This window comes from Mercenaria mercenaria, chromosome 19 (assembly GCF_021730395.1).
Source record: "Mercenaria mercenaria strain notata chromosome 19, MADL_Memer_1, whole genome shotgun sequence".
Classification (NCBI taxonomy): domain Eukaryota; kingdom Metazoa; phylum Mollusca; class Bivalvia; order Venerida; family Veneridae; genus Mercenaria; species Mercenaria mercenaria.
In genome coordinates this window covers 20,322,299-20,466,477 of record NC_069379.1, presented here as the reverse complement: position 1 = coordinate 20,466,477, position 144,179 = coordinate 20,322,299, and the positions used below count along the sequence as shown (strand labels likewise).

Here is a 144,179-nt window from a genome sequence, read left to right as displayed (position 1 = left end):
GCATTCTTAAAATAAATTCTAATATGCTTGTCTCTGTTCCAACACTTATGCTAGAATGACGTCACGTTAACATGCGGTGAAGTCAAAGTTTTTGCGACCAAGAAAGAGCGCTTCTATATTTTATCTGTTTTAGATTACTGGCATATTAGAATCTATCGGCGAGGATATTAGAATCCAAAAAAAAAAAAAAGTATAGCAAACACGTGTTTTAACACTATCTATACACTCGGGTGGTAATACGGCGTACATATAATTTCACACCTGCTGCGCCCTCGTGAAATTATTACGCCAGACGTACAACCGCCCATCGTGCATAAATAGTGTTAAAACACTATTTTTCTATAAGTTATTTCCTAATTTAATACGTTAAGGTAGTTCTGCACTTTTGGATCGAAATTTTTTCTACAATGTAGAATTTGATTAAACTCTGATTTTTCAAAACTTCGGAATATATTAAGAAAATTAAGCAAATAAAAAAGATAGGGTCGTGTGCTTGATTTTTTGCTAGACTGATTTGAAAAATTTGGATCTCACGCAATTTTTCATACTGGGAGTCTATGGGAAAATCGCAACTTCCATAACATTTTCGCGAATAGAAATTTTTCTAAAACGTAGATTTTAATGAAACTTCTCACAAAGCTAAATAAACATATGTCCTATAATATGGGGAAATAAAATGTATAGGTCCGTGTGCTTACTTTTGAGATATTTGGCCATGATTAAAGTGAACTGCCCATTTCAAGCTATATTTAAGACATTATTTTGAATTATTTAACGTGTCACATGTTTTCTTATGATATTTTAACTTTAGAAAGATAGTAACAGTGCCATTTTAATAGATGAATTTACAGGTTGCCATTAATCCATGAACTGATTTTCATTTCCGTACGCCGAATCCAGGCTTTATTCTACGTTTTCCGGATAAGTGACGTTGCACCATCACTTCCGGTTTTTCAAACGTGCAGAGCTACCTTAACGTGCATCTAAGAAACATATTTTATTCAAGAGTATATAAACAAATATCTTAGAGATAGTTTTTCCTATCATATTCCGTGCTTGCATTTTCATGTTTCCGTAATTAGTAATTTGTAAATCGAATTAACACATATAGTAATTAGCTCCTGCGATTGAACTGAACTTTATGTGCAACTACGTAATTGTGCACAAATTTATCAAATATTCATAACACCTTTATTTGATTACTTTGTGCAATCTTAACATAATTCTTTAGATCTTAAACTTGCCAATGTATATCCGACAATCACTGTGTCAGAATTCTTATAAAATAAAAACTGTTACTGGTATCTAACTAAGTTATTATCAAATGAAATTTCACGTCAACGACATATCGTTAAGACTCTTGTCCTCATATATGATATTATTTAGCATAGATATCAACACTAAAAGCGTTAAATTAAATTATGATGAACTTAGTTACGTAACTGTGCCTTAAAAGTTATTTTGAGTATCTTTTATATATTGTCAAACAATAGTATTGACACAGTTTGTTAAGTCATTTTTTTAAACCATCAAGATACAAGAACCCTCCATCCAAAGGTTTTGATCTATCGAACAATTTCTTCGGCCTGTCGTCATAGCCAAACAGCAAACAGTCTTTTAACACGTAGTGTCTCAATCGCTCCATGTCCTCTAGAGGAACCTGACTGTAGGATTGTATAAGAGCTTCTTCTCTCTGCTGTTTTACAGCTGCATGATCAACCGTTGCATTCAGAGCTACCTTCACTGCTTCTGTATAATCTTCTTTTGTTATTTCACTTACATTAGTATGCTTAAAAGGAAATTCAATATGTTTCGATATATAACCCCTTATTTGTAAATCCCTCCATGTTCTGAGCATTATGTTGACAAATGGGAATTTTATTTCATTCAAAATTTTCTTAGTGTCAAATAAAGAATTAATTCGTCCTTTAGCAGTATCAAGAATAGATTCCTTCTCAAAGTCACCAATTCTAATAGTGATATTTTCGAATTGGTTCTGCCATTTAGAAATTAAAAAGTCTGCATCATCTTTAAACGTCTCTATCTTTCCAATGTACTGAAAATGTGTCAAACATGGATCACAACTTTTCACCATTGGGGTGAAATGGATATCTATGTTTTTCTTTGATTCACTTAGATACAGTATATACTTTATAAACTCTGGAAACGTAGCGTCAAATCCAAAGTTTTTGTAAACGTCATCGTAACTCTTCCTCACGACACGAACAACCTGTCTGCCAATCGCTTTCCAGTACATTAAGTTTGCATGATATATTTTGTTCTCGTAACCAGAAAATAACCGAGCATATGGGTCCCTTGCAAACATAAAGGAAGTCCCATTCTCCTTGAGAGTTTTCAATTCAGTTTCAGAAAAGTCTTCAACCTTCAACAATTTAACATGTCAAACTAAAGTCTTCTTTCATCAAGGGACAGTACCCTGTATTTACCGTTGATAAGAAGAATTAGATATGCGAGTTTCTTCCCTTATCTACCCGTTTGGTAACATAACGTATCTTATCACCGAGCCTGAGATTCAGTCGGTGCTATTTTTTGCTTTGTCATAACATACGCGCTATCTTGTGTGTATGAGAAAGTTGCTGTTACTGGCCCGTTTAGTTTCTAACAGTAGAACAGAAACACATGAAAAATCAACCGACTGGAACCCTGGCTACTTTTCACAAATAAACAGTGTTATTATCATCTATAAAAGAAAAGGAAAGACGAAATGGGAGTCCGTATAATTAATGCAAGAATTTTACAGGATAAAATATTTTCATGATCACCTCAAATAATAACCAACCTTAAGAAAAGATAGCTATGATGTAATTATGATCATATGAATTGTAATGATAAAAATATCATTTCATCAGTGATATGTGATTGAAATTTTAATTAAAAACATTTAAATTGTAAAGGTATCCGGATAAGAAAATTTTGATTCATCAAAAGCTTTTAAAACTCGATTTGTAACAGTTAGTGTTAAAATAACATTTTGCTTCAAGGCTTTCTTTCGATTTTATTAAATGAAAGTTCATTTTTGAGTACAGGCTATGAAATGGACTAACTGGCATTGTGGAATCTTTAACTTGCAGCAATTAAAACTCATGTATTTACAATATGTAGCAGTACAGAAAGAAATAAAAATTTTAGACACCGGTCACATAATTTTAAGTACTAAAATTTTAGGTTTATCAGACCACTATCGCATTTGCATTTGCTTAGTTAATCAAGTATGATATGTTGCGCAACAGAACATCTGGTTGTATATATCCGTATGGATAGCACACACTGCATGCAGTTGTGTGAACTCGCAATTCTGTGATCAAAAGTATTCAATAATTTCCGAAAAAGTCAACGTTTTAGGATATATTTTTAGGATAGATGATGATTTAATTAAATATCCAGTTCATTTCCTTTCATTTCTTTTCATCATGAAGTTTTTCTTTTTATAGCTGACCCTTATACAGGCGCGGATACCTGCTGTGTTAACATAAGTTTTATCATATTGTCATGCTGACAGCTACTATACTTAACACTTTGCTATTAATCAGAAACACATTACACCCTTATATATAATTAGCAAAACAGCCAACATGCTATATGATATTTTACTTTTAAATCAAAATTACTGTAATATTAAAATCTATTTTAAATAAAAAGATATCAAGTTAAAAGATATATCAAGTCAAGCCACTGTTCACATTTAAACTTAGAATAGTTTTGACAACTATTTGTTCGACTGTATGATAATTACAATTAACCACTCGAATCAATAGAATACTTCCCGTAGTGCTAAATGTATGTGTTAGTCCATTATATCATATAGCAACCTGGTAATACATAAAAATACTATTTTTATTTCGCACGCACTAATTTACTTTTACAAAAATGCAACCGATATATTGTCAGTCACAGTGAAGCGTGGATGTACAATTTACAAAACTATAAACTGTAATTTGTGGCATTTTAAATCTGTTATATTCTGAGATCGAATATTTCAATGATACGTGGTTGAGACAATTTACATTTTTAGACTGTAACAATGACACATGACTGACTTTTACCGAAATACATAGTAATTTTTGACACCATTTTCTTTTTTAACATAAATTAAACGATATGTAACGAAAAATCGGATAAAGGCAATATTTTATCTTTTATTTTTAAAACAATCAGCCAAAAAACTTAAGCTTTACAATGGTATTCCAGCTATAATAGTTCTAATATCTTTGCCTCTACTACGGAATACTTCAAGCAAGACCGAGAATCTTATCAGCTAACCGAACATAACTCGGACATTTTGGGCAGAGTGGCTAAAGTGCAATTTTAGCCGTTTTTAAATGCAAATGGAAGCAAGATGCTATTGAATTACTTTAAATATTTTTGTATCATCATTTTCTTTGTTTGTTATACTTTCACGTCATAACAATGATAAAAATTGTTTCAGAGGAGAAACAGTATTAAATGTCCTTTAAAGTAAGCGAAAAACGTGTTTTGCTTGCATTTTATATAAGTTATATAGAGAAATACTATGGTTGGTTTCAAATGAAATTGGAAGCAAGACGAAATAGTGTTACATTAATAAAAAATACACCACTGGAAAGATAAGAAAATGAATTTTATGGTAGGAACAGTGATAAATTTAAATATCAGAACAGGAAATAAGAATGGTCGAAACAAAATTTAATCCTTCTATATTTCAATGTAAATCTCAGGTCTGTCTGATATCGGAAAGTCTCTGCGGTGGCTGTTCTCGCACCCCGCTGCGGATGGCTTGATAACACGCCTAAGAAGAAAAAAGTTGGGTATGACCTGTCTAAGCGATATTTCGAACGGTGATAAATATTTGCCGTGACTACCCATAACTGTTAAGACCCTTTTCCAGAATGTTGAACCAATTTTTGTAATAGGACAATAGTAAATCATATGGTCAATCGAAGAAACTATATTTTGATTTTCTATAGCAAAACTGGTAGAAACGGTCTTGTTAATCTTCCTGCAACCATCAGTGATAACTCTCCGACGTTCCTAATAAACAGTTTCTCTGTCGGCAGGTACACCGTCTGATATTTCGTCGTATTTGTAATTTTGAATATCATATTTCATGACGTCATAAATCCGCCTAAAAACAGCATTTCGCTTGTAAATGATACCTGGAAATAAATATCAATTGTTACAACTCCGTGAAAGTTATCTATTTCCACCAACATAGTTTACTGTTTTGTAAGGTTTAATTGTTCGGGGATATAGATGTTAAAAGAAATGGAACGTCTATAAACACTATTCATACATTGAAACAGCTAAAAGTAAACAATTTAACCCTTACCCTGCTAAATTTTTATAACGAACACGTCCATCTTTCAATTTGGACAGTACCATTAACTGTTTAAAGGGGCGCTTACAAAAAAGATACTGACTGAATGGTGAACAGTGCAGATCATGATCAGACTGCAAGGCAGAATAAAATGTGTCAAGCATGATAAGGGTTACTCCAACAGGAGTATTAAAAAATCTCAAAAGCACTTAATGTTTATAGATCGTGCTTATTATAGTCACCGGGTTACAAAAATTGATAAGTACTCACTCCATTATTCTTTCCAGTTTGTGTATTGGAATTTAGAATTCTGCTATATATAGATTGAATAGACACCAACATTTTTCCTATTTCCTACCAGCATATATAGATAAAGTAAAATTTGAAAACAAAAACTAAATGTTTGATTCTTTGATTACCTTGCTTTTACTACATTATTTTACGATTTCACAGTTAAAAACAGGTGATTATATCTAAGTGATGATAATCTAAATTAAAACTACTTCCACACTGGTGATGTAATCTTCCCTGGATAGTTTTTGAATGCATTTTAATCTTAGGCAGCATTTGCCTCCATTTTGAAGAGTTGGGCAAAAAATAACCTAAAGAGGAAATACCACCAAAAAGACGCGTAACCACTGAATAGGCTTTAAACTCGCATGAGCGTCAAATAATCGATTATGCAAGTTCACGATTGATGTCGGCTCATAATAATTTCATGATTCGTGAGGCTAAACATTTTACAAGAGTTAATGTTACTCAAGCCCAAAGCCTTTGATTCGACTTTCATTTTTTTCTTATCTCTAACCTTATTGCCAAATATCGGACAATATCCAATTCTCTAGAAGCCGCTGTGTATCCGCGATACAAAGAAAAACAAGGAAATTCATTGATGCAAGCATCAAAGACGCCGCCAAGTGTTGTGTCTGAAGTACATGTTTTTTGCAATATGAGAAATCACCTAATTATTAGTTTGGTTAGTCTGACTGGTTACAAATTATCAACATTAGCACATAATACAATATATGTTAAAAGCATGAAAAATAAGCATGATAGAAAAGTATTACCATGCAATACAAATCCTCTACCTGCAATGACAATGACATTGCGAGTAGGTGGTCCCTTTACATACAAAATTAAAGTAATTATTTCACCAACTAAGGTCAGCACCTGTGAAAAGTTCTTATATGCAGGAGTATGTGTATGAAGTTTCACAGAAATGCAGTTTGTTGGGAAATGAGGAAATGTTGAAAGATAATTATTTCAAAGTTGTGGTTCACAGAAACCATTATTTTATTATCATATAATGTAATGAGTGTTTTCTATTCACTGATGAAGTTTCATGGTCCTTAGTCACCTACATCATAGATTTCAGAATGCAGATTATACAGTTTCCGTTGCCAAAACAACCAAAAATTTTGTGCAAGAAAAGAATGATATAACATGAATAATCTCTATATTGCCCCTATTCATTACATACATTTCTTATGTTTTCTTGCCATTTTTTTTGTTTATTCACTAAAATCTATCGTGCAATATCAAGGGTCCTTTTTACAAACTATTCACTGTGTTCAGTTTATCATTCCGAAACTATTCATTACCATCTTTACAGGGTCCAAAATAAAAGTATATCCCATATACTCGACTACGCCTCCTGGCGGCGTCGAATAAAATATCTGTGAAGATTGGCTAAGTCCAATAGGAAAAGACATGTCCTTAGCACACATCTCACTCAAACCAAAACCTCGGTGCAGTGAATGTATGTATGTTAATAAATTCAATAAAGAAATCCTACGAAAGCATGGAGGGGACATCGCATCTTTTTATTTCAATTAATCTCGTGGCCACGAGTTTTAACTAATAAAGAAAAACGAAACTAGATGTGTGTCCATAGGACACAGGTGCCCCCACTCCTGCCACTGTAACATGGTTTTATGACTCAGGTTAAATAATTTTTAAGACGTTTGCAACACAAACTTTTAAGAACCTTATGTGTCTTTTTCACTTAGTTAGCCATAACTCTGGCCTAGCTGAGTAAAATCCTAAAGAGAACACTTCACATGCTATAAAACAATCCTCTAATGTTTTATGATTCTAGGTCAAGTACATTTTAACATACATCTTTCACAAACGTTTTTTTGAGTAAGTCTTGACAAGAAGTCTGGTCTTGTGTAATAAAAAAACTTAAAAGACAAAATAAGTCAGGGGCCATAACTCCTAGACGACTGAATGAATCCGGACACGAAACCCCAGGTGCACAATTGCACATGCTGACCAACATCATTCCTGTAAACTTTGTTGACTCTAGGTCAAATACTTTTGGAGCTACGCGCGACACAACATTAAAATGACCAATTTTTTACTAAGTCAGGGACCATAACTCCTACATGACTGAATGAATCCGGACGCGAAACCACAGGTGCACAACTACATATGCTGACCAACATTCCTGTGAAGTTTTGTGGTTTTGTGACTCTACGTCAAATACTTTTGGAGCTAGGTGCGACACAACACTAAAATGACCAATTTTTACAAAGTCAGGGGCCATAACTCCTACACGATTGAATGAATCCAGATGCCAAACCCCAGGTGCACAACTAAACATGCTGACCGACATTCCTGTAAAGTTTTGTGAATCTACGTCAAATACTTTTGGAGCTAGGCGCGACACAACATTCTCGGAAGGATGGACGAAAGGACGGACGGACGGACGGACAAGAGCAAATCTATATGCCCCCACCACTCATGGGGGGCACAAAAATGTTATCTCGTGGCCATGAGATATTGCTAAGAAAAAACAAAAAAAAAAAAAAACAATTTCATAATTCGTAGCCACGTATATGTAAGAAAAAAAAACAACAACATAAAACAAATTTGCTAATTTGTGGCCACGAAATATAAGTAAGAAAAGAAAACAAAAAACGATTTTTTGGTAATAGGTGGCAACAAAAAGAACTTAGAGAAACAACAAAAAACGATATATTGCTAATTCATGGCTACGAAATATAGCTAAGAAAAAAAAAAACACGAATTAGAAAAAATCGTCATTTGTTCTTTTTTCCTTAGTTATATTACGTGGCCACGAATTAGCAAAAAGCTTTATTCATATTTTTTCTTACTTTTATTTCGTGGCCACGAATTAGCAAAAATCGTTGTTGTTTTTTTTTCTTAGTTATATTTTGTGGCCACGAATTAGCAAAAATCGTTTTTTTATTTTTTTTTCTTAGTTATATTTCGTGGCCACGAATTAAGAAATTGTTCTTTGTTTTTTTCTTAGTTATAACTCGAGGCCACGAGATCAATTAAAATAAAAATAATCCAACGTCTTCTCCATGCTTCTGTAATATCCTCTAGAAACAGAGAGAAAATGAAATGTGAAACATATCTCACGGTCCACTAGCACCGGTCTAAGCAGAAGTTTTGTTTAGGTAAAATTAAACGGACGCTACGACCCTTAATATGCGTATTTATATCATTCGAGTCATGAATTAATTTCATATGAAATCTGCCCATCTTATGTGTAAGGGGGTTATTGTGTCTTTGCCCCGACTCATCAAAGACATATCCCTTTAATTAACATTACGACATAGACAATCGATTGATACATTGTTTTAGTATGATGTACAGGAATCATTAATTTTAGTGGGAGAATAATTTTTCCTAAATTTGTTGTCGCGTCAATCTATAAAATTAATTCCCGATTAATAAGTCAATTTTCTATTCGTTGTATCCACCCACAGAACAGTGACACACGACAAATAAGAAAATTTCCATTCACATTACGTTTACAAATTCACGTAGTCGCGAAATGGTAAGTCTGGCCGAAACATCGAAATTTTATGTCCACGAATATTTTGGTATCGGCAAAAAAAAAGAAAAGAAAAAAAAAAGAAAAAATAGTTCTTCTAACGTATCATTATTTGGCTGATCCTTTTGATATATTCTCACGAACTGCAAATGTTTCACATCATTTGATTAGATGTACTCAATACGTTTTCATGTCATAGTCAATAAAACTTAAAAAAAAAAAAACTTTAGCGAAATTAATCACTTACCTTGCATTACCGCGACAACAGTTAATACAATTAACAAATTAATCCCACTTTTTAACTTCTTTTTCATCTTTAAAACTAATTTAACACAGTGATCTCTGAAACAGGTCTTGAGTCTCTCCTAGATTACAATTTCCAATGTTTTGAGCATTAGATACATATAATTAATCATGAAATCGGCCCGCTTACTATACCAGTCATCTTAGCCACGTATAACATGAATTAATTAATTACACGTTGTTGATAGCGCGGAGATCCGAAAATACATCATTACTGAAATAAGTTTCTCATAACGATAAAAACAGCATTATACCCTGTTACTGTTTATATGATACAGATACTTTTTATCTCATAACAGAATATACCGACCTGTGTTATGCCTTATATTACGTATATGATTGTACTATATGCGTGTAATCAGAGTTCATACGCTACAAATAACATGTACAGTTCGATTACTAGGTCATATATGTTTACATGTTTTCAAACCAAAATTTCTCTACTTATAAAATGACCTTTCTATTTTTATGCCCCCGAAGGGAGGCATATAGTTTTTGAACCGTCTGTCTGTCTGTCTGTCCGCAATTTTCGTGTCCGGTCCATATCTTTGTCATCCATGGATGGATTTTCAAATAACTTGGCATGAATGTGTACCACAGTAAGATGACGTGTCGCGCGCGAGATCCAGATCCGTAGCTCAAAGGTCAAGTTCACACTTAGACGTTAAAGGTCATTTTTCATGATAGTGCATTGATGGGCGTGTCCGGTCCATATCTTTGTCATCCATGGATGGATTTTCAAATAACTTGGCATGAATGTGAACCACAGTAAGACGACGTGTCGCGCGCAAGACCCAGGTCCGTAGCTCAAAGGTCAAGGTCACACTTAGACGTTAAATGTCATTTTTCATGATAGTGCATTTACGGGCGTGTCCGGTCCATATCTTTGTCATTCATGGATGGATTTTCAAGTAACTACGCACGAATGTGTACCACAGTAAGACGACGTGTCGCGCTCAAGACCCAGGTCTGTAGCTCAAAGGTCAAGGTCACACTTAGACGTTAAAGGTCATATTTCATGATAGTGCATTGATGGGCGTGTCCGGTCCATATCTTTGTCATTCATGCATGGATTTTAAAATAACTACGCATGAATGTGTGGCACAGTAAGACGACGTGTCGCGTGCAAGACCCAGGTCCGTAGGCCAAAGGTCCTAAACTCTAACATCGGCCATAACTATTCATTCAAAGTGCCATCGGGGGCATGTGTCATCCTATGGAGACAGCTCTTGTTTTTGTTATGTTTTGTTTTAGACTGAGCACACGTTTTTCTTATACAAGACACACTAAAATATAGAACCCTGAGATTAGGTTACAAAACGCAATTTTTAATGTTTACAAACATGATATTTACGAAAACGAACTGTAGTTCTAACTTTGGGAAAAATATTCAACTATTATTACTACTGTTCAAATTAAACCAACCAAAATAACTAGATTCTTGTGTAAGAAAAATCAACACTTTAAAAAAAAACGCATGCATATCGTTTGTAGAATCGCAACAAACATAACAAGTATACATCGGATATATTGGCTGAAGTAATGATATCTGCATTTTTTATATACCTAAATAAAGTCTGTAAAAATACAGCTTGCATTTCACAAGAAAATAGGAACAGGCTGAAAAAAATCCCTTATTGTACCTTCCAAAGTCCTGTATTGTACCTCCCGTATTGTATGTTGCCGTACTACTTTCATTAATATGCATAACCTTACAGAGTTATATACATGTAAAAAGCGCCCATAAAATTATCACTCATTTCATGTTAACATCAACAGACATTTAAGATTTCGTCCGATTTCAAATAAACATACAAAGAGATGGAAGTATATAAAAAAAAGGTCATTGCAACATTAGCTAGATCTGGGATTTTGTATACGGCTCTCGTGGATTTTGCAAGGTCGGATCACACTCGGCTCATGCATAATGTTATTTAGGCGTAACCCTAATGTATTTACAAAGTAGTTCAAAATACACTGTAATGTATTGTTCCTTTCCAAATGATATAATATGCACATTGATAGTACAATGTCTATCTAATATATGATACAATCATATGAATCCTACCTGATATTTAACTTTCTATTCTAATACATAATACGTGTCTTAATTCAATATTTTAAAGGTGAACTTGCACAGCTATAACATTCTTCAAACTAAAACGTATTTCCTTCTGTCTTCATTTTTAAAAATGAATAAAATTTTATCATGGCGAAATAAAGTTAAAATAATAATAGCAGTTTAAGGGGACGCATATTGCTACATTCACAGTTCATACAGCAATGCGGAAGGGGTGCATATTCAAGAAATCGATGGTGGGAAAATAAAAAACATATTCCTGAACTGATATAATACTGATGGACACCTGTAATATTCAGTATTTTGTGGATAAGGATGTGGTACTATGAATGTAATAGGAAAACAGAGGTCTTTGTGAAAGTACATTCAACACAAAATATTAAGCTTTTGTATAAGGAAAAAACAGGTTTTTTACAATAACAGTGTTCCAAATAATGTTGAAGGGATGAGATTTACTTTCTAACACACCAGGTTTGCTTAAACATGTAAAAATTTAACGCCACGTCAGTTCATCTCGGGATGGACGCCATATTTCTCATTGATAAAAAATGTAAACAAAAAAAAATCAGAGTGGGATTAACATTGTAAGAGCATAACATGACATTCTACACAATGAATACCTTAGAACAGATATCTAAGATGCTACACATGTCAGGCGGGTTAAATGCATAATGTCGATCACTTGGAATTCATCTTGAAAAGGTGGTTAATTTTAGTTTGTTTACATGGTTTTTAATTTTCCCACGATTTCTCGGCGATTCACTGCAAATGTATTACTGCGCCGGACGAAAGGTAACTCTAATAAACAACGGGAGACAACTTAGGTGTCAGCACGTGTACGATTTTTAAAAAAAAACATGTCGATGATTATAATTTCTTATCAAATAATGAGTCCTATTCAGATATTCGTCTTTAATATTAGAAAATTATTAATTTCTGTGGACATTTGTCAAAAAATATTACTTACAGTGGACTACTTTGCGCATCAAACTGATTTCCGCTTCAGTTGTGAGGCACTTCCGTTATACTTTTTGACAACAATAACAAAACACAAAATGAATCAATAAAGTCACTTATAAACCGACTGCTACTTAAATCAGTGTAAGTAAAGTTGTTGTTACAACATTATACATGTTCGTTACGTTATGAGATAAAGTTTATCTTGAACTGCGTAATCCATTAATTACGTTTAGATGATATTGCATTTACAACTTATTTGACCCTGTTTTATTACGTGAAGAAAGCATTCTCGTGCAACTCGTGCAAACAAGAGTTATGAAAAGTATGGTGGAGAATTCAAGGACAAATTATAAATGACATTAAAGTGAGGATAACTGTATATTCGTCCAGTTTTGATCATTGACATTCCTGCTGTGTATTAGTAACTTTTGTGAACAAGATTAGAATGTTGCTTTTGCACATATACACATTGATTGGACCTCTCAACCAAATTTCATACCTTATTTTAGGAATTTTTAAGACAATACATTTTCAAAAGTTTGTTGAATGTGTTTTGATATTTAAGTGCATTGTAGTTCATGAATACCAAGTTAAAAATTAATAATGGCAACATTTCTAGGCCTTGATTGTAAGCCACTAGACTTCTGTAATGATAAATGTTTAATGTATTAAGGGGAATATACTCTTTTAGTTTTGGAATGTGGCATTCCTTGACCACCGTATCTTTTCTTATGCACTACTTTGTAAACAAACTAAATAATGTGTTTTAGCTCACATATGCGAAATGAAAAGCAAGACAGTGAACTTATTTCGCATTCTTTCTTTAAATTAGAATCTGTAGGACATTGATAAACGTTTGGACAAAGTGAAGCACTATTATTTTCGCACCAAAAAGTCTTAATTGTTGACCTTGAATGTACACAAGAAGTCTTATGTAATTCAACAATAACTTTCTTGTTTCAGTTTTTCTCATTTTTATTTTAGTGAGCAATCCTTAGTGTACTTATAACAGTTGAAACAGTATTCATTTCATTTACCAAAACCTTGTACATTTTTCCAGGTAAATTTATAATACCCCACCCACTTTTTTCTAATTTCAAAGTATGCGTCCCCTTAATTCAAACAATTAAAAAAAAAACCTTTTTCATTTAAAGTATCTAAGTGAGAAAATATACAGCGGCACCAAAGATAACTGATTTATATGAACGATACACGGGTACACCAACTCGCTTCTTGAAAAAGTATATTATACATGTGACAGTAGATTTTCCGTTATACCACAGTCACACATACGGCGCGGATAGCTACGTTTAGCTACGGATAGAAACGTAGTAATTCGTACCGATCCGTAATTGAGCCGTACAGATTGGTACGGATTGATACGGGTTACTACTTTAAGGTACGGCTCAGGTTCGGATCAATACGGATTACTACGTCTCTATACGTGGCTAGACGTAGATGTCCGCGCCGTATGTGTGACTGGGGTATTAAACAAAAGATAATTAATAGATAGTTTCCTATTCAATTATTTACTGGGGATAGGGATCGATGCAATTGTTTTGTATCTTCCGCGGTTTCTGTTTACCCACCTGTGGTTTATTTGATCTGTGTTAGAAAAAACATAATTGAATGTGGTGAATTGCATAACAATTTCTTTTGATGTCTTAATTATATTAATGCATTTCATTTTAGGAAAAAATAAGAGGGTCATTGACCCTTAAACGCTCACCTGTGTAAAAGGCTTCAAATGTACAAATTTAAGTTTATATAAATATCAAGGCTGTAGCTATTAGGATTTCAGAGGAGAAGATAATCGAAATTTCTAATTTATTAGCCTACATAACATATATGTCAAACACATTGGTATTGCTATTTTTGATCCGAGGGCAATGATTTTAACAAATGTGATAGACAATTAAACCCTTATATCACACGCAAAATATCAAGGCTCTAGCTATTATGCATTCAGAGAAAGGATTTTCAATGTTTCTTATATATAGGCATATATTAAGTACATGCAACACCCAGGGGCGTGGCAATTTTGACCTTAGGGCAAAAATGTGAACAACTAAGATAAAGAGTCAAACCCTGATATCACATGGCAAATATCAAGGCTCTATCTATCATGGATTGAGAGAAGAAGATTTTCAAAGTTTCTTATATATAAGAATATAGTATATACATCTCACATTCACGGGCGTCGCCATTTCTGATCCTAGGACAATCATTTGAACGAAAGCTGTAGAGTGTCAGACCCTGATACCACCAGCAAAATATCCAGGCGCTAGCTACTACCGTTTCAAAGAAGAAGATTATTTAAGTTTTATAGCTGAAAACCTATTCTTAACCATAGTGACCCATATCTATTCAGTGAACCATTTGAGGGCTACCCAGAGATCATTTGTGTAAAGTGTTATCAAGATCCATTCGGTGGTAATGGAAGAGATTTCGTTTAAATAAATTGTTGACGACTGACGGACGACAGAGACAGCGTGATCACAATATATCACCATAAACATTTCGTACTCAGGTGATCTATAAATGACAGTTTTCACTCACATGGTCTTACTTTCTTAGCAAATTCCGGCAGTGTTATAATATGCCTTGTTTTACATTTTACGAATACGTTAAACAAAGAGTCATGCCCTATCCGACTGGCTCAATTCAAGTGGTACTTTCATCGAAGAAACGGTGGTTTTGGTTGACCAGTTCGACATCTGAATAATATAGCCAACCCTTTTAATTTGGGTGTGAAAATTTAAGAAACCGCGGCTTGATCAGTGCGTGGTATCCGATTAAGTGGCCTTCTTCCATAAAAGTACTAGTTTGTAAAACAATACAAATTGTCGACGAACAACATCTGGTCAAAATAAATCAGAGCGGTTTTTATGCGTGCCACTCAATAAAATTACAAAACAAATATTTGAATAATACGGTGCCCCTAAAGTGACATGTTACACACTTTTTTCCACTTAGGTAATGTGAGACTTTTTTTATTTCGTTTAAACGAAATAACTATTTCGTTTAAACGAAATCATTTCATTTTAACGAAATAAGTTTAAACGAAATCATTTCGTTTGAACGAACTAACTAATTCGTTTAAACGAAATCATTTCGTTTTAACGAAATAACATTTCGTAAAAACGAAATCATATCGTTTTAACGAAATAACTATTTCGTTTAAACGAAATAATTTCGTTTTAACGAAATATCATTTCGTAAAAACAAAATCATTCCGTTTTATGAAATGATTTCGTTTAAACGAAATGTTATTTCGTTTAAACGAAATAGTTATTTTGTTCAAACGAAATGAGTTCGTTTAAACTTATTTCGTTAAAACAAAATGATTTCGTTAAACGAAATAGTTAACAAAATAGTTATTTCGTTTAAACGAAATCAAAAAAGTCTCACATTACCTAAGTGGAAAAAATGTGTAACATGTCACTTTAGGGGCACGAATAATAACGATAGGCAGATGTTATCGAAATACAGCCTTATATAAATCATGTGAAACTTGAACGATTTTTAAAGATTTTTTTCCTGTTAAAGTCTTATAGGGAAAAAGTTTGAAAATCTTCTTGTCGAAAACCACAGGGCCTAGGGCTTTGATATCTGGTATGTGACATCATATAATGGTCCTCTACCAAGATTGGTCAAATCATATCACCGGATTGAAAAGAGGCCCCGCCCATGGGGGTCCAAAATGTAACATAGATTTATACAGGAAAAAAATCTTCTTGTCTTAAACCACAAGACCCAAGCTTTCGGTATTTTGTATGTAGCATTGCCTGATTGCCCTCCTGATTGTTCAAATTATTACCCTGGGGTGAAAAGAGGCCTAGCCCCGGGGCTCCCAGCTTTACATAGACTTATAAACAAAATACAGAAAAATTGGGGCGGCTGGGAAGGTGTAGATAAAAGGGTTGGATGTTTGGGGAAGGTGGAGCAACGATGAATATTCAACGGGGAAAACATGTTCCCTACACGCAGCATTCCTACAACATCGCAGACACGAACACACAGATAAACAGACAACCTCGCACTTAACCTACTCTCAGCCAGTTACACAAGACAATGTAAATAAAATCTATCCCTGCTGAGAAAGGCTCTAACATAAGTGACTAAATTCCAGATCATATAAAGTAAAACATAAAAATAGAGTCAATCTAAGGTATTATTACACCAATGTTCCAACAACTTGTCCGAAGTCAGAGCACCAAGCAAGCTGCAAGACAAAATTCCATTCACTCCGTCCGCTTTTAGTAGGATTTAGGAGTCTTACACTATTAGTCATAGCACCATCAAATAGGAAAGCGTAGCGATTGACTGTAGAGGGATATATTACTAAACATGCACTGTGCTTAACGTTTTTGGCATTTTATCATTTTTTGATAAATTTGTTGACACATATGAGCCGTGCCATGGGAAAACCAACATAGTGGGTGTGCGACAGTTTCTCCAATTCCAATAGGCTTTAAAAGCGAACAGCATGGAGCCTGACCAGACTGCGCGGATGCGCAGGCTGGTCTGGATCCATGCTGGTCGCACACCAAATATGTTGGTTTTCCCATGGCACGGCTCATATTACAAATATTTGATTAAAATAAGCATTATGTTTAATTCTTCGAATTTTATAAACTACAACTCAATAGTATACCGGGTGTGTAAGGCCAACTTTTAGAAGTGTATTTGTTTTCGTTAAGGTTTGAACTATATTTCTTTAAAATTTCAGAAGATCTGTTGTTCAAGTTTGGTGAAGATCGAGTGAGAAATATTCGACTTAGAGTGCGGACAAGCTTTTGACAGACAGACAGACACACAGACAGGAGTAAATCAATATGTCTCCCACACCACTGTGTGGTGGGAGACATAATTATATGATTACAATACATCTATATTTGTTGGCGATGTCGCGATGATTTCGATCAACCGTTTGGACTTTAAAACTGTTAACTAGTTATCAAATTAACTGAAAACTGACAGCCCCTAATAATGGTAGAGATAGTTAACCATGCACGCACGCTACTCCTTCGTCCCTTATGATCTAGCAATCAGATAAAAAGAATAAAAATAGCAATGGTGAAAAATCTGTTACTATTTACTATTTCTGTATCGATTTGAAAAACCCGCCACTAAAATGTACTATGCTCATTTAGATGATGTGCAATGGCCTATGCCATGAGACAAAATTAGCAAATCAGACTGCATGATGACGTATCAAACCTACAGGAATTGCTAGCTTATGAATGTGTTCACTTTTTTCCACTCTAAGACTTGTGCAGGGGGTGGGGATGAGGGGGGCTCCTACTGGTTAAGGTCGCTGACTTTTACTGCTTTTCATCGAAGTCCATTCGAGCCTTACTCGGGAAGTTGAGTTCTTCAAGTGTGGTGCACTCTTGTGTTGAAATAATGCATGGAGGGGCACCTTTGGGCTTTCTTCACCACCTTAACTGGAAAGTCGCCATTTGAATTCAATGTCTATATTTCAAAGCTATTAGTCGGTCAGTATATTGGTATGTCTAAATAAATATGATATTAGTTTATCTATAGAAAAGCAATACAAATCTCGTTAAAATACTATTTTAATAAATTTACAGAAAGATGTGTTGCACCAAAAAAATGGCAGCAACGTATTTTGGTAGTCACTACCAAAATGCGTTACACTTAATTTGTACACATCCAACGCAAAACGGTAATAATAATAATCTCATGATTTACAAAAAGAACTACTGGGACGATCCGGCTGATTTTCGAACGTGCCTGAAATTTTAACATTCTGACCAAGTTTGGTGAACATTGTATAAGAACTGCTGAAGTCAGATAGGGAACAACTTTTTGAGCTCCCGGCTCTTGGCAGGTGTTCTCATAATACGGATGCGCAGGCTGGTCTGAATCGTGGCTGGTCGATCGCACTGTGTTGGTTTTCTCATGGCGCGGCTCATATATTTTCCAGCTACATCATTTTCCATCTTTCTTTAAAAGTAAATAATCAAATGCCATACTGAAAAGTTAAACGATCATATCTTTTGGGCTTATAAACCGACAGAACGACACACTTCTGATAAAGAAATTGGTAAAAATCATAAACATGAATCTTACCACTTAATGCTTGAATACAAGTAGACAAGAAAACTACAAGTTTGACAGTTTAGTCCAAATAGTGGAAAACGGCGTAATCATAAAATAAGGTCATATGAGCCGCGCCATGAGAAAACCAACATAGTGCATTTTCGACCAGCATGGATCCAGACCAACCTGCGCATCTGTGCAGTCTGGTCAGGATCCATGCATTTCTCTTCCAAACCCTATTGCATTTAGAGAAACCGTTAGCAAAGAGCATTATCCTTACTAGAATGCGCGGATGCGCAGGATGGTCCTGATCCATGCTGGTCACAAATACACTACCGGTATTTTGGTTTTCTCATGGTGCGGCTCATATTACATCTTGTATCGATTTATTTTCTTGATTCCAAAATATGGTCGTTCGTGAAATATTTGGTTAACATACTAGTACTGTTCAATAGTACATTGTATTTCAGTCATGTAATTATGGTGAATACAAAGAACGGACTAAGCTGCCCTCATATGAATTAGAAGAAAGAATAAACGACATAATGTATCCACATAAGTATCAGCACGAACGAATGAACGATATAAAATGTCCACACGTGAACCAGAATGAAATAATGAATGATATAAGATGTCCACACATGAATTAGAAAGAAAGAATGAAAGACATGGGGTGTATACACGTGAATCAGAAGGGAAGATGATTGACACAAGATGTAACTCTCACGGAATTATTAGTGAAGTTTGATTCACCGAGATATGAGGGAGTTTACGCCTGCAAAATGCTATTTTGAAAGTTTTGCGAGCGCCTCGGGCTAAATTCTGTGAAAAAGGGGTCATCATGGTGAATGTATTTTATGCCTTTACAAGATAAGTACTATCCCAAATAAATACTTTTTTTTAAAATATATAGACAACCATATTTCTATATCCTTTTATGTATTGCAACCCCGTATTCAATATTTCAGCTGCATGTTTATTTTGATGTAAAATGATATGAATATCACCGAATAGAGTTTTGAAGTGTTTATTAAACAATATCTTATAAATTGTTGAAGTGAAATCAAATAGTTATAAAATTTTGGTGACTGATAAAGATTAAATCGACCGACATTATCTATTTAAAGATGGAATATATATGATTTTCTTGTTTTACCAGATCTTAAGACAATTACTTTGAGCTTATATTGAAAAGAATTGTCAACAAAGATAGGTCTTTCAACTAAATACCCCTACATACGTATTTTCTGCACAACAGAAATAAGTCAACACTGCATTCCTAAAAAAAGTTAAGTGAATCTAAATCCTATTCAACTGTTTATTCTAATATGCTTGTCTTTGTTAAACACTCTTACGCTAGAATGACGTTACGTTAACGTGCGGTGACGTCAAAGCTTTTGCTGCGACCAAGAAAGAGCGCTTCTGTGTTTTATCTACTGTGTTAGATTAAGGGCATAATAGAATCGGAATAATCTATAGCAAAAGAGTGTTTTAACACTATTTATACTCTCGGGCGGTAATACGTCGGTCATATAATTTCACTAGGGCTGCGCCCTCGTGAAATTATTACGTCCGACGTATAACCACCAATCGGGCATAAATAGTGTTAAAGCACTCTTTTGCTATAAATTATTTCTTAAATAAAACATGCGAACGAATCTTTATATGCATTACATCTCAATACCTTAGAAATCTGGTAAGTAGACTTGTTATACTGACTGAATAAATAATGTAAGAGTTTATATGAAAAACAAAACGGAAAAAAATAATATTTAGAGCAACCTTAGTCTCATAATTCTTTCTCATCTGTATATTTTGTATTTACTTTAAGACCCTAAATACTATGAAATCACGAACAAGAATGAATTCTTCCTTCGAACATTAAAAAAAAATATGACACTCAGAAGACGTTATGTTTGCAGCAAATTTCACTTAGTTACATCAAGTAAAAGTTCACTAACATTTTATCTGTCTTATTGAAACAGATTGGATAGAGTAACTAATCAGACTGAACATGAGCCACATATCATAAAGCGAACCTCTTTCATATGCAGAACTTCTGTTATATTATTCTGATTTCTTTATATCTTAGAATGTACATCCGCGTCTAATCCCCGTCTATCATTCATCAACGTAGGAAAATGACAAAAAATAGATTGGAATGCTTAAGTTGTGGTTAACTTTGTAGTGTATGCGTTTGTTTGTTATATTTCAGTTAACACTTTTAAAGAAGCATAAAATATAGCAACGTTAAATCAACAAATTGTGGGGATTTGTATTTTTTATTTTTAAAATAAATGCAGAAAAGCAAAACTTACTGTGACTCGCAATAAGGAAAATCAGCGTAATTGTTAGACATATTCCAATTTTTAGCTGCTTGTTCATTTTACAATTATCACCACGATACACTTAAGTAGTATTTCGGACATAATCTAAAACCCTTATGAAATGATTGTTATACAGTTATAAATTCTTGATTATCGGGCTATAAAATTAACGCTGTCATTGTGACCCACATTTAACACTTGCCTCTCAGTCCTAATTTATAACATTTTTATAGCAGACAATATTGAAAAAAAATGACGTTACAAACACATGAATTTACCTTCGTATTTGCGGTTAAGTAGATTTTATAGCTTCAATATGAAAAGTCACATATGCAATATTCTTTTTATCACATTTTAACTTTTCCTGTTGAAACTTCAATATTTCTTCTATCTTTATGTATCATTTTCGAAAAAATCGTACTTTCAACAGTGCGTGCATCAACAGAAAATATAAACACGTGTTGCTTGTTCTAAGATTTACAAAAGACTATTAACATTTTACAGAGAGCGGGAAATGTTACTTATGCACATATGAAGATCATTTATAAATTGTTATGTAAAAAGAAACATGATACAACACTTTGCCTTTAATATACCAAGTCAATTCGACCAAAATCGCTTTTTATCAATAAAAAATAAATAGGCGAGTCTCTGTGATTCGTACTGAAATAAGAAGATATTGATGGTATATTCTGTATATTAGTTTGAGCTCATGTGCTTTCTATGAAACTTTTACTCGAATGAGAGCACTGACAGTCACGTGACGATGGTTAATGACGTACTGTTACATTATATTTATATGATCAACCTATCAGTTAAACCATGCAATTTTAAAGCAGCATGCCTTCAGATTTGGCTAGAAAATAATCTTTCTTTCGAATTGAAGTTTGATCAGATTATGAACATTAGAATATGAATGTTTGTTTCTAACATATTTTAAAAGTTCCAAATCAAGAAAAAAAGATGACCGCGCCGGGATTCGAACCCCAGACCGCCGCGGCAATAAAGACATTTTCCCTCGTCGTAACCAATAGCGCTAAAGCTGAAGTAGTGAATAATGACTTCGAAATATAGATATTTAATTTATAATCGAGACAGTTTACCTGGAATAAAAGCGTGAAAAAGTATATTCAATTTTCATTGTAAAAAGTAGTAAAAACAGCAAATTCTCAATTGTTTCCGTAACAGAAAGTTTGTCAGTAATTAAGTATTATAGCCTTCTTAAGACATATAGCATTTATTTCAAGATATTTAAAAAGAAATAAAATATTTTTTTGTTGTTGTCGAACGATCTGGAGGCATGCCGCTTTAACATCTCAAAATAAGAAAATATGTCATTCCACAGAATAAGGTAACCACAAGCTCTACTGTATCATTTATTTTTCATCTGCTATTTCGAAAGTATATGATGTGCATATCGAAATAACGTATTCGATAGGGTAGACATGCGGCAGCTTGAAATTAAACTTAAAACATTTCAACTTGTCGTTTGTAAATTTACCGTGAAAAGTCGAAAACATGATATATTTGGCACGACAATTGTCGCTTTAAAAAGCTGTTTTACTAATGACAATATATCAATAGTGTAGCGGGTCAAGCAATCCATATTCACCCATCAAATGATCATTTTATGGATTTCATTAATTCCATTTGACTTTAGTTTCTTTCCTTTGCGGAAAAAATGCTAGCTGGACATCGCTCTGCTACCAGAAGCGCCCTTTATAGGTCACAATAAGCTAAATAGTTTTCCCTATATATTCTATATAAAACTGACCTTTTTAAAGAACTAACAAACACAGCTAAACCCATTTCAGAGAACAAATCCTTACCTCATTTTAAAGAGTTATGATAAAAGTGATATAAAATGAAGAGAAAAGTAGGGGTCATGTATCTTCTAAGAGAGATTTCTCTGGTCACATTTGCTTACTGTAAACTGACATCAAAATCACACTGCTGTGACCTGGAAGTACTACTCATACTAAAACTGAGCTTGACTTCACCAAATACAACCTGCTCTCCCATCCCATTTTTCCTACCAAAATGTCAAAAATACATCCACAATGAAATTTAAACAGAAACTAGCTTCAATTTAGACCTCTGTTGCCATGCCAAGTGGAAAATTAGTGTTCAAATACCTGGCAGCCATTACGCGACTAGATCAGATGACTCCCACGCTGGTTCCTTTAGTTTAGTTAGGCCTATAGCGCAATGTATCAGTGTGTGCATACTGTACACTGGCACCAGATCAGAAAGAAAATGCCTCCGTACGTGTTATACCCTACCCCTAGGTATTCTATAAGAACCATGGTCGTGAACGGGAAAGTGCACTAACCCGTTTCAATCGTACATTTCTCAATTTAAACGCGCAGGTCGGTGAATGGGTACCTAGTATATTGAACAAGCGATAATTTATATTCCATCGTGCACCAGTCACATTGTCTCAATATTCCATATTGCTGAGATTATCAACATATTTTATGTTTTATTCAACGTTACAGAAAAAACTTGCTTGACCTTCCCTAATGAACATCCGGTCTAGAGGTCACGGCAGTGTGCACATGTTTGGCGAAACGTAAACAAACAAAAACAGAATTTAAAAAAATCACGATTTTACACTAAAACTCGAAATGATGAATGAAATTCTTCTTGTATATGATCTTTAATTTGAAATCGTGCATTGGTCTCTATCTGTTCTGTTTCTTTTATTCATTTTGCACATTAATGCTGTATTTTCACATTTTAGCGAACACGTGTAGTAAAATGACGATTGACATACATTTTCACATCAGCCAATCAGAATGGTTTTGTAATCTAGAACGGAACTTCACCAGGGAAGTTCAAGCAAGTTTTTTGTGTAATGTTGAAATTACTACAAACTATGCGTTATTTTTCTAAGATAAGATATATTGAAAAAATGTAACTGGTACACAATGGAAGATAAATCACTACTTGTTTGATATTCATAGTACACATTTACCGCACTGCGTGTTTTAGGTATGAAATGTGCGATTGAAACGGGTTAGTATATTTTCCCGTTCACGACCATGGTTCTTATAGAATACCTAGGGGTAGGGTATAACACGTACGGAGGCATTTTCTTTCTGATCTGGCGCCAGTGATACTGTATTTAATTAAGCAACAATTTTCGTGAGGGTTTAATTTTCGCTATATTCGCAAGGCTCTTCATCTCGCGAAATTAATCCTCGCGTAAATATTCACCATTAGTATGATTCAATTCAAGTAGGATACTATATTTACAATTTCGCGAATATTAAACCTCGCGAACATACTAAAAATTTCTAATTCGCGAAACTTTAACATAGCGGAAATATGTGCTTTTACAGTAGTATGCCAGGAGCTACTGTTGCTAGCAATATGCATAAATTTTATCTGGGCAGCCTAACAATTTTCTGAATTCCCCTCGTATTAAGTTCAATGATACAAGATACTTTAAAACTGTTTTCTTACTTTTTAATACTACTATATCTCGCATTGCTTGCTGTACTGTATGAACTTTTTTCACGACACAATACAGTGACAAAACAGTTATTAGAAAATGTTAAAATCATTTAGCTTTATCAATTTATCCAAACATATTGCACCTTTATGTATACTACGATTACTTTATTACCACAACATAAAACTTTAAAAAGAGTGACTTCCAGATTTTGGCTAAAACTAATACAATCGCCTTCAACATCATTAGATTTCCTTGAAATGCGCGGGGAACACCTGAGCTGTTTTCTTTTTTCACGTACGTTGACGTCAGTTTTATCTGAATTATCCATTTTTGGGCCGTAATATGTTTATGCTTTGCCAAGGAACGCGCATATATAAAAAGGTGTTATAGTAGCACATGAGCGTGAGAATCTCTCTGTTAAGACACCCCCGAAAAGTGACAAGAACAGCAGTTTTATGCTAGAATAATCTATATCACATACACATACTTTCTATGGGACAGTGATAAAACAAGACGAATTTTTGATGCATGGCATCAAAGAAGCCGCAATTTCTTTGTTCCGTAGAAATATGGAAGCTGTCTATGAAGTAAAATGTTTAGTAGAATAAATGATTATAAAATTGCACCACGTAAAATTATGATTGGTGCACGGTGATGTTAAGATTCCGTATCATCAATACTTCAGTTTTATACGTCATGTATATAGGACAGGTGAAATATCAGACAATTATCCTTCTGCATGCCATACAACATCTTAGGAATTGTTTTACACCCAATCTAGATGACCTTGGGCAACATGTCAAGCTCAACAGGTGTCAAAAGGACTAACAGCACCAAGTTTGACCTTTGACCACTAAGTATGACTTGGAGGTAGGGGTCTCTGTAAAGAAACTTAGTTCCACCTAACTCTTTCTGTCTTAAAAAATATTTTAACCCGAGTTGTGTTTTGAACCAATGTGCACACTGGGACAGCAGCTACTAGCAACAAAAACATCATGTACCAAAATGTAAATTTATACCACTGCATCACTGAAAAGAAACAGTAACTATTATAACTGTTATGTAAAAAGATTTTTTATTCAGTTAGCAGACGTCTTGGAATGTGAAATATAACTTGATTATAATTTTTACACGGGTCGAAAATCTTCTCGATTTAAGGTTTTTGAATCATTAATACCAACTTCTACTTATTTCGACCAAAAGCATTAGTGCGGTTATTCAGGAGATTATCTTCAATTGAATATTAAGGATTTACATCTCTATAATTTGTCATACACGCAGAGTTAAAAATTGCCATTAACAATCTGATAAATTGGTGCCTATTTTGCAAGTCACACACATACTCCTTTCATTCCCACACAAAGAAAATTATTCTTGTTATTTGTAAAACATGTATCCCTTTTCTAAATCTGAATCCAAATTGTTAAAATATTCATTCTGCCTACGGCCAACTTTAACTCAACACCATTCAATATCTGTTAAATTATTTGGTTGCGTTTTATGTTTCCAAAGACACTTTTATATGTTAATATATCAACTGTCTCGACATATGTGTTCAGTCTCCACATACATGGTTTCTACGTTTTTGATAATTCCGTTCCCTTTTATGTAGCGAGTATGCTAGTTAATATTTCGCTTGTTAACGCTTACAAAGTATGTTCTGTACATATTAGATAGCAGGGTACACTTAGATTCGAAAATTTTGGGCACGGCCAGGCTTACATGTAGCGAGTCGCAATACTGCACCTCCCTAATGAGCAGAATCAGGGTGGCCATTTTATAAACTTCATGCATGTTTTGTGCTTTTAAATAATGGCAAGATCAGGACTCTCATAACAAGAATACAGAAAGTTATCAAAACGAAAGTTTTACACCATCCATTAAAATTAGCATGCCAAAATCATCAATTTTGCACTTTTTGAACAGCCTGCAATGATCCCGCTGCAGGAACAATGCCCAATTTTATTGCTTTTCTCAATTTAATAGTCCCGACTGAACTACAGGATATAAACGGAATGGGGGTCCATCCAGCTCGTTTTTTCACAAAATAGCGAAAATGTTCCCGAGTATCAGTCAACAAGCACGGGACCCTTCCGTGATTTGAATTTCCCGCGCCAAGGTGACTCATCGATTCATACAAAGCTAGCAGCAGGTAGTTTTACAACTGACGTCAGAATTTTACATGTATCGGCTGTTTAAATTTTCTAAAGCATTAACAATCATTATCCCTCACCTTAATTTACAGACATCCAAAATCACGAAGTTCTACTATGACAAATATTGACGGGGGTCAAAATTTGAAGTGTACCCTGCTACTTAAGATTTTTCAGATAATGAAAAAAAGAGGGGTTTACTAGTTCTGAATTTTTATATATCTTTCGCAAATTAAACCAAATAAAGATGTTTCCAATAGCATGAAAAGAAGTCTGTATGTAAGCGTCTAAACTTGCCCACCCCTAACGTACAAATTTAGCCAAAATTTACAAATTGTCGCTTCGAGACAAAGAACGTACAATACTTCCGTTTTTATCATTTTTTGGCATAATTTAACGTATTTTGTCATTAGGAATGATATAAGGGAAATTTTGCATCATTTTGCGAAAATAAAATGTCTCCACCCCATATTTTCATGGGGTCTCCACCGTCCGAACATCCCCCTGATTGACGAAATGCACAGCTGGTGGGCTAGATATGCGCTATGTGGGTTAATAATGATAAAAATGATGTTTTCACTGTACCAGAACCCTGTTAATGGTGCTAGAATCTAAAACAATCGTGTGGGTGTATATTGACTTTTATGCTTTTATGTGTCCCCACCGTAACATTTTTTAGCTGCTGTGCCGTCAGGTCGCGTTTTAAGTCCCCAGAAAGTTTAGAATATCGAAGAAGAGGTTCTAAACTATTTGAAACCGCACAAATTTAAGAGCTTTTTCGAAATTTAATTCTGGCAGGTTTCCCTTAAGGTAGCAAGGTACGCTTAGATTCGAAAATTTTGGGCACGGCCAGGCTTACATGTAGCGAGTCGCAATATTGCATTTCCCTACTGAACTCCAGGATATAAACGGAATGGGGCCCCATCCAGCTCGTTTTTTTCACAAAATAGCGAAAATGTTCCCGAGTATCAATCAACAAACACGGAACCCTTCCGTGATTTGAATTTCCCGCGCCAAGGTGACTCGTCGATTCATACAAAGCTAGCAGCAGGTAGTTTTACAACCGACATCAGAATTTTACATGTATCGGCTGTTTAAATTTTCTAAAGAATTAATTATCACAATAGCCGTTTAATTAACTTTAAGAAGGAAACTACATTGTATTTATTTCTTTAAGCATAATAGATGTAATTTATTCGTTAAATTCTTCTGGAAGCCTTTTGAAATTATAACTTTGACTTATCATTTCAACATTTTCATATTCGTCATTAAGATCAGGAAGCTGTAACATTATTTGAGCATAATCAACCTCTTTGATAAAGCTGGTATATTTATAAAGGGAAGGGAAACAAGTCTTGCAATATGATTGAGAGATACTATTTCTAATTGCCGCAAAAATGTGAGACAAGGATACTTTACGAAAAGGTCATTTATATGATTGTTGTAATTGAACAAGTACTATCATATAAATCTATCTAAATACAACAAAGTTGCTAAAATAAGTAAGTAATAAGAAATATTGAAGAAGAAAAGGTGCTTGCTTTGTGAAATTCCGTCACTAACAATATTTGCAGCAAAGAAATCTCTGTCTGAATTTTTTAAGAAGGAAAAAAAAACATATATATATGGGGATTTGTTTTTTTTTGGAAATGAACCTCAAAAAAAGTTTTCCTGAAAAAAAAGAAAAAACAACAAAGCTACTGACCAAAAAAAATGAATTAGGAAGATAAAACATAAAAAGGGCACCTTTCCCTGCTATCGCCAATTATAAACACTTTTTTTCCACAAGATGTAATTCGGTAGCCTAGTGGTAAAGCGTCCGCTTCGAGTGCGGGAGGTCGTGGGCCGCGTCATACCAAAGACGTAAAAAAAATGGTACTAGCAGCTTCTTCGCTTGCATGGCGCTCAGCATTAAGGGGATAGTGCTATGTCAGCCCGGTGTCAGTATAATGTGACTGGGTGGGGTATCATGCCACGTGTCTACGGCGTGATATTCCAGTGAGGCAGCACTATAAAGTTGGGCTTTGTGCTCACTGCTACAAGTAGACACCGTCGTTTATATGACTGAAAAATTGTTGAAAAAGACGTTAAACCCGAACACACACACACACGCACACACGCACACACACACACACACACACATGTAATTCGACAAAACATAAATAACATCAATAACATCATAGTATTTACAACAGATGCTTTAATTAAAGTAAGTTTCTCATACTGCAGTATTCATTTTGTTCAGGTATGATAGAGGTAAAGGTCATTTCCATGGGAAAATAATTTAAATATCTTAAGAAATACTCGCTTGTATATTTATTTAAATTATTTCAACTTAGAAATGCTGATGTGAACAACTCTGTATGCAAGTAAGCGTTTCAACTAATTCAACATCAATAATTATTTTTGGAAACATATATAGCAATAACCATTATGAATTGTTTTACTCGATAAATGAGCCGCACCATGAGAAAACAAACATAGTGCATTAGCGACCAGAATGGTCAGGCTCCATGTTATTCGGTCTCAAAGCCTATTGCAATTAGAGAAACTGTTAGCGAACAGCATGGATCCTGACTAAGCTGAGCTGATGCGGTCGCAAATGCATTATGTTGGTTTTCTCATGATGCGGCTCAAATTAACTTTATTTCTAATAAGCACTAATCACGCATTATTATCTAGAATTCATTTATAAGCTACATTAAATAAGAGCAATATGATTAATTAGTTAATTATTGATTACTAGTTCTAAATGATAGTACATGTACAGCATCATATTCTTCATTTTTATGTGAATAATAATTCATGTCTGTAGTCATACCCCACCCGCTTTGTTGACACAGCTTAGTTACATCTTACTGCTAGTCACTACAGTATTCCTATGATATGAAAACAAGTAAAAAGTAACAAAAACCGTAACATTTATTCCGGATATCATTTATATACTTATAATGTATAAATTAATACAAATTAATACATCGTTCATTGATTTTTATATTGACCATAAGTGAATATCTCTGCACTCAATTTTCACAGTTTTCATTTATTTGAACTAATTATTCATTGTTTATTAGAGCTGTATAAATATTTAATAATTGTGGTTTTCACAGCTAGCTCTACAGACACATGCCACGGTATATGGCTGTTGAATGGCACGCAAGGACATTCAGTATTGCATGTATCCTTGCACACACAGACAACATCGCTGAGAAGCTCAGGAGCCGCAGTTGTTTGTGTCATCATACATGGACTAACTAGCATGAATCTCTACAGTCTTTTTTAGCAAATCCATATCAAATACAAACCCATATCAAGGACAAAGTCCTAACCTAGATTGTTCAGGAGCTCTTTGCAACGCTTAACAATAATATATACTGTGTCATTGTAATTTGGCTGATGAACGGGAAAATATACTAACCCATTTCAATCGCGCATTTCATACCTACATTGTAAAACGCCCAGTTCGGTAAATGTGTACTATGGATATTGAACAGGTGGTACTTTATCTTCTACTGTGTACCGGTCACATTTCTTCATTTTTTTTCTCATCTCAGAGAAACAACGTGTTGTTTATAGTTTGTTCAACGTTACACAAAAAACTTCGTTGAACTTCCCAAGTGAAGTTCCGGTCTAGATTACAAAACCATTCTGATTGGCTGATGTGAAAATGTCGAGCCAGTATGGAACAGCGGTTACTCAAAGCACAACGTTGACCTATATGGTATATTGAATATGGTGCTATTTCAATAACTTTATAAAGTTTAATAGAAAATAAGAATTCAGATGTGTTCTTCTTCAATCGGTGAATGTGCTTGTTTCTGTATAAAATCAAAGCCAGAACAGGGTTTTACTGATGTGAACAAGAGTTGATAACAACTGCTCAAATACGGCGAGAAAAACAAACAAATAAAACAAATATATATATAGACTACAAAAGACACTGAAATTTTTCTCAGTCCGTGGTCAGATATTGCATAATAATGTCATTGAATTATTTTCCTAAAAACGAAAGAAAAAGGTAAAGAAAAATGTAAAAAAATGAAATACTGGGATTGAATTCACGACCGTACCACTGGCACCAGACCAGAAAGAAAATGCCTCTGTACATGTTATACCCTACACTTAGGTATTCTATAAGAACCACGGTCATGAACGGGAAAATATACTAACCCATTTCAATCGCGCATTTCATACCTACATTGTAAAACGCGCAGTTCGGTAAATGTGTACTATGGATATTGAACAAGTTTAACTACACGTGTACGCTAATATGTGTATATGCAGCATAAATGTGCAATATGAATTAAATTAACAGTATAGATGTATACCAATGTATGACTTCAAATTCAAAATCATCATTTCGAGTTTTATTGCAAAACAGTGAATATTTGCAAATAATTAGCACATTCTGGTTTTGTTTCTTTAAATTTCGCCTAACATGTGCACACTAATGTGACCTCTAGGCCGGATGTTCATTAGGAAAAAGCACGCAAGTTTTTTCTTTAACGTTAACGAAAGCATAGAATATGTGGAGTATTTTTGCAATATGAAATTTTGAGACAGTGTGACTAGTGCACGATGAAAGATAAATTACCGCTTGTTCAATATGCTGGGTACCCATTCACCGAAATGCGCGTTTTAGGTGAGAAATGTACGATTGAAATGGGTTAGTGCACTTTCCCGTTCATGAACGTGGTTCTTATAGAATACCTAGGGGTTGGGTATAATATGTTCAGAAGCATTTTCTTTCTGGTCTAGTGCCAGTGGACCGTAAGTATGGAAAGCTAACGCATATTTACTTATTTAGACAGGTGCTATAACCGACTGAGCTACAGAGCCAGTTAGCTAAATGATCGGTTTTTTAAAGTTTTTATCCATCAACTCTCCGGAATACTATAGACGGCGCAATAATTATTAATATCTATAATAATAACTGTTCAATTTGATGCAGTTGTATTCACAGCATATGATTCAACGTAATACAAACTTGGCTCGGTTTGTTTCATTTTGATTTCTACAAAGGAAATCAATTTACAATACGGATGTTTTTCTGCCTGTTCATTTTTAATTGTGAAATTCAAGCCGATTTTTACAGAATTAATATAGGTATGTAGTAAAAATGGTTATTTAATTGGATCATAGATAATTTTGATTGACATGTGGCGGCTGGTCAATTCAAAGATAGCGGTTGTTAAAACAAATGACCTCACCAGTTCAAATAACGTCAACAAGCTGGTTTGTACTTTCTCAAAATTACCTAAGTGTATCAGAGGAAAATTTATATATTGTAATTCAATTTCTAATCAAGAACGAGAAAATACACAATATTTCAGCATCCGAAAGCCACTAGACTGTGTATGAGCTCTCTGATTTTGGGTTTGAACTTCAATATATCATGTATATGCTAATGCATGGAGAGAGGTTATTTACCAACCATTTCAAAACTTCCAGATGGTGAGAGTGTTTTGGTTGGTACATCTGTCCCTTTTGTTTCAGTTTTGACAAGGTTAGAAGCAGTTGTTGTTGTCGAAGTTGGTGCAGGAGTTGTTGCTGTCGTCGTTGTTGGTGCAGGAGTTGTTGTTGTCGTCGTAGATGGTGCAGGAGTTGTTGTTAATGATTTGGTTGGTGCATCTGTCCCTTTAGTTTCAGTTTTGACTACGTTTGAAGCTGTTGTTGTTGTCGAAGTTGATGCAGGAGCTGTTGTTATCGTAGTAGTTGGTGCAGGAGTTGTTGTTGTCATCGTAGATGGTGCAGGAGTTGTTGTTGTCGTCGTAGATGTTGCATGAGTTGTTGTTAATGATTTGGTTGGTGAATCTGTCCCTTTAGTTTCAGTTTTGACTACGTTTGAAGCAGTTGTTGTTGTCGAAGTTGGTGCAGCAGTTGTTGTTGTCGTCGTAGTTGGTGCAAGAGTTGTTGTCGACGTAGATGGTGCAGGAGTTGTTGTTGTCGTCATAGATGGTGAATGTGGTGTTGTTAATGATTTGGTTGGTGAATCTGTCTCTTTAGTTTCAATTTTGACTACGTTTGAAGCAGTTGTTGTTGTCAAAGTTGGTGCAGGAGTTGTTATTGTCGTCGTAGTTGGTGCAAGAGTTGTTGTAGTCGTAGATGGTGCAGGCGTTGCCGTTGTCGTAGATGGTACAGGAGTTGTTGTTAATGATTTGGTTGGTGCATCTGTCCCTTTAGTTTCAGTTTTTACTACGTTTGAAGCAGTTGTTGTTGTCGAAGTTGGCGCAGGAGTTGTTGTTGTCGTCGTAGTTGATGCAGGAGTTGTTGTTGTCGTAGTTGGTGCAGGAGTAGTTGTTGTCGTCGTAATAGGTGCAGGAGTAGTTGTCGTCATAGTTGGTGCAGGAGTAGTTGTTGTCGTAGTTGGTGCATGAGTTGTTGTTGTCGTCGTAGATGGAGCATGAGTTGTTGTTGTCGTCGTAGTTGATGCAGGAGTTGTTGTTGTCGTAGTAGGTGCAGGAGTAGTTGTTGTCGTCGTAGTAGGTGCAGGAGTAGTTGTTGTCGTAGTTGGTGCAGGAGTAGTTGTTGTCGTAGTTGGTGCAGGAGTTGTTGTTGTCGTCGTAGTTGGCGCAGGAGTTGTTGTTGTCGTAGTTGGTGCAGGAGTAGTTGTTGTCGTAGTAGGTGCAGGAGTAATTGTTGTCGTAATTGGTGCAGGAGTAGTTGTTGTCGTAGTTGGTGCAGGAGTTGTTGTTGTCGTCGTAGACGGAGCATGAGTGGTTGTTGTCGTCGTACTCGATGCAGGAGTTGTTGTTGTCGTCGTAGTAGGTACAGGAGTAGTTGTTATCGTAGTTGGTGTAGGAGTAGCTGTTGTCGTAGTTGGTGCAGGAGTTGTTATTGTCGTCGTAGACGGAGCATGAGTGGTTGTTGTCGTCGTACTCGATGCAGGAGTTGTTGTTGTCGTCGTAGTAGGTACAGGAGTAGTTGTTATCGTAGTTGGTGTAGGAGTAGCTGTCGTCGTAGTAGGTGCAGGAGTTGTTGTTGTCGTAGTTGGTGCAGGAGTAGTTGTTGTCGTTGTAGGTGCAGGAGTAGTTGTTGTCGTAGTTGGTGCAGGAGTAGTTGTTGTCCTTGTAGGTGCAGGAGTAGTTGTTGTCGTAGTTGGTGCAGGAGTTGTTGTTGTCGTAGTTGGTGCAGGAGTAGTTGTTGTCGTTGTAGGTGCAGGAGTAGTTGTTGTCGTAGTTGGTGCAGGAGTAGTTGTTGTCGTTGTAGGTGCAGGAGTAGTTGTTGTCGTAGTAGGTGCAGGAGTTGTTGTTGTCGTCGTAGATGGAGCATGAGTTGTTGTTGTCATCGTAGACGAAGCAGGAGTAGTTGTTGGTGCATCTGTCCCTTTTGTTTCAGTTTTGACTACGTTTGAAGCAGTTGTTGTTGTCGTAGTTGGTGCAGGAGTTGTTGTCGTCGTCGTAGTTGGTGCAGGAGTAGTTGTCGTCGTCGTAGTTGGTGCAGTAGTCGATGTTGTCGTAGTTGGTGCAGGAGTGGTTATAGTCGTAGTTGATGATGGAGATGTTGATGTTACAGATACCACAGGTGATGTTGACGTTGTTTTCACTTTCCAACTTGCCTGAAAGATAACATTTGATAGACAAGGAAAATTCCTATGAACTTACATTATGAATTCATACTTAAGGGACAATTTAGCTTTGTGTTCCAAAAAAAAAAAAATCTAACATCATAAAGCATCTGTTACATTTAAGCTTTTACCCTGCTAAATTTATTTCTAAAATGGACTGGTCCATTATTCAATTTGGGTAGTACCACTTATTATTCAAAGGGGTGTTCACTGAAAAATTACTGACAGAATAGCGAACAGTGCAGACCATGATCAGCCTGCACGGATTTCGTATCATTTTTTTTAAGGTAGATCTTGGAATAAAAACAACACTGCCCATATAAGTACTGATGTGCAATGAAGAAAAACGTATTCTTCCAAAAATTCCGAAGTCAGACGCTTTGTGCACGTGCCGGAAGGACACATTTTTAATTCGATAGTATATATCTCATTGGGTTAATCGCATGTTACCTTAGAGGGATCGATCCCGATTTTTGTCGCTTCGCTATATTAAAAAGGGATCACTTGGTGATTCCACTGCATTTCTGTGTTTTTCTGAGGAGGGTCTCAGTTATATGCCAAACGTAAGTGGTCAATAAAATTAATCAATTATAGAGTTTGTTAGTGACCCTCCACGAAAACAAAGCCTGCCCGCTTAGCTCAGTAGGTAGAGCGTTGGTCTACGGATCGCGGGGTCACGGGTTCAATCCCAGGGCAGGGCTAATGTTCTCCGTGACGATTTGTTAAAAGACATTGTGTCTGAAATTATTCGTCCTCCGCCTCTGATAATTCATGTGGGGAAGTTGGCAGTTGCTTGCGGAGAACAAGTTTGTACTGGTACAGAAGTCAGGAACACTGGTTAGGTTAACTGCCCGTCGTTACATGACTGAAATACTGTTGAAAAAATGGCGTTAAACCCAAAAGAAAGAAACAAACAGATCCGCGAAAACATGTGGGGTTAGTTTGATAGGGTGGGCCGGCGGTCTAGTGGTTACACGCTTGACTGTCAATCCAGAGGTCCGGGGTTCGAATCCCGGTCCAGGCACTGGAAATTTCTGAGATGCTCTTGTGTGTCTCCCACCTAACTAGAGGCCTGTAGTGGTTCTTCCCAGGAAAGACGGCTTCGCGTGTATCGGTGCTTTACACCGGGCACGTTAAAGAACCAGACTGTCTATTCGCAAAGAGCTAGGCTAAGTTAACCGGACACGTCTGTATCTAAAATGTTCTCTCTGTCTGTTCTGGGGGCTTTGTCTCACTCTGTTCCTCTGGTCAGATCGCTCTGTGTCTGTACTAGTAGAGGATGAATTTCGCGCCCGGTGTGGCTGCGTTTGTGATATGTAAAGCGCCTTTGAACGTGTTTATCATGAAAAGGGCGCTATATAAATCTAGTATAATAATAATAATAATAATAATAACGCCTCGCCACCCACGTATCATACTGATCCAACATATTTCTATGCAGGGTCACTAACAAACCCAATAATTAATAGAGAACTGTATGTTTGATAACTATAAAGTAAACCATTCTGTTAACTCTTAGAGGACTGTTCGCTCTACTCTGATATCTCATAGCTGATAAAGTACCACGTGACTCAACGTGACAGAAGAAACCATTCTGGCCGATGTAATCAACACAAAGGTATTGGAGGTATTTATAGTGACTTTGGACATTCATAAATGGTTTTAATAATTTTTGTGGCCCCTTCTTGATTTTTCTTAACATGGATTTGCTTCAGAAATCCGAATTCGATTAAATGTTCGAGTTTACGACCTTTAAAAGAAAAGCATGTTGGACGTGCTAAATCGAAAACAGCATTACTATCTGACCCATAAAATACTCTATTATGCTGAAGAAATGTCTTACCTATCTGTAATTAAGATTTTGAAATTACATTACAACGATAAAAATCAAAACGTTTTATATTTCGACTTTGTTTTTTAAAATCTAGAGCCCGGCGTGTTGAGATTCAGCTGTCAACGTAACCAGTTAGGAGAGATTCTGCCAACTCACGTGAAATGCAATACAATTAATCTGTCTGTAATGGACGACCTTTCCACAGATATTAGTAAATTGTGTCTCGTAGTATTTGAAATAATTCCCCATAAAGTTGTATTTTGTTAAGGTAATATTTTTTAAAAAATCAAATGGCTGTTATGTAACAAAGCGACATAACTGCGGCCATGATTGAAACACTGCAATTTGAACACATAGGAATTGATCAGACTTTTGATCAAGGCAGGTCATTATTGAAACTTTGCACTGGAATTGAACACAGCGGACCTAAGACATGTCGTAGTTGTCAACCCTGAACCTCCAAGACAAAAATAATGTGCTTAACCTGCAGTCATAAAATCATAAAAAAGTGAAGCCTGTATAATTAACTACTACAGTATGGTTTGAAAAGGCTGTATTGATACCTCTAGAACCTCTAGTTACCCTTACTGAGCGTTCCGAAGCGATTCTCCTAATTGAACTTGCTTCTCCGTACCGATTTATATGCTATGTATTGTGTCTTGAATGTTTGTCTTATAGAATATTGCATATCACAATGCGTGTGGTGTTGAATATTGCAAATCGCAGTCAATAAGAATATTCAACTTTAGTGTCAAAACTTAATATAAAAAGAAGAACAAAAACAGTCGGCGAATAGTGGCTTTGCACTTCGTTTCATATCAGTATGGGTTATTTTTTACAGATTTGTTTAAAAAATACTTTTATTAACACCCAATTTGCAAAAAGACGGCATTCAGCCACCAAATAAATCAGAAATGAGTTACTGTTTGCCACTAATATTGGTAGGAAATTTAAAAGTCGTTGCATCGTTTACTTCTTTTGTTTAGTTGAAAAATAAATCGAGAAAAATATCATGTTGAAACATAAGAGGGGCAATCACGCTACATAATAACAGACAGATTTTGATTGTGCCTGCTCGTGAGAGGTAATAAATATGCAACACCCCTCACGACCCCTTTTCATCTATTTCCCCAATCGGTCAATTTTACACTTTTTGCCCGTTAATTTTAAAGAAGAAGTTGACAATTTGTTTCACATCTTAAAAATTCGGTTGATATATAATTTAGAATTTCTATTAACTGGAGATGTTTGTAAACAGTGATGTTTGGGATCTACTCAAAACTTTAGCAATGCAGTATTAAGTTCAACATGTGCTCGTAGAAGTTTAATATCTTCACATTTCTTTAATGCTTGTGCATTTAATATTAGTAAGATAATTATTAAACATGTTAGTCTAGATTACAAGTACAAACAGTGTTCGCGAACAGTCAGTGAGTATACAGAGCGCTCAACACCGCAAGTATCTATGAACTAATTTTATAACGATAACTTGCCGGTCAATAGAGTTATTAGATGATATTGCCTAAAGCTAGAATCACACTGCCCCGGATGGGCTTGTGGATGAGTTCCGGAACCCCATCCCCGGATTACTCCGGATGTGTAAGGAAAAATAGGTTTGGCGAATTTGTTACGTTATAAATCTCGAAAACAATCGTTACAAAATCTTAATTAACCTTATAAGAACTGGAATAAAACCGTAATAGCTCGCATTTTTTCATCACAGTGATTGTCTTCAGGACTGTTACGATCTTTTCAGAACTATTACGGATTTATTACGGATTCCTTATGGATATATTACCCGTGGCAAAATTTTGAACATGTTGAAACTTTGCACCCTTGTCCCCGGATGCTCCGGATGTCCCGGATGCCCCCGATTTATGAACGGATACACCGGATGATTTACGAATGAGTAAGGAGTTCTACGGATGCGTTACGGGTGCTATCCGGAACTCATCCGCAAGCCCATCCTGGGCAGTGTGATTGCAGCATTACTAGCTCCAAAAACGTTTGAAAATAAATTACTGCAAATGAAGGCACCGCGCTGTCGCAATAAACTAACTTGCCTACAGGGAACAAGTGGCGACAGTTCTAAGCAAACTTGTAGCTTCCCAAAACAATCTGAATTAACAGCATTTGTCAAATCTGAATAACTATTACATTCCCATGGATATACATTTGACATTTCAATTACTTTAATAGAAACGACTTTAGTTACCTACATTAAAATACAGTATATTTTATTTGCCGACTCGGCTCTAGTATATAACTTAATAATTCACGTTTGTAGCATTTCTATATGCCTTTTTTCTTTGGTAATGTTTTGTTTCGTTTTTGGTTCAAATACGAAAAAATACACAGACGTAACAGCATATGATATTAGGGTCAAAATATACATTATAAGCCCATTTTGCGCAGGGTGTATTTTGGTTCATAAGACGAAAGGATTTTCGTTCGAGTTTGAACAATCTTTTTCTCGATGAGAAAATCTTGCGCGTGTAATGAAATCTATAAAGTGTCATTAAGTATTTCTTTAATTACTAGCAATATATATTCGTAATGGCGGGCAATTGTCTCTTATCGTCTTTGCTGAAAAAATTCTGCATAGGTGGTAGAAAAAGATCAACAATCTTTCGTTTCCGGGGGCCAAAATGTTCTTTAAGAAAAATTGCAACTTACGTTTGAACAATGATCGAATACTTGCAGATCATCATTTTGAATTTTAAAATATCATGAAACTTACACTTACGACGGCATTTTTATCTTTTATATTAATCGAATAATACTGCTAAGTTATTAATATTCGTTGAGGATTTTTCTTCGTGGATTTTACGGCTACATTAACCCAAACAAGAAATGTCTTTAAAAAGACAAACGGCGTAGAGGTAATAATGTTTGGCGCATGAAAAATTCAGAAATAAACAGACTGAACAGACAGAAAAGATTTTGATATGCATAAACGAACACATTATTCATTCGCAAATATTTCAAATAAGCAGCAAATTTAAATGATTCTGAAATAATTTCGTGTTGGGTCAGAATCCCCCATAAGTAACCCACTAGCACAATATGTCGACCAGTGTACAATTAGTTGGACTGGAAAAGGCTAAAGCAGTGAATAAAACGCTAGCTTTTAAATCACTAGTAGTGACCCTCATAACTCTAATTACTTGATCAAGTTCTCAGTTTTAAAAAAACTTATATCAAAAAATCGAACATTTGCAGATTGGGATACCTTCAATAAATGTTGAAATCTTTTTAACTTGGGTAAAGTAATAGGTAGATACTTACATAATATATGATGGAATAGTGATTTTTAAATTTAATCTGCACATTGTTGTTGTTTGCATAGTCATTATTTTCATGAAATTAAAAACATTTCAGCTGACCTACTGGCCTCCATTGGTGTTGTTATTGTTTTGTCTGCACTTGCCAGAGCGAGGCTCCAGTGGGGAAAGACCCCTGGTGTCAAATTATGTAGGGAATAACTCACTTTCGTGAAATAATAACAAAGAATTGTTAAATTTTCTGTTTTATTTTCACAAAGAACATGAATTTGCCGTGTGTGCGAAACCGTGTACAGTCCGACACCGGGTACACTGACTCTACAGTTAGAACCAGCCACAACTCATTCATCCATAAGCGAGGTACGCAACGGGGAAAGAAGTTTACTTTCGATTTCTCTAGTGGTGATAAATAACTAAAAACTTTAAATTAGAATATATCATTTCAGTTTCGGGTAACAAAACTACTAAATATGTTCCATTTAATATGTGCCTTCTGATAATCAATGTCATTTAAGACTTAATAAATGGTTTATCTTCCCAGCGCGCACCTGTTCCGTGTCCTGATTACTACAGAATCTAGGTCAAAATCCATGTTATTCAGCTAACGCCGAAAAAATAAATCCTACAAACACATAAAATTCCTATATATTTCATTTTAAAAAGATTGAGTTCAAGAACTTCTATCTAAAATAAATATCCTTATTGGAAAAAAACGCAAGAAAACACGAAACCTTTTACCTACGAAACCGGAAATTTAAGGAAAGATTAACGAAATTCTGCCAATTATGGTGCCGCCGAGAGAACCGAGACAATGCTTTGATCCTAAGTTCAACTGTTATTGTTACGGCCGTAATAGATATCTGTGGAATTTCTAACTTCGCATAATACATATTACGATCTTTACGATATCTATATAAACAGATTGTCGCTTAATTAGTTAATTAGTTAATGAAAACCGTTTGAAAGACAACTCTTCTGATGCGGAAAAGATTGCAGGAGGGATTGACAGTTTTGTATTAATATTTTCATCTATAATTAGCTTTCTTAATAGCTTTCAAAAGTAATCCTTATCATTTCATCAGTGCATTTTAACCTGAAAAAGAAAGGACCTGATGTTGGCGAGGTTTCTATTTCATTAGCTGTCAGATCTTGTTGAGTATCAGATATATATATATATGTTATTGATGTGACGTCTGACAATGTGTCAGGAATATCTTAAATGGTATGAAAAAATATCATTTAACGATATCAATGTTGGACAATATGAGAATTCTGAAGTATTTACCTGAAACATTTTAGTAAGAGCGATAACCTTGGGTTTTAATACCTTAATAATCGAAGACACATTTCCTAAGAACCGGGAAGAAACTTTCCAATTAAGTTTTTTTTAGCGTTCGCAGGAGTTTATCCTTGTAAAAGAACGTCCAATATCCGTTACGTATGATCGTCTTAGCTCGCTGTGATAGGCACCCCGCTTTGTGGTGAAAGCAATATGATGTTGTGCGGTAATATAATATGGTCGTACAGTAAGCCTTTCGTCATGGCTCGCTTAATTCAGGGTAGGAATAAAATATTTATATAGACTTTGGAAATATTGGTATTCAGATATTTAACAGTGTTTTGATTTTCTTTTTACATTTGAAATGAATGGCTGTCTTATGCATGTCCACTTTATGTTACCAAATTTCAATGCCAGCGTTAGTGTCTAATAAGATATACTGGTTATATATTGATATTTTCCCATGAGTGGGGTGCATGTTTTCTTTTACTTATTACGCTTACAAAGACGACACTCCCATAATGACTCGACATCAGTTAGATCCAGTTTTGAAACTACCCAAACACCCTTTCGTATTTCATTGTTCGTTTTCTTTCCCCATTCATGCAGTGATGCAGAAAGTGTGTTACCTGAATTTTCTTGAATCGCATGTAAGGTAAAACCTTTTTATTCCCGATGTTTAACAAGAGAGTGACAGATTGATCGACATGTATTGCTTTTAGTAATTAAAATCAGTGCTTTGTTAGCTTTGGAACTTCTAATGCAGTTGAATGGAAATTGTAAATGTAAAAATTATTTGCATGTTCAGTTTTGCTTGGTCGGAGAAGATTGTAGTAAAGTATGTATAGTATTAGTAGTCCGATCGATTCGTAACAGAAAATGCCAAAATACTTCAGAAAATGGGAAAAGCACCAAATTTGGCACAGCTTTTTATTAAAGAATAAAAAACATTTTTTTCATGGGACCCATTTGATATCTGTCAAGATGGCCGATACGGCGGCCATTTTCCAAAATGGCCACCAAAACTCAATGTTTATCGGACAAGATTCTAATGAAAGGTTATTATATTTACATTCATCCCCAAAATGCACCAAAATATAAATGTATATGATAAAATAAATCTTAAATTTGAATCAAAAGCAAAAAATAACAAATTAAATGTTGTTAATTTCTTTCTGTTTCCATGGTAACGGTTAAAACCAAGCCTTTAAAACTCAGTTTAATATAATATTGTCATAGCGAAACCATTTTTTTTTTCATATTTTAAAGATTTTGTATTTTACTATATGCAATTTATATCAATATATTACTTGTATTCCCTCCACAACAGCATATTAAAACATTGTTGTTATTCCCCCACCAGTGTTTAGCAAGAGGGGGCTTATGGGTTGCCCCCATATGCCTGTCAATACGTTAGCCATGCGAAGTGGGATACTGCAATAACTTTGAAACTACAACAGATTTTTTCATGATACTTGATACATAGACAGATAGTGGAGAATGCCTGCGTCATTTAAATTTGTTCCTATGACAACAAATGTTGTTGCTATGGCAACAAATAGTCCACGAATATGACAAAAAGCATCATCCTGCATTTCTTTAATACTAAGAGAGATCGTTTTTTGAAAAATTGTACACAGATAGGAGGAAAAATTGAAAACATGCTTGTTATTTTATTTTCTCCTTTTGTAATCTTTTCATCCGTCTGTATGTCCGTCCATCATTCGCAAATGGTGGATTCTTCAATAATTTCAAAAGTACAAATTCTAAAGACTAGTTTATAGATGGTAGGTAATATGGAGAATGTGAAGGTCTATTAACTTAGTTCTATGTAAAATTGTAGTTCCTATGACACCAAATACCGGTACGACAACTACCCCTTCGGTTTGGGACTTAGAATGCAATAATAGATTATAGGGACGGGCTAGTAGGATCATATAAAACAATGTTCATAATAATGCACCCGCTGTCACAGCATCTGCATAATAAATTGATCACATAATTCTTGACTATAATGCTAACTGTGTAACAAAGAAGAGTCAGGCTGAAACTATTAAAGAGGCTTTCATTGACAACACTTAGTAACTATTCTGTGAAATATTTTACTCAGAAAAGTCAGATGGAATTTGAAATAAGGTACATGTCAGAGACTGGTGCTTGAGGCAAAAACTACAAAAACTACCAGAAAGGTTCCAATTTATAAAAGATACCTCTGGTCAGCCTTATTTATCTTGACTTGGAATCTTAGGAAAGGGATAGAATACCTGACCCTATATGTGCCCAACCTGATAGGCAACCTTTTTAGTATGTTCAAGAGGTGTAGCAGACGATTCAGGAATGCACACTATAGCCCTACTCTTTGTGTGAACAAATGGTTGATCAGCTACTTGACATGTTTTGTTGTAAAGAAGAGTATCGAAAGACTCGTTGGTATTCAATCTAAGTTAGGCCCAATTAAAGAAGAAACAACAAGCTCTGAGAATGATGCTGTGAAATCAAAGAAACTGATCAAAATTTCCAAAGCTTTCATGAAATACCCGGAAAAGTGCTCTCATTTCTTCACATTTTATTAAAAATCGATGAAACTGTTATAACATGTAAAAATGGGGAATTTAGTTGATATGTCAAAATAGAATTTTCTTTCGACAAATAATAGTTGCTAGTCCCCATGGCAATGTCATGTGACTTCATCCGGCCCACTTTTGTCTAATTTCTTATACTGCATTCGCTAAAACATTATTTGCCACTTTTCGCAGTCTACATGTTCTTAAATTAGGTGAATATTTATGTGAATTGCCAAAAAATCAAATTATCAATGTAGCATATTGTCTGAACAGAGGTCTGCAATACAATGTTTTGTTATGAAATAAGAAAAGAGACAATGCTTTACTGCATAAGGGTTTAGTAGGGACAGTAATCTAAAGAAAACAAAATTTTATCAGTGTTAGTGGCTAGGAGAGTATCAGTGATGGCTAACAATTCAGACGTCAAAAAATCAACGTCGTTCAGCAATATATTGAAAATTAAAGCTATCCTTGATATGGATCGATGTATCACAGTTAAGGGTCCCATTTCATCTATACCACAGAAATATTGTATGAACACTTTGTTTGTAGGAAGGCGTAGAAAATGCATTTAAAAGCTTGATTGACCGGTAATCACTAGTAGTACTGGTTAGTTTTGTTTGACAAGACAACGTCATTCTTACATTGGACCGCTTAAATGGTAGTGACATAGAATTACAAATGGTAAATAAATAATATTTGTCGTCTTAAAACTAGTAAAAGTACTCACATTCAATATGTCCTTATCTAATATATTTTGATTTCAGCAAAAATGTCCAGAAATAGATATTAGAGCACATTTTTTGGTAGAAATAATGGATTCTGCTCCTAATTAATACCCCCATCACACTCAGCCACGTTTCCACTACGTCCTAAAAAACTGCCAGGACGCAGTAAGAACTTGTACACTGTAGAAGGAACACAGTAGACACCGATAAGAACGTGATATGGTCTCCATGGGCGTGGAGGAGGACGCGGTCGAACTTTGGACATGTTCAAAACAAACGTAGTGAGGATGTGGTCGAGTCAGGAGGCAGCAAGAACTTAATAAGGACGTAGTAACGACGTAACTAAAACCTAGTAAGACAACAAGCGTGGTGCGGACGGAAAAGACTGCATGGCGTTCTCATTGCGCTGTCACTGGGTTGTCATTGCGCTCTTGCTACATCAGTGGAGTACTCACTACGACCTCTCCACGCTTGTGTGCTATGACCATGGTACGTCTGTACCACATTGTAGAACACTGCATTAGGTTATCAATACGTTTTTTCGGTGCTTAACATGTCTATGTAGTACAAGCGTGGTGTGGGCGGAAAAGACTTCATGGCGTTCTCATTGCGTTGTCACTAGGCTGTCATTGCGTTCTTGCTACGTCAGTGGAGTTCTCACTACGACCTCTCCACGCGTGTGTGCTATGACCATGGTACGTCTTAACATTCGGTGCTTAACATGTCTATGTCATGTTTGCAGCAGGTTCTCACCGTGTCTGTTTCAGATTCTGAGAACTGAGTATGAATACTGGATCCAATTCCCCATCACTTCATTTTCAACCAGCAATGGGTATGAACGCACTTCATAAGGAATTACCACATAATCATGGACTCAGCAGCACTGGCAGTTTGTGGTGGACTTCTGGACCCTCATATACCCATTCACGCTGCCTTTGCTTTTGCCACAGTGGCCTCTCTAAAAGACTGCTCTGATTTCATCGGTGGCCTTGTTGTATATTGTATTTGATTGTAGCTGAGTGTAGATGCGGACACAATATAACTTGCAGAAGGAATGAAAAAGAGACACCTGTCGTAGTATTTATAAGTAGCCGACGAACGCAGTGAGAACGTGATAAGAGCATGGTAAGCGCCTGGTAGGCGAGGGGTGCAATCTGACTGGTGGTACTAAGAGCGTAGTAAGAACGCATTGGACGTGAAGATGCGTGATGTAAGAAAATAAGTGGGAACGTGTTAGACGCAGTGAGAACCTGGCAAGGACGTTGTAAGTGCGCAGTATGAATATTAAACTATAAAACTATTGTTATGGCACAATGTGCTACAGTTTGACAAAAACAGAATATTACAGGAACATGCAAATGTAAATCTGACTAGGCTGATCAAACGGCAATGACATTTCCCAAGGAAATCATGATTGTCTGACAGGCCAGGGATGTTCACATGGTCTGTCGCACTAACATACTTAATAAATTATATAGTTTTTCTAAGTGTCATTAGCTCTCTAAGTGTAAATAGATTTAAATGAACACAGCAACACTAACAAATTCTGAGTCGCGAAAACTAATGACAAAGTGAAACACATGTCATTTATTCACTCATACACACTACAGTCAAACTTCTTTCGCTCGAACTCAAATAATTCAAGCACCATCCTTCTCTCGAACCCATCGTCAGGTCCCGACCAAATTCATTTATAATATATTGTTCGATCACTCAAACTACCAATAACTCGGGCACATTTTGTCGGCCCCGACGGGTTCGAGTTATCGAAGTTCGACTGTTATTATAATAATTTACAATTGTTGTAAAGTTCTGCATAGGACTCTTGCCATTTGAAACATTTTGATATGCCAGTTACCATTGTATACTTAATTTTGACTCGCATAAATGCATTCTGACTTTTCTTCTGCTTAATAGCACATTTTATCCAAGGGAGACAACTTTTTTTTTCATTTTTGATGGAAGTGCAGTATTTTTGTTAATATAATATGTTTGAATTTATTCAAACAGGTGATTTTAGCTAATTTTAGTGATGACTGTAAGTGTCTATATAAGTTTTATAGATAATATTAGGTATTTCTTAAAATATATACATGCATGGCGGCCATCTTGGATTTTTCGGCCATATTGGATTTTTTTGGAGTGGGTCTCATGCTCATTTTTCGTGTTTTGCCCTAAAGTAGTTACGTACCAAGTTTTATGCTTTTCCCATTTTCTGAAGTTTTTTTACACGATTTTACTGGACTATAGGTCAGTAGATAACATCTCCACCGGGATGACACCTACATTAGATATCTACTATATCAGATACTTAGAAAACAAAACAAGAACGTTTTTCCTTGATTAAAACTAAGATAGAAATGAGCAACATATGCAGGTATGCAAAGACAGTTAAATGAAGCACGTTCTAAAGGGCGGTGTCCTTTTTTACAGTAATTTGGTCCTTCTTTAATACTCACATGATTTAATGGAATAAACTCCCAGACGTTAGTCAGTATCGGAGATTTATCCTTCTTTGAAATTAATACACTGGCACTAGAGAACTCTAGCACGTTGTTCACGTGAAGACATTCCTTGGTCGTGCTGTTCATTTCATCGTAGAGAACGGATAAACAGGCACTGATGTGAAAGCAAGATTTCGCACATTCTAGTCGGCTTCTGAAGTGGAAAAAATGCAAAGGGTCAAATAGTTCTACATAAAAGTAGGTATTGAACAGAAAATATGAAATTATATCTATTTCATCTTCAAATGCATTTAATGACATATCGCACAGTTTTCTTTATGTATATAGGCAAAACTTACGGACAGAATTTCTTTAAACTTTGTGTATTGACTGCAGGTCAAGTTTAAAACGGAAATATGTATTAAAAATCATAGGTACCCAGGCTTTACCTTGTATTACCTGCCCTTGAAAAATAGATTTTTCCCCCAGTATTTTCCGACTTTAAAGGGCAGATAATTCATGACCAAGGCTGGGTACCTATGATTTGTTTTTATTTCATATTTCAGTTTTTGATTCGTTTTACTGTCAGTAAACACAATTTAAAGAAGAAACTCTGTCCGTAAGAACATTCTGCCCATTGTCAATATAGGCACTTTGACACATGCCCTTAACTATGAACATGACAAAATGATGCCGCAAAGTCTTGGTCTTAACCATCGACCAAATTTCTGTAAAATTTGTATACTGACTGCAAATGAAGTCTGAGGCTGAAATATTAATTAAAATGCACAGTTTTATTGCCTTGATATTGAAATATCTGCCCTTGAAACTTGGTTTTTTATCGTATTTTCTGATCTTAATTCAAGATCAATCCCGGGTACCTATGACTTTTAAATACAAATTTTCGTTTTAAACTTGACTCTTAGTCAGTATACAAAGCTTAAAGAAATTTTGTCCGTAATATTATTAAAATCAGCAATCATGACATTCAATAATACTGTCAACACGGTATCCAAATGTCACATAATCACGCACATAAAACATTACCTACCTCGTATGGCTGGTTTGTAACAAGAATAGCACAATGCCTTGTTCTCAATGAACGACATTACCTGAATTCTCCAAAACAAATAAGTTTTTTTGTTGTAAAAACAAGTGAACAACATATCGTAAGCCATTTGATATCATGTTGTCAGAAGAATTAAAACACTCAAAGAGAAAAAGAACACGATGATTAAGCTAAGCTATAAAATTCTTGGTAAACTTTGTCGTTTACAAAATTCGTGCTTCGGCAAACAAGAAAATCAATGCATTTACAGGCGAGTGAGTTCTTTTTTGCTATTTTGGTATCAGATGTCTTTTCCGTAGTATCATTTATTTTGAGACTTTTGTTTTCCAGTGTAGGTATTTGCCTAGTAACAGTATTATTTTAAGTTTAAAATAAGCAGAAATTTGTATTTTAAGGATGGACAAATTTATCAATGTCTACCATATATATATATATATATATTTTCTCAGTGAAGAATATTAAAAATATTCTTTACTTAAACGTAATTCACTCTACTGTGTTCAAAAAAGTGCTTGTTGTGTGCTTGGGGTCTATTTTTACATGCATTTTATTCTATTGTTTGCACATACATGCATACGCTTAGTGGAGTTTTATTAGGAGCTATTAGGAGACTGCGTGGGGATCATGGCTATACCTACTGAAGCATTGTCCTCTATTTTCAAAGATGTATATAACTAATGCATGAAAAATATACACCTAATAGAACCTTGTGATTTCACGATGTGGCATGAGCGGAATAGGTAAAATTTCTTTAAAAAAAACATTGAAAAGATTTGAAAAAAAACCGGTCAAATAGTCTTCACATTTTCACTCGCGGTTATGTCACTCGAGAAAATATTGCATCTGCAATTCAATGAGTATTAAATATAATCATTCACTTTATCGTTACTGTTTAGGCGGTAACTAGGTTTTGTGATGTTAACAGAACTAACGTCGTGACATTTCAAAGTTGCATAACAACTTTGAATGCCGGTTTAATTGTTTTATTAGAGTTGCGTTAAGCATTTCCTAAGGAATCGAGAGCTACACTATAATGAAAAAAGCGCATCTAACAAGGTATCTAATTTTCATACTATTTTGATCAAAATCATAAATATTATACATATATCTACTAAAAAAAATTAATTCGTTATGATGTTATTTCTGCACGACAGCCAAAGGTGTAAGACGGGAAGAATCGGGCCCCGGTAGAACCATTGGAAACTCTTGTCCGGAATACAAGAAAATTTCGATCTTACATCCGTCAGGGTTAAAATACAAGTGCTAATGTTTTAGATAAAACTTTTCCTCAATCTATTCCTAACCATGTACCTGACTTCAGAGGAGTCCATTAACAAACAAACATTACGGTACTGAAAAATGAAAAACAATACCAAAGATGGTCAAGATTCTTGGTCACAATACAGATATAGTGTTTTTACCTTGCAGTCACTGAGTAACAAGAAATGTCAGTTAATTGTCCTTTCTCTATGTAATATGCACTTCGGTACACATCTGTTATGGTAAATACAAAACAGCAGGAAAATAACAGAACAGCAATTTCCACATATATTCGTACACTGAGTTCCATATCTTACGACACTGAATGAATTATATAATGCAGTAAACTACTAGATATTTCATCCATGTTAACCGTAACCGTTAACAACTAAGCACCTTTTAACTTTAAACTTCTAAACTTATTAAACCTTTCAATAAATTGGCCTGTAGATGAACATGAACGATTATTGATGTACCGAGTTAAAACTCGTAATGCCTTACTTCTGTCTTTGTCAATATCGGATGCTTTATTACAGCCTCCTGGCTTTCCGGATAAGGCCAAATGTATAGGTATGTTTCTTGCGTTATCATCATTTATAAAACTGTCTGCAACATCTAACGAGATGTAAAACGATACATAGAATTTAATAAAAACCTTTTTCGGCGACGCCGTCTAAATTCGTTTTCGTTACCTATGCCACGTGACTTCAGTTTGCAAATCAAACTACTTGATAACGCATTATAGATAATTTATCAAAATGGAAGATTTATGCAACACTCTGCCTGATTGGATGAGAGTGTCAATTTCTTTCACTCTGTTGATTGTGCTACGCTGAGTGAAATGTAGACAAATCGTTTATCCTAAACGACGCTGTTCACAGTTTTAAAGCTAACTTTGGCTCAGTATGTTTAGCAAGAATATTGATATATCTCAAAATGATAAGTAAGTTTAATAAATATGATAAAAACCTGTTCAAATACCAACATATATCAAATTAAAGAAAAAGCTGAATACGGTCTGCGTATCACATGAATAAGGGTGTGATAAGAGTCTTTTATGTAGAGAAGTGCTTTTTAAAAGATTTTCCTTGTTACAATTGTCGTCTGTATATGAAAAGGTTTCTTGCTTTTGTGACTTATTCAGATTGCATATTAAAATGAGTACTTGTTTGCTTTGATATATTTGTTATAAATTATTTAACTGATTTATCATATATGAATATTTTTCTTTAGTATGGTATGCAAATATTGAACTCAGTTGAAATCTGTTTTATTATATATATGCTATATAATGACTGAATCTCATTACACTGAAATGAAGGTACGCTGCATACACTTTATCTATGTGATATGACTACGGTCAAACTTGCTTATGAAACAGAAATATTGAAATAATTACAATTGTATGTTTTGCTTGACCTTCACTTTTTTATAGGTGTGACGTCATTGTCCAAAGATTCATGCATAGCGAATATGCATTTGTTAAAGCGGGATCAGTTGGCCTATTTTAGAAATAAATAAAAATAATAAATAAAAAATCCTTTAATTGATTTTTTCTCATGTATTCTAATCAAACTTGATTTGTAGCATCTTTATTAGGCCCGCAGCCAACTTTGCTCTGCTGGGACATTTAACCCCCTTTTGGGGCTGCTTACGCTAAAACTAGAAATGCCTTTATACAGCGTCTCATGAACAGCTTGGTGGATTTTTGTCATACTTGGTCTGGAGCATCATTATGAGGTCCAAATTTATTTATATAGGAACTTGGGCCCTATTAGGGACCACTATAGCTAAAAGTAGATATGCCTTTCTTCGCATTAACCACTAAAATGTAATGGACTTTTATCAAACTCGATGTGTTACAATATCGTAAGGTCTCCTGCTATTTTGTTACAAATGGGGATAGGGACCAATTTAGCTAAAAATATAAACACGTTTAATGACCTCGTCTCATGAACCGCTTTAGAATCTTCATCAAACTACTGCTGTAATTATTCGTCTAAGGATAAACGAAACAAAATTGCAACCCTACGAAACCTTTGCGAAAAATTAAAAGAGAACCATTTAAATTGTTATAGTGCGGTGTTGAGTTTTGCAATTTGAAAAATGTTAGATGAATGTTAGATGAAAAATTCATAAACTTCTTTCCTATTACAATTCGCCGACCATCATTTTTAAAGATATTTCTTGTTTCTAGTATTATTGAAATTTGATATTTGGCACGTTTAAGAAAATGTTCGCGCTTGTTGCCATTGAACTTGAAGATTCTGTAAAACATTACCAGGAGAGGAGATCTTTTATGCAAATTGTGTTCTTTAAGGTGTATAAAATCTGAATATCATTTTCTTTTTTGCTGGTCAAATTACTTCGATATTCAATATATTTTGGTCAACTGCCTGGCATACATTGTGAGAAATATGTATCATTTATTGTCAATGGTCTTGATTAAACTTTCTAAATTGTTATAAGAAGCACCTGTGACACGGTAAAATAATTCTGTTGCTATAACTGTTTCTTAGAAAAAATATGCTATATTTCGTCAGCTTATCTTTTTTTTTAGATATTGTTCACTAAATGTCATGGCCTTTTTTCGATGTTAACTGTGAGATACCAAAAGGCTTGAACAAAACCGAAAAAGGATTAATTACAGCAGTTTGCAAGTTAAGTTCATCACCATTAGACTTAACTTTACTAATTATGTATCATCGCCGCACTTTGTTTTGCGTTTATCGTAAATTTATTCCCAGTTCACAAATTTCTAAGTAGCAGTCTTGGTAAAAAACTCTTAAAACTATTGTTTTGTAGATGAATTCATATGTATGTATTCATGTATTAATTGTTTTGTTTTTTTAACTTATTAGCCAAAGAACCCAATCCAATCTTATCCTTTATCTTTGTCTTAATTTATGCCGAAGTAGAAGAAATATATTGAAGCACGGTACAATAAATGAAAACACGAGAACTGAAAAAAAGACAAAACTAAAAAGCAATTACATTATACACTATAAGATAGTATCTTGGAAACTTTTCAAATAATGAAAATTGTGTTAATATACCTTTTGGGAAGCTGCATCGAGCTCGAATTAATCAGTATAACTAAAAATAGATCTGCGTTCTCCGTATTGAGCTGGCGGACCAATAAATATCTGGACATTGGTTTTAATTGATTGGAAAAAAGTTTATCAACCGAATTTCTCCCGCCATGGCTGCCACTTTGCTCATCGTTGCAAACAAAAATGCGAGATTGTCCCTTTAATGAGTTGTTATCCTCAAAACCTAAACAATTCTGATTTGAATTTGGCTTAAGGTATCCGATCCACAAATAAGCAAGCTCTATATGACAGTGCTATTATATATATATATATATATATATATATATATATATATATATATATATATATATATATATATATATATATATATATATATATATATATATATATATATCAAATATTGATGCCTGGTAAGCTCATATAATTTTGGTACCATTTGGAAGAGTATTGTCTTCTGAAAAAGAAAATATAAAGAACATGACAAAAATTTGTTACAGATATTTTACTTTATTACCTTATAGTTTTCAATTATACTTAAGCAGGATTCCAGTTATTGCAGTGTAAGATTTATCATTTAGCAGTAAAAAAAAACATCACTTTTGTGATACGTGCATATTATTTATAGTCATCTAATTTACTAATTCTTGTTCAGCAGACACAACTCTTTCAAATTATACAAAAAATATGAGGTCACTAGGCATCAAAATATTACTATTTGTGGATCGGATACCTCAAATCATGTAATTAATTCTTTACCTGACACAATTGTTCTATGAAATGTTCTTAAGAATGTAAATTTTAAACAAGTGAAGTGACACTTAGAGCAATTGAGAACTAACAGACACGTTATTCTTGTAGGGGAGGAACGATCCAAATATGGTAGAAGTTCATATGGAATCGTCAAATGATCTTGCGAAAAGCGTAGTTGAATTATCTCCATCCTTTGCGGAAAATAATGCTGAAAGGATTGAGTATTTCCTGTCCAATTCATCCCCAAGCAATTGTAGTGGACACGGAAACTGCTCGGATAAAGGTTCATGCCAAGTTTTATTTATTCAGATTGAAACTTCTGTTATAACATTTTCTGACAGTTGATATAATATTTCTTGAATTATTCTATATTGATACAGTGTCATTTTACATTCATCAGTAAGATATAATGCTCTCTTCTTGTTCGGCAATGTAGTGGTTTACATCAACGTCATATACAACACATCTGATTGTTCAAATCGTATCTTTACATATCCCCGCAATCTACCAAATTGTACAGTATATTTCAACGTCAGATTGTAACCGTGTTAATGAAAAAAAAAACACTTATCGTTCTAAGATTCTAAGAGAGATTGTTGGCATTTTGAATGTTAAGTTCAAGTACCTCTCACTATCCTACAGTTTATTTTGCAGCTGTGTAAATGTTTTAGAAAGTGGAAACCGGTTTTTTTCGGCAAAGTTACTTATGTTAGTTCGATACCGATTGAATCTAATGTTAACCGTATTTTATCGGGCTGTTAAGTCTTAAATCGTTAAAATGTAAATGTACATCTTATACATGTGATATTATAGGTGTGTATGTATGTAGCGAAAATTACAGGGCGTCTGACTGCTGTACAGATACCACCGAAACCCTTGTGATTGACGATGTTGAGGGTGCTGGTGTCTGTGATGTTGCGTATAGTGATGACTTTCAGTGTTACTATATATGGACTGATAATCTTTACGAAGGTTTCCATTGTTTAATTTCTGTAGATCTAAATAAAGTAAGATGACTGGACACATACTACAGTTATTTACTTTACATATTTACAACCACTTTACATTTTGGAAGTGAGAATGCCTAATTGTTTCTCATAAAAACTTCCTTTTCAGTTATTTTCTTTGTAAAAACTAGTTAACGTCTTACTGTTGGAATTTAATGATTCTACAGAGAAATATCATTCTTTTTACAGACAGAATTGCTGAAAAAGGTCTACTGCTGTTCGTCTTCTTTTATAACCCTACGTGTAAAACATTGAATCAAACGATGTGTGCTTGAATATTGATGTACTTTGCCAGTTGCACGTATCATTACAGTTGCTAGTTATGCCAAGAAGAATATTATAGCCTCTACAGTTCAGTGGTTATTGCATCGGCTTCCTACGCAATAGATCGTGGGCATATACCAGCGGAGATTTTGATCTTGATCAAAGTTTGTTTTTTGGACGTGACTTTAAAATGCGTTATGAAACTCTGCATGTTAAAGAGCAGGGACGAAATTTGGGATTGGTGTATCCTCCGTATCATGCATTACTCTCCAAATTTTAAGAGAGCAGGCCATGATGTCAGCCGTTGGTGATTATGAACTATTTTAAACACAAAAAAAAAATAGAATATTTTGTAATTGTTATATTAAACTTACATTTATCCGACGCAGAATCTGAATGTTTGTTGCGACTCGCCGGCCGTCGGATGAGCTGAATTTCAGACATATATTAACTTAATATTCTTTATTTATTAAAACTGTGCCAGTGTACAAGTGATGACAAATAGTACAAACATTTATTCAACAACGAGAACAGTTATATGTAAAATGGTTTTGCAGTAACGGTGAATAATAGAAACAAACAAAAATGGTGAAACTTATTTCGATTTGAATTAGAGATCTATTAAATTTTATCATGCAACTAGATCTACTATGCAAAGTGCCTGATTTTTTTTTTTGAAAACAGGTCATTGATCTAATATCAAAATTAAGCTCCTTCCATATTGACGGACTATTTTTTACATCAGTTTTCCTAGTTTTAAAGTTGCACGACCTTTTGTAAACAGATTCTGTAGTCTAATCTAGTAATTTTCTATCTATGCCAATCCACACTTCGGACAGTATTTAATGACGTCATTGTGTAACGTTCATCATGAATGACATCACAATGTTTACATGTATCGATTCTTGGAAAGGTGTATGATACACTTGACCCTATACTTATTCTTGATTTAGATCTATGCCTAATTTAAGGCATCTAGCTTTTATTAAGTAGAAGCAAAGGTGGTTTTGTTAATTACAATTCTTGGAACAGTGCAAATTTAGTGATTAAACATTAAAGTCTCTCTGACTGAGTCTAGAACTGGAAGTGTAATTTGTAGTGTTTGGGACATGTAGATCTAGTTGCCTGAGACAAATGTTAAAAAATGTAAAAATAATATAACAATCTCTCACTGGATTTAGATTAAGATCATTAGATGGGAACATCTTCTTCGAAGGTAACTGTTTTCAAATACGGTTACCCGAGAGCCGGATATTCCCATCTGCATATATAACCAGTAACAGATTAATTATCTAGAATGTCATATTTTACAAATAACAGAATGAATAAAGCAAAATGAAATACTTTCTTTGTAGCACTCTTTCTAAAAATAGAGTATGTACACAAAGCGCGGGAAATTATCCTCTGTAAGTAGACGTAACATCATGACGTTTCAGTGGCGTACATTAACAATGTTCGGAACATTTAATTTAGGAAAAGAAACAATAATAGCACGATTGCGCGCGTGATAAAGTTGCAAGTGCGGGAAGCGTACCCTGGCGGCGGCCTTCGGACGCTTCTACATAGAGTGCCGCGCTCCATGCGGCTTTCCAGTTTAAATGCGTAAGTAAACATAAAATAAATCACAAAAACGTGTTTCTCGTCATTAAAAAAATAATCTATAATGAAATCCGGAGCCATTATAAATAATATCACCTTGATTTTATATGCCGCCAATTTTGACAGTTCACCGGAAATGACGTCATATGATGACCACCGGATCGATGCGTTCCAAAGTGTAAACTCACCATTCAAGGGACTAATTTTGAAATAACTGAAAGTGCAGAAAAATTAATACGGTGGTTATTTGAGCTTGGTTTGCTTTTAAATATTGCTTGTACACTGTGCAAGTTTGGTAATAAGTGTCATTTTGTCCTGAGAGCTGACAAGTCTTTCAGCACAAATGGGAGGTCTGGAAGTGTGCCAACAAGGAGTGTAGTAAAATGGTTTCAATATCGCCATGGGTCGTGATTTAGTGAAGATTAAAATTTGACTTCAGAAATGATAGCTTTGCTGATATATTTCTGTGTTTACAGAGCCAGTGAGGCCTTTGTGATACATGAACTGAGTATAGTCTCACAAACTGTAGTTGACTAGTTTAATTTTGAGCAGAGAGGTGTGCACCAATATAAAAGTAGAAAAAGAAAACTGATGAGAGTAAATTTTGGAAGAGAAGGTATCATAATTGAAGGCGTGTGGATGGAGTCTGGGTCTTTGGGGGAATAGAACATTTTTCTTAGAGTGTTGAAAATAGGACAGCATAAATGCTTGTTAAAATCATAAAAGGAAAACATTGTGCCACGAACCACCAGCATAAGTGACTGTTGGAAGGCATATAGTAGATTTTGTTATGAGGGTTTCATCCACTTAACGGTGAACAACTCCGTCCACTCGGTGGATCCTGACACAGGTGCACATACAAGAAACATTGGGCACTTAAATGTTCACTCCCTGTGAACGGTACTACTAAAACGTTATATAACTCGTATTCCTGTCAGTATTGCTTTAGGAAACATTTATTATACGACAGTGAAGATCCCTTTCTTGTATTTCTCGGCCTAGTAAAAGAGGTTTATAATCCCACTTTCGAGCATACCGAGGAAGAAACTGAATGTTTTAGGCATGGAAAACTATTAAAGTTTACTAAAAACAAGACAGAAGCAGCTAATTTTACCAGAGTACCTCTTCAACCTATAGCTAACATGTCCAGTTCCAGTCTTAATAATTTTGATTTGTAATGGTAAGTTAATTAAATACATATAATGTGGGGGCTGCTGCCCCACACCCCGGCTTTATTTTTTTTTAATCCCACACCTGTAATGTCTGTATGATAGCTGTTGCCCCCACACCCCCACTTAAAAACGGCAGTCTGGGCAATTTAAGCCCAAAAGGCGTTCGTTAAAATATCGACATAGTTATGTGAATAGGATTTTAAAACGTAAAAAAACCCCCTTTTTTCAATTGATTTATTTATAAAATACGACAGAAAGCTGTATTGATATAGCAGCGCATCTTTCGATTGGCGGCCGCCATGTTGTAAACAACTGGGATCGTAGCAACGGAAGCGCATGCGCTATTGAATATTTCCGGGGTCCGCTAAAATAGATTCTTTCCAATGTTCCACTTTAGTTTTATGATTAGTAGCGTAACGTTACGTTAAGGTACCTGATTTTATCGTATTAAACATTAACAAAATTATAATCAATGCATGAATCGTTGGTTCTCAATAACAGCACAAGAGTCATCTTGCATGGGGGTGCCATGCAGCATGGGTAAAGTCATCCGAAACGCCAGCCCGGTGTGAAAGAAAACATGTACGGATTCATTCAAGAGGATGATTTTTAATTTTACGCAGATAAGAATTTGTTTTGATGTAAGTTTTTTTTATAAGAATATCAGAAAGTCAATAAAAGTTGTCTAAGTTAAATTCATTATGGCTGCCGTATTGTTTCATTCAGATGTTTCACAAGCGGATGAATTTTCAAATCTGTAATATATAAACGTATTTAGTTTTGCTTCAGAATAATTTTTTACGACATATGAGATGGGGATTTATGTTGTTCTAAGTAGGTTAGGTTATATGAGTTTCATGATAAATAGAATAACAGACAAAAACTGTCTTGGGACCAATGTTATCAGGCTCGGCAGATATGGGCGGAAAGGGGTTCAGTTCAGCCAGTATTAACCTCGACCTGATAACATTGATTAAAACGGCAGCCTGTTATTCTCCGTATATCCCACCTTTGCATAAAGTCGCGTTTTCGTCATACAAGGAAGCATATTTGTATTAACAGTGAAGTTCACCTATAAAATGTGCGTTTTTAATGCAAAATAAACAACATAGAATTGCCAACAAACAAAACTTTCAAGAGATCTTACTGTTAATTCAAGTTGTCTTATTTTACTAGTTTAGTATGTAAAGAAGTTTCTCTGTATCATCCAGTAAATCACACTATTAACATTAATATTGACTTTACAAATCAGGATATCCCCTAAAACAAATGACCTCACACTTTCAAATAACGTCAACTAGCGGGTATGTAGTTTCCCGAAATTGCCTGTATCGGTGGAAAATTCATTTTAATTTTAAGCAAGAACGTGAAAATACACATTCAATACTTTAACATCCGAAAGCCACCAGAATGAGTATGAGCCTTCGCCCTATAGGTCTGAACTTCAATAAATATCGTGTGCTTCTGCTTATGTTTGAAACGAGGTTATTTACCAGCCATTCCAAAATTCAAATCTCCAGATGGTGAAAGTACATTGTTGATTGGTGCATCGGTTCCCTTTGTTTCAGCTTTTACTGCATTTGAAGTAGTTGTTGTAGTTGTCGAAGTTGGTGCAGATGTTATTGTTGTAGTTGGCGTAGAAGTTGTTGTTGTCGTAGTTGTTGTAGAAGTTGTTGTTGTAGTTGGTGCAGAAGTTGTTGTTGTCGTAGTTGGTGCAGTAGTTGTTGTTGTCGTAGTTGGTGCAGTAGTTGTTGTTGTTGTTGTTTGCGCAGAGGTTGTTGTTGTGGTCGGTGCTGAAGTTGTTGTTGTCGTAGTTGGTGAGGCAGTTATTGTTGTCGTAGTTAGTTCAGTAGTTGTTGTTGTAGTTGGTGCAGGAGTTGTTGTTGTCGTAGTTGGTGCAGTAGTTGTTGTTGTCGTAGTTGGTGCAGGAGTTGTTGTTGTCATAGTTAGTTCAGTAGTTGTTGTTGTAGTTGGTGCAGGAGTTGTTGTTGTCGTAGTTGGTGCAGTAGTTGTTGTTGTCGTAGTTGGTGCAGGAGTTGTTGTTGTCGTAGTTGGCGCAGGAGTTGGTGTTGTCGTAGTTGGTGCAGTAGTTGTTGTTGTCGTAGTTGGTGCAGGAGTTGTTGTTGTCATAGTTAGTTCAGTAGTTGTTGTTGTAGTTGATGCAGGAGTTGTTGTTGTCGTAGTTGGTGCAGGAGTTGTTGTTGTCGTAGTTGATGCAGTAGTTGTTGTTGAAGTTGGTGCAGGAGTTGTTGTTGTAGTTGGTGCAGGAGTTATTGTTGTCGTAGTTGGTGCAGTAGTTGTTGTTGTCGTAGTTGGTGCAGTAGCTGTTGTTGAAGTTGGTGCAGTAGTTGTTGTTGTAGTTGGTGCAGTAGTTGTTGTCGTAGTTGGTGCAGGAGTTGGTGTTGTCGTAGTTGGTGCAGTAGTTGTCCTTGTCGTAGTCGGTGTAGGAGTCGATGTTGGTTCAGTGGTTGTTGTTGTCGCAGCTGGTGCAGTTGTTGTTGTTGTCGTTGTTGGTGCAGTAGTTGTTGTTGTCGTAGTCGGTGTAGGAGTTGATGTTGAAGTTGGTGCAGTAGTTGTTGTAATTGGTGTAGTAGTTGTTGTTGTCGTAGTCGGTGTAGGAGTTGATGTTGAAGCTGGTGCAGTAGTTGTTGTAATTGGTGTAGTAGTTGTTGTTGTCGTAGTCGGTGTAGGAGTTGATGTTGAAGCTGGTGCAATAGTTGTTGTAGTTGATTCAGTAGTTGATGATGTCGTAGTTGTTGCAGGAGTTGTTGTTGTCGTAGTCGGTGTAGGAGTTGATGTTGAAGTTGGTGCAGTAGTTGTTGTAGTTGGTGTAGTAGTTGTTGTTGTCGTAGTCGGTGTAGGAGTTGATGTTGAAGCTGGTGCAGTAGTTGTTGTAGTTGATGCAGTAGATGATGCTGTCGTAGTTGTTGCAGGAGTTGTTGTTGCCGTAGCTGATGATGGAGATGTTGATGTCACAGATACCATAGGTGATGTTGACGTTGTTTCAACTTTTAAACTTGCCTGAAAGATAAAATTACTTACATTATAAATTCGTACTTAATAGACAATTTAGCTGTTACAATGAACAAATAATCAGGCGTCGAAAATCAGGCAAAGAAAATAATAATCATTGTCTTTCAGACTACCCTATACTTATGGCTTTCTTAAATCACTTATAAACTGTTTTTGCACCCCCCACTCACCAAAGATTCTAGCACTTTCATTGATTTAAAAACTGATGACGTGGTGGTCTCACTGTATTTATGTGCGTTTCTGTGAAGGGTCAGTAGATTTTCATGTCGTTCTAGGCTAGGAATAAGTGGTCGGTAAATAAAATCCGTTAGAGGGTTTGCTAGTAACCCTCCACAGAAATATGTGGGGTCAGAATGATAAACATAAACCTCGCCCCAATTTTCCATACTGAACCAACATATTTCCGTGGGACGATTTGTAGCGAAGCACTCATGCTGTACATGTTACAAAGGTAAACAGTAATATCGTTTGGTATATATAAAGTTTGTCACTACGCTTTCCTGTTCGATGGTGAATTCATTACTCACGTGTGAGACTATGTTGTACGTTCCTCTTCAGTCTGGCACATAAAGGACAGACTGATATCAATAGGGTCATTACAAAAGTATCTCGATATGGCATGCTGTTATCGGCTCGAGTGGATTTTTGCCAGACCCGATCTTACGAGGCGCTCAAACGCCGAGTGTGATCCCACCTTGCAAAATCCACGAGAGCCGAATACAAAATCCAAGATCAAGCTACAGTTGTAATGATCCATTTATGATATGCCTCTACATTTCTGTTTGTTGTTTTGTTTTTGAACGAAATCTTCAATATTCATCGATAGTAAAGTGGAACTAAGTGAAGTTTTTAGGTGTGCTTTTTATAGAACTGTGTCAGGTCATGCATATTAATGACATTAATCTGGCAGCATACAATACAAGAGGTACAATACGGAGTTAAAAAGGTATAATACGGAATTTTTTCTGCCTGTTCATATTTAATTATGAAATACAGCCATTTTTTAACACAATGTATCTATGTATATAATAAAGCGGACAATTGTCTTGCAACAAGCCATGTAAATGCTATAAAAGGTTATGTAAAAACTCTTACCGTACTTGGATTCAGTGTTTTTATATCTTCTAATTCTTTGGGATTATGGAGTCCATTCAACATATATGTAATAGAGTTCCGCTTAAGCCGGTGCTAGGAGCGTGAGAGATGTTGCACATTTCTTAACCTCTCATGAACAGATTCAGTCAAACCGAGTCTGCTATTATTCTTCTTGGTTGCATTCTTTGCTTCCAAAGGATCCTTTTACAGATTTTAGTAATGATCATGATGCACTTGCGTATTTTCTTTTCATATAAGAAATTTGTTAGTGCCTACAATGTTTCGTCTAACAAGAAAAAATGTGAAATGTGAGACTCACATACCCTGAAATGCGTTTTAAGACTTTAAATACCTTTATCTTTTTTATTGTAATTGTTTGTTAGTGGGAAACATTCGAAGTGCCAATCAGCCGTTACTGCTAGGCAGACTTTTGATCAAGATATGTAATCAAGGCCATGATTGAAACTTTGCAATCTGAACACACTGGAATTTAACACAGCGTTATTAATTATACATGTCTTTACTCTTATGACTGGAGGTAAAATGCATTATTTGTCTGAGAGGTTCAAGGTTGACAACTACGACATGTCTGATAGCAGGGTTTGAGAAGGCTGAACTGAAACCTCTAGAGCCCTAGTTACCCTAACAGGTTACTGAGCGTTCCAAGGCGGTGTCGCTAATTTAACTTGATTCTCTGTACAGATTTATATGCTATGTATTTTGTCTTGAATGTTTGTGGTGCTGAATATTGCATATCACAGTCGATAACAATATTCAACTTTAGTATAAAAAAATGCTTTCTTTAAAAAAAAACAAAAAACAGCCGGTCAGTAGTAGCTATGCAATTCGTTTGATATCACTATGGGTTATTTTTTTACAGACTTTTAATTCCTTTTATTAAGCTACATAATAACTGACTCATTTTGATTGTGCCTGCTCGTGAGAGGTAATAAATGAGTTACACCACTCACGCCCCATTTCATCTATTTCCCCAATCGGTCAATTTTGCAGTTTTTGCATGTTAATTTTAAAGAAGAATTTGACAATTTGTTTCACATCTTTAAAATGCGGTTAAAATTTATCTTAGAATTTCTATTGACTGGAGATGTTTGTAAATAATCACGATTGGGATCTACTTAAAACTTCAGTAATGCAGTACTGACACAATGTATATGCTAGAGATGGCCCCAAATCGGCAAATAAAATACATTTTACTGTTTGTAACTAAAGTCGTTTCCGTTAAAGTAATTAAAATGCCAAAATCCATATTTATGTGACAGTTATTCAGAATTGACTCATGCTGTAAAATCGGATTGTTTTGGGAAGCTACACGTTTGCTTATAACTGTCGCCACATGTTCCTTGTAGGCAAGCTAGTTTATTGCAACAGCGGGGTGCCTTCATTTGCAGTAATCTATTTTCAAACCTTTTTGGTGCTAATTAGTCAAATTTAACAAATTCAAAGTTAAACTTGACGCTTATTTTCATATTTGAAAACATGAACAAGTACCACATTGCTTAATGTAAAACTTAAAATTAACAAGTTTATTTGTATATTATACTATATACCTTATAATGCATTAGGTTATAATAGAATATATGCTGTATGCATTCACGATTGAACACAGTATAAATGTGTACTACCATTATACAACTGGAAGTTTTTTAAACAGCCGAGTGATACTGCATGACATTTCGTTATGAAAGTAGCTTCACATACACAATTAATTCAATATTTAGTAAAGTCAAGTATATTTGATGAGGATTTTGTACATTGGAAGTTTTATCTAAATAGAATATAGTTTAGTGAAAGATAGCCATTGGATAGCTGTAAGTATGTATGCGGCATTGAACCAATACACGGTAACTGTTAAACTGTTTGTATTTGTAATCTAGACTAATATGCTGAATAATTATCTTAGGCCTACTAATATTAAATGTACAAACATTACAGAAATGTGAAAATATTATACTTCTACGAATACATGTTGAACTCCATAATTCACGTTTGTCAGTTAAAGCATTACCAAAGGGGATACATGAAAAACATGTGCATTTCTTCTACCATTATTCTAATGAGAATTTCGTGCGTCTGGATTCAGCAAGGCATGATGGTATATCTCTCGACAATATGTACACATCTTTAAAGAAAACATCATGATTCTGTAACGTGAACATTTACCTGAAAATTGCTACTATCAATTTCAAAAGTAACGTGATAATATGTTTGGTTTTAGCATTTCATGTGCCCCTTTTCCTTTGTAAAGTTCTATTTTATTTTGGTTCACATACGCAAAAAACACAAATTTGCGTAAAAGCATATGATTTACACCAGGGCCTACAAGGCGCAAAATAGCGCAGGTTGTATTTTGGTTCATACGGCGAAAGGTTTTTCTTTCGAGTATGAACAATTTTTCTCCAGTGAGAAAATCTTGCGCATGTAATGACGTCATTAAGTCTTCCTTAAACTGCCAGCAATATGTGTTTTCAATGTTGGACAATTGTCCCTTACTGTCTTGGTGAAATTCTGCATAGTATATACTAGTCTGTGTTTTGTTCATAGAAGATAACTCGTGAGGCTATTCAATATTTGTATATTTAGGTCCCTTTTCTTCTCAAAACATACGGATAATCAGAACCAAGACTGATGAAGTTAGAATATATAAAAGAATTATTTTTTTTAACAAAATAAGATTATCTAGTTGGTACCAGACTAAGTATATACCGGAGAGACAACACGGCCACTAGAAGGCTTTGACGAAACGAAACGTAGCTAGGTGGTAGTAGAAGATAATCAATCTTCCGATTCTGGGGAACAAAATGTTCTTTAAGAAAAACTGCAACTTATGTTTGACCAACGATCATCATTTTGAAATTTAAAATATCATGTAACTTACACATACTACGGCATTCTTTAAATTTAATAATCAGAAATAACTCTTAAGTCATTTATAGTCGTTGGGGACTTTTCTTCGTGGATTTCACGGCTACATTAACCCAGAAAATTAAATCCTACAAACACATAAAATTCCCATTTATTTCATTTCATAAGATGAAGTTCAAGAACTTCTAGCTGAAATAAATATCCTTTTTGGGAAAAAAAGCACGAAACTTTTTACTTACTAAAAAAGAAGTTTAAGGAAAGATTAACGATATTCTGCAAATTATGGTGCCGCCGAGACAACCGAGACAATGCAATGATCCTAGGTTCAACTGTTAGTGTTACGGCTGTGACCGATATTTATGGAATTTCTAATCTCACATAGAACATTTTACGATCTTTACGATATTTATATAGACAGATTATCGCTTAATTAGTTAATGAAAATCGTTTGAAAGTCAACTCTTTTGTTGCGGTAAAGATTGAGGGAGGGATTCACAATTGCAGTTTTGTATTAATATTTTCATCTAATAATTAGTTTTCTTAATAGCCTTTTTAAAAGTTATCCTTATCGCTTCATCAGTGCATTTAAACCTGGAAAAGAAAGGAACTGGTGTTGCTGAGGTTTCTATTTCATTAGCTGCCAAATCTTATCAGTATCAGATATTGATATGACGTTTGACAATGTGCCACTCAGGAATATCTTAAATGGTATAATTTATCTATATACACCACAATGACATATGAAAAAATATCATTTAACGATATCAATGTTGGACAAATATATTTCCTGAAACATTTAACTAATAGCAACAAACTTGGGTTTTAATACCTTAATAAATGAAGATACATTTTCTACGAACCGGGAAGAAACTTTCCAATTAAGTGTTATTTTGCATTTGCAGAAGTTTATCCGTGTAATAGATCGTCCAATATCCGTTACTTGTGATCGTCTTAGCTCGCTGTGATAGGCACCCTGCTTTGTGGTGAAAGCAATATGATGTCGTGCGGTAATATAATATGGACGTACGGTAAGCCTTTCGTCATGGCTCGCAGAATTCAGGGTGGGAATAAAATATTTATATAAAACAGTGTTTTGATTTACATTTTACATTTGAAATGAATGGCTGTCTTATGCATGTCCACTTTATGTAACCCAATTTCAATGCCACCGTTAGTATCTAATAAGATATACTGGTTATATATTGATATTTTCCCATGAGTGGGGTGCATGTTTTCTTTTACTTATTACGCTTACTTTTACTTAAGACGGCTCTCCCATAATGACTTGACTTCAGTTAGACCCAATTTTGAAACATTACCCAAACAACTTTTCGTATTTCATTGTTCATTTTTCTTTCCCCATTCATGCAGTGATGCAGAACGTGTGTTACCTGAATTTCCTGAATCGCATGTCAGGTAAAGCCTTTTATTCCCGATATTTAACAAGAGAGTGACAGATTGATCGACATGTATTGCTTTTAGTATTAAAATCAGTGATTTGTTAGCTTTTGAACTTCTAATACAGTTGACTGAGAATTGTAAATCTAAAAAATATTTGCATGTTCAGTTTTGCTTGGTCGGAGAAGATTGTAGTAAAGTATGTATATTATAGGGTCAGTTGATTACATCTCTGTCGAAATGACAACTCCTTTAAAAAAAATCATTTTTACTAAATCAAATACTTGGAAAACAAAACAAGAACGTTTTTCCTTGATTAAAACTATGATAGAAATGAGCAACATATGCAAATGTGCAAAGACAGTTAAATGAAGCACGTTCTAAAGGGCGGTGTCCTTTCTTTACAGTAATTTGGTCCTTCTTTAATATTCACATGATTTAATGGAATAAACTCCCAGACGTTAGTCAGTATCGAAGATTTATCCTTCTTTGGAATTAATACACTGGCACTAGAGAACTCTAGCACGTTGTTAACGTGAAGACATTCCTTGGTCGTGCTGTTCACTTCATCGTAGAGAACGGATAAACAGGCACTGATGTGCAAGCAAGATTTCACACATTCTAGTCGGCTTCTGAAGTGGAAAAAATGCAAAGGGTCAAATAGTTCGACATAAAAGTAGGTATTAAACAGAAAATATGAAATACGATCTTAAATACGGCCCCTTTGAGCCCTGACCACTCCTTAAGTTGGCCCTATAAAAAGAAGACTTGTAGCCTAGCTATGTGTTTTTGTTTGCAAAATACTCAATATTTATATCTATTTCATCTTCAAATGCATTTAATGACATATCGCACAGTTTTCTTTATGTATATAGGCAAAACTTACAGACAGGATTTCTTTAAACTTTGTGTATTGACTGAAAATCGAGTTTTAAACGGAAATATGTATTAAAAATCATACTTACCCAGGCTTTACCTTGTATTACCTGATCTTGAAAATAGATTTTCCCCCAGTATTTTCCGACTTTAAAGGGCAGATAATTCATGACCAAGGTTGGGTACCTATGATCTGTTTTTATTTCATATTTCTGCTTTTGATTTGATTCTCTGTCAGTAAACACAGTTTAAAGAAGAAACTTTGTCCGTAAGAACATTCTGCCCATTGTCAATATAGGCACTTAGGCACAAGTCCTTAACTATGAAAATGACAAAATGATGCCGCAAAGTCTTGGTCTTTCATATGAACCAAATTTCTGTAAAATTTGTATTCTGACTGCAACTGAAGTCTGAAGCTGAAATATTAATTAAAATGCACAGTTTCATTGCCTTGATATAGAAATATCTGCCCTTGAAATTTGGCTTTTTATCTTATTTTCCGATTTTCAAGGGCTGATAATTCAAGATCAAGCCCGGGTACCTATGAATTTTATATACATTTTTTCGTTTTAAACTTGACTCTTAGTAAGTACACAAAGCTTAAAGAAATTCTGTCCGTAATATTGTAAAAATCAAGATCAAGCCCGGGAACCTATGACTTTTATATACAAATTTTCGTTTTAAACTTGACTCTTAGTCAGTACACAAAGCTTAAAGAAATTCTGTCCGTAATATTGTAAATATAAGCGATCATGACATTCAACAATACTTTCAACATTGTATCCAAATGTCATATAATCACGCATATAAGACATTACCTACCTCGTATGACTGGTTTGTAACAAGAATAGCACAATGCCTAGTTCTCACTGACACGACATTACCTGAATGCTCCAAAACAAATAGAGCTTTTTTTGTAAAAACATGTGAACAACATATCGTAAGCCATTTGATATCATGTTGTCAGAAGAATTAAAGCACTCAAAAGAAAAAGAACTCGATGATTAAGCTAAGCTATAAAATTCTTGGTTAAGTTTGTCGTTTACAAAATTCGTGCTTCGGCAGAGAGAAGAAAATTAATGCATTTACAGGGGAGTTCTTTCTTTTGCTATTTTGGTATCAAATGTCTTAAGCTTATCCCTAGTATCATTTATTTTGTGACTTTTGTTTTCCAGTGTAGGTATTCGCCTAGTAACAGTGTTATTTTAAGTGTAAAAGAAGTAGAAATATGTTATTTTAAGGATGGACAAATGGGTCAATGTCTACCCGTGGAATATATATATTCACAATGAACAATATTAAAAACATACTTTACTTAAACGTAATTCACTCCACTGTGTTCAATAAAGTGCTTGTTGTGTGTTTGTTTACTTGGTTCTATTTTTACATACAATGCACATAATATATTCTATTGTTTGCACATACATGCATACGCTTAGTGGAGTTTTGTTTAGGAGACTGCGTGGGGATCATGGCTATACCTACTGAAGCATCGTCCTCTATTTGCAAAGATGTATATAACTAATGCACGATAAAATATACACCTAATAGAAACAAATATATATTTTATAAGTATAAGAATCACTGAGCTTTATTTCGTACATTGTGATTTCACATTATGGCATGAGCGGAATAGGTATAATTTCTAAAAAAAAAAAACGTTGAAAAGATTTGAAAAATAAATCGGTCAAATAATCTTCACATTTTCACTCGCGGCTATGTCACTCGAGAAAATATTGCATCTGCAATTCGATGAGTATTAAATATAATCATTCACTGTATCGTAACTGTTTAGGTGGTAACGAGGCTTTGTGATGTAAATAGAAATAACGTACGTCATGACATTTCAAAAGTGCATAACAACTTTGAATGCCGGTTTAATTGTTTTAATAGAGTTGCGTTAAACATTTCCTAAGCAATCGTGAGCTTCACTATAAAAAAAAGCGCATCTAACAAGGTATCTAATTTTCATACTATTTTGATCAAAATCATAAATGTAATACATATATCTACTAAAAATATAATTCGTTATGATGCTATTTCTACACGACAGCTAAGGGTGTAAGACGGGAAGAATCGAGCCCCGGTAGAACCACTGGAAACTCTTGTCCGGAATACAAGAAAGTTTCGATCTTACACTAGTCAGGGTTAAAATACAATTGCTGAGTTTTGAGATAAAATTTTTCCTCCCTCTATTCCTAACCATGTACCAGACTTAATCATTTAAGAAATATTTCGATATGTTTTCTTTCAGAGGAACACACTAACAAACAAACATTACGGTACTGAAAAATGAGAAACAATGCAAAAGGTGATCAAGATTCTTGGTCACAATACAGATATAGTGTTATTACCTAGCAGTCACTGAGTAGCAAGAAATGTCAGTTATATGTCCTTTGTCTATGTAATATACATTTCGGTACACATCTGTTATGGTAAATACAAAACAGCACGAAAATAACAGAACAACAATTTCCACACATATTCGTACACGGAATTCCATAACTTAAGAGACTAAATGAATGATAAAATGTAGAGAACTACAGTAAACCTCACTTATAAGGAACTCGGATATAAGGAACACTCGGTTATAAGGAACGATTTTCAATTCCCCGATCTAATTACTTCTTTCTTCAACGTAAAAATCCTCGGATATAGGGAAGTCGGTTATAAGGAACACTCGGTTATAAGGAACACTTTTTCTGGTCCCAAAGTACGAAATTCAATGGAAAACCCCTCGGTTATAGCGAACAGACATAAAGAATAAAAATTATTAAAAACTGGAAATAAACAGGGGAATCGCTGATGACGTCAGAGTAACGTCGGCACTTTCACGCGTTTTATGCACATGAATAAACACATATTATTTCTTTTCTATGATCTTTAGTTTGTTATTTCGCGGATATAATAAAAAGAAAATAAATAATATCATCATTAACTTATATTTACTCGAGATTATGTTTGAGAGCCACATGTATTAGGTATTTCATGTAAACAATAGTAAACGAAAACCAGTCGTGGACACGGTCATGTCATACTATCCTAAATAAATGTGTTAATTACGCGTGATTAACAATGGCAAACAGTCCAGCTTTCCAAATTTTCAATTGTAAAAATTATAGCAGGTGCTAAAATGGACAATAGCAAAACTATAGGTATAATTTACACTTTAGTCCATATGTATGGCGCCGTTGTCTATTCGTAATGCACTGTATGTCATAAACACCCTACTTTTAAAGTTTAATCGGTAGTCTAATTTAACATTTTGTATTAATTATTTGAACATTTATTTTATATTAGTATTGATGCCTTTTCACATAACATGCTGCCGAGCAAGGAAAGGGCTGCAACATATCTTATAATCATAATCAAACGTCGGTCAAATAGTGTTCGCTATACAATTTGTGTTCGTTATACAAACCTCGGTTACAAGGAATTAGTTCGCTATATGGATATAAGGAACCTCGGTTATAAGGAACAAATTTTAGAGGTCCCAAGCTGTTCCTTATATGCGAGGTTTACTGTACTAGATATTTCATCCATGTTAACTGTAACCGTTAACAACTGAGCACTTTTTAACTTTTTTCTTTAAACTTATTAAACCTTTCAATAAATTGGCCTGTAGATGGGCATAAACGAGTATTGATGTACCGAGTATAAACTCGTAATGCCTTACTTATGTCTTTGTCAATATCGGAAGCTATACAAGCATTTATTACAGTCTCCCGACTTTCCGGGTAAGGCCAAATGTATAGGTATGTTTCTTGCGTTATCATCATTTATAAAACGGTCTGCAACATCTAACGAGGTATAAAACGATACATTAAATTTAATAAAAACCTTTGTTTTTAGGATAATTGAAATTTGATCACACATTTAAGAAAATTTTCGCACTTGTTGCCATTGAACTTGAAGACTCTCTAAAACATGCACCAGGAGAGGAGATCGTTTATGCAAATTGTGTTCTTTAAAGTGTATGACATCTAAATATCATTTTCGTTTTTACTGCTCAAATTACTGCGATATTTAATATAAATATTTTTGGCCAACTGCCTGGCATACCTTTGAAAAATATGCATCTTTTATTTACATAGGTAATTTTATCTTTTTTAGATACTGTTCAGGAATTGTCATGGCACTTTTTTTCGATGTTAACTATGGGAAACCAAAGGCTTAAATAAAACTGTTAAAGGATGAATTACATCAGTTTGCAAGTTAGGTTCATCACTATTAGACTTATCTTTACTAAATTATGTATCATCACCGCACTTTGTATTGCGTTCATCGTAAATTTATTCCAAGTTCACACATTTCTAAGAAGCAGTCTCTTGATGAAAAGCTCTTAAAAGGTATTGTTTTGCAGATATATTCATATAATATGCATTAATTGTTTTTTAATTATAAGCCAAAGAACCCAATCTAATCCTATCCTAAATCTATATCTTTATTTTTGCAGAAATAGATGAATATATTGAAAGACGGCACAATGAATGAAAACACGAGAACTGAAAAAGAAAACAACCAAAAACAAACAAAAAAAAAAAAAAAACAAACCAAAAAACAAAAAAAACAAAAAAACAACAACAAAAAACAACAACACAAAAGCAAATAATACATATACATTACAAGATAGTATCTTGGAAACTTTTCAAATAATGAAAATTGTGTTAATATACCTTTTGGGAAGCTGCATTTTGGGAACATAACTTTTTCTATTGGATATTCATCGTTGTGCTTTTACGGTTGAATAATAGAGCAATATACTGCGTATGATCACGGTATCAAACGGGAGGAATCAATGGCAAGCAAAAGACTAATTAAACATATCCGAAACGAAAAGTATCATTGAAAAAGGGACCAACTAATCACAGGACAAATTAGAAATCAATGTTGTTTATTTGGCTATTTATGCGTAAGACAGGATTTCTTCTATGATCTCGGGATATTTGGTCGACAATTCTAGCAAACTCTTTTAGTGCCAAAGAGGCGACAGGAAAAACTATTACCGTCCTTAAGGGTAAAATTTTTCAACGAATGTGTATTTCAGTTAATTTATAACGAGACATTCAGTAAGTACGTGTCTGGGTTTTATGCACGCTAGTTCACAGAAAGGGCATAAAACCTTCTCGGTTAGGAGAATTGACCATTTATTAGAATACGAACTTGGATAATTCAAGATCCCAGGTATAAAAAATGTCAAGTTTATGTCATTATCGATGGATATTTTATTAATAATTGGGCTTGTGTGTGACCATCCACGGAAATACATGAGATCAGCATGATAAGTTGGGTGGGGAGTCATGCATTAGCGGAATCCCCCAAAATTATTATACAGACCGTAAATACTTCAGTGGAGGGTCACCAACAAACCCTATAATTTATTTGTTTTATCGACTTCTTATTTTTAGTTAAGAACATCATGAAAATCTACTGACCCACTGAAATATAGGATGTCTTCACGTGACCACCTTTTGTCCAATGGAATTGCTAGAATCTAATATGAGGTAAAGCAATTATGTATAGCCTAAATCGACATGAAAATCCACTGATCTTCCACAGAAATATCGGGACCATCACATGCCTACCCTTTAACCAATGAAAAGATCAATAATATCTTTCCCTAAATCTGTCTGTGGTCTTTGGGACCATAGAGGCAAAGCTTATTTTTGAGAATTACATAACAGACTTTTTTCATATAAACTTAGGTGGTAGTGACTGAGATTTAAATTAGCTCAGTAACTTGAAAGGCGATATTTTCAACAACACTGCATTCCTATTTTTAAATATGTTTGTAGTGTCACAAAGTTTGACGTACCGAAGACGAAATACACGTTTATTTGAAGTATCGTTAAGCAATCAAAGAACAAGCCTTAGTGATCGGCCAATAAAATCCGACTGCCTTTAAAATAATTACGATTTTTATCTACAGTTTTTCTGTTTTAAGAAGACATTTTCATTGCAGTCTTTTGCTCTAGTTTGTGGATAATAAGGACACTCATACAACAGTATAAAATCAATCAAGATTAATAATTAATTGTGGCCAATATCGGCTTAATTGATCGAAAATGGAATTATTCAAAACAGTTAATAAACTGGAGATTGTATTGATTGACTGGTTACAGCATTGTTTGTGCATCGATAAATGACTCAAATATATTAAACCTGTATATTTCTAGGTATTTTCTGTCTGCGAAATACAAAAGTACATTTTGTAAATATAATAGTGGTTTACTCCATTTTATCTACTAAAACAATAATAACGTTATTTTTCTACTGATCTTAAAAAATGAGCACTCAAAAAGTTCAGTGATTACTTTTTGAAGGCAGCCGATATTTTGACTATTTCATTTAATGGCTAAAATGTAATACAAGTACTTCACGTCACAGAAGGGGAGAATCAAACAGGTGTTGTAAGGGAAGCAAGTTTTCCATGTACGTAATTGAAATGTAGCCACTGGCCAACATCATCCCATGCATATTTAACCTCTCAGATTTTTCCTGATTTTGACATTTAATATTGATACTAGCAAAACTATCGTCCTTGTCCTCCGTCATCCTATCTGCAATACGACTATAATATTGATACTAGCAAAACTGCCGTCCTTGTCCTCCGTCATCCTGTCTGCAATACGACTATAATATTGATACTAGCAAAACTGCCGTCCTTGACCTCCGTCATCCTGTCTGCAATACGGCTATAATATTGAAAACTGCCGTCCTTGTCCTCCGTCATCCTGTCTGCAATACGACTATAATATTGATACTAGCAAAACTGCCGTCCTTGTCCTCCGTCATCCTGCCTGCAATACGACTATAATATTGATACTAGCAACACTGCCGTCCTTGTCCTCCGTCATCCTGTCTGCAATACGACTATAATATTGATACTAGCAAGACTGCCGTCCTTGTCCTCCGTCATCCTGTCTGCAATACGACTATAATATGGTGTACTAGCAAAGCAAGCCTAAGCATCCTTTCAAAATCAGTAAGATCTTTTTTTATACTGTTAGGCTTATGCTTCTTTAATGCAAAACTATTCTAAAGTAGAATAAAATGTTGATGTCAGAAATATGTCAAATATTTCGAAAGTCTGTAGCTCTTTTCGAAAGGCTGAAATTCAAAACAGAAAACTCTACATCATTATAAACGCAAACCATTATGTATATAAGGAATTCATGTTACCATCATTGTAGTTTCATTGAATTATATTACTGTATAATAGCAAATGTAATAAATATATTCGAGTTTACTTACTTACTTATTATTCTTCGCCCACTGGTGGGCATAGGGCCTTCACCACTGTCCTCCAGTCGTCTCTGTTTTCTGCCTTCTTCTTTGTCTCGCCCTATAAAAGCTTGACTGACCGCAGATCAGCGTCCAGGATTGTTCTTTAAGTCAGTGCTGGTCAGCCTCGTTTTCGTTTGCTCTGGGGGCTCCAATCAAGAGCTTGGCGGGCGATGTTTGTCTGTTCTCTTCGCAGAATAAGCCCCAGCCATCGCCACTTTCTCTCTTTTATGGTGAGAATCACTGACTTCTGCTTGGTCCTCCTCCAGAGCACTTCATTTGAAATCCTTTCAGGCCACTCTATTTCCAGGATTCTGCGAAAGCAGTTGTTGATGAAGAATTGGAGCTTATGTTCAATGCTCTTGGAGTGCTTCCATGTCTCCAAACCGTACAGCAAAACTGACTTTACATTGGAGTTGAAAAGTTTTATCTTCGTTTTCAGCCGAATAATTGTGCTGTTCCAGATCTTGGATAGGGAGTTAAAGGTCTCTCGTGCTTTTCTTTTCCTAATCTTAACATATTCATCAGAGCCGCCTGTCTTGCCCAAGACACTGCCAAGGTAAGTGCACCTCCCCACTTCATCAATCGGCTGATTGCCCAGCGTAACCTGTGATTCACCCCTGTTGTTGATTCACATGCTGTTTGTTTTCCTGATATTGATGTGGAACACTGTCTGCCAGACTCTGTATCTTTTTCTGGATGTGTTGGTTAGTGTGGGAATAGAAAGCTACGTCGCCTGCGAAGTCGAGATCTTTCAATTGCTTCGTGAAGGTCCACTGTAGCCCCTTAGGCTTTCTGGTCGCAATCTTCATGATCCTCCAGTCAACCGCCAGTGAGAAGATCAGAAGAGACAATAAACAACCCTGACACACGCATGTTGAGAGAGTGAAGGAGGGGAAAGGTCCGAATTTTTTGTGTATCACATGGCCGATCGTGTGCAGGTACAGGTTTCGGACTATGTTGATGACCTTATCTGGAACGCCGTAGTGCTTCATTATCTTCCAAATGGTGGCCCTATCTTTCGTTGCGAAGGTTTTGCGGAAGTTTATGAAGTTGATGTACAATGGTGATGGTCATTCTAGTGACTGTTCAACAATGATCCTCAGCGTGGCGATCTGATCGGTGCACGATCTTCCTTGGCGGAATCCTGCCTGTTCATTCCTCATGATCTTGTCTATTGCTGTCTTGATGCGCTTCAGGATTATCCTCGTCAGAACCTTGCTTGGCAACGAAACAGCTGGAGGATGTCCCTCCAGTTCTAACAGTCCCCGAGATCTTCTGTCTTTGGGAGTTTGACAATCAGACCTGTCCTCCATTCTGATGAAATCTCTTCATTTTTTTCCACATACCCTGTAGTAGTCCTATCAGTAGATCTGTAGTTGTTTCGCGATCAGCTATTAAGGCTTTTGATGGGATCCCATCGAGGCCTGGGGCTTTACCATTCTTTAGCATCCCAACTTCATCCATGATCCCGTTCTTGGTGATAGGTCCCGTGTCTATGCCTAACTCATCGCCTTCAGGTATGTCAGGGGGAGTATCAACTGGTGTGACGCTTAGGAATTCACTGAAATGTTGCCCCCACCTTTCAAGTTGCTCGTCTGGCCTTGTCAGTGTCCAACCATCCTTGGATTTGACAGGCTTGTCTGCAGCGCCTCTCTTTCCTGCTAGTGTCCGACTGATGTTGTACAAGGTCTTCATGTCACCACTATCTGCTGCTTCCTGAGCCTCTGTGGCCAGCTGGTCGAGTTTAGAAAAAACAAATATCGTAAATTATTCAATAACTTGTAAAGCATTTAAATTAAGCTGCTTGACAACTACGTAATTCGGCAGTTTCCGTGCGATAACGTATTGTTCTCGTTATGCAAATTGGCGCTCCTCAGGTGTAAAGCATAGCTTTCGGAGAATACAGAAATATCATAGGATTTGACGTCATAATGGGTCTAGCACCTTAAAGCAGAACCGTACTGTAACCTTATTTGCATAGAGTATGCAAATTGTGTAACATATGGAAAAATAGTGACCTTAACTTTTATGTACAGCAGTTTTGAAGTAATTGTCTAGCAAATCTTTTATAAGAGAACACGAAAGAATTTGTATTTTCAAAATTAAATAAAAAAACCAACAAGTAGCATGTAAGTTGTTACTTTATATAGTAACAAGAATGAATGTGTTTTCAGCAGGTTATTGCTTTCACGCACTGATTATCACCTATCGTCCAAGGCTGAAAATTCATAATCATAATCCGCCCGGCGAACACCTGCGCGTGAAACAAATGACCACATAAAACGTCATCATGGTCAGTGGGATTTCAACATGGCGGGCGAGCGGACGTTGGAGTCGTTAGCAAACCGTTTGTTTGACTGTTGGATATTGTCGAGAAAGGACCCATATGATTTTATTGACATCAAGAAGAATTAAAAACATTTTTTTTAATGATGACCTTGTGACTTCATCTGAATATCAGAAATGAACCGGGTGTTTTGTACACATTAAACTGTTGTTTATCGCAGAACTACAATGTTTGCTTTTTAGTAATAAAAATTCCAAGTTTCAACAGTGTTCGGGTATACGTTGTAAAACAGCACGATTCGCACCACACAATTTCAAAATTTCGACGAAGTTGCAGGTTTCTTCTCAGTTAAAATGTTATGACTGCTTTTCATAAAAATAGATCTCCTGCTAAGAAAACTGCAATGTTTTTTCGAATTATGTGTTGTACCACATTTTTAGAATGACAAACCACTTCATGAGTTTAACAGATACATAAATACGAATTTACTTCGCTACTTACTGTCAAGAAAGTCTGTAATTTGTCTAAATGTGTAAGAATAAGTCTAGTGCACTTACTTATATTTTTCCCATTGTTGTCCACATATTGCTTTCCGGGTTCGACTCAACACAGATTTTGAGACAAACGTACCCCAAACTATTTAGCCATTAAAGACATTAATACACGCCAGAGCTGGGCCGGGAAGTGATAAACGGCCCAGAATTCAAAATTGCCTTCGGGTCATTATTCATTTTCAGGGCCGATTATCACCTCCCGGCCCGGTTCTGTTGTGTATTAACCTCTAAATATTACAAGATAGCATCAGGCAAGTTCTTTGCAGTATAGTTATAAAATAATTCTTACAATGTAATCTAAACTTAACTAAGTTAACAAGTACTGTGCATACTTTTATATGAATTGAATAAAATCGTAGTCATTGTCTTGGCCTTGAATATTGTCAGTTTGTGATTAGATATTTATATTTCTCATTTTCTTGCAAATAATGTATAACATGATCATGGAAACAAAAAAGAATACAATTATTCTATGGTGGGTCTTTAAACTGCACAAATGGGAGGGAATATCATAAAACTATAGCGAAGGCCTTGGTAAACGAAGTTTCTAAAAAGTATCCTCGCCTTACATAATTGGATTTCAGTTAAGATTTTAATAAAATTGAAAGGAAAATATCTAACCTTCATGTAACTATTGATCATAAACACTTGGACCGGGAAACTTTTACACTACATTATTTTATTAACCGAGAACTTAAAAGATTATCGAGCAAATCGTCCATAAGTAATATAATTCCGGAAGTACAAACATTGATTTCAGTCCCTGTATGGAGTGACATTGGTTATGTACTTGCATATTGTAAAACATTGAAGTTTTGTAGAAAATAAATATTTTAGCTCGACCTTTCGCAGAAAAAGTAGAGCTATTGTACTCGCCCCATTGTTGGCGTCCCAGTTGGTTAATGTCAAATAAATTATCTCTGTTACTATCAAAGCATTTGACTTGAAGCTTAAATTAGTTATTAACTATCAAAAGCTGAAACTTAAACTGAATAATTTGATTAAACGCCTATTTTTATACGCTGATATATTCAATGGCGTTTTACATAATAATAATTATAATAGTTATAATAACAATATTAATAATGGTATAATAATAATATTGGCAGCCTTATTGTAATAAACAGTCATGACCGCACCCCTCTCCTTGAGGTCATTTTACCCCTATTGCCAATACCAGTGCTTAAAGCATCTGGTACGCCCAGACGAGCTTTACATAGAGGTTCAACATCCCTGTTTAATGGTGCCAGAATATACTATTTAAGAAAAAAATACTACACACTACCCTAACCATAGAGCCTTACCAATAAGTGCGTTTATTAAATAAACCATGGAGATATAGATGTTGAAATGTAAAACCTTTTACAAAAATCTAAGAACTATCACCTGCTGTTTTCGCATGATAAACAGTTATCAAAAAAAAAAAAAAAAAAAAAAAATAAATAAAAACAAATAAATAAAAATAAATAAAACAATGCCGCAAAATCTCTGAAATACAGTGTCTTTAGATTTTTTTTGAATGTGTCAAGTGATTTACTTTTGCGTAGTTCTAACGGCAGTTTATTCCAAAGTTTTGGACCAAAAGTACAGACACTTCTATCATTGAATGTTTGCTCTTGTTGTATGGAACAACATAACGACATTCAGAATTTTCAGACGATCTCAAACCTTGTCTGCTAGGAATATACAATTCTATTAAGTACAGAGGTGCTCTGCCAGTGTGACAGCTATACACGGAAGAAAATATCTTGAACACAATTCTTGCTTTCACCGGCAACCAGTGTAAGTGGTACAATGCTTGTTTAGAACTGTCAAATTTCCAACTGTTAAGGAAAAGTTTTGCGCACATGTTTTGAATACGTTGCATCTTACGCACCTCACAGTTAGCTACACCATACAGTATGACATTGCAATAATCCAGATGTGAAATAACTAGAGACAAAACTAAAATTTCAGCGGTTGCTTTTGTTAAGTATATTCGGATGTTCTTAATTCGTAGGTAATGCAACATGGCTGTACGACATTTGCGATTTACATGATCTTTAAAGTTCAAAGTTTCGTCAAGAAATGCACCGAGATATCTAATTGTGCTTTCACGTTTGACATCATCATAAGCAATGTTAACAGAATTTGTAAAACATTTTTTTCAATTGAGGTCTGCTACCAAACATAAAAAATTCAGTTCATGTGTTCATTTCAATTTGTTTCTATTCATCCAATCATTGATTATAACTGCGCACTTTCAAAGTCTCCGATCGCTTGTGATTCTACGAAAACAGATGTAGGACGAAAGCTTTTATTTGCTATATGATCACCAGCAGAACCGTAGATTGATATGGATTTTGCAATGACATCAAAAAGAGTTCCAGCATAGGTGAGATATAGCCAAGGACCAAGGCAACTGCCCTGGGGCACACCGCATTCGAGATGGCGGTCTGATGAATATACATTGTTGATATTAATCCTACAAGTATGAGGCCTTAAAGAGGAGTCTACCCATTGAAGAGCTGTATCACAGACGCCATGCTGTGCTTTAAGGACATCTAGAAAAGTGTCGTGGTCGACAGTGTCAAAAGCCGCACGCACTTAAGTCAATCGCAATAAGGGCTGTGACTTCCTTTCTCTCCACACCACTTAGAAGATCAGTGACTAACCGAAGTAGCGCAGATTCACAGGAATGGTATTTCCTTTATACAGACTGGTTCTTAGGCAAAATACTGTTTTGATTTACATGTTTGTTTAATCTGTAAAGAGCAGCTTTCCGAATAAGCTTTGATAAAAATGATAAATTACTCACAGGACGATAATTGGAGAGCTCTTGTTCAAGACCGGCTTTTTTAGCAGAGGTCTTACAACTGCTTGTTTGTATTTAACAGGGAAAACCCCTTCGTTTAATGAGAGATCCGCAAATTTAGTGATACTAGAGAAAAGTTCATCTAGTGTACATGTGATTTCAGAATACGTGTTGGCAATATATCTAACTCTGAAGACCTAGTATTCAATTCATTGATGAGATTTTTCACTTCATCTTGAGTCAATTCAGTAAATTTGTTAAACTGTTGTAAATACTTAATTGAGGTTCAAAGTTTTGGTATTCACTTAGGGATTGACTAATTTTTGAGAGTTTTGCTATAAAAGAGTCAGCAAATTTTCCGCCAATGAATGATTAGACTCTCCTTGAGGCAGTTGGTTTTCAAATTTAGTACAAGTTAGCTCAGATACCAATCCATACAGTGTCTTGGAATCACCTTCAGCGTTCTCTATCTTTTCACTGAATGTGTTTCACTTTTGACGTTTGATTTCAAAATTGTATTCATTTCTTACTTGTATATACGACTCAGACTGATCTGTTTTACCATAACGCCCCCATGTACGCTTGTTGCTTTAGATGTTGCAATTTTTTTTTGAACCAAGGTTTGGGTGTTCTCTGAATTATAATACACGAAAAGAAGTAATCCCCATAACTCTGATTTGAATTTTGACAGAGTTATGTTCCTTCCTAGTTTAGATTTTTTAGCTCTGATTTGAAATTGGACAGTTTTTTGACAGAGTTATGCTCCCCCCTTTTTGCTGGCGAGTCAAGCACTGGACTATCTTATGGACAGCTGTTGTTTTATTACTGTTAAAATGTGACTTGGTGTTATAGTCGAGAAACAATATTCTCTACCCATAGGTTTGACAATTGTTTTATGGTCTTACTGTGAACATTTTAAAACACTGAATATTGTATTGTAACAATAAATAAATAAATAAATAAATAAATAAATTCTTAATAGCAAATAATGTAAGATATTATGTGTGTTAGACTATTATACAATAACAGCGTCCAATTTAATTCAATACTTTCCCATCAAGTTCTTTTTTCAGGGCCGGTTATCAAGGATTTTACTACCCACTTTGCGATGTAATTTTCATACTACTTGGAAAAGTCACTCTGGTCTATGGGTGTCCAAGAAATAATCAAAATAATTTTCTCTTATCTTTGTATTTTTTATTTCACAAACTATTCTAAAGGGAGGAATATTCCTCCCTTTCGGCAGCATGACTTTTTTTTACAAATATTGTGTATAATTTAATACATTGAATGAAAAGGGTAGAACGTTCCTCCCTTCTGCAAAATTAGAGAATTCATGTCGATGCTGTTTTACATAAAAAGGGAGAAATATTCCTCCCGTTTAACAATGTATGTTTTACACAGTCTACCTATTATGAAAAGGTTGGAAGGTTCCTCCATTTCACAAACAATGTTTTATACATAAAAACACTGAAAATAAGTTGACATGTTTTACCAAAAAATAAGTGTACTAATAAAAGGGTGGAACGTTCCTACCTTTCTTAAAAATTCATGCCTACGTAACTAATTTAGAGGGAGGAATATTCTTCCCTTGCAACAGCACAAATTTTTCCTAAAATGTATACCAATGAAAAGAACGGAACGTTCCTCCCTTCTGCAAAACTTAAGAAATCTTGTAAATTATGTTTACATAATAAACACTAAAAGAGAAGAATATTCTTTTTTTCAACAAAACATGTTTGGTAACAAATGAAGTCTATAGTTTACTAATGAAACCTCCCTTCTGTAAAACTTTAAGAATTCTTGTAAATTCTGTTAACATAATTAACACTCAAAGGGACGAGGAATATTCCTCCCTTTCAACAATACATGTTTTGTGACAAATAAAGTCTATAGTTTACTAATGGAAAGAGTGGAACGTTCCTCCCTTTTGTAACAATTGAAAATTCTTGCCTACGGTATTTTCATTTCATATATATTTTAAAATTGTCTTTCAACAACACGTTTCCTTTACAATTAAAGGTTTAAAGCCTTTTATTGAAAAGGATGGAACGTTCCTCCATTAAATGAGAAATGAAAATTCGTGTCAATTCAAATTAAATAAAAATAAAAACACTGAATATAAGTTTGACCTGTTTTTACAAAATTGAAATTAATGCTAACTTTATTTGTATTTCATAATAGAGATATTTCTCCCCTTTAACAATACACGTTTTATTTCAAATATTGTGTTTACCAATGTAAAGGGTGGAAGATTCCTCCATTCAGCAAAACTCGAGAATCCCATGATAAATATGCCTACATAAAAACCGCTGAAAAGGGTGGAACGTTTCTCCCATTCTCGAAAATTGAAAATTCATGCTACATAGTATTTAATTAAGTAATGTTTGTATATAGATAAAGTGTTTCTTGGAAACGTACTACTTTCGGTTTAAAGGTGGTTAATCTGAATTTGGATATGTCATGGATTTGTTTGGAGTAAAACTGTACACATATCCTAAGTCCACGACAATTTGAGTAATGTCATATGAGCCGTGCCATGAGAAAACCAACATAGTGGGTTTGCGACCAGCATGGATCCAGACCAGTCTGCGCATCCGCCCAGTCTGGTCAGGATCCATGCTGTTCGCTTTTAAAGCCTATTGGAATTGGAGAAACTGTTAGCGAACAGCATGGATCCTGACCAGACTGCGCGGATGCGCAGGCTGGTCTGGATCCATGCTGGTCGCAAACCCACTATGTTGATTTTCTCATGGCATGGCTCATATATCAATAGTAAGTATTAAAAATATTGAAACTAGTTGCCCAAACAAGATGACATTTTTCTAACAAATATGTAAAATCAACGTATTTATCATAAAGTTCAAATATATTGAAAAGATTTCATTACAGTTTTCATAAACTGGAAAATAGAGAACAATATCGCAGAAAATTAAGAAATAATTAAGGAAAAAATGACAGTTTCATCAATCTTATTGCCTCCTTTTTGTAAAACCAAGATAGGTAAAATAAAAGTCGGAAACTGAAAAAGTTATTAAATGTATTTGCGAGGGTAAATATATCCAGAAGCCTAATCAGGGACATCTCTAAACAGAAAAGCATAACATTTTGTTGAAAAACATATGTTGATAGTATATCTTTAACAGAACTTTCTTAAGCTACAAAATGATTCTACAATGAGACCGACCATGTTTAAACATTTATTTAAACATATGGCAAACGTACGCCAGTGAAAATACTGCTGCGATGGTTGTTGAAAACTTCCCCACTGTCTACTTTCAAGTACACCGATTCTCCTGTTTTCAGATAAAGAAGAACGGTTTGGCCAGCGTCGTCGGTCCCAGAATTCGTATCCACCACGCTGCTCACCATGATTTTGCTATTGACGTAAAGACAGGATGCGATTGAATTGGATGAGAATGGTAAAAGCTCTAAATGAAAGGAGATGATGTAGGCACCAGTTAACGGTACAGTAAAGATTCCAGGATGCACGTTATATCCATTTCCGTAATTGTAAACTACTTTATCGAACCGCAGAATTTGGTTGCTCATTTTTTCTTTGTGGTCCAAATATACAAAAAATGACACATTTCGGGGGCTCAACAGTCTGTCTGCGACTGGCTCCATGACTATATCTTGGTTCTCCAACGTATTTTCAACTTGTGCGTGGTTTTCCGTGCCTTCTTCGAACATTTCTTCTATTTCACCGCGCCATTTAAGCTGTTTATCTGACGCGGTGTCTCAAAGGTATCAATATCTGAAAAGTATTAAACATGTTTCATTATAATTTCAAAGATGACCTAACTTTACTTGTATTAAGTAGTTGCATGTACGTTAAATTCAAATTTTACGCTTTGCAATTGCTGTTTTTGTTTTCATGTTATAAGATATATCTAAGTCTTGTGCATTTACATAAAACACTTTATATTCACGTAGACATTATTTCGAGAATTTATTTCAATATGTTTTATTTTATTCATTCGCAAAATGTTGAATTCCCGACGTTGTGAAAAGTCAAACTGGAAAAGCAGTTGCATATACGCTATGTGGTACGAACTTGACAAAGTTTTCGCGAAAAATATGAATTCGCAAGGATGGAACTTTTTGGCGCGAAAAAAATATCGCGAAAATTAATTACAACCACGAAGTCGCACTTTTCCGCAAATGAAGTCGTCTAAGAAAATAAATTATTAAAATTATAGTTATGTAAAAGCTCGTGTATTTTAGGATCGCTTGAAAGACACAAATACCAATGTTTCGAAAGAACTACATCGCCTAAAACGCTGGTTGCCGTAACATTTGTAAAATAAGTATTTTTTCTTTAAGATTATTTATTTGTAATATTTTTGAAAACATCCATTTGTAATTTAATGTCAATATCTAGAAATACGCAAAGTATTTTCAGAGTGATGATCGAATTGAATATTCTGCAAGTTTTTAAAAGTATTTACAATGTATATCCGGTAATAGTTTATCTTCTATTTCACTATGTGAATATTTCCGGTAATGACATTATTATGAATGTTATTTTATACATCAAGCGCTATGCTCAGGAGTAACTGAAAATATTCAAATTCGTCACCCGTAAACGCGTAACCTATTGATAACCATTAAGCAGGCAAACACTCGGTAACTTAACTCTAAAGTTGTGCCGGTAAGATACTTAACGCACTTCATATTACGTTAGATAGATTTAACACCATTTCTCTTTTTGCCAGACAGTCTTTTTAACATGATTGTTCACATTATATAAAGTATATATAATAATATAAGATAATCTTGAAATAATTTTACCTTGTCTTTCATTGCCATTTCCATAAGGTGCGCACGACGATAAATGAAAATAACCCACCACGCACACCAGGCATAAAATAAAATATGTTACAACCATTTTTCAGTAATGACAGCTTTGTAGTGCATGCCAGCAAATGACTAGACAACACTGTAAGTTCTGAAATAAACATCTGATATTTACCATGACCTTTGATGTAAAGGTGGCCAACGGAATTATGAATGTACCGTGTTCAAGAATCCTATATATCCGTTTACAAAATAATAGTATTCAAATGATCTAAAACATTGTTTAATATTCGATTAATCACCTTTAATAGTAGCTGCCGTGATGAGTATCAGGTATGAGTAGGCGGTCATTGTCAAGTGTTGTAAATTATAACTCAAACGGGAAGTAAGGCAATTACTGAATATTCGGTTATCTTTCGACCATCCCTACACCCTACTTAAACTTAAGTATAAACTACAAGTAGTTAAATTAAAACTACGTGACGAAGTAAATGTTTGTCACACTAATCTGAATGATTTTGTTTAATTTTTATGTATTTTTGTTTCTAAAACATCATTTGAGCTTTGTATGAATATACATTTACACGTCCCTAACATTTTTATTTGCTGAATTTTCTATTCGTATTCTGAAGTTTTGAAAAACATAGGGTTTAATCGAATTCTACATTGTAGAAAGACTTTCTACCAAAATGTGCAGAACTACCGTATAATTAGCAGTCTGAGATGAAACACTTGGTCACTAAACAAATTAATACTGAAACCTTGCCTTCACTTTTAAAGCCCACATTTTCAAACCCACCTTTTCAACACTTGGTAAGAAAAAATGCTCAACTACTGCTTAAACGTAATATGCGACATGTAAATACTTGGTTTTCTGTAGCAGATTAAATTGATTCAATACATGATATTTTCATTTTGATGTAAATGAGATGTTAAACGAATTCCTTTACCGCTATTTGGCACCATATAATTACTCCTGCATCTGCTGTGTTGATACCGTAAATAAGATCCATATACAGGGGTGGTATAGAACGTCATCAACAGGTGCGCGCAACACTTCCCGTTGCGGCTTTTTTATGTCAAAACACCTCGATTCGGTGAGTAAACTTGCGATTATTTCATCGGTAACGAATACATTTGGAAATGACATATAGTCTAAAGTACCCGCATGTGGTTCTTGTTTATCACTGACGTTTGCATTTTTCAAGAAAGTCTTACGTTTAAGAGAACATTCGAGCACAATGCACTTCATGGAAACACTTCCCCATTCACCACACCATATTATATCGCATAAAAAGTGTTTACATGCATTTCTTATGACTAAATGCCTTGACGGGTATTCTTTTATGGCAAACAGAGGTCAGTGATACCTTAATTGATTACTGGATTCTATAGTTTCAAAGAAATCAGTAATATAAAATTTTGCCTTCCTGGTTCACCATGTGAAACGATGCACTTCCCGGCTCACCGGCCGTGTGGCATCGTGTTTGACTTAATTATATGTAGCCTTTCAATTTATTTTGACGCATGGTACTTCGGTTGCCATACCAGCAAAACTAGTATTTAGCAATGAACGTTTATGTCAATAAAAACAGAGCTTAATTTACTTTCAAGGGCTATATTATAACAGATTTACTCTTTCTTTTTCAGATCACAACAGAAACACCTGAGATATTCTGTTTATCAGAATTAAATTATGAAGCTAAAGACTTTGGGTTCAGCAGTATAATATCCGTAGACAGATGAACATAAACTGCATATAGTAATTCATGTATTTCTCGGGAATAAAATGACGTCAAAAAAAATCAGAACTGTAGAAAGAACAATACCCGGTTGTTGTGGATGTTTGTGAAAAAGTCAGAAATGAAGACCACAAAAGTAGGCGTTGTTTTAGGTTCACTCACTTGCAATATGTGCAGACACCGTTTAAAACAACTCACTGTTACGTGTGACCACTACCGTACAATACTTAGCCATGAACAGCTTTTGTAGACGGAATTTAATGTGATTTTGCGTGACTTCAAACAATTGTGATATTTTATTGAAACATGTTTTGTTTTGTCTGCCTGTGTTTAAGAAACAGAGCCTTGTCAGTGCCTCTCCTTTCTTCTAAATAACATTTGACAGATTTTGATGAAATGCAACAGCAGTATTAAACTTTGTATGAAATGTAGTTGATACTAATACTCAGAACGGGTAAAACACAACAATGTAAATATTCTTGTTATCTCTATGTTTCGGTCAATAAACGTTCACAGATTATACTACATTGCCACTTTATCTATTTTTGTGAGTTTTTAATGAAATTTGTGTAGTTGCGCAAAACCTCAACATTTTCCAGTTTAATGGTTTCAAGAGTTATTATATATTTTTGTTGCTTTTCAAGTTTAGGCAGTGCATCTCCACTTCATGTCTTTCTGTCGTGTCTGAATATTTCCAATTGTTGAGAATATGTGACATAGAGATGTACACTACTTCTTGATCGAAGAAAGTTAAAGCATACTATGTGGAAAGAATTTGTCAAATATGCGATCTTAATGAAACTTAAGGTGAATTTCATTTTTTTTTTAAATGTTGAGTTATAAAGAATTACGTCCAATGTTAATGAAATGTTATCATTATACTTGTATAAGTGTATATAAAATTTAGAATTGCTGCAATCAAGTAATAAATCTACTTTCGTTGATTTGTGTAAATACATAACATTTGCTGATAAAAAGGAAGATGTTGCTATGTCTTGAAAGTGTATGTGCGTATGTTTATGTCACAACGGCTTCCACTGTGAAAGTTTAAGAAAAGCAAAGTAATTTACATTGCAAGTAAAATTGTTCTGCCACTGTTCAGTCTCAATTCGAGTTTTAACATGTAATTGGGTGCACTAAGATTTGCAAGCAAAATTTGAATATTAGTAAATTGTTAAATCCTGAACCGCTTTCTAGTGTAGATTCAATCGATGTCCCACTACGTGGTAATTATAATTCGGTTGCAGTCACTCTTGGTCTTTCCCTGCGCACATCTTAAACTCCTTAATAAGAACATTTCGTTGGCGCGATACAGTAATTTCTCCTTTTTCCCGAGCAATTGTGATGATCACGTGGCCCTGAAACGTTAACAAAATTAAATAGTAGCATATCATTAAAAGCTAAACTGCATTGATGCGACTTTATACCTTTAAAATATATTAAAAGGTTGCTCCTTTAAAAAACAGCACATGATAATAATTTAACTATATAATTTTGCTTTACTCAGCATATTATCAATGCATATTCTTATTTGTCTCATCGAGTCTTGCCTTGAACAAAAGTTCGGAATCAAAGCCATCATACTCGACTATTTTCGATGACACGCCATATATAGCTATTATTAAAAAAATAATTAGAGTAACAAGTTAACTAATGGTTTCCAAAATACTTTCTATTTATATTACCATGTGTCGAAGTGCCTATCTAACTATACCCCTTATTAAAGTTTATCTACTGTAACATTATTGAAATTAAATCAGTTATTTATATCCATACCTTCAAAGAGCAACCGACATATATAGTCGTGACAAAGTTTGGTACGGAGACCCAGTTGAGCGTTGAAATCCTTGTCTGGGGTAATTCCGTTAGAGGATGTTCTCCACTTCTCAAATATTATGTCGTACAGCTTTTGGAAAATATAATACGTCAATTATGCCTTGCATGCCGATCACTCAGCAATCCTTTTTAACATATATTGACAATTCCATTGATGCAGACTAGAAGTTTTGTTTCCTTTTTCATCTTTCATGTACCTAAAATAACAAATATAAGGACATGAAAGAACATAATTATATCATACATATGCACGTTTATAGTATACAACATATGTTTAAGATATGCCTTGTTCTTTCAATATCATCTTCAAATGCTTAAATGAAGTTCACGGACCATCTAGTGCAAGCACTCTAACAATTAGTTATTCGAATTAATAGAACTTCCAGACAAGCGTGATCACATTTACATGAACACCAGCCCGATGTTAGTCATACTGGAAATTGGTGAGCCGGGAAGGACATCAATTCAGTTGGTGAACCGGGAAGGCGAAATTTTAGTTTACTGATTTTTCGGAAAGTTTAGATTCAAATGACTAATCAAGGTATCACTGACATCTGTTTACCATAAAAGAACACCCGTCAATGTTTGGACTTATCAGAAATGCATGTAAACTCTTGTTATGAGACATAATATGGTGTGGCGATTAGGGAAGTGTTTCCATGAAGTGCATTGTGCACGAATGTTCTCTTAAATGGAAGGCTTTCTTGAAAGATGCAAACGTAAATGATAAACTAGACGCATGTGCGGGTACTTTCGACTATATGTCATTTCCGAATCTATTAGTTAACAATAAAATAATCGCAAGTTTACTCACCGAATCGAGATGTTTTGACACAAAAAAGCTGCATTGAGAAGTGTTGCGCGCACCTGTTGATGACGTACTATACTACCCCTGATATACATGAAGTCAAAAATTAGATCACTAGATTAAATAATTGGAAAACATTGTTTTCACACCAGAGGGTAGGCTTTTTAAAACTTAGTCTAGTAAATCTTCATAAAACTTTGTCAGAACGTTTAACTTCATAAAAGTTTTGTCAAGTTTTTGTCTGCCTGTTCAGTTGTTTGAAAAAAGGCCTACCTGATTTTTCTTTCATTTTGACCAATGTTTTATGTTGGTTTCAGTGTATTGGTCAATTCAGGGTTGTTTCCCTTAGATTTTCTTGGGTAGGTACCATCTCTATAGTGGTTTAGCGAACAGCATGGATCCTGACCAGATGGCGCGGCTCATTTGATCATCATAGAAATTAGTCAGAAGTTTTGTCCTCGTGACATCTTTGCCAAGTTTAAGATTGTTTTTACCTGAAGTCAGCACTAGGAAACTTTAGTCTGCAAATCTTCTAGTTGATCAAACAATTGCTTTGAATATAATTACAAAATGGTGCTTTATTTATTACATAAAGCAAGGTTATATTTTCACGACGGAAACCATGGTCTTTTTAAGCATACGTTTCTGAAAGTGTTCTACTCTGTTTTTAATCTTTATGTGAAAAAAAATATCGCTCATTGATTTTAGTGGCATGGGTCAGCTGTTTGATATGGCTCTGGTTTATTTTCTAAGTGAAATAAAGGCCATCTGTTGACAATCCTATATTATTAATTTGAAATATTATCATATTCAGGCCGCAAAAATTGCAATTTATTGGCTCTTATTGGGTCACAGTTGTTGTTAATTGCTTTGTAATGTAACGGGAAAAATATACACATGTATATGGTAGTTTCTTTATTTCCTTCTTAGTAAAAAGTAAAGAAAGGTTAAGAAATACATTTCTGTCTCATTCTACATGATAGAGACAACAGATAAACTGCACAATCTATTTCTGAAATGTTTTTAATGGTATGTTTTGCAACAGAAAAAAGTAAGATAATCAAGAGAAATGTTGCAATGTTAGCATTATTCAGAAGGCATTTATTCTAATGAAAGCTAGTCATAAATGTGCACATTTTTGCATTTAAAACTATAACAGTGAAAAACAAAAATTTAAAATAACTTGAATAAAATCGTCAGTGCATAGTATTTTGTATTTCCTGGGTAGCTATTTTGTAACATCTTGATTTATCGTTTTACAGCACAGATACACCCCTCAGTTATCATCATTTGTATTTGCTTAGCATTTTTCCGTCTGTTGTTACTACAATTCTATACTTATCGGAACTTCTCACGTCCCCTTTAGGTACTCTCTTTTATAATTCTGAAAGTAAAGTTGTCCAATGTATTACACATTTATTTTGCAATCAGTTGAGATTATGGAGAACGTGAATATAAATATAATACATATCACTAAGTCGATGTTTCTCAATAAATCTAGCTAGCTAATGTTCCAAGGAATAACTCCTAATCAGAATATTTGGAGCAAAAGTAATTTTCTTTTATTGAAGATGCCAAATTAAGCTCGTTTGTCTAAATTTGACTTTAATTGCGCACATGTACTCTAAAATGTTAGATAATTTACGTCGCCACTCAAATTTTCAATTAGGAAAACTAGCAACATTGAAAACACACTAACGGTGGCATTTATATGCTTTTAATTGGAATAAATCATTCCAGATAACCTTTTTATTTTTGTTATCATCTATCTAAAGACAGAATAGATAAGCGTTTCCTCATGAATTCTTCTTTAAACAAATTTAGCATATTGATAATTAAATGCAGCTTTTGTACAATACCTCTGACATCTGAATATGTTCAACTTCATTTCAGCAAGAAAAAGAAGAAGAATCAAACATTCGTTATGTTGGGTTTTATTTGTCACATTTTCAGTTAAATATCTGATACTAATGTATAAACCATCTGTAATTGCGGTCCAAAGCACCTACTTATTTTGTTTCATCTACACCATAAAGAAATGTAATATACGTAACCAAGATAACATAGAATGTTAAATAACCCAAAAAACTAGGGTAGTGTACAGGACTTATTTTTCTTCAAGACAGTGGCTTTTGTATATTTGTGTTTTGATATTAGATGAAAGGTCAGATTTAATTCTTTGTTGGAATTATCAGGTTATATGTATCATATGTTAACAATTGCAGATATAACTACATGTACTTATATAAATAAACACTGCAAACCTGTTCTTATAGCACATCACAAATACAGTATGGGTTGTGAAACACACGAGCCGTACCATTTGAAAACCAACATGGTGGGTTTGCGACCAGCATGAATCCAGACCAGCCTGCGCATCCGCGCAGTCTGGCCAGAATCCATGCTGTTCGTGATGGCATGATAAATTTGTTTCTGTGATTATAGTGATTTTTACAATAACACAAGTATTGTTAAGTAATGATATTATACTTCACTGACGAGCAACAACGAGGATTTCTCTGCTTCATATTTTGGGAAGCGATATCATTCTTGTCAATTTTGAATCCTTACTAAAATGTAAATATACATCTTTTTAAAGACGTTTTATAAGTATAAAAATGTAATTCATTCAAAATAAAAGATCTCTTTAATGTTTACCAATTTTAAATTATCAATACATTTAAAATACTTTATGTGGTCAATTTGACAAGAACAGTCTGTAAATACTCTGTAACGTATTTCAGTCAAAGTAAGGTGATTTGTTGCTATAGCGATTACCACTTAAGAGCTATACATTTTCTCTTTCATATGTAAATGGTTCATCGAATGTATTGGCGTCATTTGAAAATGGTTGTATAACCATATGTAGGTAATGCATTTTCCTGTTAGTTTAATTTACACATCATTTATTTTAAGTCGATTGTGAAGAAAGTTCTCCAACTTATATAAATCACTCTCGACACCTCATTCCTAATGGAATCCATAACCACGACGATATGAGAGAACATGTCAGTTTCCCTTTTAATGCTGAGCGCCAAGTAAAAAATTAACATTAATTAGGTGATTTTATTGTGAAATGTAAATACATACATGATTACCCGAAATTAAACCAAACTGGTCGTAAAAGTGAGCTTAAGCCATAAAAAACACGAGTAATTTGATGGCTTTATCTGATTTCTCTGGTTTTGGAATAATTTCGGTTAGCCAGTTTGAAACGGCTACCATCTTTGATAAATACATTTACTTTCAAGTTTGCAAATCCGATTGGTGTTCCAATGGACTGGTTACGATTCCTTGTGTGTTTTGCTGGTATGAACTTTTATGATTTCTACCCAACAATCGCACAGGCATGAAAATCAGACCGTAGTTTAAGCCGATTGAAATTATAATTTTTGTAGTTATTATTTCTTTTTGTTTTTTCTTTGCTGAAACTTGAGGAAAACACTTTTATAAATGCTTATAGGTTCTAAACAATTTCCGTGTAAGTACTAATAAAGGTATGTGATGTTCGTCGAATCCAACGATTAAAATTTAAAAATCAAAGCATCATTTTGTAATAGTCAAAGCAAACAAAATGCAATAAAGAATAAAACCGTGTCATAAGAAATGTCATTCAGTATCTAAATTAAGGGTATGGCAATATGAGGCTCAAAGCATTCATTTCATACCGACGTTAAATATAGTATAACATCGTGATCTGTTAATCCCATAGTATGACAGGCATTACACCGATAAATCCACATCAATTTAATTATGGCGTATTTACTGACTTAAGAGAGATAAAAGGCAAAAACAGAGTAAAACCTGCGCCGGAATGAATTTATCCTATTATTGAGGGAAAGGCGACATCGCACGTTCATTTAGCTCGAGGCGATAACTGCATACGCAGTAAAAATCCGTGTTTGTATAATGATTTCACAAGCATAGCCTGAGACTCTAAAAACGGATGCTCTGACGTTGATGGTAAGAACTTACTTGATTTATAATGTTTTCATTTTTAATTAGCTGAATTTGACAGAAAACTGTATTCTTTAAGCATAACGCATTTTTTCCATAACAGATCAGATCTTAAGATATATTTAAATACTTCAAAAACGCGGGTTGCTTCAGATTTACAATGTTTAAATTTTTCAATTATCTGTTTCAAGTACATTTTCGAAATTATAATCAGTTGTCATTTATGTGAGGCATAGAAGTGAAAGTTGTAAATGATGAAATTGCTTATTTCATTTTTGTTAATTGTGTCCCTTAATTAATACGATGCGTGTCACTCAAAATTGTGCGTTGTCCATTTAGCAAAACGATTAACTTGTTCCTAATTGTGTACAATTTCGTTGGCGGATAATGTGAATCAACACACTGATGTTTTCATTTCGTATTAGGCGTAATAAATTGTTTGTTACCGGTATCCCGACCTACCCTAAATGTTTGACCCGACCCTAAATGTTTTTATGGCCTTGGAGAATAAGTTTTTCAACTTTTTGACAAAAACTGTACTTCTTATGCTTTAAACATGGTCAGCGATGTTAGAAATCAACTTCCTGATGCTCTAAATGCATAACCTCCTTATTTGAATTGATTTATGACACAAAACACACAAAATTTCCAAAAAATATCCCTAAATAAAAAAAATCCAAAAAAAAACTGGAAACAATGAATTTTTTAGGCCTTATATAACAGCTGCACTATAAAAAGTAAGACTTATAAATCCATGCAGAAGTCTAGGAACATACACGATGGGAGGATGGACTAGTCCTGTAATTTTACATTGTATGTAGTGTATGTAATATACATAATATAGCCAGCGAATGTAGCTTCATGACAAGTATGTATAAATTTAGACTAAAGTTTGATTAATTTTAACATTGTATTTTGAAATTGTGAAACCGAAAGAAGGATCAATACAGTAATAAGTGAATACATGTCTTTTATTTTTCATTTGAGTCGGTCAGCAATTAGAGGTTAATACACGACAGAGCGGGACAGGGAGGTGATAATCGGCCCGGAAAAATGAATAATAAAGCCCTCGGGCCATTATGAATTTCGGGCCGATTATCACCTCCCGGCCAGGTTCTTGCGTGTATTAATGTCTTTAATACATGTGTCTTGTTGCACTACTCAAGGAAGATAGAATTACAACTCCTGTCGCTAGATGTCTGTGGCTAAATAGTTTGGGGTACTCTTGTCTCAAAATTTGTGTTTGTGCGCAGCCGGAAGCAATTTGGGGTCATAAGTGAGTGTACTAGTAACTACAGTAAACTTATCTTGCACATTAAGACAAATTAGATCTACATAATTTCTTGTCGGTCAGGAGCTAAAGGTAAATTCGTAGATTTAATATATCTATAAAACCCATCAAATCGCCATCCTAAAAATGTGGAACAACACATACTTTGAGCCAGTTCATGAAAAGAAAAAAGAACAAAACTGCGATTTTATTAGAATCTACTAGCCAGATATATCGATCTATGTTTATGAAAAGCAGGCATGCATTTTCACTGAGAAGTTTAACTTAAGAAACCCGCAACTTCGTCGAAATTGGCGCGAATCATGCTGATTCCTACTCGAACACTGTTGAAACTCGGAACTCTGGCTCCAAAGTAAATAGATCTATGTGCATGTTATGTTTTATTACTAATTTTAAGCAAAGAATTGTAATTCTGCGATAAACGACGGTTTAACGTGTAGAACAGTGACAGACCATTATGACGTCTATGATGACGTTTTATGTAGCTATTGGTTTCACGCACACGTGTTCACAGGACGGATTATGATTATGAGTGTTCGGCCCGGTCCGATAAGTGATAATCAGTGCGTGAAAGCAATAACCTGCTGAAAACACATTCATTTTTGTTACTATATATAGTAACATATGTATTAATAGGGTAAACATTATCTGAAAGAAGAATGGAATAATCTTTTCTTTTCAATATACAGTTTTGTACAAAGAACTAATGGATGAATCACGTCTTTGTGTTTATTTATTTATTTAGGGGTGGGGGGGGGGGGGGGGGGGGGAAAGGGGGTCAAGAAGTAGGGATGAATTAATAAATCTTTTTGTATATATATTATGATCAATGTTATGTTTCAACAATCTAAATGAAAGGATTGATACACGTTTGATACTACATACAAAGTAAACCCTTACGCAAAATTAAAAAATGATGGAAAAGTCCGGGTTTCAATCAATTCGTTATATTATATTGCTAAATGCATGGGAAATAATTAAAATGTTTTAATGTTGAAATTTCATATTACACATTTGCACATAAATGAATCTTAATGTAATTAATCGGTTATAGTTATTCCCTTTTCACAAAGGTATAGAATATATTTAAAAAAAATGTCCAATGGCATGCCTGTTAATGTTGACTTTTGGATTAGAATCTCCACAGGTTAAAGGAACATTAACCTGAAACTGACGTATGAATGATATTATGTTGATGAAAATAACATTGAAATGTAAAACAGGTATGCTAATTTTCAAAAGGCAAATACGTTTTAAATTCAGATAATTCCCTGTTTTAAGTGCTACCAAAGGGAGAAACACCTTTGGCCGCTAAAGTCATGTGACTGCTTTTAGCACTTTCTCAGATTACATACATTTAATACTTATATACACAAACAATAACCAGGGGCCTCCGTGGCTGAGTGGTTAGAGTCGTTGACTTCAAACCATTTGCCCCTCATCGATGTGGGTTCGAAACCTCATTTGGGGCGTAGAATTCTTCACGTGAGGAAGCCATCCAGCTGGCTTACGGAAGGTCGGTGGTTCTACCCAGGTGCCCGCTCGTGATGAAATTGTGCACGGAGGGGCACCTGGGGTCTTCCTCCACCATTAAAGCTGGAAAGTCGCCATATGACCTAAAATTGTGTCGGTGCGACGTCAAACCTAACAAAATAAATAAATAAACAAACAATTACCAATGAATTATGTTTTAAAGTGATTGATCTTTCAAATTAACTCTCCTATTACATGAACGATATTGCAAGACACACATACACTAGATAAAATAGAGCTATTAATAAGGTATTTAGGTGTTATTTTTAGCAGATATTGTAAGCTAAATAAACATTATAATGACAGTATATCAGTACACTCTGATTAATATTGGAAGAGTGGTACACTCTCAAACTAGGGAAAAGCTGGTGGGGTAAATAAACGTTAGAAGCTAAACATTCGAAGCAACACAACTATAGGAATAATAATTTTGCAGTTCAAGAAATGGCCTCAGATTATCTGCTACTATCTTAATTATGCCCCTGTGAAGAGTAGAGGCATATAGATTTGGTCTTGTCCGTGCATCTGAGCGTCCGTCCGTCGCCCGAAGTTCTTGACGCACCTAGCTCAAAAAGTATTTGATATAAATTGATGAAAAATGCATGAGTCTTTATTGTGATATTACTTGCGCACCTTCTAATTTTTTATCTGGCTCCGCCCCTTATTTCCAGATTTATGGCCCCTGACATAGTCACAAACACATATTTTCACCTTCTGACACGCCTAACTCAGAACGTATTTGATATAGAATGTGTCTGTAGGACATATGGTGTGCCCCCACTGGAACATTTGTCACAAATAAGGGCAATAACTCAATGATTCATGTTTGAAGTTTTAAGGGGATATAGCCTCAACAAACATTTTAAACAAAGGATTCATTATTCTAGGCCATATACCTCTTGAACTATGAGCATCACAAACAAAACATTCACTATTTTGGCTGTTTTAAGGGCAATAACTCTGTAATAAGCGCTAAGGTTCTCAAGAAGAATGGCAAGTGTGCAAGGTCACATCATAATCAAGACTCATGCAGTGCTTCATGAATTTACATCAAACTTTCTGAGCTAGGCACGTCATTATGGAAAATGTGCATTTTGTACCATTTCAGTGGCCGTAACTCTGGATGTAGGGGACAGAGCCAGACGAAATAGGAGGTGCACAAGTTCATATCATGATAAAGACTCATTCATCAATTTATATAAAATACTTTCTGAGCTAGGCGCACAACAAGGTGAAAATGTGCATTTTTGACTATTTCAGGAGCTATAACTCAAGAAATATGGGGCGGAGTCAGGCGGAAAATAGGAGATGCTCAAGTTTATATCACAATAATGATTCATGCAAAGTTTCATTAATTTATACGAAATACTTCTTGCGCTATCCACATCACAACGTGAAAATGTGCATTTTTTGCTATTTCAGGGGCGCAAGTTCATATCATGGTTAAGATTCGTGCAAGGTTTCATCAATCTATATCAAACACTTTCTGAGCTAGGCGTGTCACAAAGTTAAAATATATGTTTTTGACTATGTTAGTGGCCAAAATTTTGAAAATAAGTGCCGGAGCCAGACAAATAGAAGGTACGAAAGTATATATCACGATAAAGACTCGTGCAATTTTTCGTCAATTTATATCAAATATTTTTGAGCCAGGTACGACAAGAACTTCGGGCGACGGACGGACGCTCAGACACACGGATAAGACAAAATCTATATGCCCCACCATTCATAGGGGCACAATTAAGTTAAAAGTTGATAATCTGAGGCCATTTCTTGAACTGCAAAATTATTCCTATAGTTGTGTTGCTTCGAATGTTTAGCTTCGCATGTTTATTTACCCCATCCACTTTTTCCTAGTTTGAGAGTGTACCACTCTTCCAATATTAATCAGAGTGTACTGATATATTGTCATTTTAATGTTTATTTAGGTTATAATATCTGCTGAAAATAACACCTGAATATTTCAACTAATAAAAAATGTTTTAGATTTTTGGTGAAGTTCGTCCATTGGAAATTAGTAAATTTGATTAGGCCACCTTGTGGCTCTGTGTTGAAAAAAGTATTCAAGACAATTTAAAACGCAACATGTTTTGTAAATGTCCATTGCATAGTTATTTTATCATGACAGTTCCGGGTAAAAAGTTTGAACCATTTTTAAAAACTCGGCGGAGATTGTGTTCTTGGCTGGTTACATGTCAAATTACCCCACCCACTTTAAATGTGAATTTCTATAAAAGTAAGTCAAAACTGATAACAGTAATACCAGTGAATGAAACTTAATGCATGTAGGTATATTGTCATAAAATATAGAGAAAATCAAAAAACATTTTGCGCAGACACCTAACTGGGACCCCCCTTTAAGACTGCGGGTATTGGAATTCATCTCAATCGTGATTTTCGGCTGTATTTTATCCGAGTCAAAACCATTCTGCTTGTTTTGTACGCGAATGCTCTGATAGCACCGATGATTTATAATACACAGAACTTCAGAAGGCATGAGGCATGAAATAATATTTTATTGTAAGGAATCGTGTGTAACTGCATCAAGTAGACAAGGGGATTGAAGGGCGTAGGAATTCACAAGTGAGTGAAATTCTGGAGTATTTTTATCACCTTTAGTCTCGGGTGGATAAACCGTTCTCCAACTCGGTGGATAAACTTAAGTTAAGAAAGACAGTAACCTAATATTCTCTATGTATTAAGCTAGTTACCTGCAGGTAATTTTAAGATTTGTTACCACGTGGTGTTGGTACTTACTTTGATAAGTCATGTAAGCTATTCCAGAATCCTCTGTAGTGCTTATTTATCTTATCACTTATATCTTTGTTTCAGGATTGACTGGATATACTCACACTTTACAAAATGGTGCTACTTAAAATGTTTGTTAAAAGGTAACATACTATATATCTAGTTTTCAATCGGGTCATCTTTAAATAGTGCTTATGAATATACGCTATTATTCAGGAATCAGAGAGTTGTTAGATATTTCAGTTTACTTATCTGCAACATTTCATGGCGATTTAATTCAACCGCGCATTTTGATTGCACTTGATATTTTCTTGTGTTATTTGACAGAATGCTTTCAAATAGTTTTTATAAAGATGTCAATATATCTTACTAATGTAATACATGAACGAAATTAGTAATATTTCAGAACACTATCTTAATTTATATATTGTATTATCAGTTAGGAAGTTATTATTATTATATTATTATTATTATTATAAGTTATTATCAGTAAGTCCAAAAGGAAACTACTCTTCTGCTTGTTTGATATAATTGCAGATCCCGATATTTGTTATTGCTCTGCATTGCCATGACTATCTCTGGAATGTCCGTTATGTATTCTGCAAAGCTATTGATAATTTCGTTGAACGAACACAAGTACTCAGTGAGTAGAACTATGCTTTCCTGCATATATAGCAATAAACAAGAATTGAACAGACTGGTAGATATGACTGAAACTAAAGAAAACCCTCAGGACACTGTTCAAAGCAAAAATATTCAACAGATACTATTCATTAATAAACCAGCTTGGATCGACATTGCAAGAACAAATGAGTACTTAAGAAACAAATGTCATTTTAAAAACTGTGTTATGACAAATAAAGTTAACAATATACCTCAGATGTCAGCCGTCGTCTTCAGTACGCCTCACGCACTTAAATTTGGTTGCCCATATTTGAAAAGCAAACGCCCTTATTCACAAATCTGGGTCTTTATGACTTTCGAGGCTCCGTCAGGTAGACCATCGTGGTACAGAGACCGAGTTTGGAAAAACACCATGAACTGGTCATGGGGATACAGACTTGACTCGGACATATTTCGGCCTATTCAGGTATTAACTACAAGAAGTGTGTTACCACACCGTGATTACGATACTATATTTAAACGGAAAAAGAAACTTGCGGCTTGGGTTGTGAGCAACTGTCATGCTAAGAGCCTTCGAGATGAATATGTACATGCACTTATTCGTGAAGGTATACAGGTTGATATATTTGGTAAATGTTCAAAGAACAAATCGAGAGTAAGTCGGGATGATATTCATCGACTAATTAATGAAGACTACAAATTTTATTTGTCATTCGAAAACAATTTTTGTAAAGATTATGTTACAGAAAAATTTTATACTTACTTAGGTTTGGACACCATATTAATAGTTCGAGGTGGACTTAATTATTCGGAGCATTTTAATCAGAACGCATTTATTGACACTTCGTCATTTTCATCAGTGAAATCATTAGCAAGCTATATGTTGAAGGTCAGTCAGGACATGAAACTATACACCAGGTATTTACGAAACAAAGACATATATAATATTGCAGATTCAAATTACAATAGCATGTATGAATCAGAATGTAGACTGTGTGAAAAGATAAATAACAAAGAACGGTATGAAAAGACATATGAAGACATTGCAACATACCTACATAACGGTACATGTTTTAATCCAGATATAATAGTTTAATTAATGCAATATTGCTTTTATATGAAACTTCCTCCAGAAGCAATGAATACATGAACAATTTATAGATACATATCACTTTATCTGCAGAACACTTTAAAAAAAGTCTTTAGTTACCTTTTTCCGTTTCTCTGAAAACTACTCTTTTCGTTTACATTCAAAATCTTTTCTTTAATGAATTTTTAAAATGTTGAACACATTGTTAACATCCATATGTCTATAATCACATTCATACACTAGGTGAAATTATAAACAAATATCGTTGCAAAGTATTACAAGCTCCTACATTTGTCTCTTGAATGGTTAGTGTTTCAACATAACAATTGCTTTCGTATCATGTTGCTTCGTACCGTGTTTGGTGCTAGACATGCTGACAATCTATATTCCTGATATGATCGTGTTTATCGCTTTTGTGAAAGAAATATAGCACCGCATTTTCTTTGGCATTTTTGTTAGTCAAGAGACGTCAAATGTTGACCTTGCTTGTATATTCCTAAACAGTTCCGAAATCCTTCGTTAGATGTTGTGAGTAATGTAATATGACAACCACACTTTGTTGATACGAGTTGGAGTATTGCACACTAACATTTGGCAGTCAATTAAATGTTATGTATTATGATGCTAGACTGTGTATCTGTAAGCAAAGGTGTAGCAAATCATTTTTATTCACGCGTTATTTAGGCCCTTGCACAGCTTATTACCTTCGCCTTTTACTTCGGTTCTAATTTATATTTATATCTTCTATTTAACAATGTTGTAGGATGTTCAACACAGTTTCATTTGAAAGTCTTACTTTTGACGCACATTTATATTTTTAAGCACATTCATTCACCTTACGTGGTGCAATTATAAATAAACGTCGTTGCAAAGTATCAAAATATCCTACATGCGCCTTTTGGATAGTTAATGTTTAAACATAACATTTGCTTTCGTACAATGTAGCTTCGTATCCTTTTGCTTCGAACCAGTTTAGGTGCTGGACATACTGAGTATATTTTGTCCTGATATGCATGCCATATATAATGTTTTTGCGGAATGTATGCTCAGCTAATATGAGTAGAATGTACACATTCATGTTAGGCAGTCAATTAAATGTTATGTATTATGATACAATGTATATCTTAAAATCTGTCAATGTTTGTATACAAGGCATTTGAACTCCGTAGATCTACATGTATATATTATAACTAACACTTTTCTCCTCAAAAACATAGAGTATTATGCTACATATTGATTTTTACATTAAAAGCTATCACAAATTGGCATTTATATATTCATGCATGCACATTTCTGTTAATCGTTTACCTTAATAACCTTTCATAAATTATAGAAAGTTTTAAGTCAAGTCAGCGTAATATGTTACACTGTACTTGAAAATCATGAAAGAACATATTTTTATTTTCTTTAAAGTTGATCTCTACCTTAATTATACATTACAGAAACTGTGGTCTACCAAAATAGAGACGAACATGTCATATTGTATGAGAAATTTATATGCATGCTTATTAACCTTATATCAGAAAGTATAATTTGCTTTAAATTGTGTATCGTGACATATTTTGTTTAGGCACATTTAGGCTATATCTTACTTTGCCTCATCATGTACATTGTTAAGGAAATTTTATAGTGATTATCAACTTATGCAATTTTAATATGCGTTATATGATTGTACCACCATTGAACATAATATACTATGAACTGTTTATATACAATGTGGACTCACGGGTCTATAACCTTTTGTTCAATAAAATATCTATCTATCTATCTATAAGTGTATTTAATATTAAACTGTATCTATCCATTAAGTTCTATAGCAACATACATTTACACGATATATTTGGCCCTTGAACAGCTTTTTTTTTTCCTGCGCAATTTAGTTTCTGTTCCCCCTAGTTTCCGGTTTCATAACTATAAGATCATTGCATTTTTCATTTATTTTGAATGCAAACTCAGAAAAAAGTTCCTATACTGTTCTAGATGCTGAATAAGCATATATATTGTAATCACAGAATCTCTCATATTCATTATACAGAGTAACCAACTATCAGACACATGTTCCCGGTACATACTTTTTGTACTTTAAATGTGATCAAAAACAGAATTATCAAATTATTATAAGAGAAATGACCCAAAGCTGGATAATTAAAACCACGCGATAGCAGAAATTTGATAAGAGAAGCTGTACAACCAATTAAAACCACAATAATGCTGAAAAATTTCAACACAACGCATTGAACTAAAGGACAAGCAAACTTGTAATTTGATGTTGAATGAAAATATTGAAACTGCGAGCCGTCTGCCCTTATTCTTACCAACCCTTACTTTTTTATTTATCTAATATTTTCTGGGATGGTGCTGGTGAAATCCAAGTGCTGAAAACATAAAGGTGTCCCCATTCCTTAACTTACATTATTGACTCCGCTGAGCATCAGATAAAGAAGAGTCTCTATCTGATCCAGTTTTACCTGTATTTTTCCCGCCTTCAGCCATTGTATACACTTGCTATAGCTAACGACAATTAAATAAACACAAAATACAAACAACCTGTAATTACTGATAGTATATACTAACAATCAGAAAATGCTGAAATTCAAAATTTACTGTAGCTGAAATGAGGATAGAATTAAATGTGACCTGGTTACCACTGTAGAATATACTACTTGAACAATTTCTCAACAATTCATATAACTATAGAAAATTTCACTAATAACACTATCTTCATATGCAGATTTTCTCAGCTATGAATTTCCGACTAGGTTTTCTTGTCAATTGCCCATGAAGAACTATGAAAATCATCGACCAACTTTTTGTTTGGCAGTGTCAATACCGAGTGCCCAAATAACAGCCATACAAGTTACTTGGTGCTCGGTCACCAAATAACCTTGACAAGAATTTCCGTGACAGCCAAACTGTAGAAAATGTTGTGTATGATATTCTTACCAAATACAAAAACACGCAACTATAATTTTGATGATTTTCTAAGTACGGTAAACTATACTCAGTAGGGTTCTCTACCACTAATTCCTACTATCTACAGTACTTTTTAAGCTACAGTACTTTTATTTTCCTGAAGTATTTCTGGTTTGTCCCCCCTCCAAAAAAAAAAAAAAAAAAAAAAAAAAAAAAAAAGAAAAAAAAAAAAAAAACCCTCAAGCGCACGCTATACCGTAATGCCAAACTTACTCTACGGATAATGCATATATCTTACACAAGTGTTTGCTAAGAATCTTATTATGAACACAAACTTGACACCACAACACGTAACATATATCACATACCTTCTTCGTTCCTCTTCTCAGTACATCTACGAGATATGTGCCGTATAGAGAATTTGTGCAAACAGTATGGTACAGAAAGAGTGCTCAAAAGTTGGGCAAGAAAAATCAGGCCAAGGATTCGGGTTACTTAGTAAATACACATTTATAAGGTTTCAACAAATCAGACAAAAATAGTCAAAATTTCTCTAAGACGCTGTTAGAATTCAAAAATACCAAGAATATATATTGATACTCTTAAGTACATATTTATTCACATAAGATATTTAAATGATACCAATTATTATCTCTTAGAAAAAAAAGAACAATAATCATCCGCGAAAATGTATGACACGCAATGAAATTCAAGTCTAAATACACAAATGTAAACACTTACCCTAAGCACAACCACAAAACGTAATGTCAAAACATAAAATAAACAAGTCAGTTTGATATTTTCCAGGAGGTACCAGAAAATATATTATAAAGTTCAGAATTTCAATTCTTCCGAATTCCAATGGCGATGAGTCACTCCGTCTTCATTCCTCCGTAAAATTAACACGTCGTATAAATTACACTATGAAACGTAAATCCAGCGGCAATTTGGAATTTTAATGTGTGCACACTTTAAAAAACGTTGAAAATTGCGCTAACTAGCTTTTTAAAAACAATGATGCATCAGATTTTAAGAAAATACCTTTTGGATTTTTGAATGTCATGAAGCTGTCTATAGCCTTATCCTGGCCTAGGTCAAGATCAGCAGCTTTCCCACAGGTTTTTCCTTTTTTCTGTATATTTTTCATGCCTCATTTTTTAATTTCTTAGTTGTATCTTATAGTTTTAGTTTAGTTAACCCACTTTTTAGCATTTATGATTAAACTGAAATGGCTTCAAAGGGGAGTAACAAAGTCAGTAATGTATATGTATTGTTACAGAGTTACTTCCATTGCTCTTTTATGACAGTGCTTTTTCTTTACAGCTATTTTCTTTTTTTTTTTATTTTATTTTGTTATCACTATATAACTTGTTTGTCGGGAAACAGCTTTAAGCTAATGTTAATTGTTAAATTCATATCCGACGTTAAATAAAGTTTCTTGTATATTGTATCTTATCCGCAATTAATTATCCGATCCTACTTCCTCCAATTTTATAACATGTGAAAAACGTTGGATCTACATCATATTTTTCCTCAAAGCTCTCAAATCATCTACCTAAACTACAAATTCTACAATCCTCATAATCTTTCCTCCAAAAACACTATAGTCCTTTTATTATCTCCAATCTTGTCGGATCGACGTCCTGACCCATGCCGATTCTCGGCGATCTCCTGCCGTCCAAACACTGTGGCCAAAGGAAGCCACACTGGCCACCAATGCACTGGGCTAAATATATTAACAATCTCGGCGTAGGTTCGATATTCTTTATTTTTCGGTATTATAAAAAGCCTTAAACATAATAACATGAACTTAGCAATTATGATGAAATAAAGTTAAAATTGCACAAACAATAATTCACGCGTCGGGTAAAGAAATACAAAATACAATATTTGTAAATATTTTTAACCACAGCATCTAGTCAATTAAGTAAGTTGATTTAATCAATTCAAAATAATTTGAATTTGTATTTAAGGTTTTTAAGACTGTACTGCAGGTCGAAGGACTTTGACGGTGAAAAGTGCAAAGAGAATAAAACGAACAGACCAATGTATATCTTTCGCTCATTCTATCTCTCATTCAAACATGTAAGACAAAAAAAAAGACGATTGGAAAAACATGACAAGTGTTCACAAAACTGCACGGATAAACACACGGATAAACTACCTCGGGAACTTCCGTTAATATCTGTGATATTACGTACATTACCGAGAAGCCCCGATTCATTTAAACAGCAGACGATACAACATCCGAAAAAACTGACGCACACTCTCGGAAATTCGGCGAATGGGCGGGGGTTTAGTATTATTTTCCCGCTCTGGAAAAGACTTAATGCTCGGCGCACGTTACTATTAAGGATAAAATGTCTATAAAAATTACATCCCGTGACATAAATATACATAAAACAATGTTATAATGTACATAAAAAAGACTATTCAAAATGGCTTTAACTTGGTGTCAGACTTGCTGAACAAGGCTATGTATCAAACCATTTGAAATAAACATGTACTTAGACAAGGTGCGTCTATTAAATTCAGAATTGTTAGGCAAAACTAACATATTACAATGAAGACTTCTACCTATACACAACTTAAAAAAATTACGTAAGGTTAACATAACTAACTTCCGAAGAAATAAAAAGGAAACCTATTAATTTAATTAAAATATTAATTTTCACAACTATATGATTTTGTAAGGCTTGCTAAAGGAACTTTTTGAATGATAAGAGATAAAAGTTTCAAACAATTTAATAAGCCTAACAAAAGCAATACTACTTTAGACTAACAAAAAAACAAACCGTTGTGAAAATAAATCTATTGATATTAAACAAAACATTTCATTTCACTGCTAGGCTAAATTCTTTCTCGAAAGAATAGCAACTGTGTCATTCATTTCTGGTAAATTAACTTGTGAAAAAATCTGCAAACATACATGGACATACTTTTATTCACTTTTATCACTAGTCAGACTTAAACGTACGAAAAAGATCTTCTGGTTAGACTTAAGTGTCTTCATATGAGCCGTGCCATGGGAAAACCAACATAGTGGGTATGCGATCAGCATGGATCCAGACCAGCCTGCGCATCCGCGCAGTCTGGTCAGGCTCCATGCTGTTCGCTAACAGTTTCTCCAATTCCAATAGGCTTTAAAAGCGAACAGCATGGAGCCTGACCAGACTGCGCGGATGCGCAGGCTGGTCTGGATCCATGCTGGTCGCAAACCCACTATGTTGGTTTTCTCATGGCACGGCTCATATTATTTCCACAATCATCGCGTTTATAACTTCGCCAAATGTTTAAACAATACACACAACAATTAGGTGTGATGCAATATTAGACGTTGCTTGGTTTAAGTAAACTAAATGATTAACAGTTAATCAAGATATAAGCAAATGGCTTCATTAACTATATTTGAAAATTATTAATTTTCTGTTCCAAAGTAGTTGCAAAAGCAGGCAAAAGGAATGTAAAAATTGATATGCTTAGACAAAAACAATTTTAATACAATTTTACATGGCATGACAAACACCATTAAGGCAAAGATTTGTGTTTCACATAAAGATTACCACCTTCTACATGCCTGTTTTAATCCCAAACTACTGTGACTTATGTGTTTGTCCCTCTCTATTATTGAAGATATATCTTTAAAACTAGTACTGTGTTCTACAATTTGACAGGTGTCGCCGTCGGTTCGGGTCACTGGTCAGTGCAGGGTGACGGTATGAATATGAATAAATTTTATAATTATAATAAGTAAAATGTCATATTTATAGAGCAAATGTAGGTAGGAACAGCGTGCAAATCGTATTACAATCCTATTTTAATCCAGGGAGTCTGTGACTAACGTGTTTGCTCGTCAGTATATTGAAAATTATCTTTAAAACTTATATATGGTCTACATTTGAGGGGTTCACAGATCCGTCATGTAGCGGACGATACGAATTGAGTAAATTTTCATATTTACAGAGCAAGTGTAGGTAGGAACCGCGTGCAAATCGCATTACAAGACTGTTTCAATCCCGTGCTACTTTGACATGTGTTTGTACCTCTCTATTATTGACGATTATCTTTAAAACTGATATCTTGATCTACCATTTCAGGGGTTCCACCACCGCTAAGTAAAATTTCATATTTACAGAACAGAGGTAGGTAGGAACCGCGTGCAATCGCATTACAAGTCTGTTTTAATCCTGGGATATTATTATCATATTATTATTTTTATACCAGATTTATATAGCGCCCTTTTCATGATAAACACGTTCAAAGGCGCTTTACATAGCCACACAGGGCGCGTAATTCATCCTCTACTAGTACACTGAGCGATCTGACCAGAGGGACAGAGTGAGATAAAGCCCCCAGAACAGACAGAGAGAACGTTTTAGATACAGACGTGTCCGGCTAACACGCGAAGCCGTCTTTCCTGGGAAGAACCAGTTACTCTCCATCACTGAAGATATATATTTAAAATTGATATTTGATCTACAATTTAAGGGGTTTCACAGCCGATTCGGTTCATTGTTTAGGGCAGGGTGTCGGTACGCATTTGAGTAAAATTTCATATTTACAGAACAAATGTACGTAGGAACCGCGTGCAAATCGCTTTACAAACCTGTTTAAATCCATGGCTACTGTGACCTATGCGTTTGTCCCTCTCCATTATTGAAGATATATCGTTAACATTATTGTTATTATATACGATGTGAGGGGTTTCACCGCCGACTCGGTTCATTGGTAAGGACAGGGTGACAGTATCAATTCATATTTATAGGGGAAGTGTAGGTAGGAATCGCGTGCAAATGGCATTACAATAAAATCTGTAAAAAGATCCTTTAGAAGCAAAGAATGCAATCAAGAAGAATAATAGCAGACTCGGTTTGATTGAGTCTGTTCATGTGAGGTTATGAAACACCCCTTACGCCCCCTGGCACCGGCTTAAGCGGAACTCTATTACATATATGTTGAATGGACTCCATGATCCCAAAGGACCAGAAAATATAACTACACTGAATCCAAGTATGGGGAGACTTTTTACAGCCGCCACACGGCACTTAAAGATTGCTGTTGTGATAGTTAATGAAATCTGTTCAAGTCTGTTTTAATCCCGGGTTGCTTTGACTTATGTGTTTCTCCCTCTCTATTATTGAAGACATGTCTTTAAAATTGGTTTCATATTTGCAGAATGATGTAGGCAGGAACCGCGTGGAAATAGCATTACAAACCTGTTGTAATCCCGGGATACTGTGACTTATCTCTTTGTCCCACTCAATTGTTGAAAATATATCTTAAAAGTTCATATTGCGATCTTAAATTTGAGAGGTTTCGCCGTAGATTTGTTTCATTTTTACGGGATGTTGACGGTATAAATTTGAGTAAGTTTTCAAATTTACAGAGCAAATGTAGGTAGGACCCGTGTGCAAATCGCATCACAAGCCTGTTTGAATCTCGGACTACAGTCACATTTGTGTTTGTCCCTCACTATTATTGAAGATATATCTTTAAAATTAAAATTGTGATATACAATTGGAGGAGTTTTACTGCCGTTTCAGTTCATTGGTTAGGGCAGGGAGACGGTTTAAATTTTTCATAGAATTTCACAATTACCGATCAAATGTAGGTAGGCACCCCTTGCACATCGCATAACAACCTTATTTTAATCTTGGGCTAATGTGACATTTGTGTTTATCTCACTCTATTTTTGAAGATATGTTTTAAAATTGATACTGTGATCTGCAATTTGAGGTGTTTCACTGTCGATTCGGTTCATTGGTTAGGGAAGTGTATCGGTATGAATTTGAGTAAAATTTCATATTTACATAGCAAATGTAGGTAAGAACCCGTAGCAAATCGCATTACAAGCCTGTTTTAATCCAGGGCTACTATGACATAAGTGCTTGTCCTTCTCTTTTATTGAAGATAAATTTGAGGTGTTTCACCACCGATTCGATTCATTCGTTAGGGCAGGGTGTAGGTGGGAAGCGCGTTCAAATCGCATTTAAAGTCTGTTAAAATCCCAGCATACTGTGACCTTTGTGTTTGCCCCTCTCTATTATTGAAGAAATATCTTTAACATTGATAATGAGACCTATATTTTACGGGGTTCCTGTACCGTTTTGGTTCATTGTTCAGGGAAGAGTGACGGTATTAATTTGAGTAAAATGTCAGTCATATTTACAAAGCAAATATAGGTAGGAGCCGCGAGCAAAACGCATTAGAAGCCTACTTAAATCCCGGGCTACAGTGACTTATGTGTTTATCTCTCTCTAGTATTGAAGGTATATTATTAATATCAATATTGTGATCTACAATGTGAGGTGTTTCACCGCATACCGGCAGTGTGACGGTATGATTTTCAGTAAAGTTTTATATTAAAAGAGGAAAATGTTAGCTGGAATCGCGTGCCAATCGTATCACAATCCTGTTTTAATATCGTGCTACTGTCACTTTGTCGCTCAATTATTAAAGATAGTAAAATATCGTTAAATTTAATATTATGGTCTACAATTTGAGGGGTTTGCCTGCGGATTCGGTTCATTGGTTAGAGCAGGGTGACGGTATGAACTTCAGTTAAATGTTATATTTCGCATTACAAGATTGTTTTACCTCCCCCCGGGCTACTGTGACATATGTGTTTGTCCCATTCTATTATTGAAGATACATCTTTTAAATTAACATTATATTGTGATCTACAATTTGGGGGGAGGGGGTTGCCGCCGATTAGGTTCTTTGGTAAGGTCAGTGTGACGGATGAATTTGAGTAAGACTTTATATTTACAAATGTAGGTAAGAACGGCATGGAAATCGCATTACAAGACTGTTTTAATCCCGTACTACTGTAACCTATGTGTTTGTCCCACTCTATTTATGACAAAAAAGTTGGATGTTAAGCGCTGTGTGGCGGTCGTAAAATGTCGCCCCGATTTCATCTCAGTGTTGTTATATTTTCTGGTCCTTCGGGATCATTGATTTCAATTCATTTAGATTTGAAGATTGAATACTGCTTAAGCCGGTGCTAGGGGGCGTGGGTATTGGGTAGGGCAGGGTGATGGTATTAACGTGAGTAAATTTTCATATTTACAAAGCAAATGTAGATAGGAATCGCGTTTAAATCGCATCATAAGTCTGTCTTAAACTCGACGTATTGTGATTTTTGTGTTTGTCCATCTCTATTATTTAAGATATATCTTTAAAATTAATATCTTAATATCTTGATCTATATTTTGAGGGAGGGGTGGTGGTGGGGGTGGGGGGGGGGGGGGGTCACAGTTCTAATATTGCGATGTAAAATTTAAGATGTCTACCGCCGATTTGGTTCCCGGGCTACAGTCACATGTGTTTGTTCCTCCCTATTATTGAAGATATATCTTTAAAATTATTATTGTGATCTACAATTTGAGGGGTTTCACTGCCCATTTTGTTCATTGGTTAAGGCAGGGTGACGGTTTGAATTTGAGTAAAATTTCACATTTACAGAACAAATATAGGTAGAATTCCATGCAAATCGCACGACAGACCTGTTTTAATCCCGGGCTACCGTTCCTTATGCGTTTGTCCCTCTGTATTATTTAAGATATATCTTTAACATTGATATTGTGTTCTACAATTTGATTGGTTACAACGCCGATTCGGTTCATTGGTTAGGGCAAGGTTACGGTAAGAATTGTTTATAGTATGTAAAATGTCATAATTACAAGGAAAAAAATGTAGGTACGAATCGCATGCAAATCGCATTAGAAGCATGTTTTAATCTCGTGATTCTGTAACTGATGTTTTTGTCCCGCCTTATTATTGAATATGTATCTCAAAAACTAATATTGTGATCTAAAATTTGAGGTGTTTAACCGCTGATATGATTCATTGGTTAGGGCAGGGTGACTGTATGATTTTGAGAAAAAGTTCATATTTAAAGAGCTGTTTTAATACCGGGCTAATGTGCCTAATGTCTTTTTCTTCTATATCATTAAAAATATATCATTCCATTGATAATGTGATCTAGAATGTGAGGTAATATGTTTTCGTCTAGACTGGAGGTCTATAGGGAACTTCAGCAGATTTTCATTGCGACATTTACAAAATGATTGGAGTGTCTGTGCAACAAGAAAACTTGAGACAATGTAACTGAATCACGATGGGTTATTAATTACCACTTGTTTGATATACATAGTAACCATTTACTGAACTGGGGCCTCCGTGGCCGAGTGGTTAAGGTCGCTGACTTCAAATCACTTGCCCCTCATCGATGTGGGTTCGAGCCTCACTCGGGGCGTGAATTCTTCATGTGAGGAAGCCATCCAGCTGGCTTACGGAAGGTCGGTGGTTCTACCCAGGTGCCCGCTCGTGATGAAATAATGCACGGAGGGGCACCTGGGGTCTTCCTCCACCATCAAAGCTGGACAGTCGCCATATGACCAAAAATGTGTCGGTGCGACGTTAAACCCAACCAACCAACCATTTACTGAACTGTGGGAAATACACAAGTGAAATGGGTCAATATATTTTCCTGTTGGGTAACAGTCTGAGGGTTCTCATAGTATAAGCAGTGGTAGGGTATAACATGTACAATGACCTTCTTATAGTAGTTTTGTGCCAGTGAACTACGCGTAGGCCTTAGTAACCATGCGAGAACATTGATTTGATTATCCAGAGTGTTGCTAAATAAGGCACAGTATGTTTAACCTTGCTTTTATATGTCAGTGGCCTTGTGAGAGCGTCCATCTGAGTCGATACCAAGAAAGTGTTTGTTTTTAAAGCAGCAGAATGGAGTATACTTTATCGAAAGATGTGCTTGTCCAATGCCCTGGTGTAAAAGGATCTGAATTACTGTGTTAGGAGGTTCGTAAGCTTTTAGATATACTGAAATCAACAAAACATTTAGTTTGAATGAAGGAAGTAGCAAACTGTGACTGTATATACGGAATCAGTCAAAAAATCCGAACAAAAAACCTTATCAATGATTTATCATGTGAAATATATTAATTTTCCTAGAATTTGACCTACAGACAATGTGTTGCATATATCTACTTCACAATTTCAACAATAATACGAGTTATATCACCATGTACATGTTTAGGGTATGGTCAGAATAAATAAAAAGCGGATTTAAGTTGGTAGTCAATGTGACTAGAACTTACTCTCTTATCTTCAAAATTAGTAGAATTATCACCTTTAATTTCAGTAACTCAATTAAAATCTGACAAGTCACAAAAATCTAAAGATACTAAAATTGTTTTTTTTATGCACTTTGCATATCTAAAGCAAGGTTATATTTAATTTCACTGGCGTAAATTGTAAATCAATATTTGAACGTCTGAAATATATGTATTGGCTAGGTAAAGCATTCGAAGAAAAGTATCACATGCATTTATCAGGAAGACTATGGGCTATATTCATAGACAATACTCCAACACTCATTGAGTACACTCAAATGAATTGCCTGACGGTCACGTCTTTGATTTTCAATTTGTATTATAAAGGTGAGTGACAGTCGAGTCAACTTCCAAGAGTGCGTGGACGTTGAGGGAGGTCCTAGGGACACTTGAGTGTTTATCAAGGTCTTAGAATGCACGTTTAGATGATAAATTTACAATATTTAATTAATTTAAAGGTAAGAAAACAGTGTCTTGTCTGTATTTAAAGCGAAATTCATATTTGTGCAAGGTATTTTCAAATTGGTAATATATATTATGTTTTAGAGAAGGACGAAAACGCAGTGACCAAACAAATTAAAAGACAGTAAATTGATGCAAACAGTTAAAGAAAGATATAGGAAATCAAATATACATCTACGAAACATAGCCTATTGGGGCTCATCAGTCACTCCAAGAAACACACGTCGTTGTAACAAATATTTACATTTCACAAGCCTATAGGTATCAGTTAATTCATCTGAAAAATACAAACATTCGATCAAATCAAATATCGTGAAGAAAACCTTTTTTTATTTGTTTAAATGACAACGGAGACTTTGTTTTATAAAAAAGATATGTGTTTAGTAATTGAAATTTAAAAAGGTACCCGGCTGGCATTCGGGAAACACAGACAATTAATGGCAGAGTTAATAATACAGTTGTTCAATAAGTCACACTTGACTGAGCTACTGATACTGAAAGCTGTTGTCATTACAAGCTGGCCAATAAAACTCCGTGACCTTAGAAATAACTCTGAAGTTAGACTATTCTTTCCTAATTGAGGCGACTCTGACGGAACGCGTTCCGTGGATTACATATTACTAAACCCGAGGATGTTGTTTCCTCCATTCTTGAGGAACATAACATACATTCAGTCGACCAGATAGACATATATCAGCAACTTTAAAGACACTGATTCTGGTATGCCTGGTATGTGGCCTATGGAGATGATAAGGTCTGCGTATTGGCGAAAGGGCCAATACACAAGTCAGGCCATTGTAGCTTGCTTCGGTTATCATAATAATACTGTAAGCTACTGTGCAGGAATAAATTGCAGTGATATTTCTCCCTTTATAGCAAATCATTCTCACCTTATAACAAGTTAGAAAGCTGATTAATTAGGGCTAAATAACAAAGTGATAAGATCAACATGTTTATCATATTTTAATAAAGTAGTTTAACAATACATCTCATATTGCTGTTTTTATATCAAAATATAAAAAATGCATTCAGGCACATAGCTTTAGAAGTAATAAATATTGTAATTTGAACAATGATATATCTTTATTGCTGGATGTTATTATACATAAAAGAAAGTTAACATTATTAGACAACGCAAGAGGAATTAAGCATTTTTAATATATAAACATCATTCTGTCTAATACCTTCTTTATCTATTAAAAATGCAACTGAACGCTTCTTTAATTTCTAATAAAATCCAGCAATTATCTTTTTTATTTTCATTTTTATTTTGTTACTTTTGATAAAAAGATCATAATCATTGAATAAACAAACTTGTAATTTCTCTTATTAAGTTTTGAATAATTATTTTATAGTGAGAAATGCTTTGCTATAAGAGTTATAATTTAATTGGCCAGGACATTACTCAACATGACTGAGCAATCAAAATTAGTATCTTATCAATTAAAATAATTTTGTGTACATGCTGAAAAAAGAATAAAAAAAACAGCATTTCAATTAATAAAATGCAAAACACAGGAAATAACCAATTTACCTGTAGGCAATAAAATTTATGATTCTCTGACAATAATTAGGCGACATGTCAAGTCTACAGGGGTTTTATGGACCCTTATCAGACTGGACCAGACAGGATCTTGTATATTGGGGATTAAAAAGTCTGGTATTTGGGGGGGGGGGGGTCACTTATATAGGAGATTTTCTTTGCCTTTAAATGTAAACAACTAAATATTATCGTTACCTTGAAATGCATAGTTAATATATGAAAACAAACCCCATTGCGACCCTCTAATTATGCGCAACAAATTCACACATCGAATCGTAAATGATTAACCGGGTCTATGTCTTATTGTCGTATTTACTCTACTGAAAGTGATAACAGATTTAATTTGTTGTTGGATTTAACAATTTATTGTAAATAAGTAGCGTAAATACTTACTTGAAATTATTTGGCAGTATTAAAGAGACATTGCAACCAAAATTTTACAAGATGATAATTTTATATTTATATAGATATGCCCTTGAAGGAACCTTTGCTATGCTTCAACTTGTAATAAATTTCAATTTCAGTGAAAATCAAACTCTTGTTTTTTAAGTATAATTTTCATTCTGCTAATGCAGATGAGTAGACTGACTGACGGATTGACAAACGGACGGACGGACGTATTATAAGACAAATAGACAGACAGACGGACAACATATAGATACGCAATAAGATGACAATTTCCGACTACAAAATAATAATCAGCACTTTAGCATACCTTTGATGTTATCTTCATTTAAACCGTTAAAATCCGCTAAATCCATTGTGTACATTGAACAATGGAACAGTTACTCGAGCTGTCTGTCCGAAAGTTAAGATTGAGTGGAATTTATGAATATGACTTTCGAACTCCACTCACACTTCCGCAAGGTCTACTCGAGACCCACTTGAATGTTACTTACCCACGTTTTAGTAATGTGTGAGTTTGAGAAACGACTATGAATGTAGCCCTATGATTTTATCAACGCACGTTTCTGAAAGGGATGCAATATGTCTTTAATATTTATATGAGCAAAAAACGCTCGTAAGGCGCAGCTATTTGTTATGGCTCTGATTCATTTTCTAAATAAATAAAGGCCATGTATTGACAATCCTATAATATTAATTTAAAATTGTATCACATTATGGCAGAACAAACTGCCATTTAGTTGCTCTTATTTGGTTACAGTTGTTGTTTATTAAAGCAAATAAAAACTTTCGACCCACATCTGTTTCCGTGGAATCACAAGCAATCGAAAACCGTGAACAGTGCGCAGTTATCAGTGACTGGATGAATAGAATCATGTTTGGTAGCAGACCTCAAATGAACAACTGTTTTCGATTAACATTTGACGAAACCTTGAACTTTAATGATCATGTAAATTGTAAATGTCGTACAACCATGTTGAATTACCTACAAACTAGGAACATCCGTCAATATTAAACAAAAGCCGCCATTGAGATTTTAGTTTTGTCTCTAGTTATTTCACACATCTGAATTACTGCAATGTATGGTGTAGCTAACGGTGAGGTGCGTAAGATGCAATGTTTTCAAAACATGTGAACAAAGCTTGTCCTTAACAGAAGGAAATTTGACCGTTTTAACCAAGTATTGTATGACCTGAGCCAGTGAAAGCAAGGATTGAGTTGAAGATACTTTCTTTCATGTATAGCTGATACATTGGCACAGCAACCTTGTATTTGGCAGAATTGCTTACACAGTATACTCCTTGTAGGCAAGGCTTGAGATCGTCTGAAAATTCTGAATGTCGTTATGTTGTTCCATACAACAAGTGCAAAACATGCAATGATAGAAGTTTTTGAACTATTGGTCCATAACTTTGGAATTAACTGCTGTTTAAACATGCAAAAGTAAATCACTTCACATATTTGAAAAAAAAATCTTAAGACACTGTATTTCAGCACAGAGTTCGTGTCATTTTCTGAATTTTTTGATAACTGTCTTATATGCGAAAGCAGCAGATACAAGATAATTGTTTTCAAACTTTTACAAAAAATGTTTGTTTAATTAAACGTAACTGTTGGTTCATGGTCTATGGGTAGGATAGTGTCTAGTACTGTTTTTTCAAATAATCTGTGATAGCACTATTAACCAACGGTTCTATGTGTAGACCGTCTGAGCGTATCATGTAAAGCTTTAATCACTGGTATTCGCAATAGAGGTAAAATAAGAAGGCTGTTGTCATGACATTTTGTTTAGAAAAGGCTGTTATGATTTGTTTTATTATTATTGTCGTTATTACTACTGTTATCACTGATATTATGTACAACGCCATTGAATAAATCGTTCTATAGAAATAGGTGTTTAATCAAATTATTGAGTTCCAGTTTTAGTTAATTTCTTTGTAGTGTAACGGAATATATATATGAGTTGCGCCATGAGAAAACCAACATAGTGGCTTTGCGACCGAATGGATCCAGACCAGCCTGCACATCCGCGCGGTCTGGTCAGGATCCATGTTGCTCGCTTTCATAGTCTATTGCAATCAGAGAAACCATTAAATGGTTTCTTTATTTCATTTACATTGTACAGTCAAAAAGTAAAAAAAACTGTTAGAAGTACACGTTTTTTTTTTAGTTTTTTCAAAGAAAACGGAATAAATATATGAGCTGCGCCATGAGAAAACCAACATAGTGGCTTTGCGACCGAATGTATCCAGACCAGCCTGCACATCCGCGCGGTCTGGTCAGGATCCATGTTGCTCGCTTTCATAGTCTATTGCAATCAGAGAAACCATTAAATGGTTTCTTTATTTCATTTACATTGTACAGTCAAAAAGTAAAAAAACTGTTAGAAGTACACGTTTTTTTTTATTTTTTTCAAAGAAAACAGATAAATTGCATAAAAGTTTTCCTGAAATGACTTTTAACGGTACGTTTTGCAAGAGAAACAGTCAATTTCTTAATCAAGAGAAACGTTGCAAAGTTAGCCCTATTGTAATGAAAACTATTTATAACTGTGCATACTTGTGCATTAAAACCTAATCATGGAAAATAAAATTGCGTTTGTGACCAGCATGAAATAATTTTTAATACATATTCCGTTTTAAACTTGATTCCCAGTCAGTACACAAGGTTTAAAAAACTCCTGTCGGTAGAAAAAGTTGTGCCTATATACATACAGGAAGCTGTCAGATGTGTCTTTAACAGGTGCCTTTGGAAGGATAGTATAACATCGTGATCTTTTCTACCCATATTATGACAGGCATTACACTGATAAACCCATGTTTTTTCCTAGATAATATTAAAGGTTTAGGTTAACAACACAGATTTACTGCAACATCTATTTTATTATAGCGTATTTTTAGATATAAAAGGCATTACCAGAATAATCCCTGCGCCGAAAATTGATTTGTCCTATTCGGGAGGGAAAAGCGACATCGCGCGTTCATTTAGCTCGAGGCGATAGCAGCATGTTGCAATTACCCTGCGCAGTATAAATGCTGTGGTTTTATGATAATTTGGTTAGCATAATCTGAGAATTTTAAGACGGATGATCTGATGTTGATGGTAAAAAACTTATTTGGTTTATAATTTTTACATTTTTAAATAGCTGAATTTGAAAGAAATGCATTCGTTATGAATTATGCATTTGTTTTCCATAACAAATAATATTTCAAAGCACATTTAAATGTTGTTTCATATTTACAATGCTGATCAAATGATGTTTTTTTTTAAAAAAAAGAAAATATGTATTTTTAAAAAAGAAAATGATGTATTTTTTTAAAAAAATGTATATTTATACACATGTTCAAAGTAGATTATTATGTCAAAATAACGAAAGAATGTTATCGCCCAGTTTATAAGAAAGTATATAAACCATGTTTTTCAGTAATGATTCAAGTTAGTAAGAAACAATTAATGCCGAAAAGTTAATGCTTTCATTCATACAAATTCCGGAGGTACTGTGAGTACTAATGAAGTTAAGAGGTTATTTTTTTACGCGCGATGAGAGGATGTCTTCAATATCGATATGATAAAATATATAATATGTGGTGCTCCGTCGCACTACCTCTTCCCTTGCCCTGTTTTTAATACGAAGTTGTCAGTACATGAGGGAACAGGCTATATGCTTAAACCAGCAATACTGGTTAGGTTAAAATACTGCTCTCACGTATCTCAAGTTGCATTAACAAACACAATTAAATACTTTGCTCCAGGATTGCATTTTCAGACTCATAAGTAATTTTTTATAGTTTGCCAAAGCCCTAGTTGTACAAAATATGAATGGAAATTTCTGAAAGATGATCTTATGTTTTCTTGTCTTCACTTATATATTTAGCCCTAAGGTTAGAAAACAATGTCGGAATAAGTATTTTTTTCATACATCATTCAATAATATGTATTTGTTTCTAAATACAATTAGAGATTACATGGATTGTAGCTGGGAGCACCGTACCCGAGAATTGTACTATGTCGTTGCTGTGTTCTCGTTTTGGCATAAATATGCAGACTTGCATGCAAGTAAGAAGTTTTGTTCATGTTTAAAAAAAACGATTAACCACAATCTTACCTGTTTTCATATATTGACATATATGCCTGCAAAGTTCGTAAAAATAAAGTTAACAGACTTTACTTTCAAACTTACACCAAAACGGCTGATAAAATTTATGGATACGCTATCAACATTTGAAAAAGAGTTTTGAGTTGTCTACAGAACAACAAGGTAGCACTGTTTGGTTGTTTGTTTTGGTTTTAACGCCGTGTTTCAACAGTATTTCAGTTATGTAACGGCAGGCAGTTGACCTAACCAGTGTTCCTTGATTCTGTACCAGTACCAACCTGTTCTCCTCAAGTAACTGCCAACTTCCCCACATGAATCAGAGGTGGAGGACTAATGATTTCAGACACAATGTCATTTATCAAAAAGTCACAGAGAACATATGCCTCGCTCGAGGATCAAACTCGACCCCGCGACCCATAGACCAACGTTCTTACCTACTGAGCTAAGCGGGTGGGTCAATGTAGCACGGAACGGTATATTATTCTACCAGGTACGTGTTTCAATACTTTGGGAATGTATTATTAAAGTTTTAGAAAACTTTAATATGAGGTAATAACTTCATAATTTACTCATCACGCAAGCAGTATACATTACATAAATCATAATATAGTGTAGTAAATTCAATTTCTATACTCCCATGTAAAATGAAAAGTCTATTCTTTTCGGAGATCGTTGATTTCTTGATGATGTAACAAAATCACTGTTTCATGACGTTATGCTACTTTTCCAGTACAAATGATGTCACCACAATCGTCACAACTGACAACATTAGTAACGTTCTTTTCACTTAAGCGATCATTACTTGTATTTGACTGCAGATATATTCAAAGAATTCAATTATTTTAAGCCAGTTTGTATAGAGAAGCGTACTGACCCCGTAATGCATTTCGGTGACATACAGTCAGTTATAATATTCATAATGTTTTTTTTTTCATCTAGCCTGTAACGATATACCTTCAATTGATTGTTACAACTTGCCGGTAATGGTGATACAGTTTGTCATGAAAACTACTTTAAACGTTACAGGCTGTGTTTCAACATTTAGAACTAAAGCTAAGTGTGTATCGGTGTCATTCTGTCTTTTAACAGAATTTCACAATCAAGGGTTTATGCAATGTTTTCCTTGTTGACCAAACGCAATACTTTTTGACCACAGCCATTGTACACATTTATACACGGGGAAATTGTGCTAGAAACTAGATCAGTTCTCCTTTGTAATTTAAAAAAAAACAATGCACAGAGGTGGAGTTTTAACTTGACAGATCAAGTATCATACTATATATTACTGGCTGCTGACATTTATCATATTATCTCCTTATTGTCATTTAAACATGTATATCCTTTCCAGCTAATATTGAATTGATTAATATGTATAGTTTATGCACTCTTTTTGTATTGTTTATCATAGCTATTTTAGGAGATTATTTGTCAATATTAATTGATTTATAATGATTTTTCTATCGTTTGATCAACTTTTTTCCTACCAATGGACTGCCGAAAGGTAAGGTGTAATATTAAATCGTCCACATTACAAGCAATTTCGCGGTTTGCATGAAAGTCTCACTAAGAAATTGCAGGAATATTTTATCGCATGCCCTATTAAGAAATGATTGTTTACAAAGTGATATTGAATGGACATGTAATTTTTGATAAAAAAGAACATTGAATATGTTTGTTAAAGATTTTATACAAAAAATCATAACAAGAAATCAAGAAATTCAAACTAGGGGAAAATATAACATTTTATTAAGCTAGTTACCTGAAGGTAATTGCAAGATCTTTTACCACCTTGTATTGTTATCTAGTTTGGTAAATCGTAAAAGATAATTTAGAATTCTTTGTAGTGCTTATTTGTCTTATACCTTATTTGTTTGTTTCAGGATTGACAGAATATACTCACTCGTTACGTAATGGTGCTACTTTAATTGTTTGTCAAAAGGAAATATCATATATACTTAATTTCGATCTTTAATTATTGCTCATGAATATGCTGTTATTATTCAGGAATCAGAGCGTTGTTTAAATAGCAGTTAAGCTATTTCAGTTCATTCATGTCGATACTCATCAGCGGTACGTTTTGTTTGCACTTTCATTTTCTTTTGATATTTTGACGGAATACTTACATTTTTTTAAAAAATGGTATCAAACATTTACTTAAATATGTTACCAATGTAATACATCAATAAAATAAGTAATATTTCAGAACAGTATCTGAATTCAGATATACCAGTAACTGGGTATCAATAACCATCAAATGTAATCACATAGTCTGATGTATGATATAATTGCAGATCCCGATATTTGTACTTGCTCTGTTTTGCCATGACTATATCTGGAATGTTCATTATGTATTCTGCAAAACGATCGATGATTTCGATAAACAAACACAAGAACTTAGCGAGCAGAACTACGCTTCCCTACATATACAGGAATAAACATGAATGGAACAGACTTGTCAATATGACTGAAACTAAAGAAAAACCTCAGGACACTGTCCATGGCAAAACTATTCGACAGATACTATTCATAAACAAACCAGTTTGGATCAACACTGCAAGAGCAAATGAGTACTTAAGAAACAAGTGTCATTTTAAAATATTACAAATAAAGTTAAAAATTTATCTCAAATGTCGGCAGTCGTCTTCTATACGCCAATCAGACTTACATATGGTAGCTCATATATGAAAAGCTACCGTCCTTATTCACAAGTCTGGGTCTTTATGACTTTCGAGACCGTCATGGTACAGATACCCAGACTGGAAAAATACCATGAACTGGTCGTGGAGATATAGACTGGACTCGGATATATTTCGGCCTATTCAGGTATTAACTACAAGAAATGCGTTACCTTACCGTGATTACAATACTATATTCAAACGGAAAAAGAAACTTGCGGCTTGGGTTGTGAGTCACCGTCATGCTAAGAGCCTTCGAGATGAATATGTGCATGCACTTATTAGTGTACAGGTAGATATATTTGGTAAATGTTCAAAGAACAAAACGAGAGCAAGTCAGGAAGATATTCCCCGACTGATTAGTGAAGAATATAAATTTTATCTGTCATTCGAAAACAATTTTTGTAAAGATTACGTAACAGAAAATTTTTATACTTACTTTGGTTTAGACACCATTTTAGTTGTTCTTAACTATTCGAAGCATATTAATCAGAACGCGTTCATTGATACGTCGTGGTTTACATCAGTGAAATTATTAGCAAGATATATGTTGAAGGTCAGTCAGGACAAAAAACTATACACCGGGTATTTACGAAACAAAGACATATATAATATTGCAGATTCAAGATTAAATAGTATGCATAAATCAGAATGTAGACTGTGTGAAAAGATAAATAATCAAGAACAATATAAAAAGACATATGAAGACATTGCAACATACCTGCATAACGGTACATGTTTTAATCCAGATACAATAACTTAATTTATGCAATATTGCTTTTATATGAAACTTCCTCCAGAAGCAATGAATATATGAATAATTTATAGATACATATTACTATATCTGCAGAACACTTTAAACCTAGCCCTTAGTTAGTGTTTTCAGTTTCTCTGAAAACTACTCCTTTCGTTTAAATTTAGAATTTTTCTTTAATGAGTTTTTAAAATGTTGAACAGAGTTATTTCATTTGAAATTCTTTATTTTTCAACACTCATGTCTATAATCACATTCATACACTAGGTGCGATTATACACAAACATCGTAGCAAATTATCAAAAGCTCCTACATGTGTCTCTTGAATGGCTAGTGTTTAAACATAACAATTGCTTTCGTATCATGTAGCTTCGTGCCGTTTTGCTTCTTACCAGTCCGCTTCGAGTGCGGGAGGTCGTGGGTTGGCTTGGCGCTAAGCATTAAGGGGATAGTGTTAGGATTGGTCAACCCGGTGTCAGTATACTGTGACTGGGTTGCATATCATGCCACTTGTCTACGGCGTGATAATCTAGTCAGGCAGCACTATAAAGTTTGGCATTGTGCTCACTGCTACAAGTAGACATCGTCGTTTATGTGACTGAAAAATTGTTGCAAAAGACGTTAACACACCACACACACACACACACACACACACACACACACACACACACACACACACACTTTTTACCATGTTTGGTGCTGGACATACTGACAATTATATACTTTCATGATATAGATGTCGTTTATCGTTTTTGCGGACAAAATTGTTTCTATAGCACCTTATGTTTTCGTCATACTTGTTAGGTGTTTTGCAAAGGTGTAGCAAAGTATTTCCATCCACGCATTATTTTGGCCCTAGCACAGCTTATTTCCATCGCAATGTAGCTTTTCACTTCTGTCCTCTTTTATGTTTATATCTTTTCTTTAACAATGTTCTAGGATATTCAACACAGTTTCATATGAAAGTCTTATTTTTGGCGCACAATTATGTCTATAAGCACATTCATTCATCTAATTTGGTGCAGTTATAAATAAACGTCGTTACAAAGTATCAAAACATCCTCATTTCTTTTGAATGCAAACCCAGAAAAAAAAATTACTTCAGTACTATTCTAGATGCTCAATATACATTGTTGCAATCACAGAATCTCTCATATCCTTTATTTTTATATCTTATTCCTTTGCATCTACAATGCAAACAATGATTCTATTCATACAAGTCACTGTTCGGAATATATAATTTCTGAAATAAAATCAAACGAGACAAACGCGTGTTAAAACACTTTAATTCAGAAATGGTCCGAAATTCAGTGTAAAGTAATTTAATTGGAACTATAAAGTTTCTTTTTTCAAAAGGAAATCTTTACATGTAAGTATTTTATCGTGAAAATGAAAGGCAAATAAGTTTTGTTGCAAATTAAACCAGTTAAAAATGAAAAAGTGTGACATAACGAGATAGTGAGATCTAAGCTCGTTTGTGTTTTTAATTAAGCAATGGCGCACAGTTTCATTGTCTTTTAGTTCGGGGTTCTTCACCAGTACTCACTTATTCTCTGCAAATAACATACAACCTCTCAACATCACAAGTTAAAGACAAATGATTTCAAACAATACTTCATCTACTGAATCGTTGTAAGGATCATATGCCTTGCCCGAGTTCTTACTGACAACCTGGCAATCCATAGATCTGCGCTTTCCTTATTGGGCTTGGCGGTTGGTCCCTATTGTGCTTGGCGGTTAGGCTAGACATAATTCAGAGTAAAAACTAATTAGAATCAAAACCAATCTTTGCTGCGTTGCTATTTTCATAAGAAACATCATTTAACCTTTAAGTCGGTATTTTCCTTAAATAATGTAACATTTTAGTAGTAGTGTCAGCTATGTCTACGAGTCTTTAAGAATCATTCACTGGCTGAAGGTGCGGAAGAAACATCTGGCTGGGTCGTGATCTTAGTGAAACTCAGTCGACGTTTTACAATAACACCAGGTACATGAGAGTCTGATATTTCCATGAACATCTACAACAAGTGATAAGTGTTCTGTATTACGTGTTCTTCGAATAAGTGCACTTACTACTATAGAAATAATGCCTTATTACCTAATTTAATATTTGCGTACTCTTAGTCATGTCCGAAGAGGTGCAAATGCGGACGAAATCCTTGCGGTCGAAATGATTCATGGACGAATATACATTCGTAGAATTACCCTTTGTCACTTCGTTTCCGGCTCTTGGACAAGTAACACATAAGAAATCATTCATAAAACTTAAATCGTTTGCGGTCGTACATATTTAACAGCAAAGATGCATGTACGAAGGGACATTTGAATATTTGATCAAAATATGTGAAAGAATTTTTGAATCCATTGTTTAATTAACTCCCTTTATCTTTCTAACTGTATTTGTTCATCGGTAATTTTGGTAATATTGAAAGTAGTGTTTTTTCTTACCAATTCGAGATGCATATACTCTATATAGACGACTGATTTATCTGATTTAACAAAACATTAAAAGCGTTATGGAACTTTGCTGCCGGCAAGTGATTTTACCTATACGACCATTTCAGACCAAAATCAGCCTGCACATTCACATCCGTGTAGGCTGATCATGATTTGCACTGTTCGCTATTCAGTGAACAGCCCTCTTTGTAACAAATTGTATTTCCCAAACTGAATAACAGACCAGTCAATTTTAGAAATGTAGCAGGGTAAGGGCTAAATGCCAAAGGTTTCAACATCAGATGAAAATGAAAGGCTAATACTAATGCTCGTGTCTTGGTGTACTATTTTCTATTAAAAATATCACGCTATTTACAAATTAAATCAAAATAGTCTATAGTTTCTTTCAGTGGTGAAGTAAGTCACAAAAATATGCACAGACTACTTCCACTTATCGCGTGTAATGTGTTGTAATATTCCATGTTCTATAATTATTGCCTACCTTTATATATTTATTCAATGTCTGAAAATATTTACTTTAAAACCGAAATACTTTTTCAACGTTTTCATACATTTCTACCTTTTTAAAAACATATTTTAAAACTAAAAAATCTGCAATGCGGTAAAATATGTTTTCTGTCTTTTCAAATTCTTTATTCCATCCTACAAAATATGTATTGCAAAATAAAACATTTGTTCAATAAAACAAAAATATTCATTCTACATCACAAAGTATTTAAAAACTTAATATTTATATGCAATCCTACAAAAGTTTGTTCGATGCAACAATACTAATTTTGAGTTAAACGTAAATCTGTATTCTATCTTCTTAAAATATTTCTTCGAAAGAATTTTGGGTAAATTAATTTTCTATGTCGGGCAATCTGCGGCGAACTGCGGCGCTAATTATTAATACGTCAGTTTTAAAAGAATAAGCAAAGAAGGACGCAATATGTAATGGTGCGTGCGTCCTTCTTTTTGTTCGTCCGTCTGTCCGCCCGTCATAATTCGTATCCGAAGAATAACTTTACCGATAAAGGTATTGACTTTAGACTTGGCATAAAGAAAGATGGCGATGAGGCGATGTGCAGGACACTTGTAACGGCTCTGTAGGTCAAAGGTCAATGTTACAAACGGTGCTTAAAGGTCAAAACTAACAATCATATTTCTTGTCCGGAGCATAGCTAAATAACCATGCAAGGTATTGACTTCAAATTTGGCATGTACGTAGGTAGCAATAAGACAATGTACAGAATATTTAACCTGGTTCTGAAGACCAAAAGTCAAGGTCACAATTTGAGCTGGAATATCAAATTTGTAAGTTTCATTTCATGTACGAAAAATAACTTATTAACCATTCAAAGCATTGACTTCAAATTTGGGTGTATGTGGTTTTTGACGATTATCAGAGTGCTAAAACCAGGGTGGTAGGTCAAAGGTAAAGGTCACAGCAAGGTCAAATTTTTCCATTATATTTCATGTCAACATCCCCCGGCCAACAAAAACATCTTCTTTTCATTTACACACCAACCCCAATTTTTACTGTACCTCCTGCACCCCCACCCCCAGCCGCCTTGTCTTTTTTGTCATTTAGCTACTTGCCCTTTATTATTCTGTCACACCCAAACTATTCCCACTTCCGGACCATTTATTTGTTTTGGTTTGGGGCTACGGCTCCAAGTCTATGTATTGCTTTTGTTTTTTAGTACCCAAGTGTGTGTTAGTATGATACGTAAAGCCGGGAAGCTGCCGCAAAGCGAGATCAATGTGTTACGAATTCAGTGATTGGTTGCAGCAACAAGTGACCCGTGACGTAAGCTGCGCAATGCGGAAATATTGGAAGTTTTCCGATTGCAGTTGCTCTTTTATTTGTTTATCATTAAAATGGGGGTGTACACCAAAATGAATATAACTATAAAACGTAAGTCTGTGCGATAAACTGACAACTTCTCAATTTTGACGTTTAAAATATTCATGATTGAGTTTACATTTATCCATTGTAGTAATTGTTAAATAGATTTAACGGGCAGTTGTGAAATTTGTTAGAGAATACTCCCAGAAAGGATGTAACCTGCCAAAAGGTGGTATATTGCTTTGCACATGTCAGAAGGACAGTCGGACGGTTCATAGACCATAACCTTTCAGCCTGGTAACTATAGAACCATTTAACCCATAGTCTTCAAACTTCATTGGATAATTGGTCTCATAGAATAGAGGACCCCTATTGTTTTTGCGGTCACTGGGTCGAAGTCACAGGGCACTAGTAAAGGAAACTGGTTTCCGCCCATTAACTAGGACACCAGTGGCTCAAACCCCAAAACGCCAAGAATTGTTTAATACCCTTGCCCATGGGAACGGCAGTAGAAATTCGCAATCACGTTTTGCATAGAATTTTATGTAAGGACCCCTATACCCACTTGTCTAGTTATGTAGACAATGCATAAACCAGCGAAGCCTTTCTTTTTTAAAAAGAAATTTTCATTTAGTTCCTTGCACTTTAGCAAACTGTCTTCTGTCACCAGCATCGCGTATAGACACTCATCTCCCTCTCCCCTCCCAATCCCTCAAATGACAAAATTCTAATGATATGCTTGCCTACTCCCTGAAAAACATTTTGGGCGTTATTTGTCTAGCTAGGCGAAGCTTTCGTTTGGTATATTTCTGTCCTCGGTGTTATGATCTAAACTCACTAACGTTTTATACTGATTAAATCAGTGATAAGCATAAAATACATGTACTAAGTAACTGTACTGAAATGCGCACATTTGGCCGCAGATTAGCTGCAAACTTGGCCGCATGGCCGCAGAATAGGATGTCCGCAAACTAACAATTTACAAATGTACCCAGATTTGTTTCGAAACAATAGTTTAAGTACTAGATGGAATAAATATATAAGTTTTACATAAAGTTATAATCGTTGCATCGAACAATTTATTGTAGGATTGATAATTTGAAAACTTTGAATAAGTGTTTTTTGTCACATTGCAGAATCTTTCGTTAGTTTTACAATAAACATTTCAAAAGATAGAAAACAATATATGAAACATTGAACATTTTCTTTTCTCTTTTACAATATATATGTTAAAACATGGAATGAATATATAAATATAGACAATAATTATAGAAAATCAATATTGCAATACATTACACGCCATATCTACTCGGGTTTAATGTTGATCTTTGAATGATTATAACTGACAATCTCAATTACATTGGTTAAATAGGTTTAAAATTCAGTACAGTGTAGTTTATGTTTACGTTTTGTGTGGTTTAAATCTTTTAATAATGTCAATAAAGAAGTCGATGAAATTACTCTCCGTAAAATGTACCTATTTGTCATCTTTTTCTAAAACAATTCAGACGGATTTACATGATCTTGTATTTAAACTATGGAATGCAAATTTTCTTCATACAATAGTTACGCGTGTAAGTATACTTTTCTCTTCTTCTAAATATGTATTCGGTAGCCCATTCAATATTTTGTTATAGGATTCCGTTTAAGCCGGTGCTAGTGGGTATTCCATTACCTGTCATGAACAGTTTCAGTTAAACCGAATTTGATATCATCTTGCATGGTTGCATTCTTTGCTTACAAACGATCATTTACAGATTTTGATATTTTTTGAAAACAAAAACGATAACAAGAAAAGTAAATTGCAGCTATTATTCTTATTCATATAAAAAAGAAACATTATGCTGCAATTTTTTTTATAATGGCAACAACTCACAACTTTTTTTTCGCCTCTTTAAAACAACACCAAAAAAGGGACCAGCTATGCATGATATTGTTTTTTTCCCTTAATTATGTTGTACTAAGTAAGAACGATCCACGCATTAATTCCATTTTATGCGATATGAAGAAAAACCGGCGTATTAAAAGAGTCATTTTTTGAAACAATATGAACTTGCCTTTCTGTAGTTTGCGATCTGCTGACATAAAATAGATTTAACGTGTATTTACAAAATTAAAATTTATGAATATTATATGAAGAGTTTAGGTAACAAACAACTATAATTGTATCTACCCGTTCATTACATTAATGTTTAATTAAACTGCGAACATAATGTATATTCTGTTTAGCGTGTATATCATATTATTAACGCTTAGTCTTTCCTTTCGAGAGAAATCAAAAAGCACCAAACCATGAGAAAGAGTTGTTTCACATGAAAATTGAACAGCATGTAAAACATATATTTATATTACTCTACGAAACAAGTGTCAGTATACTTATATAAACACTGAATTCCGGGAAAGAACTGCCTGAACGGGACCAACTTCCGGACAGTCAAACGCCTTTAAAAACTCACCATTTTCAAAGAACTGTTACATATGTTCGTTTTGATGCATTTGCAATAGCGTACGAGTGTTGAAATTTCACATAATTAGGTTGAACACCGTTTTCAGCATTTTTTTTTATTTCAGAACGGCAGAATATGTAAAGGTCAGGTAAAATATTGGTAAATCTGTTGTTCGTTTATCAAATAGATTGGTGTTTTGATGATATACTCCTAAACCTTAAACAATTAATTATTATAAAAATTATCGATCATGCACCGATTATTCTTCAAATTATTATTCATTAAGGTACTATAAAGGAAATAATTTCCGCCACAATATACATGTATGACACAAAATTTTTCCGCCGAAGTACGGTCACCGTGGCACAGATGGGATACGAAAGTTATATTAAGTTTCCGTATGTACGCATTTGTATATATCGTCACAATCATACGCCATTACAACATTTTATTGATACACGCTAGTCGTATCAGGCCCAGAAAATAAATAATGCACACAAATAACTTAAGGTTATCTTTTTGTAAAGATATCTTTAATTTGTTTCATTTCTATAAGTAACCAATTTACATGATCGGAGTTAATAATGTACGTTACCTATGTTCCTTTTAATACATTAAAGCGATCAATAAATCAGTTCTGAATTTATTTATCAATATCATGTTCACCTATATAATATCATTTCATTTAAACCGTTTCATGCGGTAAATGTACATTACAGGTTGAATAACCTTAAACGTATAATTTTAAAAGCGGTATTTTTGTTTATTAGTAAAAGCATGAATACCCATGATTTTATGCTTCGTTCTTTTTCTGGTCACAGTCCTTATATTTGCAGTGCAAAACAATAATAAGAAAAAAATAAAACAAAAAACAAAAACAACATTGTTGCAGCCATCTTGTCGGCCATTTTTCAAGATAAACTTGATAGTTTAACATTTTTGTCTAAATATATCTTGCGTTCTTTATATTGTTTTGATAATGCTTACATTGTACATATGGTAGGATGTATACATTACAAAAGATGGTTATTAATTTGTTTCTGATTTCTCCTATAATTAAATATTGATTTACCCACCCATTTATATATATTATCAATAATTTAGATGTACCCTTTAACAAAATGATAATGCTATTAAAATTTACTTGTTCAATTCGGGATTGCATAGTGTAAGGTACAACAGTAAATGGAAGCAAACAAACAAAGTTTATTGACCGTATGTTCAAGAAAATAGTATTCGTCACATTTTAGTCCACGTAAAATTGGTACAAAATTTGTCTTTTCTAAAATTTCTTATCGATTTATACATATAATTTTGCAGATTTATAACCTTAAAAATGTTATAATAATTCCAAATGCATTTACACCAATTAAATGCTTTTATCTTGCAAATCTATATATTGCATGTCATTTTCATGTAACAGCGGCCATCTTGGAGGTCATCTTGAATTTGAGGGACTTAGCCCAGTAGGTAGAAACTAGCATCAGGCAGTTTTGAAAGCTACAGACTCTGGCGAACATTTTGGTATGCAGAAGTTGATGGGCACATTCATAGACCACCTACTACCAGTTTAAAGCAACTTATCTGGCCATATTTACAGCATGATTACATTTGCCAGTCATAGACCTTTTTCATATTTTATGTTAAATTACTTCCCTTCATAATAAAAACATGGTTACGTAATGTAAGGACAGCAATATATTCAACAGTGAGCAATATTTAAATGAAAGATCTATGACTAGGAAATATGAGTATTTAGAAATAAACTTATTATCAGACAAGTATCTAGTCTAGTTGATGATGTAAAATACTTAAATAGTAAAAAAGAAAGAACAAATAGGTCAAATGAATAAGGTTATGTTTAAAAAGACGCATTTTTGATTAATTCTGGAATTTATATAATCATTTTAATCAGTTGTGTACTATTATATGTACACGTCAAGTAAAATTTCAGAAAATTTGTTAACTTTTATTTGTAATAGTTTTTAATTCATAGTTTGCAGTTCTTGCTAGTCTTATTTAATACCAGTTTATTCTGTCTAAACAATAAAAAAATGATATGATGACATATCCGTATTATCATTAAGATTGATAGAGTAAATAGTGAAGTAAATAGTGAAGTCTGTATCTATTCGAAGAGACAAATCCTAAGCAAACAAATGTCTTAAATCATGGTTTATCAATTATCATGCTTTATTTGCGGACGTTTTTACTGATTCCGTACATGCGATAGGACTAGTCCACTACATATAATTTGTAGATTTTATTTCATTCAAAAGCTTAAGTTCCTTCTGATACGATAAAAAAAATAAATCGTTTCACCCCGAGCCTTAGATTAGTTCATTTATCGGGGAAGCATACGCGATTCTGCCAGTTTAAAAACACTTTCATTGGTTTAGATAACTAATGGACCCTCGCAGGAATTGCACGTGTCCTTTTAATAGGTAATTTACAAATAAAAGGAACATTAAACATGCCTTGCTTTATTTTGCAATACGCTATCGGATAACCTAATCGCATGGTTGCCTTGGCCCTAAAGCATTGGCACAATGCCATTGAAAATGTTATAACTTATTCCTAGGTTAACTATGAATACCCAACGTGAAAATAAACTAACCCATTTCAACCGCATATTTCTATCCAAAACACACAGTTCTGTACTCTGTTACCATCTTGATCATACATCAGTCACATTGTTTCTTAACGCAGAGACACTCCTTGTAATAAGTGATTTGCCAACATGTTATAAAATGGACGAACCTTCCTGTTGACCTCCAATCTAGTCGATAACAGTCAAAACAAAATTACATTTCGTTTTGTCGTTTTTTCGTGCATGCGACTTTGTACCATATTACGTTGTGTTGTATTTGCGCGTCAGCACGAGACAATAAGACACTTTAATTCATTTAAGTTCGCGCCCGAACACGCCTAAAAAAGTATTTGCAAAAGGACGGCACGTTAGAAGAAAAGAAATGAAAGCTGTGTCAATTTATTCTTTTCAACACGAAAACTAGTACTGTAAGGTAACTCATATAATGTTAATTTTTATTGCCGGCGTGTAAGCTGACATTGGTATTTTTTGCCCACTGTATTAACCAGATATATGAAAATGTTAACGTCATCCCATCAAAGTGTTCTCTCTGCACAGAAACACATTTTTAGAGCCAAGCCGTCCATGACCTCAATGCTGCAAAGTAGTCTTTACTTTGTTTAGTGTTGAGGCACTAATAAATTATAGAACAAATGGCACTTCTAGAGGCATAGCTTTTCCCCCTGTGGTTATTTCCGTCAGTAAGTGAAATATAAAAGGTCACTAGACTTGTAAATAACAGTGTTATGGAACTGAAGAGTTTTATAAAAACTTATCAAAAGGACAACCCATAGTCTTTCATGTGTTTCAGGTATTGATATAAACGGCACATGTATGTAAGCAACGTTTGTATTAATCAAGTAAGCAGACCTTTTATTTATATTTATGCAAGTGATAAAATAAAAAAGTTGATGAAATTTATGGATTCGCTAGTTGTTGGCAGTATACACGTTATAAAACTGCAAGTTAGCACTGAACGGTATATCATTGTAAAAGTTTATGTTTCAGTTATTTGAATATGTCAGTTCTATAAAAATATTTTGTTAACTACAATTTGATCTATATGGCAAAAGGAAGTGCAGTGCAGTTAGTATAAAAGCATACATTAATTATGTTTTACATGTTGATGAATACGTATAGGATATGAATAATCATTTCATATTATTAAAGGCGTTCTCAATCGGGTTTGGAAAATATTTATAATTTAGTGCTTTTTGATGGAACACAAGGAATCATCTTTGAATAAGATTATAAATAAGATATTAAACCATAAACAAGAGATACAGATTGTTAAAATGTTCAGAAAATCTTGATCTGAGGTCATATGTTCAAAGAAAGTTTAAAACGACTTTATTGCAAATTCTGTGGCAAAGGCCTGATTATAAACTCATTGAATTGACCTGAAGTTTTGGAAAAACAATCATTTGTTGCTTTGAAAAAAATATCAAGAAATAAAGAAAGCAAATCTAGGCGAAAATATTTTATTGACATGCTAATTACCTCAAGATAATTGTATGATTGGTTACCCCTTGGTAATGTTACATGTGCACTTATCTGAGAAGTTGTGAAAGCTATTTATTTGTAATGTGTTTGAAACAAATCGCGATATCAGTTTTGATAATTTTGAAGATCATTTCATATACTAAAAATCGTATGTTGTGATTATTTATCTTATCATTTATATGTTTGTTTCAGTGAATGGCAGGCTCTACTCACTCGTTACAAGATGGTGCAACTTAAAAGGTTTGTCAGAAGGTACTATCCTATATACTTTGTGTATTTGGTCGGGCTTTTACAAGTCGGTTTCTGATTAGTCTCATGTATAATTTGCACTTTCATATTTTTCTTGCCATTAGGACTGAACTGTAACAAAATTTGTTTTCTATAATGTTGTCAAGCGTTTACTTACCGTACCAGTCTAATGAATGAAAGGAATTAATAACATATCACATAGTATCAGAATTCAGATATTGTACATGAAGTAGGCATCAGTCTACATCAGATATAATCACAATACAAAATTAAAACTATACTTCTGCTTGTTTGATATAATTTCAGATCCCGATATTCGTTATTGCGCTGCATTGCCATGACATATGGAATGTTCGTAATGTATTTTGGAAGGCGATTATTTATTTCATTAAACAAACACGAGTACTTAGTGAGCAGATCTTCGCTTCTCTACATTTATAACAATACACCAGTATGGAATAAACTTGTGGATATGAATGAAGTAAAAGCAAAACCCCAGAGCACTTTCAAAAGTATTCGACAGATACTGTTCATAAACACACCATTCTGGCTCAACATTGCAAAAGGAAATGCGTATATAAGAAACAAGTGTCATTTTAAAAACTGTGTTATGACAAATAAAGTTAACAATATATCTCAGATGTCAGCAGTAGTCTTCAGTACGCCATACACACTTAAATATGGTTGCTCATACTTGAAAAGCAAACGTCCTTATTCACAAGTCTGGGTCTTTATGACTTTCGAGCCTCCGGAAGCATCGAGACAGTGGTGGTACAGAGATCCAATTTGGAGAAAAACCATGAACTGGTCATGGGGATACAGACTAGACTCGGATATATTTCGGCCTATTCAGGTATTAACTACAAGGAACGTGTTGCCAAACCGTGATAACGATACTATATTTAAGCGAAAAAAGAAACTTGCGGCTTGGGTTGTGAGTCATTGTCATGTTAAAAGCCTTCGAGATGAATATGTGCATGCGCTTATTCGGGAAGGTGTACAGGTTGATATATTTGGTAAATGTTCAAAAAACAGAACGAATGTAAGTCGGAAAGACATTCAACAACGAATAAATGATGATTACAAATTTTATTTGTCATTCGAAAACAATATTTGTAAGGATTACGTTACAGAAAAATTTTATACTTACCTAGGTTTGGACACCATTTTAGTTGTTCGAGGAGGACTAAATTATTCGAAGCATTTTAATCAGAACTCATTTATTGATACTTCGTCATTTTCTACAGTAAAGTCATTAGCAAGTTATATGTTAAAGGTCAGTCAGGACATAAAACTATACACCGGGTATTTAAGGAACAAGGACATGTATAATATTGCAGGCTCGGGTACCAATAGCATGTACGAATCAGAATGTAGACTGTGTGAAAAAATAAATAACCAAGAACGGTATAAAAAGACATATGAAGACATTGCAACATACATACATAACGATACATGTTTTAATCCACATGAAATACTTTAATTAATATAATTTTATGAACCCCTACCGAAGCAAAAACAATGAAAGCACGAAAAATTATTTAGATATATGTCACTTTATCTTCAGTACATGTAAGGCTAGGTCCAGCTCTTAGTTGCAATATTTACATACTTCTCTATAAATATGTTTTCATTTAAATTGATTATTTTCTTTAATAATTTTCTAAACTGTTCAAGAAAGTTTTAATTGAAATTCAAATTGACACACAGCCCATTGTCTACTACAACAAGTCTAAATAAACATTGTTGCAAATTTAAATGCTCGCCTCTGTACTTCCTGGTTAATTAATATTTAAAGAAATCATTTGCCTTCAATACCACTTTTTTTGGTTGGATTTAACGTCGCACCGACACATGATAGATCATATGGCGACTTTCCAGCTTTAATGGTGGAGGAAGACCCCAGGTACCCCTCCGTACATTATTTCATCACGAGCGGGCACCTGGGTAGAACCACCGACTTTCCGTAAGCCAGCTGGATGGCTTCCCCACATCAAGAATTCAACGCCCCAAGTGAGGCTCGAACTCACATCGATGAGGGGCAGGTGATTTGAAGTCAGCGACCTTAACCACTCGGCCACGACTAAATGATTTCCTGTCAATGAAGTACATGCCGTAAATATTAATCTTACCCTGCTTAATATCTCTAATGGACTGGTCCATCATACAATTATGGAAATACATTTATTATTCGTCGGGGTGTTCACTGAAATAGTACTGACTGAATAGCGAACAGTGCAGACCATGATCGGATGTGAAGGCTGATCTTGGTCTGCACTGGTCGCGAAGGCATAATCACTTGCCAGTTAAAGTTCGTCATTGATTTTGCGGAATATATTATATCTGTTACATGACAAAAGACGCCAAAAATGCAGACCTAGTATATTGCTTTACCGTTTGTAATTGTTCATTACGATTTGTGAGTTAAGTAACATAACTATCATATTGATACCTTAGTAGGATGATTTCAGATTCGAGTTCGGCAATAAATTGAATGTAATGTATTATAGTGGATTGTACTAGCATTCAATGTTTGGCTGTATACCCATGCAAAGTGTCCATGTCCATTGCAATTTAGCTTTGCACTTCTGTTCCCCTAATTTCCGATCTCATAGACAAATCATGCGTCATTATTTTTATTTTCTTGCGCATACAGACAAATTCTTTTTTTCCATTCTAGAAGCTTAATATGTATTATTACTATCATAGAATACCTCATATTTATTGTACAGAATAAATTACTATTAAACACCTGTTCTCGATGGCAGTCGAGAGATTGTGATTCGTATTCAGACAAAGCTCAGTGGAGCTGTTCAGCTTAATGTATATATTTTTACTTATACGTATTACTCTAGCCTATCTATCACATATTTGGAAGCAGCAAGAAAGGTACATATAGTAGTACACGTGTATAAGCATCATGAAAAGTGGTTGGTCTGTAAGGGACATAGAAAATACTAAACAATAAAAACGTTACTTATTGACGTAAACAATTTTGTTTGATTTAAGTACATATTTTATAGATGTTTCTTATGTTCTGTTTTACAACCAGCTATTTAAAGATTTGGTAGACATCTTCAAAATATTACGTACCTGAGTGATGGAGATTATCGTAATACCACGATGACTATGTTTTTATTTATGATTTTGCATATACAAATGTCACGAAATTTACAAATTAAATCCTACAGTTGTTTGAAAATGACTTCTTCCAGTCGCGAGATAAGTAACTGAAATATACACAAGCTTCTTTGTTTATGAAATTCCAATCGAGTAAAACTTTGAACGTTATGAGAGCGATTGAAGCGATTAAGTATAACTTGTTATCTTAAGTTCATCTGATGATTTAACAATATCTTTGCTAAATTACATTTTAAACCATATCAAGTGTGATTGGGTTTTGGTTTTCCTCCCTTTTTATACCTATATTATGGAAAATCAGTTATTTCAAGCAGTCGTTACACAGTAAGTATAATTTTCTTTATTTCTTGATTTGTCCTTCATTCTGTAAAAACAATTATAAGGAACTTAAATAAGAGATATATTTCTTATTGACGGACATATTCAGCATTTCATTTTTTTTTCAAATAAAACATATATAAGAAAATACATCGAGCTACGCTCTGAATGGAATGGACATGAAATGCGACGGACGGAAGCAACCTATTCCTGTGCCCCCACCTTTCTTATTCGGAAAAGATGATGGACAACAAGTTTGTGTTAAGCCGGCCAAATAAACTATTCCAATGGTTTAAGAAATATTTAAACATAAAAACAATTATGTAGACATGTAGAAATGTGCAAAAAATGTTATAAGATGCATAAATACTGCTTAATCTTGGTGTCTAACATGCTGAATAAGACTATCAAACCATTTGAAATATACTTAACACAATAAAATTCAGAATTGGGAATTACTTTAGGCAAAACTCAGATATTACAATGAAGATTTCTGCCTATAGATTCTAACCAATTAAACTTAAATGATTTGACACATGCGTTGAACGTATCTTTCTTAGCCACAATAAATAAAAGGAAACCCTTTAAATATTAATTATTGCAACTGTGTGATTTTGTAACATTTGTTGTAAAGAAACGTTTTAAACAATTTAAAATTCAGTTTTAAACAATTTTCATAAGCCTAACAAAAACCCTACTGCAATAGACATTAAAACATAAAAATACTGTGAAAATATTTCTACTGATATCAAATCCAACATTTCAATTCACTGCTAGCCTAAATTCTTTTAAGAAAGAACAGAAACTGCGTCATTCACTTCTGATAAAATAACTTGTGAAAACAAAAACCATGAAAAACTCACATGCACTTACTATTTTGAACCTCTTTTGCCACTGATCAAACTTACTAATAAACGTACGAACAAAAATCTTTATGTTAAATCCAAAAGGTTTTCATGCTAGAACTAAAATTATTGCGTTTATAACTTCGCTAAATTGTTAAACAATATACACAACAAAAAAGTGTTTTACAGTTAATGAAGATTTATGCAATAGCTTCATTAACTATATTTGAAAAAGCAAGAGGAATTATCAAAATTAAAAATTGGTATGCTTTGACTGAAACAATATTAATATAATTTTACATAGCATGACAAAAGATTGTTTTAACTTGCTGAAGCATTGAAGCATTTTCAAATGCATATACATGTAATGCTTATCAGTCAGTCAAAATACACACATATCATTTCATTTTAGTATGAAGTATATATGGTATAGCTGACTTCTGTTTTCATTTTGTCATCTCTTTTAAGTCCTGGCCTAAAACATTCCTCTCCTTTTTGTCGTCAGTGAACAAATCATAGTACACTGAAAGGTAAAAAAAAAGTAAGTTTCAGAAAAAAGTAAGATCAGTTTGTTAAAAGATTCTGAAAGATCTAACATTTATCTCTAAGTCTATAACAAACACATGTACAACCAGTTCTTCAACAATTCCGACTTTTATTTATTTCAATGATTTTTTTTATTAAACGTAGACCTTTATTATTGTCAACTTAAGACATTTTGCGTATCATTTTTGTATTTCAACAAGTTCACCTGGTAATCTGTTTCATTTTGTTTTAATAACATTTCCAACGTTTTATTTAAAGTTCTGTAACAATAAGCTGCTAACTAACTCAGTTTTCCTGATTCTGTACAGTATTAAACTATTCGCTGTAAGTACAGGCCAACGTTTCCAAATTAAACCCAGTGGTCACTTTTTTTATCAACCTGTCACAGACATATCAAGAACAAACTCATGATCATATTATTCGTATAACTGTGCTCTGTGTCCCTACTGAGCTTGGCGGACAGACATTACATATTGAAATGTATCTATCTCATTCAGGTTAAAATAATGTTCAAATACAAAATACCCTCAACTCCACTAAATCACCTTTGTCACTTTCCTTTTCAACAACAACTGCAGCAAGTTTCTTCAAACGAAGCAACCCCTGTCCAATGTACTCTGCCCTGGATTTAAAAAGATATGAACCATGTAGAAAATGTAAACTATTTTGTAGATTAATACAATTTCCTTGCAACTATTATAACTTATCAGCATTTGATCAAATCAGGTGGCAAAGAGCCCCTTTCTCTTTATTTATCTTCAAAAAGTATATATACATCGTACATTTAGGTTAACTTTAAAAAGCAATGTCCATGGCTTCTATATTTTAAAAAAGCAATATGCTATTTGGATTGCTGAAGTTCATAATTTTTGACTGATGTATTATTTTGTTTTCAATGTTTTGACATTTTACCACTCACCGCTGTGTCTTTTTTTGTGAACTGACCTCCTATCTTTATTGCTTACCACTTCAGAGTTTGATTTCTTACTGCTATCTCACAAATAGGATACAAATAAAAAAAACTTGTCTATATTTACCGCTACTTCTTCCTTGTACAACTTCCAACAGGTACCATTTTGTGTAAAACAAGTGCTTATCGTAACATATAATGCTCTCTTCTTTTGTGAAAGCATTATCAAGTTTAACTGCAGTGGTATACTATAGAACATTCTGATAATAACACTTGCTATTTGTTAACCAGTAAACAAGATATTGTTTTTACTTACACTTCACTCTTGAAGGCACTTTGCCCTTCTGTAAGAAGGATGTCGAGACATTCACCATAAGTATCGTTGTTGTCAATTCTAAGCATTGATTTGAAGAATTTCTCAGACACCTGTTTCTTTGCATTTATCTCAATTACCTGGAAATATTCTTCTGGAAGCCTTGCCATCTGCTGATGGTGTGACATTCTTTGCCTCCTCCTGTTATATAAATATATAAGGATAAACCACTTATATTACATATTTTTTGTCATTCTGTAATAAGAAACAATTAGGTAGTAAAAAGAATGAAACTCGAAATACAGACTGTAAACAACAACACTTATACACACGTATGTATGACATTAATTTATAGTTTGGAATATAACCAGTAATTAAGCTTTGAAAAAGTGATAAAACTGTTGAAAGGTTACCTGCAATGGAGTAAAATTTTCGTCACAATTAAATTTAAGAAGAATATACTCACTATTTTTAAATGATGGCCAATAAATGACCAATAATTTCTTACGATCATTTTAAAAGTTTAGAGGTACTCCGGACAAAATTTTGGAAAATGTTAAAATAAACTGATTTAATTATTGTTCTCTTAAGGATGTACGACCTTTTTTTCAGGATATTCGCTATTTTGAAAAATGTTCTTCGAATATTGCTTTCTAACAAAAGTTTTGCAAAAAATAACGCTTAATAATTAAAATATGACTAATAATATACCATTTGACCAAATAGATTCTACTTTTCGCGAAAAAAAAATTCACCCTTATTTTTGGCTGACATTTGCCTAAAACTGACGTAAGATTTACAGTGGGGTAGAAATAGGTAATGTCAAATATCTATGAAAGTAAACCAGGTTTGGTTTTGATATCACCTGTCTGATACAATATAACAATAAGCTATAATTGAAATAAAAGTTTTAAAGATAGCACTTCATTTTATCTAGAAAATATAGGTTAAAAACATACTTTTTTTTAACATATTTTTCTTAATAAATATCTTAGTTGCACGGTGACCCAGCCTCTTTTCTTTCCGTTTTGAAGCATTTTTGTATGTCATTAAAGCTGCAAAATTTTTTGAAAATCTTACTGTCAGAATTTGTTTTGTAGATCTAACTACAGTTTTCCATTGAAAATAAAGTGGGTGGGGTAATTATGTCAACATGTAAAATGAAATAGATTTGTTGGTGACATTTATGCTTATATAATACTGACATCACCGTGTATTTATATTTGCCTTTAAGACATGAAAATCCCTATAACATTTAATAGGATATTATATGCTTTATAAAGTAACACCATTTTTTTCAATTTTACAAAATTTCAGAAATGCTTAAACAGTGGGTGAAGACAATATCCTATAAAAACGAATTTTTTCTTCTCCTCTGTTTGTCTTTGAAACTAACGTTCTTCAAGCTCACAGAGTATGAAATAGTTCTTAACGTTAGAAAAAATTCGCTTCTACATCCTTAAATGGAATTATATCAAACCAGGGTCCTTAGTATTTTAATCTTTATATCATCTTTACATCAGAATAAATCATTTACCTTAACTTTTTACAAAATGTTCCTATAAGTTTAATACAAACTAAAGATTATTTATAGCATAAGTTATGTCTCTACCCCATTTTGTTTTTCTAGAATAAGCCTTCTGCCATATTTCACAGGTTAGTGTGTGTGATTTAATAATCACATCAAATACTTGTGAATCATTTGGTATTTAGGACACACATATATACTTTGAGAATAACATTGTCCACGGAAATCGGAACACTCAAGACTTCGGTTTTGTCAGAATTTATAACACCAAAATAGAGGTGGATATATTAGAGACATATACATGTGTTTGGTTTGGGCAAAAATTCAATCTGTAAATATTGCATTATTTTCTGGACTGCACGTCAGCTTACAAAAAAAAAACTGTCGGTCCATTTATCGCTGTCAGCTATATTGTGTGATCTTTTATTGTTGCTGTAAATATTTAACTTTAAAAATCTGATGTGCAATACCAAAATCTTGTTTCATCATATCTTCCTGTTTATCAAATGTGCTGAAAGAAAGTTTCGATAGAATGTTCAAATTCATTAATGCAAATGGAGTTACCTCTACTCTAAAATGATGTAAAGCACGTCTTTCTTGAGGAAACCTCGGACGAATCCATGTTTTCAGATGGCCTTTACTCTCTCATCAGCTTCACCTTATCTACAAAGGAAAGGGGCCGTCTTCTCTTCCAAAAGGATGATGCGTTGGTACCCAAAGGCCAAAGCTTCAGTCCGGGGCAGTGGCATGTAAAGATTTACTTGTTTACGACGGAGATGACAAAAGTCCTTTCCTTTCTCAAGTAGTGACTGAAGCGCAAGACATGTGTGATTGTCATCTAAAACTTCAACCTTTGCTCCACCAGGCTTTTTCATGTCATCTGGAACCAGATTTAAGCACAAGATACCCACAAGAATTACTTACCTATATATAACAAGAGCTGTCCGTAAGACAGCCAAGCTCGACTATTTCGAAATATTGTTCCATAAGCAGGAAAATATTACCCAAAATGTTAAAATATCAAAAGAGTTCAAAAGGGGACATAATTTGACCAAATGCATATCAGAGTTTTGGTACTTGATGTTAACAACTTGTTTTTTTAACCCCGAAGGCACATGTGAAGTTTCAAGTCAATATCTAGCATATAAGTTACTGGGAGAATAGTAACTACATTGCTAATGTAAACATATTAACAACCAAAATTATATCTTTACCAAAAGTAGGGGCATATTCAATAACATTTAGTTTTATATTATAATCCCGAAGACACATGTGAAGTTTCAATTCAATAACTGCATCAGTTTTGGAGATAGTAACTTGCATGTAAAACATTAACCAGAATTTTCTAAGTCCAAAAGGGGGCATAATTTGCTCAAAAATGTCAGAGTTATGAAACTTGAACCAGTAAGGTTGGTAATTGACCTAGAAAAAGAAAAAATAAGTTTCAAAGTTATATGCCTTTAAATGATAACTGTATGTACTTGCACGCAAAAACTTAACCAAGGTGTAACGCCGACTTTGAGAAGTGACATAAAAGACTGTGCTTTTAAAACTAATTTTCTGTAAATATCACATAAATCTTTATATTTACTGGGGAAATTGATCAAAAAGAAAAAAATAACAACAACTGGATACACAGTGAACTAGTGCCTGCAGACATAAAAAAATAAAATAAAATTTACACTTATACCATGTCTGGTCATTTCAATCTGTATCTTTTCTGGTTCCACTATACTCTGTTTTCTCAATTTAGTACTTTTTTCATTTCTTTTAAATTTATATTTCTTCTGCATTTGCAATCATAAACTAATGGACTTGAATGCATGGTGCACTAGTTAAAGCCCGACAAGTTATGTTAACATAGCTCAACTTGCCATATCAGACTTGAGTAAAGAATGTGAAACACTGTCATTCAAACAGAACCTGTCAGTTGACAATTTTTGCACCATTTACATAGTTTCAGTTCATTGACAAGACAATATTGCAATTTTCTACAGACTGTTGTTGTATAGAACATCATACCGTGGTAATTATCCTCTAGCCAGATTACCAAAATGAAACCAAAATTCTGACAAGTCTTATGCCATACTTTGTCAGAGTATTGATAATAATAATGTAAAATCTTATTTCATATTGACCACTTTTTAAGATAAGTGAGAATAGTTTTAAACTAAAATGAACAGGTGAAACAACGGAAGTTTTTAAACAAAAGCTGTTTGTTGACAGTGTCGTCGACTATTCGAAGAAATGGTGGAAGTATGGGATCAAAATATAACCAGAGATTTTCAGACATAAGAAGAAACAAGAGCTGTCCGTAAGACAATAGTGACAAAGGTGGCCGAAAAACTTTAACTTTAAAAATAACCTAAGTATACCACTTTGGTGGCCTTGACCTTGGGTATATTTCGTCCAGCCCGGCCCCTGCACATACTTTGTTTGTATGTTGGTCAATTACGACGCTTACACTATATGGCAATGTGTGGCCATGATGGTAACCAAGTGTTCAAAGTTTCAAAGCCATATATAAAACTATATATGTAATGCTATGCGAAACTTAACTAATTTCTATGTAAAAAAGGGGCCATAGCTGAGCATAAGTCCTTGACCTAGTTATGTACAGTAGTGTTGCCTACATATGTTGACTATGATGATAAACAAGTGGTCAAAGTTTCAAAGCCATATGACAAAAGGTTATGCAAACTATGGACTAGTTGAAATATTTAACTGATTTCCAAGTCTAAAGGGCCATAATTCAGTCAAAATAGTTGACAGATTTATGTACACTTGCCTACAAATGGTATTTATAATAATAAGCAAGTGTTCAAAGTTTCAAAGCCACATGTGAAATAATTTAGACTAAAGGTTGACTTGTACGAAAACTGAAAGGTCCAACCAATTTCCAAGTCCTAAAAGGGTTATAATTCAGCCAAAATAGTTGACAGAGTTATGTACTCTTTCCTATATATAGAGGCTGTTATGATAAACACATGATAAAAGTTTCAAAGCCATGTGTCAAACAGTTTACACAAAATATAAACTGGTACGGACAATCATAACCAAGATTTGTACGTTTAAGTGGCCATAGTTTAGCCAAAATCCTTAATGGAGTTATTTACTCTTGCCTTAAACTGGAATTGGTGATGATACACAAGTGTTGAAAGTTTTAAAGCTTTATCTAAAAAGGTTTTGTCAAAATGTGGGCTGGTATGAAAAACTAAACTAAGGTGTGACGCGGACGCCGTGGTGAGTAGGATAGCTCTACTTAATCTGCGAATATTCTGGATCTGCTAAATATTATGACTGACCAATGATATGATGCAAACCTGATAATTCTTAGGTAAACTTGCATAAAAGTATGCATGACGAACAATCTGACTAAAGTACATCTCCTATTACGCTACGCATAGGATCTGAAAACGACCTATTCATTGCCTCGTTCTGACGGCCCTTTCACTAGCCAATCAGAGCCTAGCTTACAACATCTTGCAAATCTACCTCTAGCATTGACTTTTGATATTTACAATTCTTATGTCGTAATGTATCAGATAACCGGTTAGCTCAGTCGGTAGGCCACTTGCTTTGTAAGCGAGGGGTCCCGGGTTCGAGTCCTGGAATAACTGCATATTTTTCTTACTCTTTGACAATCGAACAAGTCGCCTGATTGGATAACATAAAAATAGCAATAATGGAAATCCAAAATATACAGAAGACGAATGTGAATGGGTCGTTCTCAGATCTTCGTTTAGAAGATCAAGTACTTTAGTCAGATTGGCATGACGAATTGATAAGAATTATCCACTTAGAGCAGAACAAGTATCTCCAACCTAACAAGTGATAAAAATCAATAAGGTAGACATCTACTATTCATTCACTGAGCTTTAACCAGTGTGTCAGAAACACTGTTCGTGAGGAGCTCACATCACTGGAATTCACACTACACTGGAAATCAGCCAAGGTCAACACAAATTGCTCATCAGACTTCAATGTGACCTTTAATTTAAAAATATTTTAGTTAAATATCAAACAAATACACATAAATTCACAGTTTTATAATGTCATGACATACACTAGCTGTAATAGAACATTCAAGGAATTGTATTTGTAGTACCAGTATACATCAGTCGATTTCAATTACTGCAGGTTTACTTTTTGTCAAACGTATATTTCAAAAGGCATAAAAATGATACAAACTCAATTGCAAGTGATTGGAACAATATTACTTTACGGTTCAAAACGGATCTTGTTCCATCAAGCTATCTTTTAAATATCTTCTATGCTAACCCAAATTATCCCCATGTGTCTAAATCTGACTGTCCCAACATATGATGTCTTACGTAACGGCAAAACAACATTTTACGAATTACATTATCTAACACTGAATAAGACTCCCCATAGATATGTGTCTTTGGTGTGACAGAAAACGATTATCAGCAGATATATTATTTACAGTACTTATTATGAAGAGTATAACTCCTCTCACATGATTTCAGTAATGGCAGCAAAATAATTTCATATTACAATCAACAAGT

The 144,179-nt window shown here is 34.4% G+C and overlaps 3 protein-coding genes and 2 long non-coding RNA genes across 6 annotated transcripts; 2 read left to right on the top strand and 3 right to left on the bottom strand.

Annotated features, from left to right (window-relative positions):
- Window positions 1-31,240: 31,240 nt before the first annotated feature.
- On the bottom strand, window positions 31,241-59,572 carry LOC123541911 (mucin-2-like). The gene is made up of 5 exons (XM_053531213.1): window positions 59,552-59,572; window positions 57,842-59,369; window positions 48,980-49,118; window positions 46,190-46,388; window positions 31,241-34,032 (listed from the first exon to the last, which is right to left on the bottom strand). Exons 1-5 carry the CDS (start codon window positions 59,570-59,572, stop codon window positions 31,897-31,899), a joined length of 4,023 nt encoding a protein of 1,340 aa, XP_053387188.1. The 3' UTR covers window positions 31,241-31,896.
- A 5,436-nt stretch (window positions 59,573-65,008) lies between these two features.
- Window positions 65,009-83,695, bottom strand: LOC123542180 (uncharacterized). The gene is made up of 2 exons (XR_006684677.2): window positions 83,531-83,695; window positions 65,009-65,389 (listed from the first exon to the last, which is right to left on the bottom strand). It is a non-coding gene; the product is annotated as an uncharacterized LOC123542180 (long non-coding RNA).
- LOC123542179 (uncharacterized) lies at window positions 80,617-83,524 on the bottom strand. The gene is made up of 2 exons (XR_006684676.2): window positions 83,350-83,524; window positions 80,617-82,312 (listed from the first exon to the last, which is right to left on the bottom strand). It is a non-coding gene; the product is annotated as an uncharacterized LOC123542179 (long non-coding RNA).
- A 14,230-nt stretch (window positions 83,696-97,925) lies between the features above and the next one.
- Window positions 97,926-98,990, top strand: LOC128550987 (alpha-(1,3)-fucosyltransferase fut-5-like). The gene has a single exon (XM_053531212.1). It carries the CDS (start codon window positions 97,926-97,928, stop codon window positions 98,988-98,990), a length of 1,065 nt encoding a protein of 354 aa, XP_053387187.1.
- Window positions 98,991-126,604: 27,614 nt separating this feature from the next.
- LOC123543058 (alpha-(1,3)-fucosyltransferase C-like) lies at window positions 126,605-133,808 on the top strand. 2 transcript variants are annotated; one of them, XM_045329121.2, is made up of 4 exons: window positions 126,605-126,834; window positions 131,109-131,157; window positions 131,993-132,052; window positions 132,356-133,808. In XM_045329121.2, exons 3-4 carry the CDS (start codon window positions 132,024-132,026, stop codon window positions 133,530-133,532), a joined length of 1,206 nt encoding a protein of 401 aa, XP_045185056.2. In that variant the 5' UTR covers window positions 126,605-126,834; window positions 131,109-131,157; window positions 131,993-132,023; the 3' UTR covers window positions 133,533-133,808. The 2 variants fall into 2 exon arrangements, with proteins under 2 accessions (XP_045185056.2, XP_045185055.2); XM_045329120.2 differs by lacking the exon at window positions 131,109-131,157.
- The last annotated feature ends 10,371 nt before the right edge of the window (window positions 133,809-144,179 follow it).

Excerpts from the sequence above, each read along its gene's own strand:
- LOC123541911 (XM_053531213.1), bottom strand. The coding sequence starts at position 59,572 with ATGAAAGTGCTAGAATCTTTG. Across the intron at positions 59,370-59,551 it reads TGAAAGTGCTAGAATCTTTG|GCAAGTTTAAAAGTTGAAAC; the intron begins GTGAGTGGGGGG and ends TTTATCTTTCAG. Across the intron at positions 46,389-48,979 it reads GCATTACGAGTTTTAACTCG|AAGCCGACTAGAATGTGCGA; the intron begins GTACATCAATAA and ends TTTCCACTTCAG.
- LOC128550987 (XM_053531212.1), top strand. The coding sequence starts at position 97,926 with ATGCTTTCCTGCATATATAGCAATAAACAAGAATTGAACAGACTGGTA.
- LOC123543058 (XM_045329120.2), top strand. The coding sequence starts at position 132,024 with ATGGTGCAACTTAAAAGGTTTGTCAGAAG. Across the intron at positions 132,053-132,355 it reads CTTAAAAGGTTTGTCAGAAG|ATCCCGATATTCGTTATTGC; the intron begins GTACTATCCTAT and ends ATATAATTTCAG.